Source organism: Neomonachus schauinslandi, chromosome 8 (assembly GCF_002201575.2).
Source record: "Neomonachus schauinslandi chromosome 8, ASM220157v2, whole genome shotgun sequence".
In the NCBI taxonomy this organism is placed as follows: Eukaryota; Metazoa; Chordata; class Mammalia; order Carnivora; family Phocidae; genus Neomonachus; species Neomonachus schauinslandi.
Window position 1 is genome coordinate 132,277,153 of NC_058410.1, and position 144,179 is coordinate 132,421,331.

Here is a 144,179-nt window from a genome sequence, read left to right on the forward strand (position 1 = left end):
GGTGAGCAGTGGGCATCTGAACTGAAGGTGGGGCACCAGTGTGTGCAACCCAGTATCCAGATCTATGCTGTGCCTGTGGTGACCCAGGCCCCAGCTGGGAAGTTCCCAGTTCCTTCCATTTTCAGTTTTTCTTTTTGAAGGAATTCCTAGACATTGCAGGTTTACTGGACTATTTACACAGTATTATTGATACAATGTCACTTGGAAACAATTTACTGTCTTCCCACAGTCTTCTAATCTTATTAAGTGTTTAGAAGGCACAGTGTGGTGGGGGAGGGGGGTGGAATACCAAACTATTTTGTTTTCTGGGAAGAAGCGAGTGACCATACTAAATAAATAAATAAATAATAAATATAAATATTTTAATTAAGTGTCTGGCTAAGGAAACACCTGACCTATTCCCTCTATTCCCTTTCTCCATCCTGACCCATTCTACTTGTTTTTCACACAGACGAGCTCCTCGGAGATTAATCCCAGGCTGATTGTTGTACATTTTTTGCAGAGCCAGGAAAAAAAAAAAAACAAAAAAAGCTAAAAGGAGGAGTTAGGAAGAAAGGCGGGTAGCTGGCTAAAAGCAAAAGGACTCAGATGCCCGTGAATATGGGGGAACCGGGTTGAACGTGAAAGCAGCCTGTTCTCCAGATAGACTGGTGAGTGCCCAGTGGAATCTCTTAGGGCAGAATAAGAATACAAACCACTGTAGCGGCTTCCTTTGGGGCATCTCTTTGCCTGAGTACCAACTTCTTTTTGGCTCCACTCATATTTGTCAACACTGGAAAAACACAAAATTGACCAGCTCACAATATTCTTGCCCATCCTAGAGAGAGTCAAATCAATATTAGCAATTCTAAGCCGAAGACCAGTTCTGACATTTTAAAAGCCCTTAGAATCTGAAATGGACTTTTCTGCTAGGAAAGACTTCAGCTGGCTTATCTGACCTGAAGAAAGGAAGGAATTATTAATGCAATTTCTGTTTGGGGGTGAGGCAGCTGAAGCGTAGAACATCAGAGGAATTCATTTTGCCGAAGCCCCTAAGCCAGCACTAGGGGTGGAGAGTTAAGAGTCCAAGCTCCCGCCTTTGGCAGGGTTCTGTCTTATATCCTGTCGTCTCCCTGGCTGGTGCATTACAAACAGTACTTTCCTTCTGTGCTGGGAAGAGGCGGTGGGGAAGAAACAGGTGGTTCCTCATGAGGCTGCAAAGTCTGCAAAGAGAACAGCACGAGTGGTTCTTGAACCCGGCAGTCCGTTAGAACCACGTGAAGAGCTGTGATTGCGCCCCCTGGCGGATGAGTCCAATCAGAGCCTCTAGGGGTTGGAGCTAGGGCCTCCCTAGTTTGTGCAAGCTCCCAGGTGAGGCTGAGAGGCGCTGTTCTGGAACCCTGACTCTTCGTGGGGGACAGATGGAAGTCAGAGACTTGCCTGGAGCCAGGCCCGCACTCACACTCACCTGGAGGGCTCCCTGGGCGCAGCCCCCGGGGTTTCTGAAGCGCGGGTCTGGGGTGGGGCTGAGGATTTGTATTTCTGCGGAGTGAAGGACGCCGCTCTGACAACCGCAGACCTAGAGAGGCAACTTTTCCAAACTACGCTTGCCTGTCCCGCGCCTGAGCCGTCTGTCTGTCGTACCCCCTGGAGAGGGCTTGGGGTGCACAGCTGGGCAAGAGGCTAGTTCTGATTCAGAATCTGGGTAAAAAGGATTACAGAGCACATAACCCCTGTTGTAGTTGTGCTATTTCTCAGGTGTCCCGGAGAAGGAAAAGGTTGCCAGCTAGCAACCCAGAATATAAAAACCGGAATTGAAAGTTGATCATATTTTCTTTTCTTAGCTGCAAGTAAAGTCTCTTGATTTTCCACAAACAGCTCTAAAAAGGCTACAAAATGGTCTATTAGCAGGCCTTATGGCAAGCCAGCAGCCCAGGGCAAGGAAAGCAGCATGCCAGGAGATCTGGGCCCTTTTGACCTCCGTGGGGCTTGTCCTGACTCCTTGCCTTCACCTTATAGGGTAATTGCCACGACTTCAGTCACAGAATGAGGTCTGAGAACATGCTGCGCTCAGAGGAAAAGCAGCAGGGAAATGAAAACACAAAGGCTGTGGCAGCTCCATTGTTCTCCGAATGTAGCCACCAGTCCCTGGCGCTCCCGGGCTTCTGTGTCTTCAAGACGAACTGTGCCTGAGCTAGGCTAGTCCACAGTGGAAGGAATGGTGTGTGAGTCGGTCATCCTCCCTCCAGTAGAGGGGGCAGTGGAATAGAATTCCCAGATGCACAGACCTCGAGCCTTGGAAATGCAGGGGCAGTGGGCCACGTGATGATGCAGGAAAGACGTTAGTGTTCGAAGCCTACGGCCAAGAAGGAATTTTTGAGACATGTTTGGTGCAAAAAGGTGGTTTTATGAAAGCACCAGGACAGGACCCGTGGGCAGAAATTGGTGCACTGGGGTCATGAGGAGTGGCCCATTATATACTTTCAAGGTGGGAGGGGATTCAGGAGAGTGTATATCTCTATGGAATTTTGGAAGCAAGGTTTCCAGGACCTTGAGGGGGCTAGCTGTTGTTGGGAAAAGGTCATTTATTACGGTCTGATAAAACCTTAGTCATGAGATCCTTCTGATGCATATTGGTGGGTCATCTGCTTGGGGGATGATTGCCAACATATATCTTGGGGGAGGGGGTAGAGAGAAAGGAAGTTTCCAAAGGAACTTTTATATGTTATAGTAGACTTACAGGATCCTGGGGGTCGGGCTAAGATTGCCTTTTGCCCTTAAGCAAAGTATTAACATCGAGGCAGCTGAGTCCCTAGAGGAAGGTCATTCTGCCTGTTTCAAGGACTTGTCAATGGGCTGTAAGTAGTAAGAACATTTAATTTTTCTTTTGCCTTTATTTCCCACATCACGTGATGAGCCATTCCAGGGAAGTGGCTATTAATTACCATGTAAGAAGGAGAAAACCAAAAAGAATCTCCAGTGAATTTGTAAGTTCAGGGCCATGCCTCACCAAACCAAACATCCCTTCCATGAAATGTTGATGTATGCAGTGGCAGGGCATAACTTAACACTCTAGGGAGTGACAAAACGTTGGGGAAATTCTAATCGCCAACAGAATCACCTCCTTGTGCGGGACCTTACTGATGGGATTTGGACAAACCCGCGGAGCCAATCTACTCAAATATGGGAGATAGTGAGACTTTTAAGCCTGAGATTTTGGGGCGCCTGGGTGGCTCAGTTGGTTAAGTGTCTACCTCCAGCCCGGGGTCCTGGGATCAAGTCCCGCATTGGGCTCCTTGCTCAGTGGGAAGTCTGCTTCTCCCTCTGCCTCTGCAACTCCTCCTCCTTGTGCGCTCGCACTCTCTCTGTCAAATAAATAAATGAAATCTTTAAAAAATAATAATAAATAAACCTGAGATCTTAAGTGATTCCTTAGCAGGGAGAGACAAGAATTCGGGTACCACAGTCACTGCCAGGTCACTAAGGCCCCTTTGGCAAGTGTTTGAGTCGGTGCCCTGAGTCAGTCTGTGGCCAAGGCAATACTTGTCCTTGACTTCTCTATGTGGCGTAGACGAACTGAGGCTCCGGGGCAATCTGTCAGGCTGGGGTTGAAGGTCTCACGATGCTGACTCTGGACCAGCTTTTGGTCCCTATGCTCTGACCTGCTCCAGAGTCCGTGGATCCATGGAGTTGCATTAAACCATATAGGTACACCCCCTGGTGTGGAATTTCAGGGGATTTAACTTACCTGAGACTGTCACTTGTGCAAGCCCTTTAGCTGGGTCAAGGACACCAACACGCCCGGTTAAAGAAAGCACAAGGAGGGGCGCCTGGGTGGCTCAGTCATTAAGCGTCTGCCTTCAGGTCAGGATCCCAGGGTCCTGGGATCGAGCCCCGCATCGGGCTCCCTGCTCGGCGGGAAGCCTGCTTCTCCCTCTCCCACTCCCCCTGCTTGTGTTCCCTCTCTCGCTGTGTCTCTCTCTGTCAAATAAATAAAGAAAGAAAGAAAAGAAAAGAAAAGAAAAGAAAAGAAAGCACAAGGAGGCTTCAGCACAGACGTTTGGGGTTGTTTTGTGATGGAGCTTGAATTGTTTCACAAGCCCTGGCCTAATTTCTGCAAAGCTTTCAACACTGAGGATGAAAGGCATTCCAGAGCTGAAAAGGATTCTATCCTCTGGAGTGCAAGGACGAGGACTGCCCATGGTAAGACCAGCTCTGGGCTGACTTCTGACAGGCTTAGGAGAGACGCTTTCGTGCCACTTAACGTGCGTGCTATGCTAACAGCCACCCCCTAGAAGGGATATCATCTTTTTCCATAAAGAAATACAGATCGTCATTTTGCTTTTAGGTTCTCCAGAATGAAAGGGCCTGAACGGTGGCAAGGGGCAAATGAGAGTAGGTGTCCCCAAAATGTCGGGCTGGCTGACCTGATCAGGGGAAGAGAGGGGGAGGGGGAAGGGGGAGCTGGTGTTGCAGCTCTGTTACCTGGGGAACTTAAAAAAAATTTTTCTTTTTAATTTTGGTAAAATATCCAAAACATAAAATATACCAATGTAACCACGCTTAAGTATATAGTTCAGTGGCACGCGGTGTGTTCACGCCATTGAACAACCATCACCACCATCTGTCTCCGGTTTTAAAATTTTTTAATTAGAATTTTAATGTAGATTTCTTTTCATAAAGCCATTACAAAGAATGAGGTCAATCTCCTATGGTGAGGTGGAAAGATGTTAAAAATACATTTAAGAGAAAGAGCCAGACACAGAGCAGTGTGTACGGCATATGTAAGGTTTGTGGGTATACTCGGGTAACTTCAGGGAGATAATAGAGATTGCGGGGGCTACCTCGGATCATGGTGATGGCCTGGTGGGCATGGTCTTTGGAAGCTGAGGAGGAGTGAGAGACCTGTGTTTGCAAAAAAAAAAGAGAGAAAGGCTAAACGGCAGATTCCTAAGTAGAGAGTGTGTCCCAGGGGCCCAGGAGGGAAATGGGAAACAGGGTAAAATGGCAGATGTTTGAATCCTTGAAGACTTCAGGTTTGGGGGAGTTGCAAATAGGAAAAGCAACAAGAAAGGAGGGTGGGATCCAAGATACACTTGGGGTCTGGTGCTCATTTAACACAGCGGTTGGTACTGAAGATTCCCCAGCGAATGCCAACAGTTGGATAGCTCCGAACAGCTCTAGAAGCGAATCAGCCAGACTTTTTAAGGTTCCTGTAAGAACTCCTCCTTCATTCCTTCTTGTCTGCTATCCTCCTCCTCCTCAGCCAAGCTGTTCTCAGAGCACAGATCAGGCCTGCCAGCCGCAGAGGAACCGAATTTCAGATACCTCACCGAACAGTTCCTTGTCCCCTGAACCTTCCATGTCTTAGGTGCATAGCTCCGGTCTTTCATCTGTTTTCCCCACCGTCTGCTTCCACCCTGGGCATGAACTACCTACTTTGCTCCTGACCTCCATTCCCCCAGCTGCCCCCCATTACTCCCAGCTTCTCCTCTTTTCTCTCCCCACTTTTTCCCTCCCATTTGCTTCCTCAGTGATCCACAGAGTGGCCTTCCCAGCCAGATTGATACACAGCTGTTCTCTCCAGACCAGCTCTCTCTTCCATTTCCTGGCAGCAACCTGAATGTCCAGTCCAGACTCAGCCAGGCATACTGAGGAATGCCTGACTGACTGCTCCAGGCTCGGCTGTTAGCTCCCAAGTCCCAGACAAGCAGCCTCAGAAGGCTTAGAGGGACAGGGGGAGCCATGGTCTTATTCCCCTGGAGTTTGAGGAGTCTGGAGTGATTCCTCATTCTGAAGGCAGCCTCAAACAGCCCTGGTCTGACTTCCGATTTAGACCCCTCGGTGCTCTCTAAAAGGGCATTAGTACCTTGGAGTTCAAGACTGAGGACTGCCTAGCACCCTGTGGGCTGTGGACATGGTCTTCACATCAGCCACACAAGGCCCTTTTAGGGTCCCTCCTTCCTGATGGCCAAGGATGAAAGAGTCAGAGACCATGGGGCATGCATACATCTATGATCCAGATGGCAATTCTGGGATTGAGCCCCATCAGTGTACCAATCATTGACCAAGAAATGAATTAATCTAGAACTGCCCAAGAAGGGGTCCTAAAAATTATTTAGTCTTTCATTTTTACGCATGGCTGAAGAGAGAGGGTTTGTCTTGATACAAGATGATCAGAACCTGTGTATAAGCAGGAGAGGAAGGTGTTCCCATAATTAGGATGACATTTTAGAGGAAGTCCAACAACCAACTTAGATATGGGGAGCCTGTCTCGTAGAGCTGTAGTTGGCCCCCAGCTACACTACAGAGCTGTTCAAGTCCTCTCTCAGCAATTTAGCCAGCAGCTGGAGATGCCGAAATCAGAATCAGAGGAAGCCTGAACTTGAATGAACAAGGCAAAGGGTTTTGAATATATTGTATCCACTTTTTTGTACAAGTTTTGGCCTAAGTAGACTGTAACTCTATCTGAATGTGACTTGGCGCAAACTCTCTGAAGTGACGTCTTTTTCATCGTTGTCTTGGGTGGCCTTCTGGGCGGGGGGGGGAGAAATGCTGCCAAGTGCACCTGCCTAGGAATATCTAGGCAGAGGGATGTTTTCTGCTTTGGCAAGATTAGGGTAGGTGTGGGTTAACACAGCGGAGCCTACTACGTAGAGTGAGGCGAAATGATTTTTTTCCCATTTCTATACAGAATTTTGCATCCTTTGTATATAGGTGTGATTCATTCTCGTAACAATTGTTGCAGTCATTTTATTTTTTCAGACTGAACCACCCAGACTTGTCACAACATGTGCTAAAAATGCACAAGATAAAAGAAGCAAGAGAGAAGAGAAACGGGAAAACAGCTGTATGCATCAGTGTGTGGTGGCGGGCGTGGGAGAGGTGGATGGGCACAGGTGGACACGCAGGTTTCTCTTCCTTTGACCAGCGAGCAACCGGAAGGACTTGCAATACGATTGCATCTGTTCTTTTAAAGCAACAATAAAGAGACTCTGAAAGTGCTGCTAATCATATCCTGTGATTTCGTAGGGGGCAGTATGATCCCTGGTTGACAAAACAAGAAATGGGCTTGAATGGAAAGAAACCAACAGCACAGCAAGATTCCAAATCTGGGAAGGCACAAATGGCTCGAGTTGCAAATGTACGTAAGTGCTAAGACTAGTGCAGTCTCCCTTCAGGGCCGGTTGTCGGGGCACTCTGGCACTCAGAGGACTGGACCCCGTCACAACCATACCTTATATTGGGGCAGATGGCACCTTCAGCTTTGACAAAGCACTCACCCTTACTGCCTTCTTCGGAACAGCTCCTAGATGGACTACAGTGTCATAAGATGTGAGTGTTACATGTGCACTGTAATAATCCATGTAGATGCAGGGCCTTGCTTTATTGTCTGAATAGACAGACTGCACTCTGAATTCATTAATGTCAGGACCAGCTCACGAAGGAGTGAATTACGAGAATGTAGCTCTGTACCATTATGTCTAATTCTTAACCGTTTTTGAGATGGGAAAGTACAGACCAGAAGAACTACCTATGTGCAGAGAGGTGGAAAGACAGCAGAGGATGGAAAGGCCAGCCCATCCATGAGGAATCTCACGTCACGCAAATTTGAAATTTGGCTGAGCTCGGTCCAAGACAGTGGCCCTTTAAAGGCTGCTGACAAGGAAATCAGCGAAGATGCTCTTGTCAACACTTAGGTGAGCTTGTTAGAGTATATTTGAGAGCTCGATGTGAGATATTAGGTTAAGGTATTAAAATAAAAGAGAATTCTAAAATTTGCTCCCCCATTCTAAAGTCTATACTGTCATCTTGTTGTCTGGACTAAGCTTTCACACACAACCCCTCTCCAGTCATGTGGCCTCTCCCCTCCATTTCCACATTTCCAAAATGAGGTTTTGAACCGGATTGTTCTAAAGAGCTCCAGCTCATCTAACATTTGGTGAATCTTCAGGACCGTCGATCCCACTGTTCAGCTTCATGGATGCTGACTCATGAACAGCCTCCTCCCTCCCCACACACACCCCAGATGTCATCATTCCCATCCACATTCTTGCTTCGGATCCCACAGATTGGCCAGGTACCGAACTCATGAGCTACAGAACTTGGGTCCAATAAACAGGCAAAGAGCTGGAATTGTATCTTCTCTTCAATCTTTATTTGCTACTTTCATTTCTTTATCCCACCAAGGCAAATTGGAGAGGGCAGCAAAAGGCCACGTGTAAGGGGGCGCAGGCCAGCTGGCTGAGCAATGCTAAACACGGTCCCCTGAGCATTGCAGAGGTAACAGCGGGTCTGGAGCTCAGACTGCATGGCCCAGGGGCCCAGCAGGGAAGGTCACCTCCCACAGTAGGTTTGGCCTTAAAAACACTAAAAACAGTTGCATTCATTGTCCTTTTTTTCTTTTCTTTTTTTTTTTTGCTTTAATAATAAAAAAAAGAAAACCAAAACCTTCTATAATTTATAAGCTATTTTTTTGCTATCTACATTATATATAAAATATAGACTCTGTTTACTTTATAACACACATCTTTTTCCCTTGATAAATAACTCTTTAAAATATCTAGTATACATGCCTTGACTTTTTATATATAAGTTTGGTTTTATACATATACGTACAGATATATACTCATGTTTGTAAAACACAATAAATACATACTTGACAATGACAATCAAACAAATGTAATTTTGGTTAAAAAAAAAAGAAGAAGAAGAAGAAGAAGAAGAAGAGGAGGAACGATAAAAGCACCAGGCAGCAAACAGAAAGCCATAATCACTAGAAACTTCTCCCTCCCCTGGGCAAGGCACAGGGCACAATGCTAAGTATGTTTAGATATGTCTGGATGCCTGAAGGAGAAGGAGGGGAGGAAAGTAGCTGGTCAGGTCACTTGCTTTTGTTTTGTTGCTTAACCTGGGATTGGAGTAGAATCACAAGTAAGTCATGATGTTTGTAAGAAGTCATGGGGCTCATTCAGCCACTCAGCCCTTGTGACGGCTGCAGGGGACAGCAGAGATGGGGACGGGGAATGAGAGAAGCAGCATGACGCTAGGGTTCTTCTGCAGGACCTGCCCACACTGGCCCAGGAGAGCTTTTGATGCTGCACTAAGCATAGAGCTATTGCGTACGACACGGTCTTGTTATTACTCTACTCACTGCTGGTTTAAACAAAAAAAGAGCACAACAGATTCGAGAGTATTCAGTAGTGCAACACTTCAGTAGCCTGACTGAGAGCTAGACGCTTCGGCGGCCCTCTCAAGGGCTCCAGCCAATAGGGCCTGTGACATGGGGAAGAGAAAGGCCAGTCGGCCACCGCCTTCCACAGCTAATGGATGTGGTCACTCAGATACGAGAGCAGCCTCACCTCCAGACTCTGAGGGGCCAACGAACCCATCAACTCTGATAGCAGCATGGGAGGCCCTCACTCCTCTTGTGGGAGGTCCTGGGAGCCTGACTCAGTCAGGGTTGTCCCCTGGAACTCAGAGGACTGCCATCAGCCCGCTTCTCCGCCTAGGATGGGGCAGGGCAGGTGGGGCGTGCCGGCCGCTGGTCAGGACTCACTCCACGCTGCAGACACAACCAGTTCTCCTGCCATTGCCCTCCTCCCTGTCCCCAAAAGAAACCTGAAATGCGGGGCTCTGATGGTTTCTTTTTAATGAGCTCCCCAATGTCATGGCCTCTGCCCTGGAAACTTCGGGGCTTTGATGGCCCAAGAAAGGAGGCAGCAGGTGGAGCAGGCATCATAAGGCAGCCAAGGCCTGGATCTGTGTCTCGGAGAGGAATGGGCATGGGCGGGGGGCGAGGGGGGGGGGGTTGGTGATCTTAGCAGAGCTAGCCTCAGGAAATCCCAAAGATGGACATCGAAACGTGTGTCCCCCATCCTTGCCAAATACAATACAAACCACAGATAACTGTTCACATGACAATCACACTGGGAAATTTAAAACAGCTAGTTTCTGGGGCGCCTGGGTGGCTCAGTCGTTAAGCGTCTGCCTTCGGCTCAGGTCATGATCCCAGGGTCCTGGGATCGAGCTCCGCATCAGCCTCCCTGCTTCGCGGGAAGCCTGCTTCTCCCTCTCCTACTCCTCCTGCTTGTGTTCTCTCCCTCGCTGTCTCTCTCTGTGTCAAATAAATAAATAAGAAATCTTTAAAAAAAAAACCAACCAGCTAGTTTCTGAGTACGTTGGAGACATAATTGAGTTGCTAAAAAATGGATTCAGCCGCAGTAGCTCAGGGAATACAGTCGGTTGCAGGTCTGAGTCCTAATCTCGACTCCTCCACCAACTAGCCACGGGACCTCAGAGAGGTCACTGCACCTCTCCGCCTCCCTGTCCCCAACTGAGGGCTCTGAAGGTGCCGTGTGTGGCAAGGTGGGACTTGAAACGTGGGGCTTCTAGTCCTGGTTCTACCCCTAAGAAGCAGTGTGACCTCTGCCATCACTTAACCTCTCTGGGATATAAAATAAAGGATGTGAAGACACTGGGCTCTGGAGTCCCTTTGGATACCACCAGAGCTGCTTTCTCCCCAGGATGTCTCCCCAGCATGCTGAAATCTAACCCCCATATCCACCAGAAGAAAAACGATGCCACCCGACACCTACTTTATGACCCAGCTCAAATTCAACAGTTGGGCTAGGAGAGGAGATGAGGAGAGTTGAGAGTGTAGAGGTATGAATAAAATGCACAGGTAAATCGGAGTCACAAACAAATGAACTCTAAAAGCCCCACTCCCTGAGAAGACATTTTCCTATTATTGGACCACCCAGAGCAAAATCCAAGGCCACCTATAACAGTGGGCCAATGGCGTCTTGAAAAGTCCCAACTCTGTGGTTTGCCGCATCACCTCCGATCAGAATCAACTTAGGAAGTCAGTTTTAAAAGAAGCGGAGTGCCATTTCCATTTTGGAAGGGGAAGAAAAATCAACTGCTTCTATTTGCAGTTCTATAAGGAACCTTCTGGCACACCATCAAATGTGGGATCCTGCTCAACAGGAGGGTGCAGACAGCAGTTGGGGAGAGGCCCATGCAGGTCACATTCAGCATGAGTCACGGGAGGCTCCACGGGATGCGAGAGGACCCCCTCAGTGCTCAACAAGGAGTGCTCTCCTTCCTGGCAAGAACAGCAGGGGTACAAATCTTTCTTCTCGGGAGGCCACGTGGTTTGGAGAAGAAAAGTTTTGGATTCAGGGGACTCCACTTCTGCTTAATAGTTGTGTGACTTTGGGCAAGCTACTCTTCCTGTAAAGGCCTTGATTTTCTCATGTGTGTCATGGGAAGAACAATACCTAATACTACAGGGTCATTGGGGGGATTCAGTGACATAATTTACCTAAAATACCCTGCACACAGTGGATGATCAAGAAATGTTGGCACACAGAGAGTACTTGGGTGGCTCTCTGTCGATGGAGAAGGGGTCCGGGAGAAGTTTGTCTTGGAGTGAAGTCAGCCAAGACTGCCCCTAGAGAGTCCAGATACACCTGACCCACAAATACTTGCCACCAGGGAGGTAGGGAGCATATGTGGTACCCTGCACCATGTCTCCCATTGAGAGGAGAAATCATGCAAGAGCAGACAGTGGTCATGGACTGAAGAAAACTCAAGAGAATCCAAACTTTCCAAGTAAGCCCAGAGCATTCCAAACACGTGCGAATACCAGGTAAGAACCACTGACCTCCAACCTCTCTCAACCAGTAGCATGAGCAGCCAGGAGCATGAGCCCAAATTTCCAGGACCAGAGGCATCCACACAATGATGGGCACAAATCAAGCAACAGAGACTAAATGTGAAGACCCTAAAATGGTGCCTCCCTTACACGGGGTCTTTGAAACACCGTAACCAGAGCGGAAAGAGGCTGGATTGCTGCTAGGGCCTCGTCCTGGGTCACAGTCGCCCAATGGTACCCAGTCCCCTGAGCACCCTAAGAGGTGCTGGGTTTTGCCCCAAGGAGGCTTTGTCAAAAGCCTGACATCTCAGCTCCCCATTACGGCTCTCAATCAAGGCTTTGCAAGTGATAGTCCAGGGGCGAAAAGGAGCACTAAAGAAGTATCTTAAACTCATTTCCTATAATTTTTGTATTTACAAATGAACTACTTAGGTCTTTTCTTCCTCTCCTTCCTGCATCTACCTACTACATGCATTTCAGTAGATACAATTTGAGTCCTTACTAAAATATTTTTCATGCTTCTTTTCAAGAATATATCTTTTCTTTCTATATACCCTAGCCCCAAATGAGAATTTTTTGTTTTAGACACTGAATATTTATCACAGAACTCAGAGGCCTTTGGAAGGAAAAAAAAAAAACACAAAAACTTCCCAAGTCTTTTGGTTAAGTACAGAAACATAAAATTGAAACCCCTGGAATAGCCCTACTTAGATTATAAACGACTTAGGAAAATGAGACCCATAGAATCATCTAGTTTCCTCTCCCTTCATCCTTAATCACAACCTTTTGGGCTAGATAGGGAAAAAAAAAAAAATCTTTCCACTCAGTGTCTACAAAAGTTATTTATCCAGAGGGCGATTTAGGAGAACCTGAACCCAAACAGTCCACTGCACAGCCCTCTGCCCAAACTATTACTGGGACTCGTTCCTTCTACTAAATGTCTAGTTTTGAATTGACAGCTACAAAAGCCGGCATGCTCATTACGAAGTCATGATGTCAGGGACCATCATGTACCCCGGAGAGTGTCAGCTGACTAACCTAGCCAGGTTGCAACGGGGCCCCAGGAAGTAGGGTGACTCTTTCCGGGAAGGCAATCCTTCTTCCTCTGTGCTAGAAAATGACCCACATTCCCGTGGGGTTTGGACATGCCCACCCTGCACCCACGGGCAGCCAGGGGTGACACAGTGTATCAACCCTGGAAGGAGGATGGAGGATAAAACAGACTATTCTGTTCATTTCAGATTCTGCCTCCTCAGAGCCTGGGATCCTGGCGGGGCAGGGGAGGGGGGCAGACTCACGGCCTTTTGATTCTACCACCAGTCACCTGAAGAGATGTCTACACCTCAGTTGCGTGCCAGAGACAACTTTGGGATTTCTGTGACCTGTAAAGAAAAGCCATGTAGATTTACAAGCAATGGTCTCTGCATCCAAGCCTGACAAATGTCGAAATGGGGATGAAGGATTAAGAAAAGGTTAATCCCCCGTTTTCAAAATGTTTGACTTGGTGTTTCTTTTGAGAACGGTCTGAATTTTTAAGAACTGTTTCAGTGACATTTGGTGGTGGTGAACACTGACCAACCCTTATTTGTGCATGCGTGTGTGTGTGTGTGTGTGTGTGTGTGTCTTCCATTGTTCCCTTGGAAACTACCTGCTCCAAGACTGCAGTCTACCATCTCCAGTAAAAGCTCTGGAAACAGAGGGTGACAAGACAAGAGAGACAAGAGACCAAGGAAAGGAAGAATACATTTTTCTCCAACATTAACCTTCTCAACCCTACATGAAGATACACCACTGAGGGCTCTAAAACCCCATATTAGAAACACTGACCATTATGTTCCTGGTTGTCCTTTTGTTTAATACCTATTCAAAAACTGGCAGGTGTCAGCATCTTAAAAGCAAAGGTCAAAGCTAAGGAAAAGAGCCTTGACCTTTTTTTTTTTTTTTTTTTAAGGGAAGATTATTATCTGCGTGGAACTGAAGGCTTCCCTTTTACAACCACTAAGCTGGGTGAATCTCTTAAAAGTCCTTTACCAGCTTGGTAGGAGACATGGGGTGGGAGCCCAAAGCCCATCCAGGGCCCCGCCCCTCCCCCTGCAACACTGGGGGGCCCCAGCAAGTGAGCCTGTGATCAGACGCACTCCTGCTGTGCCTTTGACCCTGCCGGAGGGAGAGCCACGTAAAAGGACACTTCAGTAGGAAAATCCCCTACACTCAGTTCCACCCCACCCGAAGTAGTAGTATAAGGTGGCTCCTTGCAATTTTTTAATTGCTGACAAACCCAAAGGGCTAGTGGATTCTCTGCCTCATCTGTCTCCAGGCCCCGTGTGCTCTGGTGCTCTCCTTCTGCCTTACTTGCTGTTCCTGGCCCTCCCTTACTCCATCTCAGGCCGGGCGAGGGGCAATGAACCAATTGGGAAGACACTCCTTCCTGCTTCCTGTGAGGAACACCAATCCATCAAGATCGCTGTGCACTTTGCTACCAAGTGCTCTTTCCTCCAGACATTTTAAGTGGCTTCCCGGAATCTGAACGTTCTCATGAGCCCACTGCACCCCTACTTCTCCTCAGACTAACAGGCTTCTGCGGACAGATGTGCCTTCTCCTGCTAGGAGCGGGTGCAGCGGGGGCGGGGCGGGGCGGGGTTGGGGAGCCGGCACCCACTGAGCTTGCCAAGGACAACGGCAGGAGCACGTGGCTTGCCAAGGAGGCCAAGGTGAAGGGGGTGGATGAGGTGAGGAGGAAAGCGCGCCCTCTCTGCTTCTCGTGATAAGGGGCAACCGAAGCTGCTAAGCCTCTCTCCTTCATGCAAATGGCCGGCAGGCATGATGTCAGGAATGGCAGGCGCCCCCTGCCCCCCCCCCCCCCAGTACTCCCAGGCCTTTACTAGTTCGGCCTGCCAACAGCCTTCCTCGGTGCCCCTCAGCCGGGCTGGGGTTCAGCTCCTCAGATGCCACTTTCTCACACTGCCCCCTCTCCACCTTCCCGCCCTGCACTCCTCCAGGCCGCCTCTGCCCACCCCCCCCCCCCGCCCTCTCCGCCTCTCTGGGCTCCACGCCCAACACCTGCGTCCCCCCCAGGTCCCCAGGCCTGCGCTAACAGTGCAGGGACATCCTGCTGCGTCGCATGGCCTCGCTGATCAGGTAGGCGGGGCTCAGCTCGGGCTCCTCGGTCATGATGGCAATGTTCTGCCACTCGCCCGTCTGGCTGGACCTCTTGATGGTGTCCACCACGCACAGCGCGTACAGGCAGTCATCGAAGGTGGCGGCCATGGTGAGCGGCCGCCCGTCCCACGTGCGCCGGTCGTCCTGGTCCTGGAAGGCCTGGCGCACGGCCTGCATCATCTTGATGGTGCCGCGCAGGTAGGGCGACGGGATGTCGCTGAAGGCCTTCTCGGGCAGCAGGGAGTTGCTGACGGGCGTGGCGTCCTGCAGCAGCAGCTCCTGGTGCGGGGCGCCGTTGCGCTGCCCGTACAGGTCCGTGCCCACCGCCAGCAGGCGCCCGGCCGAGCCCACCACGGTCACGTCCTGCTTGAAGTCACCGGGCACGTTGAAGTTGAGGGTGACGGTGCAGCACACCCCGCCCTCCAGCACCATCTGGAAGGTGCAGAAGTCGTCGCTGGTGATCTGGCGGATGCCCTTGATGTGGTCGGTCTGCTTCACAAAGGTCTTGAGCAGCCCGTGGACCTTGACGGCCTTCTGGCCGGTGAGGAAGGTGAGCAGGTCGATGATGTAGGTGCCCACCGAGTGCAGGCCGCCGCCGCCCATCAGGTCGTCGCAGCTCCAGTTGTACTTCTTGCCCAGCAGGCTGCCGCTGTGCACCTGCACCTCGCACACCAGCAGCTCGCCCACGTAGCCCTCCTCGATGAGCTGCTTCATGCGCACGAAGGCCGGTAGGAAGCGCAGCACGTTGCCCATGATGCTCATGAGCTTGGGGTAGTAGTGGGCGGCCGACATCATGCGGAAGGCGTCCAGCGGGGTGGCCGTGCGGTCGCAGATGACGTTCTTGCCGATGCCTGCGGGCGGGGGGGAGGAAAGACAGCCGTGAGGGCGCGGGCGTGCGCAGCGGTAGGGGGCGCTGCGGCCCGCACACGCTAATTCTCCGGGCGGACCAGACCCGATCTGAGAGTCCTCCTGACAACCGAAGGTGTTTGGTGGCCCCGGTTACTTATGCAAAAGTTACCTAATCCCTATTATATTTGTACTATAACCCACATGTAATTATTTTAATATTTAAGCGCAGTGGGTCAAGTATTAAACCACGGATTCAAATATTGACTCCTTTTAATATATTTAAATAGCCTATAGTTTGGAGAGGTTTTTAAATATTTGCCAGTATATAATATAAAACGCTTCATTTCATGTTTCGTGTCTCTAAGTCTATAACACTTTATACACAAGTATATTTTACTTGTAAAATACTGATAAATTTAACATTTAAATATAAAATATAAGTCCTATTGAAGTATACAGTATCATCTTTTTACATATAAAATGTTTTATTAAAATTATCTTCCATAGGGCGCCTGGGTGGCTCAGTTGGTTGAGCGACTGCCTTCGCCTCAGGTCATGATCCTGGAGTCCCTGGATCGAGTCCCGCATCGGGCTTCCTGCTCGGCAGGGAGCCCGCTTCTCCCTCTGACCCTCCCCCCGTCTCATGTGCTCTCTCTCTCTCTCATTCTCTCTGTCTCAAATAAATAAATAAAATCTTTACCAAAAAAAAATTATCTTCCATATGAGATGTTTTATATGTAAAACATAATGTATTAAAGATGTATTATTAGAAATATCATATGTAGGGGCGCCTGGGTGGCTCAGATGGTTAAGCGTCGGCCTTCCGCTCGGGTCATGATCCCGGAGTCCTGGGATCGAGTCCCGCATTGGGCTTCCCGCTCCTTGGGAGCCTGCTTCTCCCTCTGTTTCTGTCTCTCATGAATAAATAAATAAAATCTTTAAAAAAAAAAAAAAAGAAATATCATATGTAGGGAAGAGAGGAGTGCCTCTGTCTGGATAGAACCAGAATATGTAAGCTTAAGTCATAGCCAAGGCAAGTCTGATTAAATACGAGGAAGAATTTCTTAATGATATCCTCTGGAGGTCTAAGCTTTTAGCTCTCTCCCCTACAGCCACAAACAAAGGATCATATTTGGAGTGTTATCCTGCTTGTTTATTTTGCATTATGGATTAGGGCTGGCAGTGGTCAGAGATATGTTTGCTTACTGTTTTCCCCGCTCTTGACGGAAAGAGTGGGTATTCCCTGTGTCTGAGGGGTGGGCAGTGGCTGGCTCCTCCCAGACCTCCATCTGGCTCATGGTGGGGTTTGGCGCTTTTGGCCAATGCAGCTGAGGCCAACTAACAATTAGGCTTATGTGATGACTGTACTGGGTGCATAAATTACAGGTAGATTCAAGCCCTTTGGGAGACTAAGTGATTCTGGGTCTGGAGAAAACAAAGGATCAAAGGAAATAAGAGTGACAGGGAATGAGAGAGGGATTTATTCTGTAGAAGCCAAGAGTGAGGGAAGAAAAACAACTCAGCTGAACCTGTAGAGACAGCCAACTGGAACCTAATAATAATGATAATGATAACAATAATAATAATTAATAATAATAGAATTACACAGATTTTGTTAGTACACCAGATTAAAGGTTGCTAGGTGGAAAGACTTGGGGAGCTTCTGAGTCAGGGCACGTGTCTGCCTATGGCTGGTCTCTCTTGTCTAGTCATGCTCTGCACATTGACCCTCTACTGGGGACCTGTCCACTCCAGCCACAGATGCGGGGGATACCCCAGGGAAAGGGAGCAACGAGACACGCACTCCCATCCCAGTTGTCCTGACTGTGGGCATTCAACTTGACAGCACCCATGAAATCTCACAACAAGCTGAGCTGAGATAGGGTTCTGTGGGGGTCCTGCAACTGTGGGTGTCTGTCCAGTGGAAATGTCTGGACAAGGCCACAGTCTAGCCCGTGACTCTCATCTTCCCAGTGGAAGGACTAGCCAAACAATAGGTGTGGTCAGAACAGATTTTGGAAAATAAATACGATCGATGGCTGTCAATTTCCACACACGCATTTAATTCTGGCCCTGAATGAAAGGCCTGGAAGCCACACGATGACCACATCTCCTTGCCTTTTCCACGTTGGCAGAGCTGACTGGCTTTTCTGATGACCATGAATGATCAGTAAGAAGCTCCTTTAACTCTTAGCAACCGGTTGAGGACTAAGGCTCTGGGAGAGGGACGAGGAAACATTGGTTTGTATTATCAAATGTGCCATGCGCTTGCAAAACATAATGTTCTGATAACGCGATCCTGTTGGCATTAGGCTCATGTAACACCCACTCGCGCTGGCAGGAGCAGATTTATATGTAAACGGATTGGTAGGTCACTGCAGGGACAGGTGACTAATGCTGCCAAAATCTGCCTCACACCTGCTGGGTAGGGGATGTAGCCTCTCCTATAGCCTACCTCAAGGTCCCCCCCCAAACCAGGACCCTGCCTGTCATCTTAGTATACTCTTTCTGTCATCTTAATGGCACATGAGAAGTTTCATATTTTTCTATTACACTCCCTATTTTTTTAAAGATTTTATTTATTTATTGAGTGCGTGAGAGCGCGCGAGAGCACAAGTCCGGGGAAGGGCAGAGGGACAAGCACATTCCCCGGTGAGCGCAGAGCCCGAGGTGGGGCTCCATCCCGGGACCCTGAGATCAGGACCTGAGCCGAAATCCAAGGCTTACCCGACTGAGGCACCCACATGCCTTATTTTTCTATCATAAAAAAAACTATAAAATAGCAAAAGAAAAAATAGGGAAAATTAATTGACTTCCCATCCACACACCCAAAACCATCACTAAATAGGGAATTCCTTGCAGCTGTATAGATGAAAAGTCTCTGTTGAAAGCTCCTTCTCCAGAAAATGCAATATGAATACACACAAAAACCCCTCTCCCGTTCTGAAACTCATGCCTGGCTCCCCCAGCGTTCTGAGATCAAGTATCTCTTCCGTTAGGCTCTTTATGCGTGTTGTGGTTCTGCACTACACGATAAAGTCCTCAAAGACCAAGACTGGCTCTCATTTCTTAAGCCTCCGCTGTGCCCACAGCACCCAGTGGATGTTGTTGCTTGGCCCCACCTCACGGCCCGCGCTCCTTAGCAATATCCACACTTCCCAGATGGCTCTCGGCAACATCTTAACTCGCGATACCTACAGAGCACAAAGGAGACTTCTAGGAATCTACCAGGAAGAAACAATCTAAGATGTAAGCACGGCGTGTTGCCCGAAGAGGCTTCTCACTGAATTATTTATTAAAGCAAAAAGCTAGGAACAATGCAAATGCCCGATGATAGAAGAATGGGTATGGAAGCTGTAGTGCTGCCATATAATGGAATAATTGTGAAGCCAAGGAACATGATGCTAATGAAGACTTTTTAATGGCAGGCGAGATGATTATGATGTCATGTTAAGTGAAAAAGGGCTCCATTCATAGACATACTATGATCTCAACTCTCTCTTAAAAATACAAAAGAAGAAGAGAAAATCTGGAAGGGAACACCTCAAAATGTTTACAGCGGTTAATTCTTTAGTAGGACTATGACTGATTTGTATTTTCTTCACTATGTTTTTCTGTGTTTTCTAAGTTTCTCCTTTTATGGTCAGAAAAAATGTTCACTTTTCTTTTTTCTTCTAAAGACTGTATTTATTTATTTGAGAGAGAGCGAGAGAGAGAGCACGCGCAGGGGGAAGGGGCAGAGGGAGAGGGACAAGCAGACTCTGCACCGAGTGGGGAGCCCGACGCGGGGCTGGATCCCAGGACCCCAAGATCACGACCCCCGCCGAAGTCAGACTCTCGAATGACCGAGCCACCCCAGGCGCCCCTGAGCTTTTCTGTTTTAAACCCAAAGGAGACACAAAGACCTTTGAAGGATGGTGCTCACGGGATGGCAGAGGGCCCTCCAAGCTCTGGGGTGGGCAGGCAGGTGCGAGAGCCAGCGGACCTGTCCCAGCGCCCGTGCCCCAGTGGGCTGGTGAGAGCGCCACTGACCCTCAACGGCTTCAGAGGCTCAGGCTACATTGCTAGGTCTCCTGGCTCCAATTCCTCAGGACCTCTTTATGATTCTGATGAAAGCTATGGACTCTGTTCAGAAGATGCAATTCAAACATACGCACAAAACGATACCCACACCCCAAGATTGGGTACAGTTCCCTCAGGTTCCAAGGAGCAGGCATCTCCATCATAAATTGTACAGTAACTTCTTCTTTTTAAAGTACGTATTATGTATTTTTGTTTTTTTAGTAGGCTCTATGCCACAACCCCCAGATCAAGAGTCGCATGCTCTACCAAGTGAGCCAGGTGCCCCTGTACAATAACTTCTTGAAGGCTTTATGACATATTGTTAAAAACAAGATAGCTTCCAGTTTTAAAAGAAACCCAAAATGCAGAGCTAGCAGGCCCTGATTTGTAAAGCAAATCCCTTTTCTCTCTGCTCTGGACACTCTTACCTCAACCCCACCCCTTGGTGGGGCTTCCACAAAGCACCCTGTGAAGCCCCCCCAAAATCCTCAGGTCCTCTTTCCCAGCTTCTCCCCACCAAAATGCCTAGAACCTGAAGCTCCAAGGTCCTTAGCAGTTTACCAAGAACAAAGGGCTTAGGGCTAAAGAAATATAATTCTATTTTTTGTTGTTTACTTGGTTTTTCTGATTTTTGTTTTATGTCAGCTTTACTGAGGTATAATTAACATATAAAATTGTGAGATCTTTATTTTTTTATTTTTAAAAAAGATTTTATTTATTTATTTTAGGGGTGGAGGGGCAGAGGGAGAAAGAGAATCTCAAGCAGGACTCCCCGATGAGCGCAGAGCCTCACACGAGGCTCCATCTCACGACCCTGAGATCATGACCTGAGCCAAAACCAAGAGTTGGGCGCTTAACCAATTGAGCCACACAGGCGTCCCTAAAATGGTAAGATATTTAAAGTGTACACCGTGGTTATTTGATATACATATGCACTGTGAAAATATTTCCACCATCTGTTTAATTAACCTCTCATGATTATCTTTTTGTGTGTGCAAGAGAACATTTAGGTTCTACCCTCTTAGCAAATTTCAATTATACAATACAATGTTATCAGTTATAAACACCATGTTTACATAAGATCCTCAGACCTTGTTCATCTTACAGCTGAAAGTTTGTACTGAAAGGAATACAATTCAAATTGTAGGCTTCCAGTCATCAGACACTCTGTGTGTGTGTGTGTCTAGGGGTGCACGCAGGTGTGTGTGTGTAAGTACATGAGTGTGGCACAGAGCATCCCCTCACGCCTAAAATCACATGCAATGTAAAGGGAACTTACATTTTCTGGGTATAGGGTTGACACACCCAACAATCCTGGGTGCATCAGGTGCCACGGAATATATGCTGGGATTTCTTCCAAAGAAAGCAGATAAATACCTGCCTTCCAAATCTCCCCTTTCAGCCTGGGCTTTGGTCTGGCTCTCCAGAAAATACCATGGCTCTTTGGTGTCTTTGTCATTTTCAGGTGTCTTAACACAATGCTTTTCTTGCTACCCCTGAGAAAGTGCTAGAATAGGCTCTTTAGAGAAAAGCCCTTCTCTCTTTTGTGCTGAAAAGGAAATAACAAGTGAGGACCAAATCCTGTACTCCTCCCTAAGGACACGACTTCGATAGGAAGGTAAACGGATACCATCAGGGCGACAGGAGCTGAAAGTCTCTGTTTCTCAGGGAGAGAAACTGGGGGAGAGACTGAAGGCCCCTTTCCCTGCCTGGCCCCAAACAGCCATGGCCAATTCCTAATGGGAAACCACGAGGGGAAGAATATGACCCTGGTCTCTGCTCTGCAGACCCTAAGAGGAGAGTGTGTGCTTTCTCACTCTTGGGGGGGCTTTACCAAAAGGCCAAACATGCTCCCTTAGGAGTTTATACTCTCTTGTGGCAAGATGTGGTGTCCTCCTTCTAAAGCAAAAGATCCACAGCTTTGGCACCCCATACCATTTTAAAGAGAATCATGCCGCAGAGGATCAAGATAATCGACGACTTGAAACATATGGATTCAATTTCACTCCTAGTAAACAGGCCGTGCAAAATGGAAAGCAGAAAAAAGTGCTACGCGACTGAGAAGAAAAGAGTGTTTTGTGTTTTGCCAAGCCCCAAACGTCTCCCAGGCTCCGGAGAGTTTCAGTTAGGCCCACTGGTGCTCACAGTGATGCAGAGGAAGAGGAAGAGCTTTCTGGGCATTTGGGGACTATGGTGGATGCGGTCACCCTGCTGCTTCCTCCCCTCTCCCGGGAAGTGATCTGAGCCATTACACCATCAACCCCCTGCTTAGCTCTCTCCACTGAGGGATCTGCCCCTGCACCCAGAAATGGATGCCTTGGAATCCTGCCACATTTGTCAAGGCAGAGCACTGCAGGGACTCTGGGTGGGTGGCAGAGAACACATCAGGACTGGCCTGGCATGTGGGGAAGGCTTCACAGCCCGCCTCCGTTGTAGACCACCTATCCTTTTGCATGAAGACCAAGAGCCTAAGCTGGGTCTTTTGGGGATCGAGAGGAGCTGAATACATCACCCCAGAATGTACCGCTTTGACATGTGGATTATTTCGAGACTGAAAACAATCAGGAATCAGGACTGAGCAGACTCAAGAAGAGCTTTTTACCTCCCCCTTAACTGCCTAAAAGAATTTAGCTAGAGGGGCTGTACCAGGAAGAGAGAGCTATTGCCAGAGATAACTTTTTATATCAGAAAGAGTTACCTGCATGGCCTGGGGGACATTTGTTTATCAAACATTTGTCCTCTTTCATCTTTCTGTGAAATGTCTTCGTCCTCCCTTTGAAGCCTCAGACCCCTGCGTCCTCTTCTCCTTAGCTTGGTTATGATCTCTTAGTCTCAGTGACCTGCCTGCCAGGGAGTCTCATGTTTCCAAAGGGGCTCCTGTATGTAAGAAACTTGCTTTTCTCCCATTACTGTGTCTTATGTCCACTTAATTTTTAGCCAACCAAAAAACTTAGAAGGGAAGACGGGAAACGTTGTCTACCCCTACAGCACCTTTGGGTTGGGACCAACTTTATTTTTTAAGTGAGAACCCCTGGTCAGCAAATAAAGTAAGCGCTCCCTTGTCCACAAAATCGTGGGACTAAGACCTCACCTCTATCACGGAGCTGAAGCAGGGGAGAAAATGAGATCAACAGGAAAACTCTGGAGGGTGAAAGTGCAATGTGCAAGACCGCATGCCTGCTCTTTGTCAGAAGCTTTTAAACGAAATAATTCCAGAAGGAGCTTTACTGCCCTCCTGAGATCTCCCATGGGGAAATGGGAAACTGGCTCCCTCCGCAGCCTGCTGAGTGTGTTCTCCATAACGAGCCACAGTATCCACAGCCCTCACGGGGGGTTAGTGCTGCAGGGAAGGAGTTTCCCACCCGCAGACCCTAAGCCACCTTCAGGCAGCTGCGCCCCCCATCCTCCAAGCTCAAGGTCTCCTAGCCAGGGCTGGGTACCCGCCCATATCTCTTTCCAGGGACCAGAGCTTTTGCAGGCGGCTGATGCTCCCTCCAGATGAGCCCCTGAAGGAGCAGGGGCAAGGGATTTCCCACTGACACCTCGAGGGAGAGAGATGTGCTGTCTGCTAACCCAAAGAGCAGCTACCCTTTCCTGCCCGTGATCAAGTAGGTTCTCCCCTGGACACCTGGGGTATAGCTGCGACCCGGCCACCCAGAGACCAGAGCCATCCCCCAGCATAATCAGCCTGAAACTTCAAAGCACATCTCGCTGCCAGCACATTGCCAATTACACACTACTCCCTTATCTAATCGATGGTGGAAATTTATGAGGCCAAAGCTACTTTCCCACCAGTTCTTCCCAATTACTCCACTTGTGTTGACAGCTCCTTATCTTCCGAAAGCCCAAATGGCTGCCTGTCCTACAGGCTGGCTTGCGGCCGTCCTGGCAGATTGGCAGAATCCCCACAAGAAGTCCCATCAGATGCAGCCTCTTAGTTTTCCCTGCCATTCACAGAAGGTAGAGAAGACTTCTCTGCCATTCAGGCAGGGAACTCATTATCTTCACTTATACTCCATTCTGTCAGCGTTTCTGTGCTAGGGACTGGGACTGAAAAATGAGTAAGATAGATGAATAGGAGCTCTCAGTCTAGTAGAGAAGACCAACCAGAAATGAGGGATTACAGTATCTTATAGATTATGGGATCTAACAGAGGGATAAGCAGTGAGAGCAGAGAGAAGGGCTGCCCAACTGATTGGGGCGTGGTAGAAAGCTCTGCTGGAGAGGTGATATTTGAGCAGGGTTCAGAGGTATGTGTAAGAGTTTACCTGAGGGGCGCCTGGGTGATTTGGTCGGTTCAGTCTCCGACTTTTGATTTCAGCTCAGGCCATGATCTCAGGGTCGTAAGATCGAGCCCCGTGTCAGGATCCGTGCTCAGTGCAGAGTTTGCTTCTCTCACTCTCCCTCAGACCCTCCCCCCTACTTGCACACACACTCTCTTTCTCAAATAAATAAATTTTAAAAAAAAGAGTTTAACTGAATGAATATTCAGAAGCTTCGGGTCCCATTTAGAAAATGGTTGGGCGCCTGGGTGGCTCAGTTGGTTAAGCGACTGCCTTCGGCTCAGGTCATGATCCTGGAGTCCCTGGATCGAGTCCCGCATCGGGCTCCCTGCTTGGCAGGGAGCCTGCTTCTGCCTCTGACCCTCCCCCCTCTCATGTGCTCTCTCTCTCTCTCATTCTCTCTGTCTCAAATAAATAAATAAAATCTTAAAAAAAAAAAAAAAAAGAAAATGGTTGACAACAAGAGTGTTTAACCTAGGATCTGAGAAACCATTAAAATTGGAAATGTTATATATATATCCTGATGTTTTCATTAGAGTCTTAAAAGATTTTTTTTTAAGTTTTTTTTTTATTTATTTATTCATTCGAGATACAGAGATACAGAGAGAGAGAGAGAGAGAGAGAGAATATGAGCAGGGGGAGAAGCAGAGGGAAGGGGAGAAGCAGGCCCCCCGCTGAGCAGGGAGCCCGATGTGGGGCTCGATCCCAGGACCCCGGGATCATGACCCGAGCCGAAGGCAGACGCTTAACCATCTGAGCCACCCAGGTGCCCCGAGTCTTAAAAGATTTTATGATTCAAAGGAGATCAAGCAGAACTGGAGTGCCGAGCGAAAGCAACAAGGAAGGCAGAGTAAAGACAAATCTCTGGTTTTAAGGGAACTAAATATCTGAACACACTGGGCTACTTGTAACTGTTCCTTCCCCTCTCCCTGTGGGTTTCACTCACCCCCTGCAACACTGCATTTAGTCCAGCTTCGTCTCAGCTCCGGCTCGTCCTTCCTTTATTCCCTAGGGGTTGGCATCCTCTCCCTCTCCGCCCTCCCGCCCACCCCCCATACACACGTGCTTCTTTTAAGCTGAGAATGTTTCTTTCAGCACCAGCAGGGATGACTTGTCTAAACCCCACTCTGTGCCCTCTGGCCCTTCTTCCATATAAATTGGGAGGAGAGCCCCTTTGGAGAAATCCCTCATCTTCAATCCCCATGAAAGTTTCTGACAAACGACTTCCCAACTCAAACTACTAATCTGATCTGTTCGCAATAATAATGACATACTTTAAATCTTTTTTTTTTTTTTGAGAGAGAGAGAGAGCGAGCATGAGCGGGGGGAGGGGCAGAGGGAGAGAATCTCCAGCAAACTCCCCACTGAGTGCAGAGCTGGATGCGGGGCTTGATCTCACAACCCTGAGATCATGACCTGAGCCAAAATCAAGGGCCGCTTAACCGACTGAGCCACGAGGCGCCCCAAATAGCACCACAACCATCTACTGAAGAGGCTTGTGCCAGAAGAGGCTGAGCATTTTACATATGCTTCCATTTTTGTGTACACAACCCCATGAGGTGGGTACTAATATCGTCCCCATCTCACAGATGTGGAAACTGAGGCTCGAAGAGGGGTAACAACTTGGGCAAGTTGACTGGTAGAGCTGGGATTTGAACCCAGATTGCCAGGCTTCAGAGGAAACCTGGTCTTCACTTTTACACTCCTACTGCCTTCTGAACATCCTTGTCCTAGGGCCGGCTCTGCCGTTCTTCTCTCTGAACCGTATACAACACCCAGAGTTGACATCCACCTCCCTGATGCGTGCTCCCAATGCCGCCGGGCAACACATGCTCCGGGGAGGGCTCAAGGAGGGCTCGGGGGAGAACCGTGCAGCTGACCATGGTGAGCATCCAACACCGGGGCACTGGGGGTGCCCACTGCCCTGCTGGATGACAGCCAAAAGCCCCAGAGCACCATGATTAAGTTTCCATTCTAATTTCAAACTTGACATGGAAATGGGTCAAGGGTGACCCACCTTCGGTTGCCCCTGTCAAGGCCCCTGATGCCGTCGGTGGGCTCCAAAAGAGGTGAACGGACCAGAGACAGGAAATCAGCACAGCTAATACGGATGGGACTGGATACTGAACTGAATTAAACGTTCGAGTGCTTTTCTACATCCAACCAGCCCTGAGAGGCCAGCCTCTATCGCACCAATGCTTTTTACGGGTTCCCATCCCCCAGCAGCCCCACTCAGGACTGTTGTCTGAAGCCTCCTTTTGCAGAGGAATCCCAACAAGGAGTTGGATTTTCTCAGACTGTTTTGTGTGCGATACATTATCGAATCACTGAGCCCATAACTGAGCAGGGATATCCAGAGCAGGGACAATGCTCCTGAAACACGTTTCATTTTTGGCTTCCCTACTGGGAAATCCCACACATCTGCATCACTGTTGGCCTGTATGTGTTGAGAGTGAACATGATGTTGGGAAGTCACTAGCCAGCCTCGCCCAGCCTGGGCATTCCCCAGGAGAGAAAAGCTGGCCACTCCTAGCCCAGGGGACACAGCAGGTGGGTGGGCAGAAGCCAGAGACCTTCTAGGCTAGTGGCATGCTTCCCAGCAGGTTGGCCTGAGGCAGCCCTTCCCTGCCTGTGGTGGCACTTACAGACCCCAATGAGGGGCACGAGGCAGTGAGAGGGCCCACGGGAGAACGGAGGCCTGGGGCTGGGTGTAGTGGCTGCAGTCGTCAGGGACTTGGGGACAGAGGAAAAGAGCCAGGCTGTGGGCTCGCCCGTGGAGTCCTGCCTACGCTGGTCCCAAGTAGCCAAATGACACCCACTGCATCTTAGTGGTCACTATTCTGGGCAGTGGCCTGGGACCGCCCCTCTCGAGCCTGCACCGCTATTCCACCCCTGACCAAGCCAGAATTCAGAGGACGCCACCTGGATGCAGGTGGTGCACACAGGCCACGCTTTCCCCACGGAAGCAGCCACCGTCTGCAGGCAGGAGGACACAGGGCAGAATGTTGGGCAACTGGGTCACCAGAGTCTTCAAAAGAGACTGAGCTGCTTAAACTGTAAATGACTGGGTTGGGTGAGTTGACTGGATTGCACTATAATTCCATTCTCTGCCCACGCATCTAGCAGGATGGGGGCCTAGAAGGGTATCGAAGTAGAGTGTGAATTTTCTTCACAGATCCAAGAGGGTGGGAAGCCCCATATTATCTCCCAAAGCCCCTCCACTGTCCTCTCCAAAACCTCAGTACTGAATTATCAATTTGTGAGTCAATGCTTTCCAGAGGAACATAGACTAACCTCACTGTGCATACAGTATGCGAGACAAGAGACTTTAGGGACGCCCGGGCAGCTCAGTCGGTTAAGCATCTGCCTTCAGCTCAGGTCATGATCCCAGGATGCTGGGATTGAGCCCCACATTGGGCTCCCTGTTCGGTGGGAAGTCTGCTTCTCCCTCTCCCACTGCAGCTCCCCCTGCTTGTGCTCACTCTGTCAAATAAATAAATAAAATTAAAAAAAAAAAGACAGTAGACTTTAGGCAACTTCTCAAACAAACCAAAGAGGAGGAAACTCTCCATTCAAGACAAAGTCTCTAGTGAAGGGATCACAGCTACCCTTACCCAGTGATGTGTGTGTTTGTGTTTTTAAATCAGGATATTTCACACAGCCTAAGTTTTTGGCCTCTCTTAAACAACAGAAAGGTCCAGAAACATTGGGTTTCTTCCCCCCAGAGCCTCCTGCATGACAACAATCAGTTGGAGCAGAATAGTGGCTTCCATAGTTGGTCAGTGCTGGCATCTCTAGTAGACCCCAGTCCCCCCCAGTCTCTGGTGAACAGCTGTGTTCATTTTCTATTTGCTGCCATAACAAACTACCAGGAACGGAGCAGGTGAACCCAACACCCACTCATGATCCTTCAGTGCTCTGGATCAGAAGTCAGGCAGGCTCCGCTGGGTCTCTGCTTAGGGTTTCCCAAAGCCACCCTGGGGAAGAATGTGCTTCCAAGTTCACAAGGTTGCCGGCCGAGTTCAGGGCTTTGGAGCTAAGGGCCTGAGGTTCTCTGCTGGTTTCCTCGTGGCTGTTCACCTTCAAGAAGGGCCTGCATTCCTCAGGTGCCGTGCTACATTCAGGCCGGTGATGGTAGATGCAAGTCAGGCTTTCCCATGCTGGAATCTCTCTGACTTCCTCTTTTGCCACCAGCTAGTGGGAACTCTCTGTCTTTACAGGGTTCCTGTTATCACATGAGGGCCCACCCAGATCATTTCCCTTTGGCCGTATAACTAATCACAGGAGGGACACCAGGGAGCAAAGTTCATCTTAAATGACACCACTGCACTCCATCTGTGTGCACGTGAGCTCTAGGAAAAAAGTCCTGCCAGCAGGAAGATTCTCAAGTATTCTCCCGACGACATAAAGATCCTGACACGTGTTGACATTCCTTTCAAATCAACCTTTGTTTCTGTGTTCTTTCAGTAATTTTTTACTGCATCAAAAAGAAAGCCTCAGTGAGGTACTCTAGGCTTGAAGAACCTATTATTAGTCTCCTTGTTACCACGGAGATTGTGTCCCCAATTCAGGGCTCCCTGTAGGCAGCCGTTAATAGGAACAGGGTTGGGCAGGGTGGCAGTCTGGGTCTCCGGGGGCCGAAATGAGCACAAGGCAGGGAAGAGGAGCTGAAACGGTCATAGATCCACTAGGTGCCCGTCGGTTCGGTGAAGCCTCACGCCGGCACCATTATCCCCGTCTGTCTAGAATGGGTCATGGAGGCTGAGAGAGCATAGGGTAATCATAAACAAACCACCTCCCCGAGCACTTTCACCTCCATCCGCTCTGCATCTTCGAGCAGGTCTGTGACAAGATGCGGGGAGCGGTGGGAAGGTGGTGGCGCTTAGAAACAGAGAGGTGACCTCTAATTAGGTGTGTTTGGGGGCAGTGGTTGGTGCAGACTTGTCGCTTTCAGGGGCTGCCTACACTCTGAATCTCCTTGCTCTATCTGGGAAATGCCTCACGGTGTGAGTCTTGGTGGGAGGTAGAAGTTCTCCCCTCCCATGGAAGCCAAGCCAGGGGCATGCCTTTCCAGCCGCCTTTGCAGAAAAGGCATGGGCATGCGCCTGGGTTTGGCCATCCAGGGACCCTGCCTGGCTTCGGGTCATAAGAAAGGAGATGGATGGGGGCGCCTGGGTGGCTCAGTCGTTAAGCGTCTGCCTTCAGCTCAGGTCATGATCTCAGGGTCCTAGGATCGAGCCCCACATCGGGCTCCCTGCTCGGCGGGAAGCCTGCTTCTCCCTCTCCCACTCCCCCTGCTTGTGTTCCCTCTCTCGCTGTGCCTCTGTCTGTCAAATAAATAAATAAAATCTTGAAAAAAAAAAAAAAGGAGATGGATGGAGGATCCATGCTGGTGGTGGGGGGTGGCGATATCCAGTTTCCAAGGGCTACGGTGGCCGTGATTCCAGTGATTCCAGCACCATCGAGGGTCCGTCCATGTTGGCTGGGTTCTCTGGTGTGACTTAGATGGAGACTCCAGCTGCCAAGCCTTCCTTTGGTCCTCTTGTTTTCCAAGCCTACTTCCCCAGCCTGACTCACATTTCTGTGATGAACTACTCTCCTTTCAAGAAATTCTATTCTGCTAAAATCAGCCAGGTAGTTTCTGTTGTTGGCCATCAGAATGCTTCTCCCGGACAAGCTTTCTGGATCCCTTTTTGAAAAGATTGATTTGAGCACAGAGGAACCCCTGAGTGCCTGTTAATAAAGTACCCTAAGATCCAGTGTGATTTATTGGAAAGGGAAATGGAATGAGCGTCGGGTGATGTGCTTTAAAGTTCCGATTCCAGCATGTGGAACTGTGTGACCCACGCCTTTTGACATCGAGGAAACTGGGTTCCCGTGTCTATAAAATTGGAAGAGTAACACTTTCAAAAGGCTGCTCGGAGGATGAGATGACATATGGGCAACTATCCGGCCACATAAAGAGTGCTCGTGAATGTCTACTGAAATCAACAATGGGTCCAACTAAAAACTGCTCCTCGAGCTCCAAGAGTTAACATGTTGGGCAGCAGGGATACCAGTACATGGCAGCAGGGGGCTTGGCGGGTACCAAGACGTGAAATCGAAATGGGTCCTAAGTCCAGCTCCGCCACCAATTCAATGTACGAGAGCCGTATTTGAAATGGGGCTGCTATCTGGCCCTGGCAGCTTTATAAGACCACGGACAACATGGCACAAAGAGGACATCGGGAAGTCTGCTGGAAGGAACAGCCTACTACAAGAAGAAAGTTACTGCTGACATGCGGTAGCAAAACAGAAAGCCTAAAAACCAAACCTACGGCAGCGCTCTGTCTGGAATCTGGGCTCTGTCTGGGCCGGTACTAGATGCTCACGTGAGTGAAAACAAAATGCAGAACCTACAGGCACTGGTTGGGGTGCTGATTCACCCCATACACCCCAGGCAGGGGCTTCTGCTGGCATTGTTGACCGTATGGGGTGGTGAAAGGGAGTCAAGACTGGGAAAATGCAAAGCAAAGGCAAGCCAAGACATTTAGCCGTGCACCTCATTAGCTGCTCCTAGCAAGTAACTGAAGCTCAGCTAGTGATGGAGGCTGCACATGAGAACCCCTCCTTCCTGAGAACCAAACCTCCCCCTTGGTTGTAGCTGATACCTTGACAGATCTGTGCTAACATCATGGCTAGGAGGAGGATCCTGTCTACAGAGCTCAGAACCTTAGCGATGGGCAAGACTGAGGGAGGAGGCTGGTGGTGGGGTGGGGGTGAGGGGGCAGTTTACATAGCACCTCACCTTACACAGAGATCTGGGCTTTCCTGAGCAGCCCAGAAGCCAGCAATTTCTTCCCTCCTCCAGGCTGTTCTTTTCTTTATTTTTTTAAAGATTTTATTTATTTATTTGACAGAGAGAGGGAACACAAGCAGGGGGAGTGGGAAAGGGAGAAGCAGACTCCCTGCCAAGCAGGGAGCCCGATGCGGGGCTCGATCCCAGGACCCTAGGATCATGACCTGAGCCGAAGGCAGACGCTTAACGACTGAGCCACTCAGGCACCCCCAGCCTGTTCTTTTAAAGGGACAGGGCTTAGTGTTTCATCCTGGGACCAGGAGACAACCTTCTGCGCATAGCTGATGATAGTTTTAGCAAGCCCAGTCTGCTGAGGCTGAAAGCTGGAAACTGCTCCCTGGGAGTGGAGACTAGTCATATTGCCCCAGGCACTGGCTAGGGCGAGTCTTGAGATTTTTTATTTTTTATTTTTTTTGCAACAATTTGCAAACGATGCGGACTCTTCTTAAACAAAGAATCCTAGTTGGCAGGAACTCCCAGAAAACTGGGCACACCTAGGTCTGTGTTTGCCCCTGCGAAGCTAGTTGAAAGCCTGAGAAACTAGAAAGCCCTTGGCAGCAGCCCCATTTTACAGATGAAGAAATGGGCTAAGTCTTCATCTTTCTCTTCTCCATAACACTGTGAGGCCCTGGAGGAGGCTGGGATACAGACATATAAGTAACAAAGGCTCTAAAAGCCCCAGTCCCAGGAGAAAGAGTCCCAGCAAGGCTGTAATGGATCCAGATACATCCCGAGGATACTCCTGCGCGGAAGGGACTCTTCACTCCCGGGAGAGGGGTCTGCAGGGGCACAGTGCTGGAACAAGTCTGGCCTGGGGCTCCGGAGCACCTGGTCACTCATCAGATGCGCAGGACTCGGGCTGAATATGGGGGGAGATGCCCGGATGTCTTAGACACAGCGGATGCCCTAACGGTATCTGCCCACAGATACAGAGAATGAGGACAGAGACCAGGCTTGGTGCGCCGTGTTCCACACTGGGGAGGGGTGTTGGAGCAGTATGACCGCTGTCCGTGCCCGGGGGAGCAGTTCTTGAGCCTTTCAAGCCCTCTGAGAGCAGAGAGCCAGCCTCTTGCCAAGGGGCCTCCCTGTGGCTTGTCTCCTTCCCTCTTGCTAGGGTGCCGTCCTCCACCTGAGCCCTCACCCACCCTCCTAGCACTAGCACCTCATCCTGAGAAGAGCGTCTCATGCCCAACCACACTAGAGTCTAAATGCACCCCAGGAGGAAGAAGAGTAATAGAGCTAACATTGATTCATCAAAGCATTACTATGTACCAAGCTCCTGGCAAAGTGGAGTCACACTCCTCCCAATGACCCTGGGAGGTCATTGCCATTCCCATTTCACAGACCATGAAGAGTCAGTATCCAAAGTATCATATGTCAGTAAGTGACAAAGCTGGCATTGGAATCCACATATGCTGGCTCTGTGTATCTGTGGCGCATTTTGAATACTACGTTGCAATTCGAAAAGCAATTTGACGGGCAGTAAAACACGACTACAAAGGAATCAAGCTGTAATCACAGACTTTCACGTAACCTTTTGTTCAACGGCAAACACTTATTCAAGGCCTCTTGGGAAAGAAATGGGAGGGAGGGCCCTGGCCTCTACCTGATCTTGTATTTTCCACGACTAGTTTCTGTGCTTTAGACCCATGGTTCCCAGTCTGAATGCCTCGGCACCCAAGGCATGCAGGGGTCCCACAGGGAACTCTCAGGGTCACGGCAGTATATTTTAAACGTTTGAGGAACACAGAGTAGTACTCAGCACCTACTGGACATTATAGGAACCACTAGCTCAAGGAAATTCAGTTTCAATATTGGATTGCACAACATTCCTTTCAATAACATCCAGTCTCTATGAAGCTTGGCTTTTGGCAGTCGCTGTGATGAAAGCAGAAGTACCAGGCAAAAATCCAGGTCGGACTGGGGAGGGTATGTGCTCTGGTGAGCGCTGTGAATTGTGCAAGACTGTTGAATCTCAGATCTGTACCTCTGAAACAAATAATGCAATATATGTTAAGGAAAAAAAAAAAGAAGAAGAAGAAGGTAGCGGGAGGGGAAGAATGAAGCGGGGGAAATCGGAGGGGTAGACGAACCATGAGAGACGATGGACTCTGAAAAACCAACTGAGGGTTCTAGAGGGGAGGGGGGTGGGAGGATGGGTTAGCCTGGTGGTGGGTATTGAGGAGGGCACATTCTGCATGGAACACTGGGTGTTATGCACAAACAATGAATCATGGAACACTTCATCTAAAACTAATGATGTAATGTATGGGGATTAACATAAGAATAAAAAAAATTTAAAAAAAGAAAATAAAAATAAAAATGGGAAAAAAAAAAAAGAAAAAAAAATCCAGGTCGGACAGAAAATGAGAGTGGTTGTATTTTGACTCCAAGGTTTGGGAAGTTGTGCAGTGCGAACAGGCACACATACACCATTACAATTTGTTCTGATTATTTAAGAATGAAATACAAATGTTCTCATTCTTTCCATTTGTGTTATTTTTTTTTTCAAGTATCCTGCATGTTAGAACACAAATACTTATTATTTGGATTTACTCAATTGTTAGGTCTTTCTATTGCCCTTGGAGCACCATGAAAGACTACTGAGACACTAAAGAGATTGTGAATGGAGAATGTTTGGGAGCTTCTGTTCTAGAACATTCTGTGAACTCCCTCCTCTCACCCATAATTATAAGTTCTTTAAAGGTAGGAACCACCTTGTACTGGTCAATACTTTGATTTTCCCTCAGCAAAGTACCTGGCTTGCTGTTGATACATTTTAGCACTTGTTCACAACTGGTAATGAAAGACTGAACCAGGCCCTGAGAAGCACTTAAACATCCACAGAGGTCCAGCGAGGTGTGAGTGATTATGGGGTGATTACACGCCAGCTCATGGGTCCCACCAGCTGGGGGTCAGAGACGCATAATGCACCTGCTGGGCCCTAGCGAATAAATACAATTTTCTGAGCTCTCAGATGCAAAGTTAAATACTCAACGGCCTCTTAAGGGGTTTGAATACAAATAAAGATAGAGCATTTTGGTATAAACCCCTTTAAACTCCTCTGGAAAGGAGACTTCTTTGCCCATGAAGTTGGGATTCTGTTTTATTTAAGCTGAATCTATTATGGTGTCATGGATCCACCTCATTCCCTCCAGTCTCAGAAGGCAGACTCACACCTCCGGGAAAAAGGGGCCCTCGGCACACAGTGGAGGGTCAGAGTGGGAGGGCAGCAGCAGAGTTCAAGTGCCAGCCCCCACGGCTCTTCCACACCCCCGGCCCCCCCAACCTGGTTGCTCACGGCTGGAACTCTCCAGAGCAGGAGTTGCTTGCCTGCTTCCCTATCGGCTGACCAGGAGATAAACTGGTTGCTTAGCAACAGCTGCATCCCGCTGCCCGAGCAGCGATGTGGGTCCAGCGTGAGGCTGACATTCTAATCTCTGGCACGTGCCAGTCTTCCGTGTGGGTATCTCAAGATAGGGCGGGCAGGGGTGGACCCACCCAGGCACCTGCTTCCACTGGGCTCTAATCCTAATAATCATCCGCAGATGATATCAGCAACCTAAAAGCGTGACTAGAAACCGTGAAAGAGTTCACGGAACTGTCTTTAAAACGGTCCCCCGACAGCCAGAGTCAGCAGAAGCATCATTCACCCGGCAGAATCTGCTCTCAGCCATGCACTTGCCTGCCAGTGAGCTCTTCTCCCCATACGCCCTTCATGCTGCTGCTCTTCCTGGTGGTTTTCAAGAGGCAAAGAGGCAGCATTCACCTCTCCACACGCCTCTGCGAGCAGAGGTTGAGTCATCAGTATATATGGGCATGAGTCGGGTGACAGGGGTCGAGACTTTCTGTGGACCTCTGTTCCCAGATACCAGTCCCAGCTCTGCCACTATCCATTTTCTCATCTCCAAAGGGAGGGGACGGGGCTAAAGCAGCACTTCCCAAAGTGCTTCCAAGGCACACCAGTCCTGCTGGGTGTTCACTGCTGGGCCATACACCTGAAAAGGACTCCAAGGTCAAGAAGTTTGGGAAGTGCTTGTTAAAAATCTTAAAGCGTTTCAGTTCCGTGTTCCATCCCCATTGTCAGCCTTGATCTCGTTCCTCCCAGTCCTAGGAGAGATTAGACCTGCCAACGACCACCTTTGCCTCACAGGCTTCTGTGTGTTTTGATGGTTTTCTTGAAGCAATTTTAAGCCCCCGGTCACAAAGGCACACACCATAGACTGAGGTTGCAAGCACCCTCTCCATTAAAAAAAGGCTTCTCCAATATAGCACTTCTTTGCACCATCAATGTTTACGTGAATCTCCAAGGAATCAACAGTGTGGTACAATCCCCAAATTATCTGACTATTCCCTCTTACAATAAAGCATGTTAGAGAGAAGAGGGACAGCTAGTGTTTGGACTTGATATTCTATAGGGTCCCTTCAAGTATAACGTTCCATGATGGATAGCCTCCGCACTGCCTTGCTAACTAAATAGCCAATATGTACGTATTTGGGGGTACAGGAGTAGAGACGAGATGAGGGGGCCAGAGGGGCTCTGAAGCTAAGTCAGAGCTACCTATGGTCCCCCGAGCTGGCCCTCCCATAGCCTCAAGAGAGGAAAGCACTGTAGCTGTTCTAGAAGGTACACCCAGGGAAGGTGGAGATATGAAAGCATTTCAAAACATGGTGGGAAGTCCATGCTACCCACCCTCTAGCACACACACACCTTTAGGTTGAAGGAGTAGAAAAGAAAGAAATACATATGGAAAACTGCTCAGAAAAAATCTCAGCAACCGGATATGTAAACACCACACTGCAAAATCCAAATAGAGGTGCTTTTGCCAACTGCGGCTATGCCATCCATTTTCTCAAGGTCCACAGTGTCAACAGTGTGTCTTTAAAAATGTCCAACACCCCTTTCCCATCTATCGTACTCTTCATCTCTTCCAAACATTGATACAAAGTGCACACACACACACCCCTCCCGTTTAGAAACTTAATCTGTCACTGCTCAGTGCATGCCATTTGAGACTTTCCACGCACTGGCCATGATTTATCTCTTCGAAGGGTTTCTCGACTTTCCTGCTGCTAAGTCCTCAAGTTCCAGCAGGTTCAGCCTCACCAAGCACTTTCCCACCTCAGACCTTGGCTACTTCCCTTTCAGTCCCTATTATGTACAACCCCACAGCCAAGGTCCAGCTGCAGTCCCCTTTCCTCTGGGATATCTTCCCTGGGGACCCTGAGCCTCAGGTATCTCTCCTTCCCTAATACTTGCTAGCTGAGTCAGTTATACTTTCTGAGCCTTTTTATATAAACATCTGGAATTTGGTCATATTTCCATGTATGATGTTGGAGCTCCAAGCCACCTGTGAACTCCATAACTGTGAGCAAGCCCTCCCAAACTTTCTGAACTTCTGTTTATTTTTGGTGTATATAAAAAGGGAGAACAATAGTATCTACAAAGTTTGTTATGACGACGAAATGAGGTAGTGCGTGAAAGCTACTTAGCACGGCACCCGGCATAATTAAGTCAGTGCTTACTGAGTGGCAGGCTTTATTAACCAGATGGTGAGCCCCTTTAGAATAATCGGGTACTTTATCCTATCTACTTCTTGGCGTCCTGCAATGGCCTAGCACGACTGCCATCTTCCACAAACTGTTGCTTGCTATTAACCCAACGAGGGAAGAATGAAGTCCTGAAGAGGGAATGTTGAAAGGATACTTACTATAGCTTTCAAGGACATAAAGGGATGCGGAGCATTAGATGTTTTTGTTTCTTTGAAGGCAGAAGATGAGAAAAGGACTTAGGTTTTCAGTACTCATCAGGAAATTCCTGATGCTGCCAGAGAGTACTGATGAAGGACACAGGTGGGAGAGCCAGACCAAGAACCGAGTCTGACCGCAAAGCTCTACCACTTATTTGGACGAGAAACTGCACCTACCTCTAAGCTGTGTCTTCATCTGTAAAATGGAGAGACTAGAGTATCAACTTGATTGGGAGGTTGTGAGAACTGTCTTAAGAGCTCAGCACAGGTTCTGGACCATAGTAAGTGCTCGATAAATACTAACAACAGTCATGCTGGTGTTATACCAATGGATATGGTGCGGTCTGTTTCTTTTCAGTGGTCGCTAATCAGTTGCTTTTGGTAGACAGTTGGTGACAGGCCTGCTCGTGGCACGTGGGAGAACTACTTGAGGTTCTGAGATCTGTCACACCAAGGACCCACTCTGGTGGCCAGAACAACTCTGCTAACCATGTGTGCAGCCTCTTCATTGAGAATCGTTTCTTCTGATTAGTGTGTTTTGCTCCTGGGGCCTCTCTGATAAAATTGACTCTGTGATTTCATCCTGGGGGAGAAGAGGTGAGCAGATGAGGGGAGTGGATCAGAACAAAGAGGTTGAGGAACTTTCCAGAGAGGAGGAGTATGTGAAGTGACGCAGGCTTTCGTGGTGGCACTCCCCGGCTCACCATCCCTGAGGATAGGCATTCGCGGTCAGTCTAGAGGGACCCTACCCAGCATAGCTTCATCAGGACTCTCCATCCCTGGTGGGGCAATGGGGTCCCATGAAAATAGTCTCCTTCCTCTCCCACTTGCAGAATCTGGTGACACCAAAACTTACTGAAGTATTTCTTTTTAATAATGCCAAGCAACACTTGAGTTTCAAAAAAAAAAATTTTTTTTTAATTGCTCAAGGGGCACCTGGGTGGCTCAGTCAGTTAAGCGTCTGACTCTTGGTTTCCGCTCAGGTCATGATCACGGGGTCCTGGGATCGAGCCCCACCTTGGGCTCCACACTCAGTGTGGAGTCTGCTCGAGGATTCTCTCTCCCTCTCCCCCTCCTGCTGCGTGCACTCTCTCTCTCTAAGATGAATAAATAAATCTAAAAAAATATAAAATAAAAAAATTAAAATTGCTCAAAACAACCTTTTTTTTTTTTTTTTTTTTTTTTTGGTGGGGAGTCATTACTTACTCAATTCACTTGGACTCTGCAAACAGTACATTATTTTCCTTCCCCAATTTCTTAAATAACTTACCAGGAGTTTGCTAGCTAGCTAATAAATAAACATGTAGCCTGTGTTGAAAGGATTTGCTCTGTCTTTAAATCTTGCATTTCCTCCTACACAATAGAGAAGTTAGAAAGGAAAAGATGCAGAACCAAGTGCACGGTACACTTACCATTTGTATATTTAAAAGAATACAAGTATATTTGCTTGTATTTATGTAAAGTATCTCCGAAAGAAACACGGATCACCAGGAACGTTGGTTCTCCCCACCCCTGACAGCAAGTGGGGGCCTCACGGCATGGGATAGAAGTGGGACTTTTTAGTGTATCTGCTTTTGTACTCAGGATTTTGAACCAGGTGACTACATTCCTAATTCCAAAATAAATAGATAAAATTACAACTTTTATCTATTACAACTTTTATCCAAAAAGGAAAAAAAATAGGGGTGCCTGGGTGGCTCAGTCGGTTAAGCATCTGACTCTTGGTTTCAGCTCAGGGTTGTGGGATCGAGCCCCAGGTCAGCCTCCATGCTCAGCGCAGAGTCTGCTTGTCCCTCTCCCTCCACCTGCTTGTGTGCATGCACTCTCTCAAATAAATAAACAAATAAAATCTAAAAAAAAAAAGGAAAAAATAACCCCTACAACGCCCTTTGGATGGAAGTGTGGGCCTAAGTTTCAGAAGGGAGGGTCAGGACAGATTCAACAAGGAATGGGCATCCCCAGCACCGTGACAGCATGGCCTTGGGCATGGCCCTCCGCCAAGAGGCACTGGATATATGATAACGAGCCTATAAATCACCCGATAAAACTCCTATATCATGGCCCTGCCTCTGAGAGGGGAATCTTGTTTTTCCTTATAATACAACAGATTAGGGAATTATCCAGAAATTCAGATGTTGCAGTGTCATGGGCTGGTTGGCTTAGAAGTTGGACAGATGCCAGACCCATCCCCTGGTAGCTATGCAAACTCGGGTAAGACAGGTGGCCGCTCAGGGCTATGGTCGCCTCGCTGGTCAAATGCGGACAGGGATATCCCGAGGAGTGACCAAACAAGATGCCTGTAACGTGACCAGCTGTCAGCACTCACTCATCAACAAGAGATAAGGAGCCCAGAAGCCACCACGGGGGAGGCTTGATGAGCTCCCTGGTCTTTGCTTCCCCACCAAAGAAACCTCCTTGGCATAAATACTGCTACCCCCAACCCCACTCGAGTTAGTTCCCAGCCAAGAGCAAGGAGATCTGGGGACCTTCTCCAGGGAGGTCCCACTTAGGCTTGCGTTATCCCTGGTCCCCAGGGGCCCAGGGCAAGTCTAGGTCCAGCTTGGGGTTCGTTCATTCTGGGGAAGTCTTGATCTTGGGATGAAACACGCCATCCTGGGCTGAACAGGGGCCCAGAGAAGGCAGTACAAGAATGTAATCCTAGTATGCCCCTCCTCAGAGCCTTTTCTAAACTTGCAGGGTCGGTTCTAGAGTTTGGGAGCCTGGGGAACAGCATTTATATGTTCGCTTAGTACATACAAGCACATATATGTGCAGTTAGTACTTAGACATACTTAGTACATATAAGTACCCATGAGACCACCCAACATGAAAACTCAGTGGAGGCACAGTATCAGTCCCACTCCTATGGAGCTCACCAGAAATTCTCCAAATGATTATAGGCATAATTTATTAAGCACCTACTGCTTGCCAGGCACCGTGCTAGGTGCTGTACCTTCGATCTTCCCTGCAAAGTTAGATTACTGCATCCATCTTACAGAAGAGGAAAGCGAGGCCCATACATGTGAGGGGTCACAGAGCCAACCACTGGGTCAGGATTTGAACTCAGGTCCGAGTGCCCACCTGCTTTCCAATGCACCTTGCAAAGTGAGTGTCACACTGAGTGTCCGAGAACCGGGCCAGCAGCACTGTCACCTAAGGGACAAGTGGCCTTTCCCAGGAGTGGGTGCCAAAGATTCCGGGTCTCCTGGTGTGGTGGGCTGGATGCCAACATCCTAATCCCCAGGATCCGTGAATGTTCCCTTATAAGATAGCAGAAGGGACTCTGCAGATGTGATTAAGTTACGGACCTTGAAACGAGGAGATTATCCTGGATTAGCCAGGCGGGCCCAATGTCATCACAGGGTCCTTATAAGAAAGAGGCATGAGATCCGAATGGGTGGTAGAGGATATGTCACTGGGAGCAAGAGGTTGGAGGGATGTGAGAAAGTGTTCACCAAGGAGTACAGCCAAGGCGGCTTCTAGAAGCTGAAAGGGTAAGTGGATTCTACCCTGAAGCTTCCAGAAGGAACGCAACCCGGTCAGCACCTGGAATTCAGACTTCTCACCTCCAGAACTATTCAGAGGATAAATCTGTGTTGCTTGAAGCCATTAAGTCTGTGAGAATTTGTTCTAGAAGCCAAAGGAGCCTCACACACATGCTTCCCGTCCAAGGGAGGGATATTTACCACCCAGGGAGACGCAAAGCCTCCTGGTGGCAGCGATCAGTGTGTGGTGACTCACAGGAGGACCACAGAGAGGCCCAGTTGGAGACCAGGGTGCAGAGAAGGACAAGGGCACCCGTGACTGTCACTTGGGGCGCTCACAACTACAAAGGGAAAGGGAGGTCAGGCTTCAGGCTCCCCCCTCTCTACCTGAGGACCGCCGTCTGCTGTGAGGATTTACCTGCACGTTCGCTGTATAGCTTCTCACTTCCAAGGTCACTCCCAGACGCTCTATTATCTCAGGGGCAAGTGCTGCTGTATCCCGAGCAGGTGGGAGCCAGCGCTGTATCATGAGACCCAGAGGCGGACTTAAAGGGAGACCTGGGGACTCTGTGACCACCTGGTGGGGCAAGCATTCGCCTCCAGCTACTTCCACGTTAGAAGCCAACACAAAACAGGAGAGCAGCGGGGAACGGGCAATGTATTTGGCCAAATACCAAGTCAGTCATAGGAGTTATGAGAAGACAGTGGTGTCCGGAATGACACACGGCCCAGGTGGCATCTCCCTGGAGTGTCCCTTGACTTGACGATTTGGGAGGGGACAAACATATTCCTATTAAACATATTTTGTATTAAAACGAACACAAGCATATTTGGAACCGAATGCCAATTTTGCATTAACTGTTAGAAGAAGAAATTTCCGACTACAGGCCACGTCCTTAGATACTCCCTCTGACTCCCAAAGTATGCATTCCCTTTTCTTTGTTCTTAACAAATATGTCAGAAGAAAGTCTGAGAAGCACGGTTTAGGGAAAAGTGCCAACACTGGAACCTTCCCAGCTGTGTCTGACTCCTGGGGTGGCCAGCAAGCAGCCGTATCATGCTAGTTACATAACACATACATGGTATGTGATGTATCTCATATATAAGACATAGAGTATATTTAAAATATATACGATGCGTTACACAGTGTTATCTATTATATAACATAGTATCTACACACAGACATATATTTTACACATATATTACGTTAATCCTGTCTCTGGGCCTGTTTCCTCATCCATACCATAGAAATGAGAACTCATACTAGTTTTGATTAACGGGCTACCCTGCACTCAGAAAGGAAGTAATTCAGGATCCCAAACCCTGGAGGCAGAACAGAGCCCCGCTGGGCAAGGAGCCCCTCTCAGCTACCTGCTCAGCCTGCTGGGCTCCTCGGTGAGGGGTGACGTCCCTTTCCCACCAGTCAGGGCTCAGGCCAGCCCGTGGCTGCCACCAAGCACAGCGTGCCCCAGAACAGGAACCAGAGAGGAGCATTCGGGGGGCACGGGGGTGTTTTTAGAAGCCTCGCTATTGGGGCGCCTGGGTGGCTCAGTCGTTAAGCGTCTGCCTTCGGCTCAGGTCATGGTCCCAGGGTCCTGGGATCGAGCCCCGCATCGGGCTCCCTGCTCGGCAGGAAGCCTGCTTCTCCCTCTCCCACTCCCCCTGCTTGTGTTCCCTCTCTCGCTGTGTCTCTCTCTCTCTGTCAAATAAATAAATCTTTAAAAAAAAATAAATAGGGCGCCTGGGTGGCTCAGTCGTTAAGCGTCTGCCCTCGGCTCAGGTCATGGTCCCAGGGTCCTGGGGTCGAGCCCCGCATCGGGCTCCCTGCTCGGCGGGCAGCCTGCTTCTCCCTCTCCCACTCCCCCTGCTTGTGTTCCCTCTCTCGCTGTGTCTCTCTCTGTCAAATAAATAAATCTTTAAAAAAAATAAATAGGGCGCCTGGGTGGCTCAGCCGTTAAGCGTCTGCCCTCGGCTCAGGTCATGGTCCCAGGGTCCTGGGGTCGAGCCCTGCATCGGGCTCCCTGCTCAGCAGGAAGCCTGCTTCTCCCTCTCCCACTCCCCCTGCTTGTGTTCCTGCTCTAGCTATCTCTCTGTCAAATAAATAAAAATAAAAAAAATAATAATAAAAAAATAAAATAAATAAAAATAAATAAAAAAAATAAAAAAATAAATGCTGTTAGAAGCCTCGCTATTGACAAGGATGCCACGGACACCAGCCCACCCCACTCATTCTCTTTGTTTCTCCTAGCATAAAGCATAAGCTGGTTAGTAGTGATGCTGGGCAATGAAAAGAGACAGCTAGACAAGCACTTTGGAAAACAGGCATTATTTTTTATAATGTGAAACACATATCTACCCCAAAGCTCAGAAATTCCACTCCTAGAAATGTAACTGAAGAGCAATAAAAACACGTCTACACGGAAGACCAGACTATGAATGCACACAGCGGTTTGATTTTCAGTAGCCCCAAACTGGTGACAACTCCATGTTCATTAGTAGCCAAGGGGACAAAGACATTATGATACACCCAGAAAATAGACTATATTCAACAAGAAAAAGCAATAAACTAACCAGACATGCAACAATACGGAGAAATCTCAAAAATACTATGCTGAGTGAAAGAAGCCATATGCAAAGGGGCATCTACTCCATGACTCTATTTATATGAAACTGTAAAATAGACAAAAGTAAGCTATCATGATGGAAAGCGCATCAGTGGGTACCTGCGCTGGGGCTGGACGGGGTTTGTATGGACCACAAGGTCACGCAGGAAACTTCTTGGAATAATGGGAACATTCTGTATTTTGAGATTGGGGTGGTGTTACATAGGTATATATATTTATTAAAATTCATCCAACTATACACTTAAAATGAGTGTGTTTTATATGTAAATTATACCTCAATAAAATAGAAAAAAATTGAGACACAGAAGGGGGAGGGGTGAAATGGGGGAGCGGGGGAGGGAGGGAGGGGGAGAAAGGGGGGAAAAGGAGAGGGAGAGGGGGATGGAGGGAGGCAAACAGGGGGAGGGAGAGGTGTCTGATGTCTTTGATGACATGTTCCCTTTTGGAAAGGCCAATGCACCATTTTTCTTTCTCCTAAAATCCTCCACGCAGCTGTTCCCACATTCCCTAAAAAACTGAGTTTCATCCTGAAGGGATTATCCATGGGAATATGGATTTTTGTCTTTAAGGAGCAACCTCCAGCCTTCTGACACATTAAAGAAAGAGAGTAGAGACTTTTTGGCGGACGGACGCCCCAGAGAGGACGCAGTGCAAACTCTCACAGGGAACCAGGCACAATGCCTGGGACGATACTAAGCTAGCACACAGCCCTCACTTTGGAGGCAGAAAAAAATTAAACCTGTATTTATCGGTTGGCAAGTGGTTGTTGCCCTGAGATTCCTGAGTATCTCCTGGTCGCCCAGGATCCCTTCCCACCGCCCCACGGTCCAGCAGCTTGAAGCCTTAGCAGCTGTACGGCCAAGACCCCACTCCAGCTCCAAGGTAGCTTCTGTATTGATAGGTTGGTGCCTGGCCATACTAGATGGGGAAATATTTCAAACGCCCTCCTCCTCCTCCGGAACAATATAAATTAGGAATAATCTACAAGCATATGGTGATTAAAAAGAGCACGCATTTTGTCAGAACGCAGAATGCAGTGATGTCAATGGAAAAAAACCACAAAGGTGGGATGCTTTTAGTCCTAGGCCATGTAAAACTCGTAAAAGATTTTTTCCCACTTGTAAGCTCTTCTTTGGCCCTAACTGCAGACTTGTATCTTGCTTCCAGATCAACATTTGAAATGAAGGGAAGGGGAGGAATCTTGGAAGAACAGAAAGAAGACCACATCTGGTGACAGGAGGCCAGGGGATGAGGTGTGGGAGCATGAGAGGCCCAGAGGAAACAGAGCCCCCCTCTTCTATGGGGCCAGGGGAATCCAGCTCTCCACCCTATTAAATAAAGTGAGATGAGCGAGAGCCTCTCTCTGTCAGTCCTTACAACAATTAGTCATTGATGCTCAAGTATTGGGGGTGCGGATAGACAACAATGGTGTTCTGTCCAATATCTTCAGCAAGGATTAATTCTCCTTAACAGGTGCCTGGAGAGCTGACCACAGCATCACACACTTGGGCAGACCAGTGGCCCTCCTGCTGAAGAAAATAATTTCGGGTTTCAAATTTCTTTATATGGAATAGGGATCCATTGAATGAGGATTCTGACTACAGAGGTTAGCTTTGTATGAGGTTAGAGACTCACTGTGCCTTAATAATATAAATTCGAATCCTCAGGGCATAAAAAGGGAAACGAAGGCTGTTAGGACGTAAAGGAGACATGACCGATAGAACTTTAGGTACAAGGGGAAGGCTTGTTTGGACCCCGATTTGAGAAGGCTGACCATGACATGGCCTTTTACGGACAATCAAAGCAATCTGAGTCTGAACCGTGTAGTAGATGGGAGCAGGGAATTTTGTTAATTGTTATGGGTCCAATAGTGGTGTGGCGGCTATTGAGAAAGGAAAAAAAGCAAGCAGGAGGGAGGGAGGAAGGAGAAAGAAAGAAGGAAAGAAAGAAAAAAAAGAAAGAGACCAATGGATGTTAGCTTGGATCAGAAGGCTTCATATTATTAAGATGGAATGCTGCCCAAGTCGACCCACGGATTCAATATAATTTCTAACAAAATTCCAGCTGCCTTTTTTTTTTTTGTAGAAATTGCCCAACTGATCCTAAAATTCATATGGTAACACAAGGCACCCAGAATAGTAAAAACAATCTTAAACAAGAGCAAAGCCGAAAGGTTTGTCATTCACGATTTCAAACTTACTACAAAGCTATAGTGATCAAGATGGTGTGGTACTAGAATAAGGATGGGCAATTTGATCAACAGCATAGAACTGGGAATTCAAAAATAAATCTTCATATGCATTGTTAATTGATTTCAACTGGGGTGCCAAGACCATTCAACGGGGAAACAGTTTTTCTGACAAGCGATACTGAGACAACTATAGATCTAAATGGAAAGAAGCTGGACCTTTAGCTTATACCACAGGCAAAAATTAACTCAAAGTGGATCAAAGATCTAAATGTAAGAGCTAAAATTAGAAAACTTTTAGAAGAAAACACAGGAGTAAAACCTTGAGACCTTCCATTAGAAGATTTTGGCAGTAGCATCTGAAATACATGGGCTGAAAGCCTCATTTCTGTCAGTTTCTTGCTGTGGCCAAGTGGATAGTTTGAATTCCCTGAGCCTCAATGGGAATGAAGATACAATCATCCTCATAGGGTTGTTAGAAGCTCTCCTGACAGCTCCCAGAATATGAACTCAATGTGAGTTAACTCATGTGGGCATGTTCTCAGTAAAAGAACATGTAAGCTACAATAAGTGGACTTGAGGGCTAAATCTAAAATACTGTCATTGCAAGATTTAAAAAAGAAATTCCAATTTACAAAGCTTGGTTTGAATTGTCTGCAAAGGGTAGTTTTCATGGGCTCTGTAGTGTAAAACAGATTGTTTTCAAGTAGTAAAGTCCCCAAGAGTAGCATGTAGGAGCCAAACTCCACCTGAAGACACTGCTTATGAAGCACCTAGTGTTTTAAAATTTGGAATTGAGATGCTTTTACGTGTTATCTCACCCCAGTGAACCACAAGCCCCACCATTCCCTATCGTCTAGCCTCAAGTCCATCCCACTTGTTTATACTGTTACCTGGTTCCAAAGGTGATTATGTTTCTGGACTCTATCTCAAATGCTGGGAAATCCCTTCATTGGTTAACCAACCTTCTTCCTACAAAGGTTTGAGGAGCCTTTTTCTTTTAGAGGCTTTTCATGTTTGGGAAGGCTTTTAAAGTTCTTTCTTAATAGCTTCAATAATGTAAAATATAAAGTTCCGAAATATCTGAAAAGATAACACAGACCAAGCATTGCCCCAGTAGAAATGTGACAAGAAATGCAAGCCACGTGTGTAATTTTGAATTTTCTAGTAGCCATATGAAAAATGTAAAAAGAAACAGAATTCATTTTCATAATACATTTTTTAGTCTACTATATCCAAAACTATCAACATATAATCAGTATAAAAATTTGAGGTATTTTTTTTTTTTAAAGATTTTATTTATTTGACAGAGATCAAGCGCAAGCACGGGGAGCAGCAGAGGGAGAGGGAGAAGTAGGCTCTCTGCTGAGCGGGGAGCCCAATGCAGGGCTTGATCCCAGGACCCTGGGATCAAGACCCAAGCCGAAGGCAGATGCTTAACGACTGAGCCACCCAGGCGCCCCTTGAGATATTTTATATTTTTTTCCAACTAAGTCTTTGTAGTCTGGTGTGTGTTTTACACTTATATCTCAATTTGGAAGGGCCACATTCCAAGTGCTCAAAAGCCGAGTGTGGCCAGGGGCTCCCGAACTGGACAGGGAGATACAGACAACCAATGAGAAACCGTGCGCTCTCAGACCTTAAGGAGAGAATGGCTTATATAGGACAACAACATCTACATTGGAAAGTATTGAAGTGGCAGATTCTGGGGCTTTGGTGGTCCTGGTGGTGACAATGGTCACGCTGAAGCTTCAGACAAGGGAAACTGAGACCAGGTTATTCCAGGGTAGAGGGGGAGGGGAGGATACACAGGGCTTCAATTTGTGCTGTTGATCTCCTTCTATCCTTTGCACTCCATATGTATCGGGGGTGAGACTGGGCAGGTTGAAAAAGCAGCAAACAAAAAAGAGCAGAGAGTGGGGCTGACAGACCACCATTCCTAACATTTATCTCTGCTTCAAGCCCCAGCCCCAAGTCCTCAGTGGCTTGTGGGGTCCCCACACCGGAAGGTTGCTGGTGGGAATTTTTCCTACCACTCCTAATTTCCCCTCCCCAACTTCTGAGGCACCCTTCCCGATCTCCAAAGAACAGGCCTTCTGCTTCTGCTATTCAAGGAATATTATGTTCTCCCAACTGTGATATTTTGGGCCTTTTTGGCAGGAGGTGGGATGGGCAGGGGTGGAAATAACTCACGAATGTTCTCTGAACAAGGAACCAGTAAAGTACAGACATCTGGCTCCGGGATTTTGCTGGTTCCAGGGATGTCACCGGAAACCCACTAACACTAATTGCTTTCACGTCTGCTCCCATTTCTAGTGGAAATAAAATGCCTCTCCAGCTAATGGAAAAATGAAACGCCCACTGGCTGTTTGTTTACTACCTTATGTAAGAGCACCTACATATCTCTTGCACAAAGGCTATAAGGCTCCAGGTAAGGCTACAGGGTTAACAAGGGTCAGAAAGGACACCTGCATTCCTGCTAGGGCTGTGGAACTCCTTCATCCTAGACTAACTGGACGAGAAGGGAAAGCAGCAAGAAGAGAGACAGAAAAGGGAAGGAATCCTCCTTGTTTTTAATTCATGCTTCCAGGCATATTTTGGACCTCCTTACTTGACCTTAAGTACAAAGATCTGAACCTCAACTTCTGAATTCAGTTTGACTGCCAAAGAAGGGAAAATACAGGTCCAGCTAAAACTGGGGTTTAGGGGAATGGCTCTCCACCCATTGGGCCGAATATAGCTGTCCTTTAAAATGATTTACTGTTGTTCAGTCACTGGGCAGCCTTCTTGGAAAGCCCTGTTCCAGCTTGGCCGCCTGTGTTTACCCCCACATTAGCATTTATTACACAATGCGGTAACAAGTGCTTCATCTCCCCACTGACTACAGGCAGGACTACGTCTTAAACATCACTCTATTTCCAGTGCCTCGTGGCAAATCATAAGTATAGCAGAGACCCCTAGCTGTCTCTCCCCACCCCCCAATGGTTGTAGTAACAGAACCATGAGTTGTTAGCTGGGCATGTGGTTGGTAAGAATAAAAACTACATTTCCCAGTATCTTTGCAGTTAAGTGTGGTCATGTGACTAAGTTCTGGCCAATAGGGTATGAGTAGAAGTGTGATGTGTAAACTTCCCATGGTGCCATTGGACATTTCCCCTCTTCCTGTGTGGATCCTCACAGGGAGGGAGGCCACGTGGGCAAGGACCGCACCCTAGGGACAGTGGAACAACAAGATGGAGGACCCTGGCTCTTAGATAACGTGCAGCTGCCAGACTGCTTTCAGAGGGACTGTCACCTGAGGAAGAAGTCATTATTTCAGATCTGAAATTATAGGCTGAGGATTTATTTGTTGAGGAGGAGAAAGGAAAACACCCATAAAATAACTTATAATCCCACTGTGATGGTTATTTTGTGGGTCAACTTGAATGCACCACGGAGTACCCAGACATTTACTCAAATATTATTCTGGGTGGATCTGGGAGGGTGTTTCTAGATGAGATTGACATCTGAATTGGTAGACTGAGTGGGGCAGATTGCCCTCCCTGATGAGGGTGGGCCATATACAATCAGCTGACGACCTCGAAGTGCTGACTACAGATCTTGGGACTTCTCAGCCTCCATAACTGTGTGACCCAATTCTCTTATTCCTGGCAACCACGGGTCCAGCTAAAAATTAAGGGTTCTGTTACTAGAGAAGGTGGGAACTGATTAGGGGGAGGGGAGGGATAGCCAGGGGTCTGTGCTAGGGTGCTGGAGATGGTGGTGTGTAAGCTGCAGGCTTGCCAATGGTCAGTGGGGAGACAGACAAGAGACTGCAATTCTACCATACTATGATCTATTTCTCTCTGTCTCTCTCTCTCTCTCTATCTCTATCTCCCCCATTGGATCTGTTTCTCTGGATAACCTTGACTAATACACCCACTATTTGGCTTTCCTTCTGGAGAGTCAGCCTCCGGCTCTTACTGATGAAGAATCTTACACCCCTCACTATACTTTATGCTCCTGGGCTGCAAAGTTCTGTCTTCCTCATCACCTTCTTTGGTCCCCACCTCCCTCTATATGCTGCCAACCCCATGGCTGGATGCAGAGCAACATCTTTGACCAGATTGACTTAGACACTTGGAATAAAGATCATATTCAAAACAAAGCCCTTTGTCATGTCTGTTTGGAATGCCTTTGAAACACTGTTACAATGGCTGAGAAAATTGTCAAAAGATGGCCAAGTTGAAAGGGCTTATCTTTGAATAGAAACCTTCTTCAAAGCAGAGACTGGGTTTTGTATAAACACCTCCTGCATAGCTATCAAGTTCTATGTAGCAAACTTTGGGGAAAATTAAAGATCAAATGGGGCTCAGAGGAGCAAGCTATTACCACTGGGTTCAGTCACATGGTTTTTCCTGAGTCACTCAATTTCATCAGGAGAGAATTGCAAACACAAACCCTCTGTTTAACATAGATGGTGACTCCTAACCCAACCCAACCCAACCACCACCCTCCTCACATGCATCCAACAAAATATCTGGGATTGCCCAACCAAAGAGCATAAGTTCGCAAAATATCTCCTCTTGGGTCAGCTCCCAAAGGATGGGAGCGCTTGGCTTTGCTCCCAGAAAAACTGTGATCTGGCAGAGGTATGTGAGAAATGCACCCTTCCCTACGGACCACTGCAGAAGACAGTGGCCAGGAGCCCTTCAAAGTAGCGTTTGTCCCCCATGTGGAGAGTGTTTATGAACTGACACATTCTCTCTCCAGCTCAGGAAATAGCCGCCTGATCAGAACACAATTGAACAGGACCTTGGGCCCAGCTGTGGCAGGCAGAGGTTAATTTCCTTTCCTGCTTAGGGCAGGACCCAGTTCCAACTGTCTCGCTTTGCCTAATTAAATTTTCTGCACAATGTAGCAAGTGCCTTATCTTGGGCAGTGAGGCAAAAGCTTCCCCTTGTTCCTCCTTGTGGTTTGAAGTGGAAGTTTGATAAAGGACACATTTCGCTTTTAAAAAAACACACACACACACAGCCTTAATTGTGAGGAGAAAGTACTTTTTCTACTGGCAACTGCTCTTCCCATAAAAATTGATATTCGCCAGTGAAGACCTCCTCCACGTGACCTGGCGGGGAGGAAGGATAAAGCTGCCACGTTAAAGGAGCTCAGGTGAACAACTTAGGACCTAAAAGAAAGTAGGCCAGTGGGTCGAAATAAAATCCAGCCGCAGGCGAACAAAAGATTTAATAAACAGGAGATCATCTGAGGCCGGCACAGTCCCTGGGCCCCCTCCCCTTCATGGCCAATGGTACTCCATGCTCACCTGGTTAAAACAGCCCTGTAAAGGGAAACAAGGTGGACTGATATATCTGCTTACTTCTATATTCATTTATTTTGGAATGGCTTTCTTGCTTTTTGCAGGAATGATACATGCTCCTTTTTTTTTTTTTAATTAAGAAACTCAGAAAAATCTCAAGAGGAAAATGAAACTCGAAATCCCACCACCTGTCAAGCATCTATCAGTAAGTTCGGTGACTGCCACCCAGTCACCTCTTTATGCACACATACGTCTAGGAAGGTGGATAGATTGGGCGGTAGAAATAATATTAACGGGAGTCCACCACACACCATCTTTCATAAAGAGGATCCCATTCTTTAAACTTAACAGAAGAAAAAGAAACTGGAATGAAACAGAATCTGCTCGCTTTCTGAAATAATGCAGGTTTTTAGCCTGGCACGATTCTGAAGGCAGGGTGAACGTCCAAGGCCAGCTGAGGTAAATGACATCAGAAAGGTAGATAACACAGGGAAATAAAGCCCCAAACACTAAGTGATTTGAAAATGTTTTCCTTGGCACTCTGGAGAGATGCCTTCGGTTGAGATAAGAGGAGCTAGCTACTCTGGACTCCGTGCTGGGAGCCCGGGGCCCAGGCCCCCACGATGTGGCTAGCTCACCCAGTATCTTGACAGATTATGCGACCTCTTAAGGAGGGATCCTCCACCTAGCACCGGGTAAATCCAGAAGACAACAGGAAAGGTGGAAAGAAGGGTATTAATCACCTAATGCACTGACAGAAGAAAAGTGGGAAACGGTTTAAAAGCTGAGAATTTGTGTCAGGGGACTCCCAGGATAGGCCAAGAGAGGTCTGAGCAGTTTGGATGGACGAAGACAAAGGAGGAAGGAGAGGGAAGGAGGAAAAGGTGTCTTGCAGCCTTGACACTGAGAACCAAAGCCCTACCCCAAACCCCACCCCTCACCCCCTGCTTTGGGCAACTCAGGCCACGTAATTACTCACACGGCCAAGCAGTTTAACTTCCAAACCTTCAGGAGACAGTGGGAAATGCTTTCAAAGTAACCAGGACCTACCACCTACATAACTGCCTGGTAAAGCCTTAAGCTCTGGGCAGGAAGAGCCCAGGGCCCCACAAACAGCCCGGTGTGTCTGCCTTCCCGGGAGCATGCTATCTCTGCATCACAGCGCTGTTGGAAGGAAGGCTCCAGGCAAAGTCACACCTTGGATGAGAGAAGGCAGCTGTGAAAACAGCGGGCTCCAGCCCTGACAGAATCCAACCAGGGGCCACGGGGCCTGCCTCCTCGATGATCCGGGGAGGATGCCCACAGATATCGGCTGCCCGTCTGCGTGCAGTTTTAACGTGTGGCCTGTTCCTTCCAGATGCAACAACCGAGTGTCACTGGAGGATCTCCTTCCCAGCTGGAGAGGCAGGAGCCTGGCCCACAGAAGAAGGCCCGTCGTCCCAGTCTGGGAGGGGAACCAGGCATGAGGATGAAAGAGGACCTCCATATTTCCTTCTCCTTGATGAACTGAGACCAGGCGTTTTCCCAACCCGCCCAGTGACATGACTTGCAGCGAGAGACACGGGCAAGGCCTTTCCCCCGGAGGCTGCGGGGAGAGGCTCAGCATGTGGCCTCCGGGATCAGGCTCCCCAGTCTCAGTTCTGGCTCTGCTGCTTTCTAGCTGTTGGATCAAAGTACTTCAGTTCCTTGTGCCTCTATTTCCTCATCTGTGAGATGCCCTACCTTGGGGTCCCTGCAGAGGAGACGGTACCACCAAGTGCCCGGAACAATTCCAACACGTGGTAAGGGCCACTTGGCCCAGCCCTACCACTTAGCACATTCACCAGGGTTAGGGGCTAAATGGTATCCCCAAAAATCCCTATGTTGAGGTCCTAACCCCCAGGACTTCAGGATGTGAACTATATTTGGAGATAAGTTCTTTAAGGAGGCAATTAAGGTAAAAGAAGTCTTTGGGGGTGGGCTCTAATCCAGGATGACTGGTGTCTTTATAAGAAGAGATTAGGACATGGGCAGGTCTGGAGGAAAGACCACGTGAGGACACGAGGAGAAAATGTGTCTCATCTGCAGGCCAAGGAGAGAGGCCTCAGGAAGAAACCAGCCCTGCTGACACCTTGATCTTGGACGTCTCACCTCCAGAACGGTCAGTTCTTTAAGCCCCCCAGTGCGTGGGACTTAGTTATGGCAGCCCGAACAGATGGACACACACAAAGGTTGCCTGTTATCTTAGCAGAGCTGATGTCCACCCAGAATGAACCGGTGTCCAAGCAAAACCATCATCACATCTGATGGGTGATACCAGTTATAAAATATTTCAAATTTTTTAAAAAAGACTTTATTTATTTATGAGAGAGAGAAAGAGAGAGCACAAGCAGGGAGAGGGGGAGTGGGAGAGGGAGGGAGAAGCAGGCTTCCCGCAGAGCAGGGAGCCTGATGCAAGGCTCGATCCCAGGACCCTGGGATCATGACCCGAGCTGAAGGCAGACGCTTAATGACTGAGCCACCCAGGCGCCCCTAAAATATTTCAAGTATTTTTAACATCCACCCCTCTTAGCACTTGTTGGTCCTATCCTAGGGGTACCAACCCTTGGATGGTAAGTCAATTGGCCTTTGGCTACAGAAATCAGCAAGAGCATGTCTACTTTCTGGCCCCCTTGTCTTGCCCTCCCTTCCGGGCTTACGCAGAGCTCAGTGCCCCATGGGCTCTGAACACTGCCCCCTCTTTCCTTCGAGGCATGGAAGTCGTGACCGCTGAGTACAGTGAAGGGGTAAAAGGGGCTCCTCGGGGCAGGGTCATCACGAAACCCTCAGCGGAGAAGACCTCTGGGATCCTGTCTGTTTCGGACAGCATGTGCGTCTGAGGACCAGGACAGGGCTGCTACGGCAATCAGCACGCTCGCTGAGTGCTCGGCACCGCTCAGTCCTTCGAATGGTATCGCAAGAAACCCAGAGAAGTCTGACCAGCGAAAGAAGTTGTGCCAGAGCATCAAGTAGACCCACCCCCTTGGCTCTGCCACGGAGTTAGCCTCCGCCTACCTGTCCCCCTAAAGTGTCTACACCCAACGCTAATGTGACATTCTCTTCGGGAAGGTTGCTGGCCGCACCACTTGGTGGACTATTTGCTCATGGTGCCCTGACCCTTTCATGCCCTCTTGGGTAGCAGGAGGAAGGAAAAGAAGTGACCTATCGCTCTTAAAAATCTGCCTGGGGGAACTACAAAACACTCATGAAAGAAACTGAAGAAGTCACAAAAAGATGGAAAAATACTCCATGCTCATGGATCGGAAGAATAAACATTGTTAAAATGTCTATGCTACCCAGAGCAATCTATACCTTCAATGCCATCCCGATCAAAATTCCAATGACATTTTTCAAAGTGCTGGAATAAGCAATCCTAAAATTTGTATGGAATCAGAAAAGACCCTGAATCGCCAAGGAGATGTTGAAAAAGAAAAACAAAGCTGGGGCATCACGTTGCCCGATTTCAAGCTATATTGCAAAGCAGTGATCACCAAGACAGCATGGTACTGGCACAAAAACAGACATATAGACCAATGGAACAGAATAGACAACCCAGATATGGACCCTCAACTCTATGGGTCAAATAATCTTTGACAAAGCAGGTAAAAACATGCAATGGAAAAAAGACAGTCTCTTCAATAAATGGTGCTGGGAAAATTGGACAGCCACATGCAGAAGAATGAAACTCGACCATTCTCTAACACCACTCACAAAGATAAACTCAAAGTGGATGAAAGACCTCAATGTGAGACGGGAATCCATCCAAATCCTAGAGGAGAACATAGGCAGTAACCTCTTTGACATTGGCCACAGCAACTTCTTTCAAGACACATCTCCAAAAGCTAGTGAAACAAAAGCAAAAATGAACTTTTGGGACTTCATCAAGATAAAAAGCTTCTGCACAGCAAAGGAAACAGTCAACAAAACAAAGAGGCAACCCACAGAATGGGAGAAGATATTTGCAAATGACACTACAGATAAAGGGCTGGTATCCAAGATCTATAAAGAACTTCTCAAACTCAACACCCAAAAAACAAATAATCAACTCAAAAAATGGGCAGAAGACATGAACAGACACTTCTCTGAAGAAGACATACAAATGGCTAACAGACACATGAAAAAATGTTCATCATCATTAGCCATCAGGGAAATCCAAATCAAAACCACATTGAGATACCACCTTACACCAGTTAGAATGGCAAAAATGGACAGGGAAAGAAACAACAAATGTTGGAGAGGTTGTGGAGAAAGGGGAACCCTCTTACACTGTTGGTGGGAATGCAAGTTGGTACAGCCACTTCGGAAAACAGTGTGGAGGTTCCTCAAAACTTTAAAAATAGAGCTACCCTATGACCCAGCAATTGCACTCCTGGGTATTTACCCCAAAGACACAGATATAGTGAAAAGAAGGGCCATATGCACCCCAATGTTCATAGCAGCAATGTCCACAATAGCCAAACTGTGGAAAGAGCCGAGATGCCCTTCAACAGATGAATGGATAAAGAAGATATGGTCCATATATACAATGGAATATTACTCAGCCATCAGAAAGGATGAATACCCAACTTTTACATCAACATGGATAGGTCTGGAGGAGATTATGCTAAGTGAAATAATTCAAGCAGAGAAAGTCAATTATCATATGGTTTCACTTATTTGTGGAACATAAGGAATAACATGGAGGACATTAGGAGAAGGAAGGGAAAAATGGGGGGAGGGAATTGGAGGGAGAGATGAACCATGAGAGACGATGGACTCTGAAAAACAAACAGGGTTTTAGAGGGGAGGGTGGAGGGGGGATTGGTTAGCCCGGTGATGGGTATTAAGGAGGGCACGTACTGCATGGAGCACTGGGTGTTATACGAAAACAATGGATCGTGGATCACCACATCAAAAACCAATGATGTATTGTAGGGTAACTAACATAACATAATAAAATTAAAAAAAAAAAAATCTGCCTGGGGACTGGCACCAGACGCTTAAGTCCTCCACTTGCTAGGGGTTGTAGGTTCGCCTGTCACTGGCCTCCACGCTCTCCCCTGCCACCAAGGGACGTGAACACAGCCACGGTCGGTGTGCGTGACAAGCAGTAAGTATGCACTCCTTGTCCAGAATAATCAAAAGAAGAGGTCTGATCCAAGAATAACCTCCTTTCTAATGGAAGGTAACCCCTGTGGCACTCAGCTCCGGAAGGGCAGGGAGCTCCCAGATGGCTATAATTCAGCTCTTTACTCTCCTCATCCAAGGTAAGCCAAGGGTGAGGTAAGCTGAAAAGAATGTCTGAGCATTCTTTGGCCAAAAGGGGAAAAAATCCAAACAAACAACCCCCCCCCCCCCATCACCACCATTGCCACTCCGAAGCATGTTATTGCTCCTTCCCTCCACGGCCGTACCAGTTACCACCCCCTGGCTGATGGGTCAGCCTGTGCGCCCTCTCAAACGAGCATGCGTGCAAATCAGCCCCTGGCAAAGCAGAAACCACCTGGCAGATCAGACCCCAAAGCCCCGCCAAGCACACCAGGTTCAATCTCTGAGCTCAACTTGGTTCTGTCTTCTGAACAGGTTACTGAGAACAGCAGTCACCCCAGGAATGACACAGCACAAAAATACCCCAGATAAAGAGGCCTGTATAAAATGCACAAGACTGCCAAGTCTCCCAAAAGTTGGGTTTCTAGAGTCTACAGATGATGCTTTCATCTTCTTTATAGATAAAGGCTTTAATAGCCATCTAATGCAAGTTTTTTTTTTAAAGATTTTATTTATTTATTTGAGAGAGAGAATGAGAGACAGCACGAGAGGGAAGAGGGTCAGAAGGAGAAGCAGACCCCCCGCTGAGCAGGGAGCCCGATGCGGGACTCGGTCCAGGGACTCCAGGATCATGACCTGAGCCGAAGGCAGTCGCTTAACCAACTGAGCCACCCAGGTGCCGACAGTCTAATGCAAGTTTTACCTACCTATCGAAGGCTGCCACTTACGAGGAGGCTGCTGTGTCCCCGCACCAGGCTAAGGGGCATTACACCACTTCTAAGCACTTATGAACACACCAAGTGCTCCGGGGAAACTGGAGAAAAACCAAGCATGGGCCCTCTTCCTTACCATCTTGCAATCCCGAGGGAAGAAAAGATGTGCATATTTGGAAATGACTCGAGATGGCAGTACGGCCCCAGTGGATGGAGTGCCAGATGGTGTGACGCAGGGCTGTGAGTGCTAGAAGAATCCAGAGAGGGCCAGAGGCAGCCAGCCCCACTGCACACCCAACCAATTGAACCAAACTGACTTAAGAGGCCAAGACTTGAGCTGTTGGTCTTACCCAGAAAGGGTGATGCGTTGGGGAGCTCAGGGTGATCATGGCGGACTCCATCCAGTGGGGCGTGCTGCCTTAGCACAGAGCTGAAGAGAGCAAGTCTGAGAGTCACTCGGCTAGGGTTCAATTCCTGGCACCCCGCTTGCTGGGTGTGTAGCCCCGGGACCCTCACATGATGTCTCTCTGCCTCCATGGCCCCATCTCTAAAATGGAGACCAACAAAGAGCACTGATGTCATGGGAAGCGCTTTAGCACAGTGCAGAGTAATACGCTTGGTAAATGTCAGCTGTTAATATCATGGGCCCGAACTTCTAACGGGGTTAGCAGCACGCAGCAGGATATTTGGTCTAAATCAAAAGACACACGACGTAGCAGAACGTAATTTAATTTTTTTAATTTTTTATATTTTTAATTAATTACTTCATTATTTTTAGGGGGTGGGAGGGGCAGAGGGAGAGAGAGAATCTCAAGCAGGCTCCACACCCAACGTGGAGCCTGACGCTGAGATCTCACGCCCCCGAGATCATGACCCGAGCCGAAATCAAGAGTTGGACACTGAACCGACAGAGCCACCCAGGTGCCCCCAGGATGTAACTCTGAACAAGATTTTCTTGGATGAGGGTTGGGGAGGCCCTAGGTTCCCGGGAATATGGCATCTGTCGGAAGAGCCTGTAACTCAAAGTCAAGGCCGCTGTATACAACCCCAGCTAATGTGGTGGCCAGACACAGAGTTGGCCTGCCGTTCCTGCGGGTGATGAGCAGCCGCAGAGCCCAGGCAGGGAGTAGAAGTCGGCACTGAAGGGAAAGCATGTCAGCGATGATGTTCCAGAACACCCAGCAGCAAGGAACGGGCCAGGCTCTCTGCTAGCAGGACTCCCCCTCCTCACCACCCTGCACTGCTTACATTCGGATCATTCCCTAGCACTGATGGCCTTTATGGTGAGAACACTTAAAATATTCCTCAGAAGTTAGACCCAAACAACCAACTCTTCTCAGGTCCTGCTAACGTTGGTCCCCTCCCCTTCTTTCACCCTTTCCAGAGCTTGAAAATACTGGTCTCCTCAGGAGACAGTTCTAGAAGATGCTTGACTATGAACAACATGAAGGGCCTCTCTTTGCCAGCCAGTTTGCTCTGCCCTACCACCCGCTGAGCCCCGTCAACACTGACATCCCGTCTGAGGGGGCAGAAGGAAGGGCCTCATCCTTAGGAAAATGGACATGGTATTATTGCTGAGTCACCCCACCTCCTCCACCCACCTGACCTTGGCCGTTCAAGCTCCGAGCACATAACAAAGTTCTCAGGAAGTAGATACTACTGGGCAGGTAGCTGCAGACCTCGGATGCCTTCCGCCCCCCTTCCTCTTTCCTCAAGGTGAGGCATCTGTCTAGGTCCTGGATTCAAGGGGTGTTTGGCTTAACTTCCACGGGGCATCACGTAACAGGCCAGACTCTCTGTGGCTCTGGATTCAATAGCTGGGCAAGCTGACCTATTGGATGGCTCACTTCCTCATCAGATGGATATCTGCTTTGAGCTGTGGAAATGGCTAAATGAGATAAAGAACACAAAGCACATAGTTTAGAGTTTGGCACATGACGGCCACTCGCCTAACTAATCATTAGCATCATTATCTGTGTGGTTATAATGATTAGCGTCCAGTTTCCTATTTATTCATTCAACAAACACTGACCATGTTTTTCTAGCATCAACCATGCGCCAGGCACACAGTGGTAAAAGACAGACATGGTCCTCAGCCCTCGTGGAATTTAGGGTCTACTGGGAGAGACAGCCAACAAACAAGCAAACAAAGAAATATCATTTCAGGTTGTGGGAGTGCTATGAAGGAATCAAAGGGAATTTGTGGCAGAGAATAACAAGAGGGAGCTTACTTCGGATAGAGTGGGCAGGGAAGGCCTCTCTGCAGTGACAATTAAGCCCAAACCTTAAGGATGAGAAAAAGCTAGCCACGTGGAGAGAAGAGGCAGAAGGAACAGCATGCATGAAGGGCCTGGGGTAGAAAGAAGCTTGATGGGTCTAAGAAATGAAGGAAGTCGGTAGGGCTGGTGTGCCATCATGAAAGGGACCATGTCACTGGATGAGGTGGGAGAGTCGGGCTGGGCTGTAGGCCCTGGAAGGGAGTTTGCTTTTTATCCTAAGGGAAGTCTCAGAATGGTTTTAATCAAGAAATGGTACCTCATAGAGATGCATCACGCTTTCTCCAGTTACTCACAGTTAACATTTTGTATCTATGCTTTATTGAGTATTCCCCACCCGGCAGGCTCTGCACTAAGAATTTCATCTGCATTACCCAGGCCTGGCTACCAGCGATGGGCGCTAGGGTGATGGCAGTGGGGACAAGGAGCAGTGGACAGCCCGGAGAAGTACATGCTGATAGAATGAATGGGGCCCAGGGGAGACATCAGCACAGTCAATGACACTGGCTTCTCAAAGTGTCCCATCACCCTCGTCATCATCCCTGGTCACGACCGTCATTCACCCAAAGAACAAGATTAAATCAACTAGTCAACTTAAAGCACCCACTACACACACCTGCACTTTGAAAGACACTGTGTTCATAACAAGCACATGCTCAGGTTACTCTGGGCCCCAGAGTACTCTGGTAATCCATGCTCGGGTACTCTGCCTTTCCCGACTTCCAAGGCCTGGGTCTAGAAATAGCTTCCAAAAGAACCGAACAATTGCTGAATGGTCCCATTGATTTAAGCCAGCTCCAGGAACAAAAGCGGAGAAGTAGCCTAAAGACGCCAAGTACCAGAGCTGTTGACTGACGCAGGGCTGCCCCTAGGACGGACAGCATCACCTAGCATGGAGGGGGGGGTTTACTGCGTCACGCGATCGGTCACACAAAGGCCCAGAACAATGTCGGGCTCGAAGTAGCCACCAAGCCCTGAGCCTGGGGACAGCGTCTCATAAATGCAGCGGGGAAAGAATTGCTGGACTATGGGTTCTTTCAAGCACAGCATGAATAACGCTGTCAGTTGCCACATCATCACCAAAACAATAACGCAGGCCTGCTCTGGGGACCTGCTGGGAAACCATTCAGTTGGAAGAGCTCGATCCACCCCCTCCGTGTAGAGCACACACTCGAGACCTAGTAAGAATGTGTTCTGGGATGCTCCAGAAAACTCGGACCCCTTTCATCAACGTAAGGATGAATTTCACAGCAGGTGGCACGCACATTGAGGAAATGGAAACAAAGTAAGAGGGAAAAGGGACTTTCTAAAGGTGGAGGCCTTGGGTCTCCCATCCTGCCCCCTGCCTGGAAGAACTTGTTAACTTGTAGGTAAGAAGAAAGGTATCAGGCCTACCTGACCTGGCATCAGCTCCAGACCTGGCATTTTTGGGAGCCAACCATTCACTTACTCAGTAAAACCTTAACCCAAAGCCACTGCAGGGTAACAAAATGGAGACTGGACCGGAAAAGAAAAAAAAAAAATGAGGCTGGAACTGGCATTAACAGCCACATCTTGGGTGGGTAACTGTGCCCCTCTTATTCATGACTGTCCTGAGATGCAAAAATCCAACCAAGACACACAGTCTGGTTGACGCATGGCTGATGAAACCAGGTCCTTTTGCAGAGTATGAAGTTGTCGGGGGTGATTCTCTGGGCATGGAAGAAGTTTGTTTTCTTATCCCACCCTTCCAGCTTCCTCATCTTTGACACAAGTCAGGAAGCCTCTGATATCTTGAAAAGACTGAATGCAGAGGGCACAGAGAAGCATGCCCTAAATTCAGACCGGGGCCACCACGTGCATATCAAGAATCTCTCTCCCAAAGCCCAGAAGACGGGCTTCATTGGTCATCTCTGCTCTTTATTTCTTACTTTAGTCTTACTTGGACATGTGAGATGTTACAGCTGAAAGGGCATCTTAGAAGTCAAGCTGTCTAGGACTCATGGTAAAGCTTAAGCAGCTGTCCCAGGGAAGAGGAACGATCGCAGACATGCATCTGGCACAGATGGAATAAAAACCAAGGTCTCCTAAGCCCTGGTCGAGCGAGAGCCTTCCTGTTACACGGGGAAATGTTTCTCAGCCCCTTTTGCTACCATTATCAATAACACAAAGCCCCAGAAGGAAGTCAAACAGGCGTGGAAGCGGACAGACCTTCAGAATGCAGCCTAACGACGGTCTGTTCTGTGTTTCCTGCTCAGCCTGTACGGCTGGGGAGCTACAGCAGGTGGTTCCTGGTTTTGTGGTGTTTTCCCCTCAAGTTCCCACCCAGGAGAAGGCTTGGCATGGATGAAAAGGGGCAGATGGCTCTTGCTCAAGGCCAGGCTGCCATGTTGGACTTCTCTGGCATTTCCTGTAGAAAGAAAGAGTTGTGCCAGTTCGAGGGATGAGTGTCTTTCCAGAGGAGACGGATGTGATTGGAACCTGGAGATTAAGAATCCAGAAAAGGAAACAGACTATTTTAAAGGCTCTTCCTTTTCCCTGTGGGAGGGAAGGGTGCCAGGGAGCTGCCCGGGCCTCTGTCAGAGCCCTACCCCCAAGGGACGGAGTGAAGGCAAATGACACCTGAACTCCCGGCAGGGCGTGCTACCGAATGGGCCACTCCTGGATCTCCACAGCTACCACCACCCTCTCCCACCCAGACTCTCTCAGCAGCAGCTGATCTCCTTGCCTCACCCCTGCTGATGGGCTAAACCAGAGCTGGAGCCAGGCCTTTTAAACAGGACATCAGATCACATGGCCCTCGTGCTAGCCACCCTCTGATGTCTTTGTGGCACCCTGAATGGAGAACCCCAAATCCTTACTGTGGCTTACTGAGTAGTCCTTCTGATGGGCCCCTACTCCTCCTGCACAGCCCCACGCCACCCCTCCTCTGCCTTCGCCCCCATCACTTACTCCCTCCCGGCCCACTGGCCTCCCCCTTGTTGGGGAACATGGCAACACGTGCTGACCCCTTCTGAGTTTGATGTTGCTTCCCCCTAAAACATTCAACCTGGGAGTGTCCCCAAACATTCACACTGTCTTGCTGCCCTCAATTCTCTGCTCGGGTGTCACATCTTCAGAGAGCCCTTCGCTGGCCCCAGGAAGCCAGCGCCCCTCCATCACTCTGTCCTCTTCCTCTTCTGCTTTCTGCAAGGCTGCCATCATCCCTTCAGTGTTTCTCTTTCCCCCACTGGAAGGTGTGTAACCTCCCCGCAGGCAGCACTCGGTCTGTTTGCCACCCTGTTCCCAGTGACAATGGCTGGGACGGAGAAGGCATTCAATACATGCTTGTTGGCTTGCATGGACCTGAACCCATCCATGCCTTTAAATCTGGTCTGGAAAAAGAAAACTGGGTTTCCACTGGAAAACCCGAGGCCAGTGGGCCCCCTGATTTCTCAGTATACATAGGCTTATTTCCAAATATATATTCTCCCATTTGTCCCCATAGCCCTGTTTTTTTGTTTTTATTTTGTTTTGTTTTTGTAGTGAGGTCTGTGCCTAATGTGGGACTCTAACTCAGGACCTGTGATCAAGAGTTGCATGCTCTACCAGCTGAGCCAGCCAGGAGCCCCCACATAGTCCTGTTTTTCAAGGGTGACAACAGGACATGCCACACGGAGGCAGGGAGACCAGGGGAGAGGGCTCAGCAGCAGACTCCCCAGAGGGAGAGGGTCTCCTCCCGCTCGGAGCCCAAGGGTGACCCTGACTCTCTGGGGAAGACCCCCTCCCATCTCGTTCTGAGAGACAGCTGACTCAAGAGTGGAATGCTAAGGAAGTTAATGGTGGAAGAGAAACGCAGACCAAGGATAAAAATTTAAGAACCAAGCCAGCCCCCAGAGCCCTCCTGAAAACATCCCAACTCTGTGGGAATAAAGGCAGAGTTTACCCTTCCAACTTCACATCTTATGGAGACCCAGGAAAAGACCTGCTGTCTTTTCTTCTAAGTCTCTCTCTCTCTCTCTCTCTTTTTTTAAAGATTTTATTTATTTGAGAGAGAGAGAGAAAACACAAGTGGGAGGACGGGCAGAGGGAGAGGGAGAAGCAGACTCCCTGCTGAGCGTGGAGCCTGATGTGGGGCTTGATCCCAGGATCCTGGGATCATGACCTGAGCTGAAGGCAGATGCTTGACCGATGGAGCCCCCCAGGTGCCCCTCTTCTAAGTCTTCAGAATAAACTTGGTTGGGTAGTCATCTTAACTCTCTGCACTTCTGTGTATGCAGCAGGCTGAAGCCTCTGCATCACCAGAGGACCGATTTTCCAGAGGATTCAGGAGGCAGTAGGCACAGGCTATTACTCCTCCGTGTGGGAGCCGAACACAGCACTGAGGCGATGCCGCTGCATGGTCCAAGTGTGTTTTTAATTCCGCGCCCAGTCATTGTGCTGAGAGAAATCCACTCCAAACAGGATGTCATAAATCAGGCCAAAAGTTATATGCTAAGATATTCATCTAAGCACATTTATAATAGAAAAAAGCTGGAAACAACCTAAATATCTAAAAATAAGAATGATGAGGGCGCCTGGGTGGCTCAGTCGGTTGGGCGACTGCCTTCGGCTCAGGTCATGATCCTGGAGTCCCGGGATCGAGTCCCGCATCGGGCTCCCTGCTTGGCGGGGAGTCTGCTTCTCCCTCTGCCCCTCCCCCCTCTCATGTGCTCCCTCTCTCTCTCATTCTCTCTCTCTGAAATAATAAATAAAATCTTCATTAAAAAAATAAATAAAGTTTCATTGGGCGCCTGGGTGGCTCAGTCGGTTGAGCGACTGCCTTCGGCTCAGGTCATGATCCCGGAGTCCCGGGATCGAGTCCCGCATCGGGCTCCCTGCTCGGCAGGGAGCCTGCTTCTGCCTCTGACCCTCCCCCCTCTCATGTGCTCTCTCTCTCTCATTCTCTCTGTCTCAAATAAATAAATAAAATCTTTAAAAAAAAAAAAAAAAGAATGATGACACATGTAAAATTCTTAGCCCAGTGCCTGGCACACAGTGAGTGTTCAGCAAGGGGTAGAGATACCATTTTTATTGTGAATAATTAAAGAAAATGTGGTATGCTTTTATTCTTAAGTTTTTTTCCCTACTGGTGTGGCCACATGCATATCGAAATCTGAGTGAAAGAAATATTTGAATCACCTTTCAGTGGGAGACTCTATGTCTGCCTGTATTGTCAGGAAAAGCCCCATCATCTTTTTCTACCATCCCAACCCCTCTATTTGACAGGTGCACAAAAGCACACGCCACCCCCAAGACCTGTTCTCTCTACCCCAACTGCTGCTTTATTAATCTTTATTAGCCCTCCCTCTGAGAGGCAGAGGAAAAAAAACATCATCCTATAATTCAATCAGCATTTCTAGCATCTCCCGTGTTTTGGGCCTTGGCTAGGATGCATGTCACAGCGGCAGGGACACCGCACAGAGGATCAGGCTGGAAGCCCCTCCTGTCTAAGGAGGGTCTCTAGAAGAGTGCAGAACAGTTTGCTGGGCAAGGGTAGCCCTCCTCCAGGGCTGCCAATCAAACAGACACAGCAACTGCGGTGGACAGATCAACGGCTGGTTTAAGGGGCAAAATCTCAACTTACGAGCTATAGTTCCTTGGAGGAGAAATACCTCCAAGGAATGAATACTAGGGATTGGCTGGGGCCCCTCCCCTTTCTCACCGCTGGGCACACGTCCAGGCACATTCACACGCACACACACAGACCTCCTCACACCCACAGACATGCCAACCACACACACACACAAACACACAAATACACCACACACACACACACACGATCTCCCTCCCTTTCTGCTAAGGATGCCCTCTTCCAATTAACGCTGCAATTCAATCCTTGCATTCTAGTGACAACAAAAAAGAACCAGAAGTTTTATGGTTTGTGATGCTGGGAAATCCCTAAGTGATACCACAGGCCCATGGAACGCATCCTGCCCAGCTAGATTCTCAGGAGAGGATAAGACTGCAGGTATCAGAAAGGTGTGACCGGAAGAGACTGGAGAGACCACCCACCCTGCAGCAAGGGCTCGGAGGTTTGCCACGTGGTGCTGGGGCCCCCGAGATGCTGCCGCACAGTCTTCCCTCCCCAGTAAATCCCAACCTCCATCCTCCCACTTCCCCTTAATCACGATTTCTTCCTTCACTATAACGCCTCCAGAGGACAGGTGCAGACGCTTCTCGAAAAATAGAGATGCTTACGTGTCTACACTTTGACCCTCTGCAAGCGAGTCACTCCCTGTCTCAGGTACATGAGAAGAAGGGAAAGAAAGGAAGAGGAAACCCACGTTCCTTTTGACTCGGATCATTTCCATTTTAGTAGGAAGCCTGTGTTCACCCAGATACCAGTGGGCTGGTTCCTTTGTTTAAACAAAAGGCTTTCCTGAAAGCCACAGGGAACCAGAGGGCAGGGATTCTGCACAGGAATTTTCTCTTTGTGAAAAGCAGGAGGTTCTCTGGTGGGAATGCCTTACTCTGGTTTGACAATTCTGGAAAGCCAGCTAGCAGAGTAGACCGTGAATATGTCTGCTTAGCGATTTCACCCAACAAAGTGTTTTTTATTTTTATTTATTTTATTTTATTATTTTATTTTTTCCAAGGAAGTATTTTAAATCTGCCTTGCTTTGATTGGCTATTTCTTCTACATCTAATGCTGTTTGAAATACAGATTTTCCAGGATGGGACGCATGCGTGGGAATGGCACGCCACAGGGTGCCACGATACTCCTTTACAGCTAGCTGGCTTACTCAAAGCTTTCTTGAAAACCAACCAGGTGAATGCCTTTGAAAGTCTGTTTCACTTCCAAAAGAAAATAACAGAATGAAACCCCGGATAGCATTACATTTGAGAACAAATCTGAAGTGCCCAGCATCGTACCTGGCAGATAAAAGGCAACCGAAGTAGCAGACCCCCTCACTAGAGCGTTCGACTGAGACCAGATGCCTCTCGACCACTGAAATCCATGGGCAGTTACACAGACCCGGACACTCCTGAGAAATAGGTTGGGTCCATTTACTGAGCACCTGTTCTGTGCAAAGCACTAGGCTAGCTGCCCTCTGGACCTGTCGCGTGTCACCCTGGGAATACAGTGAAGCCCACTTTACCATACAGAGGACGATGCTGGGGTGCTCAGGTTATGAGACCGAGGTCATTCAGTAAGTAGCTCAATAAATGACCCCCCACATCACTAGCTCAGCTTCTTCACATGCAGAGAGAACTCATGACATACAGATGAGGTATCTCTGCTCCCTGGGATGCTGAATGAATTCACTGCTGGTATTTTGCAGGCACCAAGGAGGGCAAGAGAGGAACGACTCCCCTGGGGACCCAGAAGCAGAGGTCAAGGTGGATTGGTAAGGCAACGGACAACTCAGTACGCTGAGAGCAGGATGGGGACTGGGAGCTAAGCACCAGGGGACAGAGAGCTTTGAGAATGAATGGCTCACTGGGGAGAGAACTCGGCCCTAGTACCAGAAGGTTGGGGTTCGAGTCTCAGCTCTTTCTCTTATTTTCTGTGTCTTGGGGCAGGTTATTTAACGCCTCTGGCCCTCAGTTTTCTCCCCCACAAGGCAGGGATGTGACAATATTTCTTACGCGGTTGTTGTGATGAGCAAAACCATGGGAAAGCATTTTCAGAAAACACAGGAAGTTGGAAATGGCCCCGATGTGGTGTTGTGGGAACCCACAGAAAAAACTCAAGGTAACAGAGGCTCACAACACACTGAGTTTTCCCAGTCTGACTCAATCATCTTGAAATTACATTTTCAAGGTCATGCAGAGTCTGTCCAGAACCCAGGGCCACGTGTCTGGTATACAAATCAAGCCTCTGTAGGGAGAATGTGTGTGCAGGAGGGCTTGCCTTTCAGCAAAGTCCAGTAACTGTGCAAAAATCCAAACTGACAAAATGAGAGGCTCAGGGGAGATAACAGATGGGAGCCAACTGTGAAGAGTTAAAAACGGGATTTTTAAAAAGTACGGCTGGTAGCTCACTTCTCTGATGCTTTTGGGACACTCTATTCATGTAAAGCTGACATACCCACATTTCACAAATGCCACTGTTGCATTTGGTCATAAAGGAAAGTGTACGCCACCATCTGTTACCCCTGGGGCTCACTTTGGTCTGTGCACATCTGGGACGCCGAGGGGACCCCTGTTGGGCACCTCTCCATCGTTAGCAGGCCCTTAGGACACCAGACTCAGCCTCGTGACCCTGAGGCCCCGAAGCCTGGGAAGAGAAGACTAAGCTCGGAGGTCAACTCTGCCAAAAGAGGAAAATGACCAGTCCCTGAGAGCGAGCTGCTGACTGCTCTCTTTTCAAATGGCTCGCAGCCGGGCAGAGCACGGAGGCCTGACAGCGGGCCAAGCCTCACCAACGCAGTCAACGTTCAAGGACAGGCAGGCCCGGGAGTCCCGAGTGTCTCGTGGATAGAAAAGTCCAGGTGGGAACAAGTTACTTTTTTCTATCACCCATCTTTGAATGCCAGCCTCCCTTTTCTTCTTGGCATTAGAACATACAAGGAAAGTCAGCCCATGTGCAGTGTCTGGACAAGGCTGGGTCCCTTCTCGGCCCCCAACCTCGCGCTCAACGTCCCTTGCTCTGCTCCCAGCACCTCTTTTGACGAAATGTGAGCCTTGCTCAGGCTCAGTCCGGGGTGACACCTGTCACTGAGCGGTGTGAAAGCCGGGGGCTGGGGAGGAAGTGGGGAGGGTGTGTGAGCAGAGACGGGAGGGGGTGCCACCCAAAGCCCGGCCGCCGGCCCTGGAAATGCAAACTTGACGTTTTCATGTTCCTGTCACCTTGTCACGTCGGGCACCCCGGGCAACTGCGCCGCCTTCTCATCTCCACCGCCTTGTACACCCAGCACAGGAAAGACCGCCTCAAGAATAAAACGACAGAGGCTCAAGCTTTCACATCGTGAAGCTGAGGTTTCTCAAGCATTTCTCCAACTAACGCCCAGAGAACTTTCTCTGAGGGAGTCCCCCCGCCCGTGCCCCTCCCAGGGCAATGGAGATTAGCTGCACCTCCCTGCTGCACCTCCACGCTTCCCGTCCGTGGCCTTCCATCAGGAGCAGAGCATTCTGATTATTCAGCTGTTCTAATAATAAGGTCCACTAGGGATGTACGATGTACAGAGTCGTGCCTTTCCCTCTGGCCTGGTTAAAAAGTACCGTGTTGGACGTCTATTTTCTTGACCACCCAAGAAGTGGGAATTAATATCTTAATTAGCACCAAAGTCCCTGAACGTGCGATGCTAGCCTGCTAGGAAGCCACACAAGACCCCATGAACGTGGGCTCAGGCAGGTATCTATAAACTTGCACTCCCAGGAGAACTCAAGGTGGGTGGGGATCCGTCAGTTCCATGCATGACAGAGAGAGAAAATTTAGGGGCGTCTCGCTGGCCTCGGCTCCCTGCCAGGAAGTGATACAGTGGGTCACAGGGAAGAGCGTGTTCCCTATGTGGCAGGCGTTGGCATGGTCAAAGGGCTGTGTGGCCCCAACACGGGAGGGTGGCTGCCCTCAGGGGCTGGATCCTTTGCATACCATCAACCGAGACATTCTGCCAACTTGTTGCTGCTTCAAGAACTGCCAACTGCCTATTTAACACAAAGGAAGCAGCTTTCAGAAAGTGTGAGCTCCTTGGTGCCCTCAGGCAGAAAGGGCTGAGGGTCCTGCTGGCCAAGAACTAGGAGCCACTCAAGTACCGCTGATGTATAAAGCTTCCCCAGAAACTTAGTCAGGTGGTGCTCTGGGCCTCTGGGCACAGCTCAGACACTAGGGTTCTTAGAAACAGCTCTTTGCCTAAGGCTTTCTGGAAGAGCCAGACCAGACATCATAGTGTGTCATGAAATCAACTGGGTGGATTAGTGAAGATCATCTTAAAAGACTACAACAGAAAATAGAGCGTATTGCATGTAATCAGGGAAGTGCCATCTTGCAATACTTGTTTTCTATGTTCAGATATTTATACATTATATAATATATATATATGTATGTATGTATGCCTATGTTATACATACAGATCCACGGATTTATTGGCTTGGCAAACTGTATTTTTCAAATGTGATCACAGGATTTCTAGCCTCACATATTCTCCTAGAACCTTGCCACTTCTTGATGAAGAGTTAGGATATGGCCCTCCCCTTGAATTTAGGCGGGTCTTCGTAAAGGGTACAATGAAAGCAAAAATGCAGAATGACGCCATGTGACTTCGAAGGATTAGTACTACCATACTACCAAGGATCAGGACGCGGCTTCCAGGGGACTCACGCTCTCTCTCTCGGGATGCTCTCTTACGGGATCCAGCCACACACAGGAAGACCAAGCCACACACCGCTGTTTCGGCCAACAGTCCCAGCTGGGGTCCCAGCGAAAAGCCAATGTCGAGTACCAGACAAATGAGTGAGGGAGCCTTCAGGTGATCTCAGCCTCTTGCCACCCAGATGATGCAGTGTGGAGCAGCGATGAGCTGTTCCCACCAACGCTGCCCAAATTACAGATTGAAGAGCTCAATATATGACTCGTATTGTTCCAAGCCATAAGCTTTGGGATAACTCATTATGTATGCAGCTACAGAGAAGCACAATCAGCGGGTTGCAATATAAAATGGATGCTCTCTCTTTACTATGGGTCATGTTAAAGAAGTTTGGGAAACACTGAACTAGACCCTCTGTATGAGCAAAACTTAAATGCTTTCACTCATTTTTCTAATCACTGATTCACTTATTTACTCTCTAAATGTTTACCGCGCCCGGTACCATGCTGGGCGTATTACAAACTATTCATTCAGTTTTCCCAGCAACCCTGAAGGAGCCTAACCTCAAAACTCAAAGCTTGGCCGTAACAACTGATGTTTGGAGCCTGTTCTCCCAATGGCACGTTTCTGGAAAAAGCAACTGTCTCCACCCTCGACATTCGCAAATACTGAAATGAAGGTCATGTTCCCTTAGCAGCATCCTTGCTCTCCTCTCTCGAGGGGCTTCTCACAGGTCAGTGACTCGGCCCCAGCCTGTCCCTCTGCACACCAGGTGGCTTCCGAACCTACCCCGAGCAGCCAGATGTCAAAACAAGAAGCTACGCGTGCAGGGGCGCCTGGGTGGCTCAGTCGTTAAGCGTCTGCCTTCGGCTCAGGTCATGATCCCAGGGTCCTAGGATCGAGCCCCACATCGAGCTCCTGGCTCAGCTGGGAGCCTGCTTCTCCCTCTCCCTCTGCCTCTCTCCCTGCTCATGCTCTCTCTCTCTCTCTCTGTATCTCTGTGTCTCAAATGAATAAATAAAATCTTTAAAAAAAAAAAAAGAAGAAGCTACGGGTGCAAACACATGGGTCGGTCAAGGAAGTGAAGGCTGCCAATACCACCCAAACAGCGACCGATCAGATCTCGTCCTGGCTAAATGACGCTCCAAAGAGAGAAGACTCTTAGAGGAAGACAGCAGAGGAGGGAGACACGGTGCAACTCCTATCCCCAGGTCTACTTGGACACTTCTGCCAAAGTGAAGCTTCAGGGAAGTATCCCCATCCTGGTCCCTCCACCTCTGTCTCGGCCAGCGTGGGCTGCAAGATACCATGGACCGGGGGGCTGAAGCAACAGATATCTATTTCTCAGAGTTCTGGAGGCTGGGAGTTTGAGATCAGCGTGGGGGGCTCCTGGGGGGAACCTCCTCCTGATTTGCAGACGGCCACCCGCTCCTATATCCTCACGTGGGGAGAGAGAGATCATCTCTCTGGTGGCTCTTCTCAGAAGGGCACTAATCCCATCATGGCGGCCCCACCACCCACGTGACCTCATACGAGCCGAATCATTTCCCCAAGGCCCCAGCGCCAAATACCATCACAAAGCGGGGTTAGGGCTTCAAGGTAAGCAGTAAGTATCAGGACACCCCTCTTTGTGGTTTCTCTCGTGGTTCCACACCCGTCAACGGCCTGTGCGTGCACCCCCAGCCGCGGGGGCTGTTCCGGGAGTGGGCAGCACACGGGACTGGACGGCCTCTACCTCCTGCGCATCTTCCCACCTCACACCCTGACGGTGGAGCCCACTCAGCCTGCGTCCTGACAGAAGGCAGAAGACCTCGATGAACAAAGCAGCAACCTGCCCCCAACCCACTTCCTCTCAGCAGCTCTCATCATAAAACCCTTCCTGTCGAGTGTCACTGGCCATCTGTGCAAGTGAATTAGAAATAGTTATCATTTGCTCACCTAGCGCTGGTCTGTGTAATCAGCATGGGACAAAGCATGGCCAGCTTATAACAGGGTTTTTCAATGGCTGCAGCCTAAGGGACATTTTGTGTGGGGTCATTCTCTGTGGTGGGCATGACTGGCCTGTACCCTATAGGGTATTCACGGCAGCATCCCTGGCTTCTCCTCACTAGATGCAAGTAGCACCTTCCCAGTTAGGAAAACCAAATTTGTCTCCAGACACTGCCAAATGCTCCCTGGGGGGGGCGAAGTCTCCTCCAGTTGAAGACCACTGGGTTGACCTGCTGGGGGGCTTCCTGTGCGGGGAGGGAAGTCCACAGGGGTTTTCCACAGGCTGCCCACTCCTTCTCTCCCCCTCCTCCCACCTCACGTCACATTCTCTGTCCTCGGTGAGTTTCCACTGCCTTCACCCAGCTGCCCGTGGCTTCCTCCCACATTGCCACAAGGGTTGGCAGAGAACAGGCCCCTCTGTTAAGGCTTTGTGGGTTCCTTCATCCACACAGCATTGCCTGTTCGAGTTCCTAAAGGTGGGATTTGCAGATCATTTGTTCAAAAAACATTTTCAGAGCCTTCTGGAACAGCCTTGCCAAGTTCTTAAATACCAAGAGAAAGCAAGCAGAGACCTGGGAGGCCCCAGGTCCCGGGAGAGCCTGGAAGTCACAGACATGGCATGGGGGGGCTCCGTGGAAACATGGAAGTCCAGTGCCCAACCCTGGGCTCAGGCTTGAGGGAGACGAGGAAGGAGTTGACATCTGCCCCAGAAGCAATGTCAGAGCCAAATCTTAAAAGCCCAGGAGGAATCAGCTGAGCAGATGGAGCGGGGAAGACATTCCCTGAAGACAGGGTGGAGGGAAGCACAGTGGGTTCTCAGAAGAGCAGGCTGGAGGCCAGTGTACAGAAGAAGCATGGGAAAAAAGCAGCAAGACAAAATGTGGCTGGAGAGCCAGAAGCCTAGAGAATCTGCCACATGCTCAGCCAGCATCTGATGCACTTCAACAAGCCACCTGGGGCCGCAAAGGACACCACACAAACTCACACATCCTGAGAGGCACATGTCCCCAGCCCAATACCGCCGGGGCCACCTCAGAGCTGCTCCTTTCTAGAGCTTTCTCTCTGGGGCACATCCAAGCACAGGCTGTCCTGCATTCGTGACCCCCCCCTTCTTCTCAGAGGTTGGGGGCCTGAAGTATCAGGCATGACAGGGATCTCTATTTTCCTAGCTGGGAAGGGAGTGCTAATAAAGAAAAATCAAGCAACTAAACTCAAACACAGAGGAACAGAGAGCTCTAGGAGAAGGTATCTTGGAGTTGTAAAATGAGGATAATGGCCGGGGTGCTTTACATCCTCTGCTCTCATCGAGAGAAACTTATCACATGAAGCCTTCGCACATGCTGTTCCCTCCACCTGCATTGCTGCTAGTTCCCCGTTCCTCCACCCCTCCCCGCTTCCTACTCATCCTCTCCCTGCCAGCAAGACTTCCTTTACTAATGACCTTCTTCAGATCCCTCGTACACACTCTTGTTTCTCCTTCACCTAATTGTAATTAAATAATCAACAGTGTTGTCCTCCACTAGACCGTCATCTTCAGAAGAACAAAGCCTGCAACAGTCTTGGGTACCACATCTCCGTGGTCGGCCAGGTGGGTCGGCCCGGGGATGACCTCCAGCAACCAAGCATGTTGTTGAATTGTTGGGTACTTCTCTACTGTTGGTGAGTAGTGCTGTGCCAAACCCACCGCATGCCTGCCCCAGGACCGAGAATCAGTCCAAACTATGCGATGACTTTTCATGTCAGCGTTTCTGTCCTTCCTGTGGACAAAGGGCAGGTCTCAGAAACGGGCTAGCCTGGGACTCTGAACTCTTGCCTTTTATCCAGGGCTAAGAGACTTAGAAAAATTTAGTTTCTTTCCCAGCTAGCTTTCTTGTAAAAAGCCACTATTATAAATACAATAGTTGGGGGGTGGAGAGTGTGATAGAGGGGATTTTAGCATGCATTCATGTTTATAGATGTAATTAATTAGAAAGTTAATTTCAGGAACGTTTTTGTGCATGCACAGAACAGGTCTGGAAGGACATACACAATGCATGTAATGGTGGGTGCTCCAAGAAAGGGAGCTCAATGACCACCGGGTGGAAGAAGAGGGAGATTAGCATTTTGTGGCTTATTCCTTTGTATTTTTGAATTTTGAATCACATGCATGTAGTCCCTGTACAAAAATATATATATACAAATGAAACAAGTTTTTTTCACTTAAATTCAATTAGCCAACTTATAGTACATCATTAGTTTCAGATGTAGAGTTCAATAATTCATCAGTTGTGTATAATACCCAGTGCTCATCATATCCCATGCTCTCCTTAACGCCCATCACCCAGTTACCCCATCCCTCACCCACCTCCCCTCCAGCAACCCTCACTCTATTAAAAATTAAATTTTGGAAGTATGTAAACAAAACGTTAATTTTAAAATGAAAGCAAAATAGGGATATTTAGAAAAAAAAATCTAACACGACAGTAGGATATCAAATGAAATTAAGTTTTTCCCTCCCTAATCCCTGTCCATTCCCCAAATGACTGTGAACAGTTTCTCATATATCCTCCCAGAATATCTATCTTTTAAAAACAATTAGCCTAAATGGGATCATGCTATACGTTCTATTTCACACTTTAATTTTTGGCCTAATATGTTGGAGATCTTTCCATATCCACGGATACGTACCTAAATTTTGGCTCTATATGTTGCATATTACACTGCGTTAATATAGCACAATGCACACAATCCATTCCCCTACACAAATACACTTAGGATGCTTCTAGTTATTCAATATTGTAACTAATGTTGCAATAAATGTCTGTACTAAAACAGCTAAATGAATCCCCAGGGGTAGAACTGCAGGGGTGGAGGGTAGGTGTGATTTTAACTTCGCTATATCTGCATTGCTTGGCCCATACTCAATCACTGTGTGGCTTTCTTTTCTCCATCTATACATCAGGAAAATACTGACGGGCTATCAGGTTACTCCCGTAAAAGGCTTAGCGAGCCTGAGAAATACAAAGCTGGGTCATTTAAGGTGACATTCGGTCAAAGGCACCGTGTTCACACAAAATCCCAACGCAGAACTCTTGTCTGGGGCCAGACACGAGGCTGGGCTGCTGGTGGGTCCAACAAGCACCAGCCTCAGTGTCCCTGGATGCCCAGCGGCCAAGGAACAGCTCTGTCCATGTCCAAGAGGGGCTTTTGTTTTTCTCCTAAAATCAATCTCAAAGAAAAAAAGGTGTTCCCCTGAGTGAGGTATGAGAGTAAAGGGAAGCCCAACCCAAAGGCACTGGGTCTCAGCAAAGGCAGTGATAAAAAGTTAAGAAGAGTTCCAGCCTCTAAGGCCGGAGCTTAGGAAAAACCCAAGAAGATGCAAGAAGCTTGGATTTCTGGGCTTTTTCCCTTGACCTTGCTCCACTTTTGAGTTCCCACAATGATATGCCAAGCCTCACCGAAGGTTTATCTTTGAAAATGTCCTTCTTCTAACCATGGTAAATGCAGGAGAGATTGAAAGGGCCTCTCTCACCTCTACAAGCCACATTCATTCATTCATTCATTCATTTAGAGAGAGTGGGGAAAAGGCACAGGGAGAGGGGGGAGAGAGAATCTCAAAGAGACTCCCCACTGAGCGCAGAGCCCAACGCGGGCCTCGATCTCAGGACCCTGAGATCACCACCTGAGCCGAAATCAAGAGTCGGACGTTCAACTGACTGAGCCACCCAGGCGCCCCTCTACAAGCCACTTTTCAATCTCTTCCCACCCACCCTCTAACGCAGTGTTGTCCAACAGAATCTTCTGCAGCGACGGCACTGCGCTCTCCGCAATGTCCACCATGGAGCCGCTGCCCATACGTGACCCCGAGCACCTGCAATGTGGCCAGCATGACTGAGGAACTGAATTTGTCATTTTCTTTTAATTAACTTGAAGGTAGTCACACGTGGCTGGTGGCTACTGTCTTGAGAAGAGGAGCTGTCATGGTTTTTAAAGTACAGACGCCCTTTTAGCCCAAATCTCTCTCGATCGGCTCACTGAACACAACAGACTCTCCAGCTATCACGTAACAGGTGGATGTACAGAAGTGACTACACCACGGGCCGAGATGCTGACCATGACCTCTGGCGGTCCCTGCTTCTGTCTGGGGGCACCAGACCCTGGACAGGGTCACATCGCTGGTATACACGAGTCTGGGGGAGAAAAGACGCTCCTCTCCTTCCTCATTCAACAAACATCTATTCCATCGGTGCTGGGCTGGGTTCCGGGGTGAGATGCACAAGATGCTGGGGGAGAGCACGAGAGGAAGAGGAGGAGGAAAATATATACATGTGGAGACAGAGAGAACCCAAACCACACAAACCACGTGCTGAGCATTCTGTGCATGCTTTTCCATGTGTCATCTCACTGATTTAGCTTAATAAAGACGATTAAATGCCAAGTGACAATGGGACATGATAAAAAGGGATTAGTCATCTTATGTACAGAGAACTCCAGGAGCCTCAAAGGGCACGTGGTGAGTTCAGCTGCTACCTCTATTCCAAAGTGCGATGTTTCAGATCTAGTACTGACAACCCCCTCACCCCCACCTGCGTCCACAGCCGTGCCCAGCCTATTAAAACCTAGAATGAAGCAACTGTGCACAGCGTGTTTATGGAAGAAGGAGCAGAAAAGAAAGTTATTTGAACGTGGAAGGCAAGAGCAATGAAAATGTTGAGGAACCAAATTACCTTCTCTACAAAGAAAACCACTTGCAATCATACAGACTCTTAATATATCTTGTAACCCAAGACCCAATCCCAAGCCTGAGAAAACACAGTGCTGTCTATGAATACAAAATTGGTACCTTCCCAAAAATGAATAGTAAAAGTTTTTAATTTTAAGACACCTATGACTTGGGGCGCCTGGGTGGGCTCAGTCAGTTCAGTGTCTGACTCTTGATTTCAGCTGCGGTCATGATCTCAGGGTCGTGAGATCGAGCCCCGTGTCAGGCTCTGCACTCAGCGGGGAGTCTGCTTGGGGTTCTCTCCCTCTGTGCCTCCCCCAACTCTCGCACACTCACTTGTGCACGTGCTCTCTCTCTCTCTCTCTCTCATATAAATCTTAAAGAAACACAAATGACTCATCTCAACTAGTAATACATTAATATTAATTCTCTAACATTATATATGACATATTTTGCATAGATTATATATAACATTCATATATTAATCTATGTTACAGAGCACTTATGGGCTTGACATATATATGATTTATATTATTTCCAGTCTTTACCACCCACCACCCTGCAACACGGGCACCACTGCTCCCATTTGACAAATGAAGAAACTGAGGCTCAGGGGCCAAGTACTGACCTGGGCCCCTGACCCGGACCTCCTGAGGTCTGAAGTTCATGCACTCCAGCTGTCTCCTGGCCTCAGTGCAGTGCTGTAACTTCTATTTCAGTCCGGGAGGGAGCCCTCGGCATTGCAATGTCCCACGCACAGCCCAGCACAGCAGTGAACATCCCGCCCCAAGGAGGTGTCAGTAAAACCCCCCGAACTGACGAATCGATGTCCAAGCTCATGCTGCGGTGGAGGTACCAGCTGGTAATGTCCTGAGAGCAGAATTGTTAACCCGGACACAAGGTATTAATTTTTTACAATTGATATTTAAAGTGGTGATACAGACACCTATTAATATTCCACAAGTGGACATGATTTTATATTCAGGGAATGAGAACAAAATCACAGACAAGGAGGCCAATTTGCGTTCCTGACTTCTGGAGACATCCTCCCTGCCATCACAGCACTTGGGAATTAACTGTTTCAGATGGGCTGCGTAGAAGACTCGAGATCTACTGCCCAAAATTTACTCACGCTTGAGTTTCTGGAGACTACCCCCTCGTCAAACACTAAAACAGGATCGAGTTGTAAGCAGCTATTGTAATGCCTGGGCCACAGGGAGGGAGGGTCAGAGAAGAAACGATTGAAAATAAAAGAAGATGAGTCCCTGGGATTTCAGATGGATTTGGGTGTGCCCACAAATCTGAAACAGGCCATAATAGTACCCAGCCCCATGCAGGCCCGACCCAGAAGGGGCTCTGAGGCCCAGCCCTCCTCAACGGCACGGCTGCCGGCTTGGAGGCTGTCAGTCTGTCTGTCTGTCTCAAAGGCACGAACTATTATCCAGAGCCTTCCTTCATAGACATGAGAAATATCACAGTTCCGCATTTCAGGAGTTTTCTCTGCATGCACAGAAGCTGAGCTAGTGATGGAGGGTGCGGTTTATTGAGCACTTACTATGTGCCGGACCCTGGATGGAGCACCTGGCACGTGTCAGCTCTTTTTGTCTTCACAGGGACCATCTATGTTAGATAATATTATCCCCACTTGACAGACAAGGGAACACAGCTACTGAACTAGTAAACTTCTTCATGGTTGGTCTTGGGCCGTCGTTCTCCACATGGTTATCCACTATGGAGGGAGAGGAAGGGTCCTTTACAAGATACCCGTGGTCTGTGTTCCTCCCCCAGAGATTCTTATAATTCTGGCTCTAGGGTGTAGCCTGGGCATCCAGAGCCTGGGTGATTCTAATATTCAGTCAGGACTGAACATCACCGCACTAAGGCGAGTCAGTGGGGGAGGTAGGATTCGGACCCAGGTCTGTCTGATTCCAGGGCCTGTGACTGAAGCTGCTCATCTCGACGGCCCTCCGTGCTGAAATTAGGAACATTAGGTGCTGTCAATCAGCAGTAATTGTTACAGGAACGCCAAGCTAGACCAGTTCTTCCATTCCGGGCTGCCCGGGTCTTTCGACCTAAGGGTTAATGTGAGTTCTTTGTGAACCATGCCCCCGTGGACTATAATCAATCAGTCTTCAGACGACTGCTCTTGGGCCCTGCCCCTGGGCAGCACCTCTCATTTCTAGAAAAGCAAGAGCTCAGACGTCCTCCCGTTCCAGGACTGGCTTGGTCTCCTGGCAGCAATTTTGCTAACAAATGTTTTCAGAAATCAAAACCAGATATGTTTCCTATTAAATCAGAGGACAGCTTTCAATGTAAACAGTACTTGGGTTATTATCCAAACATCCACAGCCCATTTTGAGAAATGCAGAGCCCTTTAATACTTTAAAAGAAGTGCTTTTGTCCCTATCTTTCCGTGCTTCGGCTTTGCCAAAACTTCCCTGGGGTGTGTCTGTCCTGCTCTCCATCCCTCCTCCACTCTCTCTTCCTCACTTCTGTTCCTCCCCCCCACGGGATGGATGGAGCCGCTACAATTATCTGGGTACTCAGACACACGGGGATAAAAAGAACAGGCTTTGGCCTGTTGCACTGATTATTTTGCCCGCTAATCTAAAAGTAATCAGATCACTGTGAAGAACTCATTCCACGATTCACATCTGCCCGGGCTGATATAATTACATGATATCAGAAGCATTTAACATTAAGTTCGCCTCCCCCCGGCTCTCCCTACTAAGCGAGGGCAGTGCTGTGCCGAGAAGCACCCTCAACAATGAAGAACAAAGTGGGGTGCAAACGTGTTCGATGTGGGCTTGTGGGGCAGGGGGGTCAAAGGCGATGCATCAGCACCCCAGAGCTGATACGCCCCAGCCCTGCGTTCAAAAGCCTTGCCCTTGTTCACGGAGAAGTGGACAAGTCCATGGTGTCGCGCAAACCACCGGACTTATCTCACCCACCATTTCTCTAACTAGCTGTGAACTCAGGCAAGCGCCCTAAAACCACTCGGGGCCCAAGTTTCTTTCTGTGTTCTGACACCATCTCCAGCCCCACAAATCCGCGAGCACCAGTGTGGACATCTGCTCTCCTCCTTGGTTCTCACGCACCTGCTGCCCCCGCAGACATGGGGGCTTTGCCCTTGTTTCTGAGCTGGTGGGGGGTTTGGGTGAAAAGCCTTGGGAGAAAACAACAAATCTGAGATCACCGCAAATGCCAAGATCCCTTTAAAATGAAACACGGCACACATAACCGACACATCCCACAGATAGACCCCCGCCAAGAGGAAAGGAGAAAATATGTGAATGCAGACTTCTCTTCAATTTCATACTCTGGGCAAAGAATTTCTTAATCTTCTCAGCTCCACCAACAAAATCAACCTCCTCTAATTAGTAAGTGAAGCCGCCTAAATGTAACTTGATTAATAATACAAATACCAGCCTCCCATAACAGCACATTTATGGTCAGTATTGCAGTAACAGACCAGCTTCTGCGCAGGGTAGAGGGGATTAAAGACAGCAAAGAAACAGAGGTCAGCCTCTGGCAGAAGGCAAAGTGGAAGAGGGAGGGGGGAAGTCGTTAGCATTCAGGTAAAGGCGTAGGGCTGGCAGCTTTCCAAGCCCGCACATGCTCCGCACTCCGGTCTCCATAAAGGGCCAGATTGCCTGATGCTCGCTAAGCACCACTTCTCATATTCGTATGTGAATATTCAGGAACTAATAAGCATCTCAGCGAGATCTAGACACTGCCATGGCCATAATCTATTTGATGACAGTAATAATGTTTCACTTGTACTCAGCCCTTAATCTAAGGAGACCGAGATCCAAGGCCACCTTTTCCCGTATCAGGATGGCCAGAGAATTCAAACAATTTAGGAAAACAAGCTCTCGTTTAACATTTTCCAGGGCCAAAGGCAAACAGATCTTGTCCTTTGGCAATGCCTGGCTTCTTCCCTCTCCAAGCCACAGTTCTGACACAGAGAGATTCCTGCCACCAACCAGAGGGCATGACAGCTGGGTCTCACATCACTGTTCTTGCTGACAAGCTTGCTTTCAAAGGTATTATTCTCCCTTATTCCTGCAGAATCAAGAGATGTACTCCATAAGGAGACATCTTGATGTAGCTTAGAGCATGCACAAACATACTAAAATGCAGGTCTAATCTTTAAGAAGCCAATAATTTGTCCTGCTGGGTTGCATGGTCCCTACTTCCAACCCTTCGCCGTCCTAAGCCTCTGGGGCTGGACACCATAGTGCAGGTCTGATCTCTTAATAGAGCATCATGTCAAGGAACCAGCCAGGTATGGCAGCCTTGATGAGAAGAAGTGTACATGGTAGTAGCGGGAAGTTCGGAGAGTGTCTGTCTGTTCAACTGCAAAAGGGGGAAAGTGATGCTGGCAGGAATCAAAACAGACTAGCAAAGGAGAGGGAGTGTGGACCCTCCACCTTGTCCACGTTGCTAACAAAAGCAGCCCCACCACTCGCATCCTAACGAGGCCAGGAACTAAAGGTTAACAAAGTCGCAGTTCTGGGGACTGTAACACAACAGGGGACAGGCTTTGAAACAGTCACACCATTAAATGGAATTTATTTCACGTCACCTTAAAACCCCCAAACATGGCTCTATTCACCTGCGACTTCCAAAATCGAATCCTAAGAACCAGCACTCCCCGGCTGACCGAGGAGAATGAGGCCAAAGCGTCAAAATAGACACCTGTTATTTGTTAGAACAATGGGGACCACCAGCAGGGTGATTAGTTATATCACGGGATGGCCCTGATCTCTCAACTGGAGGCTACAGTCAAAGGGAGGACCGTCCTTCCGGAAAAGCCACTCAGGCCGGGAAGGCCTGGGTGTGCAGCCTCAGGAAAGGAAGGCTGAGCCATGAGAGGCGGGGTGTCTGCCAGGTCCAAACAGGGCTGCTGTAGCCACCTGCTAATCCCAGAGTGACATTCTCAAGCAGTGTCAACAGACACGTCCCCGACATGAGTGGTCAATCACACATACAGGCTACATCTACTCTCTCAAACACATGTATGCAGGTGGCAGCCAGTTATGGCAAGGGGGGCTTGCAAGGAAAAGGGCATCTTAAGAAAGGAGGTGAAGGCCGCCATGATGCCACTAATCCATCCTACTGATGGTGAAGACAGCTTTTAAACCTGGAAGCATGCCTTTGGGTCTCCCCTCCTTCCACCTGCAGCAATGTGTCCCTTATCCTCACCAGACCCTTCTTGGCCCACGTTGTAAGCCCAACAGCAGCAGTGGCCTTCTGAATTCCAGGCCCAGCCGTTCTAGGTGTCAAAGTTTATCGGCAAAAATTTCCTAATCTGAAAGGGAACGTTTGGGAGATTTTGGGGGAACCTAGGTGCCCTCCTAGATGTTAAACAGATCACTATTTTACCATCATCACAAAAGAGCAAAGATTTAAGTTGGAAGGTGTACTAGTCTATTAGAGTGGCCATAACAAAGTACCCCAGACTGGGTGACTCAAACAGCAGAAATGTATGGTCTCACAGTTCTGGGAGCTGGAAGATCAAGATATCAATGGGGCTGGTTCCCTCTGAGGGTGTGAGGGAGACTCTGTTCCGCGGCTCTCTCCCGCTTCTGGTGGTCTGCAGACAAACCTTGGCTTATTCCCTATCACTCCAATCTCTGCCTTTATCTTCACATGGAGCTCTCCTTGGGCAAATGTCTGTCTCAAGTTTTCCCTTTTCATAAGGATACCAGTCATATTGGATTAAGGCCCCAATGACCACATTTTAACCCAAAGGCCCTATTTCTAAATAAGGTCACATTCTGAGGTATTAAGGGTGAGGACTCCAATATAACTTTTCTTTTTTTGGGTTGGGGGTGGAAGGGGGCACAATTCAACCCATACTGGAAGGAATCTTAAAGATCCAGGGATTCTGGGCGCCTGGGTGGCTCAGTTGGTTAAGCAACTGCCTTCGGCTCAGGTCATGATCCTGGAGTCCCGGGATCGAGTCCCGCATCAGGCTCCCTGCTCAGCAGGGAGTCTGCTTCTCTCTCTGACCCTCCCCCCTCTTGTGCTCTCTCTCTCTCTCAAATAAATAAATAAAATCTTAAAAAAAAATAAAAAATAAAAATCCAGGGATTTTCAAGCTATTTATGAAATATCAGCTTTCAAAAATGCTCCCTAAAAAAAGAATCTTTCCATAGGTATAAACTTATCCCCAAATTCATTGAGTTGTATACATTAAATATGTACAGCTTTTTACATGTCAATCATACCTCAATAAAGTATTCTTAAAAAATAAAAATTTCAGGAGCGCCTGGGTGGCTCAGTTGGTTAAGTGACTGCCTTTGGCTCAGGTCATGATCCTGGAGTCCCAGGATCGAGTCCCGCATCGGGCTCCCTACTTAGCGGGGAGTCTGCTTCTCCCTCTGACCCTGCCCCCTCTCATGCTCTCTCCCTCTCTCATTCTCTCTCCCAAATAAATAAATCTTTAAAAAAAATTAAAATAAAAAATAAAAATTTCAAAAAGTAATAAATTAGAAAAAGAGACAGAGAGAGGATCCTCTGGCCCATTATGTTGGAGAAATGCCCTGACTGTATCCTGGAAATCCATTATTACAACACACGTTTAAGAAGCACCTCTCCTCTTACAACAGTTCCTGAGCTTGTGGAGACTCCAAAATTCAGTAACACCTGGTTGCTTCTGGGGAACTGGGTTTTTTGAGGGGGATGATGGTGAGGGTGTACAGAACAGGAAATGTCAGTGTACTGTGGTAAGTGCTAAGACAGAGGCAGGCACAGGTCACCGTGGGGGCCCAGAGGAGAGAACTTACCTGAGCCTTGGAGAAGGGGAAGGCGTAAGAGAAGGCTTCCTGAGGGGGAAGCCTAGCGGGGTTATAAAGAATGCACAGGAGTTTGCCTGTCAAAGTCATCAGGACAAAGGCATTCTGGTCAAGAAAGTGCAGGGAACTGAGGTATAACACAGCATACATGTGAGAAAACATCGCAAGCTAAATGCTCCTAGAGAACAGAGGACAAGACAAGCAGGGTGGAAGGTAAAAGATGAAGAGGTGTAGGCCAAGGAGGGCTTGAGGTTAACCCAAGAGGGAAAATAGCCAGTGGAAGCACGTACGCATGGGGGTAACAGAACGAGAACTGCCTCTGAATAGACACGGAGTAGATGGGAAAGACTAGAGGCAGGGAGGCCCAGGAGGAGGCTATTTATTGCAATGACCCAGTTAAAGATTACAGTGAGGCTAGAGTTGGCAAATCATTTTGCAGCCATCATAACAAAAGACTGGATGAGACACACCATCGGTGAACGCTAAATCTAGGGGGAAACTGTGAAGGCGGACCAAGAGTAGTCTTAAAGAGTCTCCCCCATGGATTGCTTATTAGCTACAAGCCCCAAAATAGTAATGGACAGAGGAGAAACTGGGTATGCCTTAACAGGGTGATCAAAATGACCACCAGCAACGCTGGGCCGAGGCATCGTGCATCTCGACGTGGGATCCAACTGAGAACATATAATCTGAATTTAACCATGAAGAAACTCAGACCCGAACGGAGGGACATTCTATTTTTTAAAAAGAGAAAGAAAAAGCAACTACATCCATCCAAAATGCAAATGTCATAAGAGACAAAGAAAAACTTGAAGACTTTCCAGATTAAAGGAGCCTAACGAGACACAAGGAAACGCAATGCGTGACGTGGACTGGAGCCTGTGGTGGGGGGCGGGGAGTGTTAGAGCAGACATTATTGGGTCAAGTGGCAAAGCTGGAACGTGGAAGGGAAATTGTAGCAAGACATTGCCTTGATGGTTAATTCAATAAAGTTGATAACAGCCTCAGGATGATGTAACAGAACATCCCCCTTCCTAAGAAACACACGCAGAAGTATTTAGGAGTTAGGGGCCATGATGTATGCAACTCACCCTCACACGGTTAGAAAAAGATTAGAGGGGTGTGTGTGTGTGTGCATGCACGTGTGTACACACACGTGCACGTGGAGAGAGAGATAAGACCACCTGTGCAACAGAGATGAAATGTTAACAGCAGGTGGGTCTGTATAAAGGGTAGATGAGCATTCTTTGCGTTCTTTTTATTCTTGAAATTATGTCCCAACTATAAGCTGGAAGAGAGAGAATGCTGGGGGCCTGAACTGGGGCAGGGCTGGCAGCAATGGGGACTGGAGGAGGCAAGGTGTGCAGTGGTTGGTAGGATCTGGGGAGACGAGGGGGCGGGGGAGACACGTAGAATGACTCCAAGTCTCTGGTGTGTGTACACTGAACACAGGCAGGGAAGAAAGAAGGAGAGCAAGCTGACCTGGTGGAAAAAGGAGAGCGTTCTGGATTAATGTCCAGCATTCGTGGTTCCTTCAAAAACCTCTTTCTTTTTTTTTTTTTAAAGATTTTATTTATTTATTTGACAGAGAGCGAGCGAGAGGGTGAGAGAGGGAATACAAGCAGGCGAGTGGGAGAGGGAGAAGCAGGCTTCCCGCCGAGCAGGGAGCCCGATGCGGGACTCGATCCCAGGACCCTGTGATCATGACCTGAGCCGAAGGCAGACGCTTAACCGACTGAGCCACCCAGGCGTCCCCAAAAACCTCTTTCTTAATAATGTCTATAAATTGGCCACACCGGACTCTGGCTACAACCCATCCTAGACATACACAGGGAATGCTCACTGTAGGCGGCTATTCTCCATTAATGTCCCTTTTTGCTTTGCAAGCGCTCATCAGTCATTTTTCCCTGGCGATGGCGGAGCTGTGATGCTGCCTCCTTGTCCTGTGCGAAGGAAAGTTCTAGAAGGCCCTTCTCCCAAGTGTCTCCTCCACCTCCATAAGGCAGTTGGCGCAGCGAGTTCTCTGCACAAAGGAAATGCTCGACAAAAGGGGCTGGCCGACAGTTTCCCTTTTTTGTCATTTTGTCATTTTAGCCCCCACAAAAGAGTGCTCTCATTGGTCTTCCACCAAACGGATCTCTGAACAATTTCGAAAAGGAAACGAAAGTTTCCAAATGCCACAGCAACACTCAGACTGCCTCACAAATGCCAAGAGGGGCAGCGAATCTGCCCACTCCATGCATGTCACTGCAGCGGCTCAGTGTAAGATTCGATCCCTTGTCTCCACTCCCCCAAGGATACAGAAAAACGCGCTTAAGCCGTGTTCGGGTAAAGTTACGACAACAAGCCACGACAACGCCATGGAATGTACAGACTCTCAGAACGGCCTCTGAGGGTCATGCTTCTAGCAACCCAGTGGGTGGAGTTCCCGCAGCACCTCCTAAGAGGCTCTGTTTTTTTAAATTTATTATTTATTTTTTATTATTATGTTATGTTAATCACCATACATTACACCATTAGTTTTTGATGTAGTGATCCATGATTCATTGTTTGCGTATAACACCCAGTGCTCCATGCAGAACGTGCCCTCTTTAATACCCATCACCAGGCTAAGATGCTCTGTTTTTAATGGTCTGGCTCCAGAGACAGAGCCAAAGCCTCTCTAAAGCAGGGGCTAATTTTAAATGCTGGAGTACGAACAGTGATCTTCTGCCCTTAGAGAGCAAACACTCAGCCACCCGGGAAACCCAGGCCAGTTGCAAGCAGAAAAGAGAGCGGCGTAAAGATTCAAATCCTATGATTTGAGTTCTCGAGGTCCATCAAAGATCTGACAGCCAAACACAAGAGTTCATACTCTCCACTACTTACAGACTCACGGTTCTTGCTACTAAGCGTGTGAGATTCTACCTCCCCAGGACAGAACTTGTTTCCAAACAGAATGTCTTCCTAAAGCATCCAGGAAAAGGTATGTGGTTTCTTATTAAAGTTCATGGAAATAGTCTAAATATGCCAAGGTTAGGACCTTCCTTGCATTTCTTCTCAAATGATTTTCCTCCATCAGTCATTTTTTTCCCCCTAACTTACATAAGACTACCTGGCTTTCCTACGTGGCTCTGGAGAATCTATAACCTCATCTGATAAAGAATCCTGAAGCATGCCCCCAGAGTTGCCCTGATGAGAAGGCATGCCGGCCAAACTGTTTCAGAAAATTCCCTCCGTATTCTGGGATGTCAAGCTGAGCCAAGAATTCCTTGCTGATTTTTTACACGTGGACCACAAAGGATCTGGTCTCTCCACGGAGGGTGCCACACCTGGATTCTACGTGGAGCTGGTGAGGTCCTCAGTGCTCGGGATGCAATTTTAACTAAACCGAAGCTCCTCTTTAAACAGGCAGCAGAACCCTGAAACCCTCGGCCGTGAATTAGCAGTGGAAAACTGCACAGGGGTGTGGGGCTTATCTTTACGCTCTCTGGGGCAACTTCAAAGTCCGTGAGCGCCCCGAGTTCCCAAGCCCACGCCCAGGCTTGGGAGGAGGATTCACAGGACTGGGCATACAGTTGGTTATACCCAAGGCTATGACCGATCACAGCGAAAAGAACAGGAAGCCAAAGCAGTAAACGGAAAAGGCTCCCAGGGCAAAGTCTGGGGGAACCAGGCCCAAGCTGTCAAGACTCTTTCCTGGTGGAGTCACACAGGATACGCTGCATTCCTCCAGCGGCCACCAGTGACCACGGGTGTGAAATGTTGTCCGCCAGGGAAGCCCGTGAGAGACTTCGTGTTCAGGGATCTTATCGGAGGGCTGGTCAGATAGGCACTTTCTGCCTGGAATTTCCACCCAAATTCCAGACTTCCAGAAGGAAAGCAAGTACTCGATACCAACCATACTGTTTGTACTAACAGTTCAGGCACAGTGAGCCATGCTTATCACTTAGGGAAAGTTTTATATCAGTGTAGGGAACTATTTACAGTCAAGCTCCCAGACGTCAGCCAAGGGTCAACCTCGCGAGCCAGCCTTTCTCAGGCTAACAGTCTTGGGCCTGCGCAACAAGTAAACCAAGACTCAGGCCAAGGTATGTGAGTCCCAGACCATAGCTGCCTTGCTTGGGACGGTGCTCGGTAAGGTGACCCGCCACGCCTTAATGTTAGAGAGGCTCCCACTTGTGGCTGGCCCAGTTTGATACAGAGGACATCCTTTTCATCAGCTGTGATGCTCACTCTTTGTACACGCCTGACAACTCCCGCTAGATTCCCTAATGGACAGCACAGAAATTTCTCAGAACCAAAAGACCCCTGGAAGAGCATCTGGTTCATTCCCTGCAGGATACAGAGGAGGAAAGAGACCCACAGGGAGGGCAAGTGGTTTCCCCAGAATAAATCTGGACTTGAAAGCCCCTTTTCTTCTGCCAGACTCCCCTGGCCCCTGACACCAACCTGGCCCTAATCCATGGCCCTCGGCCATGACTTCCAGACCTGAGAGGAAGAACCAGACCAGCAACATGGAGGCCTGAGCCTAGGGAACAGGCTGGCTCTGTGACTGGGCCAGGCGGAGGTCAGGGAAGAGCGGCCAGCGGCTCGGTCACGAAGAGGTCATGGAGTACGCAGGGTCAAGTCCAGTGCCCCTTGATAAATACTGGGTTTTACCAGCAAAGCCTTCCAAGTGGTTGTGAAGCAGGTAGTGGGATCGTGGCTCCAGGGGCCCACCAGTGTGAAGCCAGGAGCTTGGGGGCAGGGGCAGCCAAAGGCCAAGCAGCTTGCCATGGCTCCAAGCAAATGGGTTGCACCCTCATTCCAGGGCAACAGGAACACCAGTCCACAAAGAGAACAAAAGGCAACAGACCCAGGCAGTAAGAACCAAGGTCAAGGTAATGTTCACTCCAAAGACGTAGCAGACACTAGGCTGAGGTCAGAAAGACTAGTGATGCTGATCCAATCCACCACTGGACGGAGGGCGCCTGCATACTGTGTTTTCTGGAACCAGACCTCCATTCCCACCCCAATTCTTCATTCTCACACGCAGAAGGGAAGCAGACACAGAATGTGGATTAGGTTGAAGAGATTCTAGATGAGCCTGGCTACTCTCTTAAACTGAGGAGTTACAGAGCCAGGTCTGGGGGATCGTGGCTGTCTTCTTACTTGGGGACTGGGAAACAAAAGGTCAGGGTCGGTGATCCAACACAGAAGCCCAGATGGAAGACAGAGAGAACACGCCCCGGTTCCCTGCACCCCTGCCCCTAAACCCTCTGGAGGCTGAGCCCCAGCTCTGTCTGTGGCTCCAGGAGATACCTGGACCCTAATCATCCCTCACCCACCCACCCCAATCCCCTTTCTGTCTGTTCCTGGGGCTGGTTTCTAGGACCTCGGAGCAAACAGACCCAACAAACACCAGTAGGACTGACTGCCCCAAGCTTGCAGAGTTAGCTGCTTCACCCTTTATGACAAAGAAACCCTGTGGAAATGTTCTAGATTAACGGAGCCTAAAGAGACGAGGCTGAGGATGGCAGGGGCCAACAGGGAAGAGGACAGGTAAGAGGTCTACCTGCCCCCAGCACTTCTCCAGTGCTGACCCTCCAGCTCGGAATCACGCAGTGACTCGGCTTGGGGCCCTGGACCAAGAAGACTGATTCTGAAAGCCAACGCCATCCTTTCAAAGCTTTGAGATGGTTCAACTCCTCTGGGACCTGAGTGCTCCCTGTCCATAAAACATCTAATTGCACAGGCCCACCATCCCTTTTCCAAACTCTCTGGGGCCAGATGCAAGTTAGGGCTGCCAGGTTTCAGAAAGATAATACGGTGCATTTACTAGATGCTACACATCACCCCCAGCATTTTTCTCTATAGAGAAATGTGTTGAGCATTCACATGATGTTGGGGAGCAATATCAAACTGTAAACTGTCTCCCATCAGGCCAGCTTAGCTTTTGTGATCAAATGAGTTTACACAAAACCAAAGGAAAAAAAATCAATTTTCAGACTCGGGTTTGTGTGTTTTGGTTTTTTGGTTTTATTTGTGTTTTGTTTTGGTTTTGGTTTTGTGTATATGTGTGTGTGTGTGTGTGTGCGCGCATTCAGAATTGAGGCTTAGGGACTGTGGCCCTGTGTCTATCGCGCCGGATTATTCTGAGGATGACACAGGTTAATCCAGGGGCAGCACTTTGCACAATGCCTGCTACCACCTACGATTACATCAATGTAGGTCTGTGTCTCTCACTAGGCTGCAAGCTCCTTTAAAACCCAGAGATATTATCTCAGTCATTTTTAAATTTACCTTAGCACCTAGGGAATTGTTCTGTGCACTGCAAGGCTTGAATAAATGTTTGCTAAATGCATAAATCTAGTTTCGAAGGTAAATTTTTTCTGGCATTCAAAACACAGTGGATCCTTGCAGATTCCCTGGAGGGGACAATTATGGAATCATTTGAAGAGGTACACACATAGAAATCCAGGTGACAACATCCTGATTCCTTTCAACGTAAAGCATCCTTTATCATAGGATGGCCTCAGAACTTTAAACACAAGTCGAATGGTAAAGATAGCAGTGTAGCAGCTTACATTTAGTGAGAGCTACAATATGCCAAGTGTTTGAAGAACTTTATATGTATTAACTCATTTGATCCCTTCAACCATTTTTTTTTTTAATTTGCCCACTTTACTGATATAGGAGCAAAGCAGGTATCTGCCTAAAGATACACAGCTAGTAAGTGGCAGCTTTCAAACAGGCCATCAGACCCCACAACCTGTGCTCCCAGGGCCCCCCACATAAGGTGAACATAAAAACCCTTTTACCCAAATCATATGGGTTGAACTGTGTCTCCCCCCACCGCCAACCCTCCGCAAAAGATGAAGTCCCAGTCCCCAGTACCTGCGAATGTGACTTTAGTTAGCAATGACGTCTGCAGATGATCGAGTTAAAACGGGGGAACTGGTGTCCTTATAAAAGGGGGACATTTAGACATACGGGGACACACACACACACACACACACACAGGGAACACCACTGAACATGAAGGCAGAGATGTAGGGATGCTTCTACAAGCTAAGGAATGACAAAGACCCCTAGCAGCTCGGGGAGAGGCCTGGAACGGATTGTCCCGACACCTGGATTTTAGCCTTCTGGCCTCCAGAACTCTGAGAAATTAATTTCTGTCATTGAAGCCACGCCGTTGGGAGGTATTTTGTTAAGGCAAGCGTCAAGCCGGTAAAAGAAATCTGCTGGAACCAGCAAGGCCAAGGTGTCCCTCTGTGCACACGCCCCGGCCCTCCCCCCCCCCCCGGCTCCTGTGCCCGCAAGCACCTAAGCAGAAAGCACGGGCTTGGCAGCGGGCAGCTACCCCTCCCTCATCTTCCTCACGAGGTGGGTCAGGTTTCCGGCCCGATCTGGGCTGAGTTTTACGCTCAGGGTTACTGCTTTCAGCAGTCCCTATCACTAAATCACCGTGGTAATTCCAGACGCCCAGCAGGGGCTTTGTTTCCTGAGAGGCAAGCCAACCCTGGGCTCACAGAAGCCGTGCAGAATGGTTCTAGGCAAGGAGGTTACCATGTGTGGGAAAGCCCCCTCGTCTCGGGTCTGAATTTGGTGGCAGAAACATTGGAGAGGTGGATGTGTGTTACTCTGAAGAGAAAACCTTCCCTTTGTCTCCCCAAAGGTTGACAGACTGACAGGGAGAGGTCTGGAACTGCAGGCCAAGGGGGGATCGCTAAGCAAGTTCCAGAGGGCTGAGAGGAACTGAGGCTTCTTAGAGATTGGTTTAGCTTTTTAAAAAATATTAACGAGGGTGCATGGGTGGTTCAGTCAGTTAAGCGCCTGCCTTCGGCTCGGGTCATGATCTCAGGGTCTGGAATTGAGTCCCGCATTGGGCTCCTTGCTCAGCAGGGAGCCTGCTTCTCCCTCTCCCTCTTTGCTCCCCCTGCCTGTGCTCTCTCTCTCTCTCTGTCAAATAAATAAATAATCTTTAAAAAAAAATTAACGAACAGTGTCATGACAGATCAGGTGTATTCCATTCTCCTTGATCCATTAAATACACGTTCGCTTTTAAACTACCTGTGGCAGCCACCTCTAATCCTTTCCAGAAAAAAGCAAGAATCTAAAGAATTTACAGACAGAGCTCAATGGCTCTCTTACTGCAGATGATCAATGCTGAACCGAGCGTTCGGTCGTGATATACAGCCTCGAGCTTCACCAACTAGGGCACCACCTGCGCCCTCCCCCACACCAGGCACACGGTAGCCTCCTGGGAATAAAACTGTTCCTATTCGCACAATCACGGGAACATTATCAAGGAGAATGAAAAGTTCCCATGAATTCCTGAAATAAGAACAAGACAGCTCAAAGACACCGCATTGCCCCTGCTGGAGGTGCTGAGCTATGCCCCTCCCCCACTGGGGAACCTGGGCAGAGGGGTCTGGGGAGCACCATGCAGGGGCACCTTCCCACTCCTCTCTGCTCCCACGACTAACAGGTGACTTAGTGGCCCACATGGGAAAATCAAAGACAGGGCTTTCTATCGTAAATTTGAGGCAAAGAGGCAGAGACACACACGCCCGATGTGGAAAGTGGGAAAGACCACATGGGGAGCTTAACCTTCCCAGACACGCTGCCTCCTGTGCATCCCAAGGCAGACTTGCCAGATGCAAATGAGCACCTGCCAGGGATTTGAGAGGTGACCTGGACTTGCTGTGGTTTTCCAGAGCCTCAAATGGAGGAATGGTCTCTAGAAAGTTCGACAGCCTGTAGAACTCTGTCCTACGGATAGCAGGTGCTCAGGAAATGTGTGGGGATGATCTCCAGCAGAGAGCCCAACAAGAAATGTGCCTCCCCTGTCCACCGGGCTACCCCATATTGTTGGGTAGGGCCCAAGTTATCTCCATCTGTAAAAAGTTTCTTGTCCATCCCCAACTCAGGGTCCTCAGAAACACTCTGAAGAACCGGTACAGAAAACAAATCCTACGGCCAGGGAATGATGGGGCTGGGCCTGGATGACACTATACTTGAAGCTTCTATGCCTGGTTCTTTTTTTTTTTTTTTTTAAAGATTTTATTTATTTCTTTGACAGAGAAAGACACAGTGAGAGAGGGAACACAAGCAGGGGGAGTGGAAGAGGGAGAAGCAGGCTTCCCACGAGCAGGGAGCCCGATGTGGGGCTCGATCCCAGGACCCTGGAATCATGACCTGAGCCGAAGGCAGACGCTTAACGACTAAGCCACCCAGGCGCCCCTATGCCTGGTTCTTCATTATTGATTATTGGTGGGGAGCCCACCAAGTGTTAGCAACCATCTGTAACATATTCCTGCAGCTAGATGTGATTCAGAGTAAGCAAGACTTCAGTCGTAGAGTTTTAAGCTGGACTCTCTATGTTCTTTGGAAGTAGCTGCCAGCCTCTTCTCGCAAGAAAAATGGACATGGAGCTTTCGCTGGCTCTGTCCTCAGTGCTATTAAATCATTCGCTTGGGCTACTTCGACGACAGCTTTTGGTTGAAACCAAGAAGCGTTTTCTATCCAAGCAACAGCAGAGGTTCCAGATACAATTCCTGGAGCTCAGACTGGGATCAGTGGTTCAAAAGGATTCCACTCTTTCCCCCAGACTATCCCACCCCACAAGCCTAGAGATCTTGGCTCACCCAAAAGAAACTAAGGACAATTAAAATACAAGTCTAATTGTTTCCTAGTCCCTTGGCCCTGTTTTCCTCATCCAGACTTCTTAAACCTTCTTTGTATTATTTATCATCTAATAAACCATTTCCAAACTCCTTTGAAATTGAGATGTAATCAATAATGCTCCCCACTGAACTCGTAAGGCGATCTGGTGTGGTGGGGAGTCAGACTGATCTTGACTACGGTCCCAGGCCCTCCCGATTAGCTGTGTGACCTTCAGCAAGTGACCTAAACTCTCTGGGCCCAGCTTTCTTCCTTTATAAAATGGTACTAATGCCTATATTATAGGGTCATTGCAAGAATAAAAATGAGAGAATACGCAACTGTTTGGTGGGGGTGTTACTGTCCTAGCTCTCAACGCTAAGGCAGCTGGAAAAAGATCCCATTCCTCCTCAGGCAAAGGAACTGAATTGAGAGGAAGATGAGGGAGCATTTCTGATGTGATTTTTTCCAAGAAGTGATATGGGGTGGGGAGAAGAAAAGCCCGTGGGACAGCCCCTGTGGTAACCTATAGATTAGACCAGTGTTTCGGTCATCAAAAGGAAGATGGGCAGATGAAGAAAGGGACATGCAGGAAGGATCCAGAGATTTTTGTCCCACCTTCAGCAACTGTTATGAGTCGAATTATGTCTCCTCAAAAGATGCTGAAGTCCTAAACCCCAGAACTTCCGAATTTACCTGATTTTGAAATAGAATCTTTGCAGATGATCGAGGGAAGGTAAAGTGAGCCCTAATCTAACATGACAGGTGTCCCTATATGAAGGGGAAATTGGGACACACACACACACACACACACGCACAGGGAGAACATCATGCGGAAAGGAAGGTAGAGATCGGGATGGGATGATGCATCTACAAGCCAAAGGACGCCAAGCCTGACAGCAAACCCCCAGAAGCAGGAGAGAGACATGGCACGGAGCCTCCCGCAGCCCTCGGAAGGAACCAACCTTGAGGATACCTTGATGTGGGGCTTGAGGCCTCCAGGACGATGACACAATAAATTTCTGTTGGCTAAGCCCCCTGTTTCCTGGTACTTTGTTATAGCTGCCCCGAGAAACTAAGACACCAGTCAACCAGAGGAGGCTAATATCACTATTATTATGAACTATTGTATTTTAGCACTACTAGGCACAAGACTGATGCTGAGAAATGCCCACGGCATCGTGTCATCCTGCCTCTTACTGTCTAGGTCCCTACAGCGCTCTCCTATTACTCAGGGCCCTCCCACTAACATGGAAGCTCACGCTTGGTCAGGTTAACGGGCCTGAACACGGCCTCGCCACTCGCAGAAGCAGTTCTAAACATTCCTCCGCTCTCCAGTCTGTGCTGATTCTCTGAAGCACTGAGTCCTCTGTCTGTTCCCACTTCCCTCCGTCAGGGCCCCCGGGACAATCCCACCCTGGTACCATCTTTGTCAGCAATGGTCCCACCAAACTCCATTCCCTCTGAACTCAGACAATATGCTCCTTAAAGGAAAAAAAACAAAAACAAAAACCAGTCAAGTTAGGACAACAGCTGAGTCTGGCAGAGCCTCGTATCCCTACAGAATATGCCTACATCTCCCATTGACAGGTCCCTTCCCCATCTCCTTCTGTGATACATGAGGATTCAGTTCAGGTACACAACTCAATGCCCCCAACAGGGTGATACCACTACTTTGTCCCCTCTAAAAACCAGGGGTGCCTGGGTGGCTCAGTCGTTAAGGTCTGCCTTCGGCTCAGGTCATGATCTCAGGGTCCTGGGATCAAGCCCCGCATCGGGCTCCCTGCTCCGTGGGAAGCCTGCTTCTCCCTCTCCCACTCCCCCTGCTTGTGTTCCCTCTCTCGCTGTGTCTCTCTCTGTCAAATAAATAAATCTTTAAAATAAATAAATAAATAAATAAAAATTAAAAAAAATAAAAACCACATTGGTTACATTTAATCATATACTTGTGGAGGGACGTTGGGAACACCTCCACAAATTCCTTGATGCCCCTCCCATCGAGAGCGGTGATCTATGTGCCCCCTCACCTTGAGTCCAGGGCCTTTGTAACAGCCTCAGTGAATAGAATGAGCCTGAGTGATGACAGGACTTCTAAGCCTGGGTTCGAAAAAGCCACATAGTAGCATCTGCTGGTTTCTGAGATACTCACTCTCGGAGCTTCCAGCCACTCTGGAAAAAGTCCAGCTACCCCTAAAATCTCATGGGGAGAGATGAGAGAAGATGGTGGGGAGCCAAGGAGCCCCACCTGTTCCAGACCCCCCGGGTGATCTTGTCTTCCCTGCTCAGGTACCTGACAGGTATGGGAGGAACTTTTGAGAAGACCCCCAGGCCCGTCCACCATCGGACTGCAATAGCATGAAAGACCCCGAGCAAGAACCATCTACATGAGCCCAATTGACCTCTAAGTTGGTGAGCAAAAGAAAAGCTTGTTACTGTTTTTGTTTTTTGCTGTTAATATATTCAGCCCCTGTTTTGGAGAGGTGTGTCAGCAGCTTTAGATCATCGGCACAACTCTTATGTTGTGCGCCCGCCCCTCAGTGACACTGTAGTCCCACGCCCCGTGGGAGGAAGCTCATCCCTCCTTCCGCCTCTCCCCTCCCCTCTCCTTCAGCCTCCCATTCCTGCCGTCTGTGGGTCCACTCTCCCACCGCCCGTGTTTATTCCAGGGCCATCCTGCTCAGGACCATGGGGGTCCCACCCCCTCAGCTGGCCTCCCTGCCTCTGGGGCCCCCCACCCCCAGGGTCTTCCAAACCCAGGGCTGACGGTGTCCCTCCCCACCGCCTGGAGGGCACTCTGCTCCTCCGGTCGGCGCTGTTCTGCGTCTCCAGCTTCGGGCCGACCCGGTCTGCACACCAGCCTAACTCAAGTCCCCCCCAGGCCCCTTCCCTGGACACACCATACGCATCAGCTCATACTGTTCCCTCGCCCCCCCCCATAAAGCTTCTGTAAGGCTCCCCTCCGGGCCCCGACACCCTGGCCCCCTCCCCTCCCCTCCCAGGCGAGCACAGCCTCTCACTCAGTACCACAGCCTGTCCCCAAGGGTCTGGGAACTCCTGGAGGGCGGGATCCCCCCACTCGCGCTTCTAACAGACTCAAAATAAACAGCTGCTGAACCATTGCCAAGGCCAACTTCAGCAATTCCAGTGGGCCTCCCCAGAGGCCGCACGCTCCTGGCATCCGAAGGAGAGTTTCCCAAGGAGAGAAGAAGGGAACGGGTCACCCCTCTGGCCAGCACCAGAATCTGCCTTAGGTTTCGTTTTCCACCTCTCGAGGGGATGGGCACCAAGGACTCTTGTGTCACTGGGTGATGAGGATGTTAATGGCACACAATGAGTCACACATACCCCCAGGCACAGCACGTCACTTTGAGCTAGTCAGGCTTGAAGCTGAGGGGCAGCCTGAAGTAGTGTGAGAGGCCAAATGGCAGGTTTAAATTTTGACTTGGACAGTTTTTGTTTTGTTCTGGTTTTGGGGTTTGTTTTTTGTTTTTTTTTTTTTAAGATTTTATTTTTAAGTCATCTCTACACCCAACGTGGGGCTCGAACTCACAACCCTGAGATCAAGAGTCGCATGCTCCACCGAATGAGCCAGCCGGGGGCTCCAGTTTTGTTCTGTTTTCGTATAATGTCTACTTTTGATTTCCCAAAGTAAAAGTGGTTCAGTGACGGCATGCATGGTAGGTGAGCTACACCAGAGCCCCCCCCAACATAAACGCAACCTCTTTTGTTAAAAGTACACATTTCTGTCATGTGCCAGGCATCTCGCTTATTTCTTAGCACCACGCTCTGAGGAAGTGAATTACCTTCATTTACAGATAGAAAAACAGAGAGGTTAAGTAAGCTGCCCAATGTCACAGCTAGGAACCGGCAGAGTCAGAACCCGAACCAACTGTTAGGGCTGTTAAATTGCTGTGCGGCCTCTCAGCTGACAAGCTGAGGGCGGCCTGCTGTGTCCCGGGTGTGCACTGGTGACTCATCACACCATCCTTGGTACGCACAGACGGTACGTGGGGCACAAACTGGCATCTCTCCGAGCGGTGGGAAGGCCAGTCCTCCGCCCGCTGGCTTTCTTGGCGGAGGCTGCACCTGGCTTCTGTGTTTTCGGGGAAGGTCTGACTCTGGGGCGCGGTGGCGAGATGGAGAAGGAGCCTTCTTTCTCTCGGGAGTCAGAGGGAGGGATTTCGCGGTACGGGAGAGAGCGCACCCCGTGCACACCAGATGAAGGGGGAAACAACCCAGATGCAGCCAGCAAGAAACAGCTGCTGAAGGAGAAATGGGCCGTGTGGGGGCAGAGTGGTACCACCCTGCTCTGGAGGAGGGTGGAAGGTGTGAGCGGACAGAGCTGGAAAGACAAGGGCGGGTGTGGGGGAGGCTACTCTGGCTCCTTAGCCAAGCCCGTCTGTACTGGAGGAATCCAGCTGTGGGAGCTGATTCAGGAGACCCTGGGCACTGCAGAGGGCGCAATGACAAGGGTCTGCACAGGGCTGGGCCTGGGCGGGGACAGACATTTAAATCAGCCTCCCCTCCCCTCTGAACCAGAGCATCCTCCTCCTTCCCCGCAGCTCTTATGCACACACAGACAAAACAAGAAAGAAACAAGATAGAAACAAGATAAAAGCTCCCAGCAGCCTGGGGCCATCTAATTCCAATGGGGGCCGGATATTTTGTTTCCCAGTTATATATATTAGGGCCCTATATATTAGGGCCCTTCCTAGAATTTCTATCCCTCTTTTAACGCCTCCCACCAGAGCCAAAATGAATTGGCAGAACATTCCCAACCACTTCTGCCCTCCGCACAAATCCACAGGCTGTGAGCTTCTCACCCAGCTCACCTCCCGTCCCGTCAACAGCAAGGGCCTGGGAGAAGAAATCACCTTCTGAAAAGTAAAATGGGCCGTTACGTGCCCTGCCAAACCCATCCTCAGCCAAAGTTGATTCTTATTACTGGAGTTTTGGGGGGGGAGAGAGAGAGAGAGGAAGAAATCACCTCTTCTCCCATCCTTTGATGGGTCCCTTAATTTTCCCAGCCGGGCCTTGAGGTCAGTGAAATCATGGGTCTTTGGAAATTCCAACTGCTAGAATTTAAACAAATTCTGTCCTCCTAGAACATAATCACTAGCCCTGTGATCCACATACAACAAAAGTAACCCACAAGCCCACCCTGACGGTGAACCTCTGCACCCAAATCCCCCCTGTCCTCTCCTCTGGGCCGGTACAGCGGTCTGGAGAGGGGGGGGGGAAGCAAACACCTCTTATTCGGGTTGCAGAGGCCATCCGCGGAGCCCAGCAAGTCTGTGAAGATGGGCCACGAAGATTTCATTAAGCAGAAAGCGTCTCTCTTTTCAAACCGTCAAGTCAAACGAGTGAGCAGTTAAGCAACTGTAAGGGAAGAAGGGAAGGGTTTCAAAATGCAGAGCACTGTTATCTATAACACTGCCCAGGGCACTCAATTAACCGCAGGCCCCAGGTCAGCCTTCAGCCTGGCTTTCCAGAAAGGTGGATGGAGCTAGCAGGTACGGTGGCAATCCCAGAGTCCAGCCTCCCGGGGTAGAGATGCTGCATCCGAGGCCTGGGGGTGTGGGGCAAGGGTCGAGGGAGGGGGCTCACTGCCATCCAGTTAGTTAGAGGCTGAGGCAGGGCGGTACCCCATGTCTGTGCTGCCCACCATGGGAGCCAAAGCCAGAAGCAGCTATTTAATTTCAATTCATTAAAATGGAATAAAATATAAAATCCACTTCCTCATTTGCCTGGCCACATCTCATGTGCTCAAGAGACACATGGGGCCGGTGTTGGACGGTGCAGAACGGCACATTCCCATCACCGCAGAAAGTTCTACAGGACAGTGAGGCTTTGGATCACAAGGCTCTCTGAGCTCTTTCCACCCCACCAGGGCCTGGGTCTTATTTTCCCCACAGGTATACCACCCATGAAGCTTCGTGAAATCAGTTCCGTGGGACAGAGCAGCTTTCCTTCTTCGCAATAAAATAGAAGACAACAGAAAATACCATAGTGCATCATTTGCCAACGAAATATGGGTCAGGTCAGAAAACCTTTTCGGTTTTATGCAATTTTGTTGATACACATACACACATTATCTACATCTATGCATTTACAGTTATATATCTGCTGGGCCACAATGTAAAATGCATTCCCTCCTGCGGGTCAAAGTCAGAAAACGTCAGACCCTCTCACTATGGTGTGATCCTGGTCTACAGATATTTGAATGCTTTTGCCCCCCTTCATCTTCCCCTTTTCCAGATGACTCAAATCACAAGACAGTGAGGCGGGATGTCTATTCCACAGCATCACACATGGGTTTTCCTCCAAACCCGATTTTCCCTGTTAATTTTATGAGTCAATTTGGCTAGGCCGTGCTACCTAGCTACTTGGTCAAACATTATTCTGGATATTTCTGTGAAAGTATTTTTTTTAGGTCAGATTAACATTTAAATCAGCAGACTCTGAGTAAAGCAGATTATGCTCCACGATGTGGGTGAGCCTCCTCTAATCAGTTGAAGGTCTTAATAGAAAAAGACTCATCTCCCTTAAAGAGGGAATTCGGCCAGCAGACTGGCCTTTGAACTTGAACTGCAACATCGACTCTTCCCTGGGTCTCCAACCTGCCGTCCTGTGCCACAGATTTCAGACTTGTCAACATCCACCACTGCATAAAACAATTTCTCAAAATAAATCTCTCTTTATACATACATACCCATCATTGGTTCGGTTTCACTGAGAAACAAAGCTTTCCCTGACTAATACACACTCCTATTCCATCCAAAGAAAGCCTCCTCTTCGTTCAAGGCTCTCTCAATTACCGCCTCCTCCGTGTAACACCCCTGATTTCCTCTGTCAGAATAACTGCCGCTTCTGTTGTGCTCATTTCAGTAGTATATTGCTCGTGCTACATTTTTGCAGATTATTTGCCTTGTACTGTGGTTAATATTTAGATTCTAAACCTTGTTACTCAAAGCTCAGTCCATGAACCCGTCAGGGGCATCAGCATACTCCAGAAACTTGTTAGAAATGCAGAATCTCAGACCCCACCCCAGACCATGGATTCAGAATCTGCGTTTTAACAAGACGCTCGGGTGAGTCCTATCATGTCAAAGTTTGAGAAGCACTGTTTTAAACAAAGCTCCTTAACCGTGAGGAGCATTAAAAGATGCCAATGCCAAGTTACTACCCTCCGAGATGGATGTAGCTGGTCTGGGGTACAGCCTGGTCAGGGGGCATCAGGATGTTCAAAGCCTTCCCAGGGGTAGGGGTTCCTAATGTGCAGCCAAGTTTGAGAACCACCATAAACACACCCCTCATTTTATAAGAGGAATTGAGACAGCAAAGTCAAGAGACTGGGTCAGGCCACAGAGTGAGTTAATATCAGGAACAGGCCCCCACCAGGGTTTCTGGTGTCCCTGAAAATGTTAACGAAAGAGAAAAAAGATCCATATGCACGATCACAAATCTAAAACGAAACCTGGGTCACCCAACACCCAGCTCACGAAGGACATTGTCGCTATACCCAGTGTCTCCTTTGTAAAGAAGAACCAGTGGGATTCTCTATGAATTCAGAGAACCACTCAGTTTAGGTTGGATCTCCGGAACCCTTCCCATTTATAATGACTGTCAAATGCTAAAGCCAAGGGTAAAATCAGTGCTGGGAAAGACAGGAGCCACCCCCCCGGGCTAGGGTGACCCAAAAACGCCCACGCCAACACAGCTCCTTCGTATTGCGCTGGTCCCCGATGTCCAATTACACAACTCCTGTACCAGGTACAAGATGGTGCCTTCTTAGCATTGTTGCCATATGGCATGGATTCCCCAATCTGAGTTAGGAAATAAACAGGTATTTCCCCTCGGGACTCCCTCTGGGTCTTATCTTTATGCTGACCCGGTCCTCTAATTCCTCTGCGGGCGCTGTGATCAGTAACAACAGGCTCCCCCCAGTTCAGTCCATCATGTGCTCTCAGGCTAACAACACGCAGAGGGGCCCATCTTGGGGGGATCCCGGCGTGGACACCAGTTACTCAAGTGTGACAAGGTGGCATTCTCTATTGTCCCCACACCTCCCCCCCTTGGCCTCCTGTAAACTGTCCCCAGGACAATTTCCTGGCCCGGAGTTGGCAGGAATGAACATTCCTTTGACAGGAATATCCCTACTGCTGCTGACAATGCAGTGGTTCTTTTTAGCAAAACTGTATCTTCCCTTTAGTGCAACAGAGCACAGTCTGCTTAATGAGGCAGTGCAGAAAAAGCTAACCCCCAACGCACACTGTGCTGATAAATTTGTGCCCAGAAATTATACTGAACCCCACCGAATTACCAGCTTGACAACTGACGGCGGCAGCTACACATACAGATGTGTTCTCAGCAGTGACATTAACAGGAAGAAAAAAAAAAAAACAACACATACACCATCAAGGGCATAATGCACATCAGCAGACATGCACACACACACACACACACACACACAGCTGGGAAGGAGCCTTCCCCTTAAACCAGTCATGCCACTTTGCCCCCAAAATGCATCTCCTCCCTTGCAGATAAAGGGAAAACTGCTTCCTGGTATAAAGGAGAGCTATGTGTGTTTGTGTAATAGATTAAAAAAAAAAAAAAGTCAAGCTTATCAACAACCTGGCAGCAATAGTAATAAAACAATGCTTAAAAATATTTAGGCAAACCAATTCATTTGGGCCCATAAGTGCCAAGCTTTTACAGTGAGTTAACCGAGTAGCCAGACGAGCTGGGAACTAGCAGGGACTCTTCTAAACCGAGTAGAGCACCCGCATTTTACAGTTAAGGAAATGAAAGTCTAAGAGGCGAGGTCACTCGCCCAAGGTCACACAGCTAATTAGTTACAGTGTCAGGACAAGAACCACCTGTCCGGGCTTCCAGGCCAATAGCCCTTCGGCTGCACCGTATCACCGTCCCCTGCCGCCCAGAAAGAGGTTCCTGCAGATGGTGAGGAATGTTCTCAGCACAAAGGTTCTGAAACAGATTCCCACCGCAGCTTTGGCTAAAAAGAAAACGTCCCGCAGAGCAAAGGGTACTACAAACATAGCAATAGCATGGCTCCTATATCCTTTAGGAAGCCTGAAGCCAACATAGAGTTTCACCTGCCACCCCCGGGGTAAGTCCAGAAGACATAGGGAAATAATGGGGCGGCACCAGCCCTTTTCAGCCGCGTTTGGGTTTTGGCTGTATACAGTTAGAATTATAAATGAATTACCCTATAACCAGGAGGCTATGGCTTCTCCCCAAATTCAGAGTCATATCCAGTTACTCCCCCTGCAAAACAGCAGAGCTCCTCGACCTTTATATATCCATTTCCCCTTCCTAGAAGACTTGCTTTTTCCCTTCGGCCAAGGCTGCACTAATTTTTGCTTCTACACCAATGTCTGCACGTGCCTGGGGACAGCTGTCCCAGATTCCAAGGATCGCAGGATGTAAGAACTGGAGAGCCACCCCAACCAAATTATTTTCCCCCACGCTACTGTATCTTTTTTTTAAAAAATAAATTAATTTTTTTCCATTAAGTTCAAATTTTTAAAAATAATCCCATAAGCCCATAAGAACCATCATTAGGATATTGGCTTATTATCTACCAGATTTCAATTTTCGGAGGTGGGGGGGAAGAGGTGTATGTGTGTGTGCTTTCAACAGGCCACCATCACGATATAGGAATATTTCTGTGGGGCGCCTGGGTGGCTCAGTCGTTAAGCGTCTGCCTTCGGCTCAGGTCCTGATCCCAGGGTCCTAGGATTGAGCCCCACATCGGGATCCCCGCTCCGCGGGAAGCCTGCTTCTCCCTCTCCCACTCCCCCTGCTTGTGTTCCCTCTCTCCCTGTGTCTCTCTCTGTCAAATAAATAAATATCTTTAAAAAAAGAAAGAAAGATTTCTGTATCTTTTTTCTTTACCCATATCATAAAAAATCCCCATAATGCTGCAGTCTTCCCATACATAATTTCAATGTCTATTTAGTATTTAATCAGCTGTATTAGCCATACTTTCCTGTTTCCCTGCTGTGGATTTAGGTTCATTTCCTAGTGTTTCAGTAACACAAATAAGGCTTCACTAAACCCTACTATGTGTGCAGGTTTCTGCATAGTTATTATCTGAGGTTACTTCCTTAGGAGAGCTTCCCAGAAGGCAACCTCCCATTTTTACTCACTGTTGGAGAAACTCGGGCCCCAAATGAGTAAATACCTGAGAAGCTAAAAGGAACACTCTCTGGAGACCATGTGAACATCGACAAGCCACTCAACTCCCCCGAGACTCGGTTTCCCTTGGGCCTCAGGAGCTGGGTCCCTGCAAGGCCTGTCTCGGTGGTCTGCCCGCCAGGAGTTTTCCCCATCTGCTACTCTGCGTAGCCTACCGTGCACACAAATCACCCAGCCTGCCTCCCTCCTGTCTCTCTGCTTTTTACAGCAGCTGCTCGGGAAAAGGACTTAGTCAAAGCCCATCATGGGACCAGATTTGTTGGAGTATGTGGGGGCCATGCAGATCAAGTCCAAGGTGTGCAAAACGGGCCGTGGTGTTGCCTGCTCCTCCCACTGTGGTCCCTGGAGCTGCTTTCCGAAAACAGGTCAGCCGTGGAATTACACAGACCTCGCCGCATACCTGGGGCTGGTGACCGAGGGCCCTGTGACAATAATAAACACACCCGGGCCCGGTGCGTGGGGACGTCCCAGAAGCCAGTATGTGGGGGAGGGAGTCAGCCTGTGTGTCTCCTACCAGGGTTCTCCAGGACAGTAAAGAGGCCACCGTGTCTGCAACCACCAGTCACACCCCTAGTGGACATCTGCAGGTGAAAACACCGCCCTCGGCCCAGAGCAACCAGAACAAATGGAAAAATACAACATGCCATTTATCGTTGGCTTCTTTTAACAATGAGTTATAGATCAGTAGAGAAGGGGAGACCATACAAGAGTATTTCCTCAATCTTTTGGCGGGAATGAGAGGACACCGTACTGTGCCTAACTCTGGACCTGGTATGCAGTGAGTGCTTGATAAAATGTCAGGTCCTCTTCCCATTTCAAAAGTGATGCGTACCGGGGTGCCTGGGGGGCTCAGTCAGTCAAGCTTCTGACATCTGATCTCGGCTCAGGTCTTGATCCCAGGGTCATGAGTTCGAACCCCACACTGGGCTCCACACTGGGCATGGAGCCTACTTTAAAAAACAAAACAAAACAAAGATGATAGGTCCCTATCCTGGAATTAAGAGAAAAAAAAAAGTGATGGGTAGGTTCTGGATAGATTATAAGCTTGTCCAATAGTAGATAACCTCTCTTATACATCTCTGACCTCTTACCCCCCACGGTCTAGAATACCACCATACACATTGTGGGCACCAATAAATGGATGGTGAATACAAATGCTGGACCAGTTTGAAAACGGACACCCAAGCAGGGGACTGCTTTCAGAGGACGTAGCTGATCCCACCGGCTTCCCCAGCACCTGGAAGCGACAAGCGCACCTGCCAGGATCGTCCTGACTGGGCTGCGGGGGCCGAAAAGGAGAAAAGCCAGTGTCAGCTGCTTAGGGCACGTCCCCCGTGGAATCACCCCACCTCGTCGGGTAAGCACAAGCAGCCTCGTCTCAGTTCCACGGACAAAGCAGCTCGGAGGTAGCCCTGCGCCTCCTGGGGAAAGCCAGGCAGCCTCTGTGCCCTAGATGTGAACGGCTGTGCAGATTAAGTCAGACAGGCCACGTCCCCGAGGGCTCTAACCCTGTCCCCCAGGACTCTCTGAGAGCAGCACAGTGCGGTGTAAACAAATGTCCCACGTGGGTGGTGCTAGAAGGAGCAGAAGTTTAGACAAAGAGAACCATGTGGCATTATTTTTTTCCCCCTAAATGTTTATACCTGCTGCTTCTTCCTCCTTGGGGGGTGGGGGGGCAGCTCTGTTGGAAAACGGGAAGAGACAGAGCAGGGGAAAGAATCTCATATTCCACCGCCCACTTCTGATTATTCATATTCATGTGGGAGATGAGAGGGGCTGTCGATGACAAATTTCAGGAACAAGTCATCTCAAATCCCTACCTTGCCCTTGATTTCAGGCAAGCGCCGGTTGGCGGGAGGCGCACTGCGCATGCGTGCGCCCACACCCTCACGAAGGCCCACTCACCTCTCCCTCCCAGCTCTGACTGGCTGGAACGTCCGCAGTCCCAGTGCCCCCAAGCAATGCTCACACAAATGGGTACTGCTTTCACAAAGTGAATGGGACTTGAAGGGGGGGGGGGGCAATAATAACTAGAAAATCGGAATTACCTATTTTTTGAAGCTTCATGCATTAGTACTCCTTTAACCTTTCCCCTTAGATGCAGGGAAGGACAGGGGGAATGGAAAGAGGAGGCATTCGGGCGGAAACCCCATCTCCCCCACTATGCTGGCAGGAGAAGGGAAAGCAACCTTCCCGTGAAGTCGGGGTTCTTCCCCAAAGCCGGCCCTCAGGAACTGGCTGCAAGAGTGTTCTACGTTCTTGTAGGATTACCAGGCCTGCTGCGAGTCCCTTCCCTCCTGCCCTCTTGTGCTTCTCTCTGCTTTGAGCTCTACATCGGCCAAAAAGAGGGAAAACCTCCCAAGGTTGCTGCGAGGGCTAAGGAAGCATCTGCTGGGAGCCAAGACTGCATTCCTGCCCTGGCCTCACTCCAGCCTCATTGGGGCCATCTGCTGCCCAAAGTACCTGTGATGACCCCCAGGTGGGCAGGGGTATCATTTATCAATTATCATTGCTTACTCACTGCCAGCCTCTAATGGGGATTTCAGGAAACTTTCCACAGCCAGCATATCTCCTTCTTGTTAGAGTCCTTACTAATAAATAGAGAAGGTCACACCCTTACCTTATTAAGCTTCTACTAATTACTCATGAGAGTAATTACCCACCGTGTAGACTATCATCCCATTCCTGGGAGAAAAGGAAATGCGCCCAAAAGTTTACATGTCTCAAGAATCCACATCTAGGGGCGCCTGGGTGGCTCAGTTGGTTAAGCATCCAACTCTTGGTTTCAGCTCAGGTCATGATCTCAGGGTCCTGGGATTGAGCCCTGCATGGGACTCCAGCTCCACACTCAGCTGGAAATCTGCTTGAGGATTCTCTCCTTTTCCCTCTGCCCCTCCCTCCTCCTCGTGTGCTTGCTCTCTAAATAAATAAATAAAATCTTAAAAAAAAGAATCCACATCTAGATCAAGCATAAATGAGTGCTATGTTCACTGCTAAATCCCAGCCTGGAGATCAGCACCGTCCGCTAGAACTTTCTGCAATGAGGGATATGTTCTGCGAGGCCCCATCCAATATGGAAGCCACCAACCGGCCACATGTGAACTTTGAGCACTTGAAATGTGGCCAGGGCATCTGAGGAACTGAATTGCTCATCTTATTTAGTTTTAACATGTGTCAATGTAAAGAGCCACACACCAGAGTGTAGCTAATGACTACTATATTGCAAAGCACAGAACTAGACAGTGCCAGGTATATGGATGGTACTCAATAAGTATCGCTCAAGGGAAGAGTGAATAGATACTAAGTAGCTCACTATAATAAGTTCTGATGAAGCAAGAGTCTCAATGATTATTGGGGACTCACTTTCAGTCAACAACCTTCTGAGTCAGGTACTTTGATTAACTCTGCTTTACAGATGACGAAACTGAGGCTCAGAAGAGTTAAGTGGAGGGTCCATGGCCATACAGAATGTGGCAAGACCAGGACCCAGCCCCAAGCAGAGTGACCCGGCAGCTTCTTAAAACTGGTCAACTTTGTCACTGATGAAAAAAGCATTCGGGAGCCTCACTTTACTTTCTACAGGACGACACCAAATTCAACAGGGATCTTTTCCTTTTGAAATAAAGCAATGAAGATACGATGTGTCACCTGTGGAGATTTTTTTTTTTTTTAGATTTTATTTATTTATTCATTCATTTATTTGAGAGAGAGCGTGAGCACGAGCAGGGCGAGGGGCAGAGGGAGAGAGACAGAATCTCAAGCACACGCCATGCTGAGCACGAAGCTCGATGTGGGGCTCAATCCCATGACCCTGAGATCATGACCTGAGCTGAAACCAGGAGTCAGAGGCTTAACCAACTGAGCTACCCAGGTGCCCCTGTGGAGACGTTCTAGAAGCCTAGCCAGTGCACTCACCTAGCAAGGCCTTGGTGACCAGCTACTGGATCCCAGGTCAAGAACTAAACATCCATCCCACCACTGTGGCCTTTCCCTAATACCATCTCCCCTGGACAGCAGGCTACCCTGCAGGAGCCTCCCAACCATAGGAGCTCTGGGCTTCTGAAGCTGACAAGCCCCTCCGCATGTCAAGCACTGAGTGTCCTTCTCCAAGGAGATCCTCTTATCCTTTCTCTTGCAGTGAATCACAGCCCCACCCAAGCACTGACCCTTGTACCGTAAGGGGTTCGACTATCACACAGGGATGCGAGTTACAAAACCAGAAACTGAGCAGGCTCCCCCTCTCCTCAGCTGACCCCACTCTCCACCACAGCATGGCCCCGACTCCACCACACAAGGAGCTTTTGTCTTTACAATGTCCCTCGCTGAATGGATTTTTGCAGCTCTTTTCACACCCTATAAGGTGGCCATTTGTGCTCCTCTCAAGGGGTTCTTTCCAGTGATCCTGCAAGCTGGATCCTTTGCCTACCCCAGAGCTGTGTCATCTGTGACTGTCACCATTTGGAATTGAGGGGAGAGAAAGATTTAAGTGGAATTTACTGCTGATGGTGTGTGTGTGTGGGGGGGGGGTGACCTGCCGACCAAAAAAACGAATTTTTATTCTAGATAAGAACAATTTTTTTTTTAATTTTGTACATTCTTAGGCTACTCTAACTTTGTCCTAAGTGGTCAGTCATAGGAAACACAATTTTCCTCAGAGTGTTGCTCCAGAACCAAGTGGTTCCTTGAAAAGGATTTTATACCATAGAACTTTCTATATCTTCCTTCATAATTATTTAAATCCAACGCCCCCCCCCCCCCCCCCGGCCCCTCTGGATCCAGTATAAGCCCCACCTCCTCCAGAAGGTCTTCCTGGACCAATCCGGCCCTCAGGGAGTCCTCTTCCCTCTGCTTTCAGGCAGGATCCATTATCTGCAGGGCCACCTCCTCAGGAACTCCTACTGCCTTTCCTCACAGGCCCTGCACATTTTATCTCTAACCTCAAACCCAAGTTCCCCAGTCAGCAAAACAAAAGGCTCAGCAGCGGACTTTTTAACCAGCCTCTAGATCCAGCCCTTCTAGAAGACAACACAGTGACACTTCACCACCTACCAGAGGAAGCCCCTTCCAGATCTCACTTTCGTGCAAGTCTCTCATTCACACATATAACACTTTTGTAAGGGGAAGTCTCTGTTTGTTGTTGTTGTTGTTTTCTATTTTTTCTCCTTCGTTTTAGTACCCTTTGTGGATTGGCATGGGGAAGCTCCCCAGTGACTGAACCCTTAATCCAACACTGCTATTTTGGGGTTATTTAATTGCCATAAGCAAATACTTCCCGGCCTTACGGTATCGCAATTCACTCTGGGCTTAATGGTATACTTTATTGCATTGTAATGCGTTTGCATATGCTTATCTTGTGTCAAGAACAAAGACCATAGACCGTATCTTACTATCTGGGGCATTGCTACTCTCAGCCAACTCGGGGCTATAGGCATTCAAACACATTTATTAAATAAAAATAAATAAAGAGGAGAAACAGCCTCCAGACACTGGGCAGAAGAAGTGACTGAAAGATCCTGGACCACCTCGGATAATCTTCAAATTGGAACTGTCCCATAAAGAATGTTCAGTGCATTTATCAAGGCCCAGGGCAATGCTGGTGTCCGGGATGTCAGTATCCGCTCACATGGCCGTCTCGCTTTTCTAAATAATGAACCATTTCAATGAATATTTGGCAAAGCTAATTTTACTTGGGCTGGAGAATTTGTTCAGCTGCATCTAGTTCCAAAATCAAAAATAAAGGGAAGTATTTGAAAACCCAAAAATCTGAACAACACAACAAAATCACAAAAACCAATGCTTATAATTCAGTAAGAAGAAGACAACCTAATTTAAAACTGCTCAAGAAATGTGAAGATATATGACTGGCTATGAAGCACAAGATACGGTACTCTACATCATTTGTCATTAGGGAAATGCAAATCAAAATCATAATGAGATCGCACTACACACTAACATAATAGTGACTATACTCAAAAAGGCTGACAATGGGGCACCTGGGTGGCTCAGTCCGTTAAGCGTCTGCCTTCGGCTCAGGTCATGATCCCAGGGTCCTGGGATCGAGCCCCGCATCCAGCTCCCTGCTCCGCTGGGAGCCTGCTTCTCCCTCTCTCTCTGCCCTTCCCCCTCGCTTGTGTTTTCTCTTTCTGGGTCTCAAATAAATAAATAAAATCTTTAAAAAAAAAGGCTGACAATACCAAATGCTGGTGATGGTGTAGAGAAATTAGAACATTCCTACATAGGTGGTAGGAATATATAATCGTACAGCTATTTCAATTTTTTTTTAATTTATTTATTTGAGATAGAGAGAGAGGGAGTGCTAGAGCAGGGGGAGGGGCAGAGGGAGAGAGAGGGAGAGTCTCAACCAGACTCAGCACTGACCTTGACCCTGAGATCACGACTGGAGCCGAAACCAAGAGTGGGATGGGTATAGCTGCCTCAGAAAGCAGTCTGGCAGTTAGTTAAAAAGGTAAATACATACATACCATACAACCCAGCAATTTCACTCTTAGAGAGCTATCCAAGAGAAGTGAAAGCATGGGTCTACAAAAGACTTGGGTATAAATGTTCATAGCAGCATTATTCAAAACAGCTAAAAGCTGGAAACAATATAAACATCCAAATGGCGAATGGATAAACAAACTGTGGTATATCCATACAACAGAATATTACTTGGCAATAAAAAAGGAATGAATTTCTGACAGATGCAGCAATGTGGATGAACATCAAAAACATGCTAAGTGAAGGGTGCCCGGGTGGCTCAGCCGGTTAAGTGTCTGCCTTCAGCTCAGGTCATGATCCCAGGGTCCTGGGATCGAGTCCTGCATGGGGCTCCTTGCTCAGCAGGGAGCCCACTTCTCCCTCTCCCTCTGCTGACACTCCCCCCCTCTGCTTGTGCTCTCTCTGTGTCAAATAAATAAATAAAATCTTTAAAAAAAAAAAAAAACATGCTCAGTGAAAGAAGCCAGACACAAAAGACTACATATTATAGGATTTCATTTATATGAGATTTCTAGGAAAAGCAAAACGATAGGGACAGATCACATGCATGGCTGCCTGGGGCTTGGAGCAGGAATGGGGGCTGGCTGCAAACAGGGAGGAGGAAACTTTTGGGGATGTTGGAAATATTCTAAAACTTTTTACACAACGATATACATTTACAGAAATCAGTGAATCTCAACAGGTAAATCTTATGATACATAAAGTTTATCTCAATAAAGCAAAAAGCAATGCTAAAGCTACAAACCAACTTAAGTGGGGCTTCAAAACTCTATGGCTTCGGGTTTTGCATATTATACTAGCTAAAAGAGCCTCTCAGTACCATAAAAACTATTACAGTTGGAAATTAGAAATTTTAAAAACAAAGTCATATCATTTTAATGTGAAGTTATTTTTTTCGGCATTTTTTTTAAATACTCCACAGGGCATTAACAATTCTGAAGGGAAATCTAAACTCCAAGGCGTCCTTGCTTGCTTAAACCTGAGAAGCAAGCTTCCCCAAAGCCCTGTTGACAGATGCAGAATTGGTCAGGGTAAAGGGTCCATGTGGGTCTCAGTGTGAGGATTTTAAAGCCTTTTCCCCGGAACATCCCCCCTTGGTTGAGTCTGAACCCAAAAGATCTTTTGCCTTCAAGGTCTTCCTGCTTTAGGGGAAGATGCTCAGAGCGCGCTCTCCTAGGGACCCACACTCACCAGCTGAACTCCAGGGAGCAGCTTCCACACCAACAAGACTTGCCAGACCCACACTTGTGTGACATGCCTGCCAGGTCCGTTTCTGCCCAGCTTGCCTGGCCAGGTGGCCTTGATCCAGGCAAAATGTGGATTTATCAGGGTGCTCCAGAGAAACTGAACGAGTAGGGAGCTAGGGAGCGGTGGGTGGGTGGATGTGTGGGGAGAGGGAGAAAGAAAGGGAGGGAGAAAGAGAGAGGAGGGGGGAAGGGAGGGAGGAGGAGGAGGCAGAGGAGGAGATGGAGAGTAGGGAATGGGGGGGGGGGAGAGGGGGAGGGAGGGAGAGGGGAGTGGGGAGACAGGGGAGAGGGCAGAGGGGGGAAAAGAGGGGGAGAGGGGAAAGGAAGGGGAGGGGGAGGGAGGAGGAGAGAGGGGGAGAGGACGGGGAGAGAGACCATGGGCGGGTGAGTGAGAGCAGGGTAGGTTTATTTTTAAGGAATTGGCTCATGCAATTATGGGGCCAGACAAAGTCCAAAATTTGCAAGGCAGGCCAGCAGGCTGGAGACCCAGGGAAGGGTTGATGTTGCAGTTTCCAGTGTGAAGGCAATCTGAAGGTAGAAATTCCTCTTCCTCAGGACCTCAGTCTTTTTCCTGACTCCTGACTCTTGACTCCTTGGAGGCCCTACCCTAATGCTTGTGCACAAAGGGTCTCTGCCTCACCGAGGTCCTCAGCCAGCACGCAAGCAAGAGGGGCTGGACCATAAAACTCCACAGAGCCAGTTACGTTCATCTACTTACCCATCCCATATCTTACCAACAGAGACACCCTAAATGTAATAATAATGACGACAAGGTTGGCATCATTTTATCGTCACATATATCTTTTCTTTCTACTGTTTTACTGTGGTCACTATAAAAGCGGCAAAATGCCAAATGTGTAGTTGAAGACAGTATATAAAGAACCTACACAATCCAGAAAGGTCTACTTTTGTAAAATCTTCAACCAAGTCTGTGTTTTCGTCATTGGCACCTTTGGGGAGTGCGGCCCAGCTGGGGATGATCACTCCTAATCCCTCCAGCCCCACTTCCCTGCAGTAGAGGGTCCACACGGCATTTTGTGATGAACCCCCCCCACGTTATTAGATAACCTCCAAAAAGACTGAGCCGGGAGAAAGCATCAGACACAAGCAGGAACAATTGGGAGTGGGGGCTGGAGGGTGGGGGGGCTAAACTGGTAATATTTGTATTTGGGAGTTCCTTCCAGCACACGGGCCCCGGTCTAAAGAGGGGTGGGTGATGAGGCCCACACACAGACAGAATAGCACAGAATGATAAAATTCTAGGGGTTCAGAGTTTCCAGGCACCTACTGAAGCCTCAGCTACGTCCCTGCCTCTGAGTTCCATGGAGGGCCCTGCATCCTTCTCACAGGTGATGATAAATCCTCACAGGAGCGTGGTGCATTCCTGGGAACACCATCAGCACCTTCTAGATCATGTATCCCTGAGGCAAGTACTAGATTCTCAGCAAATCCCACATCTGAAGCTTGGCATATGCACATTCCCTTTAAAAAATAAAAATTAAAAAAAAGGGGGGGGCACCTAGGTGGCTCAGTGGGTTAAGTATCCAGCTCCTGGTTTCAGCTCAGGTCATGATCTCAGGGTGGTGGGATCGAGCCCCACGTCAGGCTCCACGCTCAGCGGAGAGTCTGCCTGAGACTCTCCTTCTCTCCCTCTGCCCCTCCCCCTGTTCTCTCTAAATAAATAAATAAATCTTTTAATAAATAAATATATAAAAATTTTAAAAACCTTTTAACTGTATTTTCTGAATCTGGCAAGAGGGAATCATCTCTAAAATATACGAAAAACAAATCTTCAAAAGTACCATTTGGAACAGGCTAAAGAATTTATCACCTCAAGGTGAAGTAGAATATTTATTGAACTTATACAGATAGCTCCAGGGGGAGGGGGCGGTGGCTAAGTCTTTACACACCCCCTCTCATTTTAATTGTCATACCAACCTTATATCATAGTATCTTTAACTCCATTTTATTGATCGGAAAACTGAGGCTCAGCGGGGATGGCTACACAGTTGTGACCTGCTAACCTTTTCTATCATCAACGGTTCTGTGAATCACAACATCATCTATAATGATGGGCCATGATTACCCTGAATCAAAATATGTAACTAACTGCCAATGTATTTCCTTCTTGGTGCAACCCTTAAAACATGCTATTTACTTCCACCACTTTTTTTTTTTAAGATTTTATTTATTTGAGAGAGCGAGCATGAGCACGAGCAGGGGTAGGGGCAAAGGCAGAGGGAGAAGCAGGCTTCCCGCCGAGCAGGGAGCCTGACACGGGGCTCGATCCCAAGACCCTGAGATCATGACCTGAGCTGAAGGCAGATGCTGAACCCACTGAACCACCCAGGCACCCCTACTTCCACCATTTTTTTTTTTTTGGTTCTTCCCCAGTTTCAGGATCAAAATGTCCAATCTCTTCATATGGCTCCTTCTCACTCATACATTTTCAAAGCCAGATATCATCAACAAAATAATCACTCAACTGCACCTAATTTCAGTTAGATGAAATGAGACTGGTGGTGCTTGACTTTTCCTAACAATACACAATCATTTCTTCCATTTACATAATGCTCCGGAGCTTCCTTGACCCTACACCAAGCTGACAGACCAAAACCATTTCCCTCCGTGCTCAGCGGCACAAACCCGGGGAGAAAAACACAACTGCCTCTTCCACACAGTCTTCGGAGAGAAAAACATCCAGAAGAGACGTCAAGGGGGAGCTGGGATTCCAGAATGGTTACTACTACCAAGTCCAACAAGGATGTTTGATCATCTCCAGCCCGATCTCTCTGTGTGGCAACCACACCGTCCCCCCAGCCCTGCTTCCTCCTGGTTCCTACCTACCCCTGTTCCAGAACCCCTTCTCCACCATGGGCAACTGCAGACACTCCGCAGTAGGGCAGGAAAGGGCACGGTGCCCCAGGTCCTCAGCTGAGGATGCCAAACAAGTCTGGGCAGGATCAATCAGTGTGCACACAGCCAAAGCTCAACGAGACCCTACAGCCTTAGTCCCCATCCCGAAGGAGCCTGCCCTCCCACGGAGAGGGCTTTCCCCCAGAGAGTCTGCACTACGGTCTCCAAAAACTAGGGCAGGGAACACAAAAAACAGATGTTGTCACATCACACACAAAAGCCAACAGGTATTTTAACACAGTGCTGCCGTCAGGTTAATTATTCACAGCAGGGTTGGTCTTGTTTTCCCGGAGAACACCATCACATCTCTGTGTCTGGCTGATGCCGCAGGCACAGCGCCTGGGAACTGGAGAGAAATTCTCAATCCTGGGTCCCGCCCTAGAATCTGCATTTTGGCAAGATCTTCCCCCCCCCCCCCCCCCCCGCCGGGGAGATGAGCCCGTGTGTGAATATCTGAGGGGCACTGGGCTACAGCACACAGGACAAAATGTTACCGATTGATGGACCCATCCTGTTGATAATCGTTTGCCTTCCCCGAGCATCCATTCATTCATTGAAAAGGCATTCATTCGTCATTTAGCAAATATTTAGTGTGCCTACTGGGTGACTCAGCGCTTGGCACTGTCCAGGGGAGATAAGGCCACCCTGGTGAGCAGAGCAGGCACAGGCCCGACCTCCAAGAACTTTCTTTCCTGTTCGGGACACAAACAGCAAACAAGAGGACAAGGAAACGAATGAAAGAGGTCATCACAAACAGCGATAGCACTACCCAGAACAGGCAGAGGCTACAGGGGTATGATTGAGAAGTGGGCAAAAGGAACTTTTGGTTGGGAGGGGAGGACCAGAAAGGCCTCCCTCCTGAAAGAACATCTGAGCTGAAACTTGAAAGTGAGAATGAGCTAGCCCTTCAGAGGAGTGAGGGGGAACCCTCCAGGCAGAGGGAAAAGCCAGTTTGCAAAGGCCCAGAGTCCAGAAAGGGGCTGCTGTGTTTGAGTAAAAAGGCCCCAAGTAGCTGGAGGGTCAGGGAGAGTATACGGTCGCCAAAGAGGTGACAGGCATTGCTAGGCAGAGCCAGTTTAGGCCAAAAAAACCCTGAATGCTGCTCCAAGTGCCAGGGGAACCGCTGAGAGCCTCTGAGCAGGGAATGACATAGCGCCATGTATGTGTATGTATGCCACTCTCCCGTTGTTCAGAGACCAGACTGGATAAGGAACAGGAGTGGACCTAGGGAGGCAGCGGGTGGCTCATTGCGTAGTCTGGGTGCGGGAGGACAAATTAGACACAGGTCTTGACTGACCCCAAAGGCTGGCTGGGAGCTGTACTGCTCTGAATACTAAGGTGAGTGAGCCCATCCTGGCTGCCTTCAGGCACGGGGCAGTCAAGGCAGAGCGAGGCGCACAAGGAAATCGACAAACAGCAGTGTCATTTCAGGGGCCGGTTAATCTGGCAACATCTTTGTTAAAGGAAATGAGCACATACTTTTTGACCGGCAGCTCACAGACTGACCCTACAAGCGCACTGGTGTGTGTGCAAACGGACATGGGTTCTGGGTTATTCATTACACGTTCGTAGAAGCAAAAGACTGGGAAAACAACCTAAATGCAGAGTAATAGGGAACTGGTTAAATAAATTTTGATTAGTCCACACAATGAAATACTATACAGCAAAAACTAAGAACATGGATACCTTCGCATGCTGTTTTTTTATATACATACAGATGTGTATGTGAGTGTATACATAAATTCTTCTCAAGATAATACTGCTGCATGACAAAAGATATATGACAGTGTGTATGAGATGTTACCAACTATGTAAAAAAGATTTAAAAATGCTCACAAACATATTTGCCAGTACATACCTAGCAAAATCTTCAAAAGGCGACATTAAAAAACAAAAAACAAAAAAACCAAAAACAACCTGGGACTGCCTCTAGCTGAAGAACAGGGACTAGTGGATACTTACCCTTCACTGTGCACTTTTATAGTATTTCCAATTTACACCACGTGGATATATATATGACCTATTCAAAATAACTAAATAAAACTTAACTTTTACACAAATGCACTAAAATAGGTTCAAGAAAAGATGGGAGCAGCCTTTGGTGCTGAGACCCCAGGCGGGTATGTGAGGGGTGAGACTGAGAAAGTGGGAGACTTCAGGGAGGAGGCAACCCCGGGACCGAGTCTTGCAGGGTGGACAGGCATCCATCACAAACACAAGGCAGAGGCACGGACCTATAATCAAACAGGGTCCGTTCGAGGACACACCAGGAGTTCTGGGGTTAGCTGAAGCCCTTGGGGTTCCAGAACAGCCAGCAGGACAGGAGACTGGGCAAGGCTCGTCACAGGCCGGCCCTTGCCTGTCGTGCCAAGAAGTTGGGACTCTTCCTAGAAGTGACGAAAGGGGGGCAGAGTGACACGATCGAGTCTGAGGTTCTCCAAGGAAAGCCTGGCAGCAGTGTGGAAGATGGAGAGAGGCAGCAGTGAGGAGGGGCAGGCAAGCAAGCTCGCTCAGAGACTGAGGTAGGGGCCTTGTTCCTTCCAGGGAGGGAGCGATGATGGAGAAAAAGGAACAGATTCAAGAGAGAACGGATTCCATGCGTGGGGTGAATAGGAACAAAGGAGAGTGCCAACGATCTCATTTGAGCTCCTTCGATCTGAGAGAAGGAACTGAGGCCAAGAAGCAACTTTAGGGGATGGAACAGGAAGAAAGGACTCTGGGGAGGCAGATGGGTGGGTTCAAATCCCTGGCTATCCGTCCCTGAGCAAGGCCGCTCAGCTCTCTGAATTTCAGGTTGCCTCATTTGTAAAATGAGGCTACTGGCTAGGCTAGGGGGCCAGTCTCACTGTGAAGGGAAGTGTTTTATACACAGCACCTGCCACATTGCCTGGCACGTGATGGGCACTGTAAAAATTGTACAAAAGAGCTGAAGAAAGTCTCTACAACAGACGAATGCCTAGTTCACCAAAGGAGGGATTTCAAGGGAATTTTTAGAAATTCAAGGAGGATATCTATGATTCTATTGACTCCAAGTGTCATTCCTCGATGGTGCCCAGACCAGCCCCTCCCCTTGACAGACCAGAGACCCATCATGAGTATGGATGGAGGGCCGCAGACCACCCACCATCACTGGGCAAGCAGCTCAAAGGCCAGGCCTTGGCCAAAAGAAGGGCACTTCACCGGGACCGGTCAAGACTGGCTCGTTTCAATTCCAGGCAAACACTAGCATCTATAAACCCCCAATGGTCAAACCAGCTCTATAACTGTTAGGGGTGTTTCACTTCCTGTGTTGTGTGTGTGTGTGTGTGTGTGTGTGTGTGTGTTGGACCTCTAACCATGACAGCAAAGCACACCAAGACAACTCCCCAGCTGCATACTCACAAATACAATCTGAAAGTGACCTCTGGGCATTTTCCAGTGAAGATGAACTGGGGAATGAGACAAAAGTCCAGCCACATCTAAATTCAACGACCCCCGCATTTTCTATAATCACAAACTATCTCAAATTACCTGCAAAATCCAGGAGTTTAAAAAAAAAAAAAGCCCAAGACTTACTACAAAAATATAAACAAAACCCTAGTCCTTAGTCATGATTATTAAACTAGGTCTATTTCTGAAGACTCTTGCTTGGTTTTGAAGAGGTAACTTCAAATGTTAATCTTGTCAAGGAAAAAAAAATCATAGGAATTTTTGAAAATAAGTATCCAGAAATGTGTAATTTGTACCACTTCTCTCCAACCCAGAGCCCCCAAATGCTTTCTTGGCTAAAGTACAAGAGATGGTCCGAAAATAGGAACATCCTTGTTCCCGGAATGGCCACTTTCCTGGAGATAGGCCTTAGGGCTGCTGACGTGCAGGACTGGGCTGCCATAGTGGGGAAAAGCAATGTTACAAGGTCTTTCTGATATGACCAGTCATGGGCTCTCTACAGAAACAGAGTTCAGGACAGACCTGTTGGATACAAAGTGACCTAACAGATTTATGCCATTTGGATGGTTATAACCTGCCTGATATACACAGATCCACTGTAAGCACAAAAGTGAGCAACCCAGTATATAGATTACATCAAACAGAAAAGTCAATGACATTCAATTCAAGGCCAAAGAAAATAAGCAACAGATGTCAGAAACTTAATAAAATGAACATGAAAACAAACGGACAGCCTTGGGCAGCCTCCTTAGGAATTCTATCAGATGTCCCTTCTCTCCCTTCTTCTCGGAGTCAAGAGCAGAATGGGCTGATAAAAAATGGTTTTCGGGGCACCTGGGTGGCTCAGTTGGTTAAGCAACTGCCTTCGGCTCAGGTCATGATCCTGGAGTCCCAGGATCGAGTCCCGCATCGGGCTCCCTGCTCAGCAGGGAGTCTGCTTCTCCCTCTCCCGCTCCCCCTCTTGTGCTCTGTCTCTAAAATAAATAAATAAAATAAAATAAATTAAAAAAAAAAATGGTTTTCTAGGGCTCCTGGGTGGCTCAGTTGGTTAAGTGACTGCCTTCGGCTCAGGTCATGATCCTGGAGTCCCGGGATCGAGTCCCGCATCGGGCTCCCTGCTCGGCGGGGAGCCTGCTTCTCCCTCTGACCCTCCCCCCTCTCATGTGCTCTCTGTCTCTCTCATTCTCTCTGTCTCAAATAAATAAATAAAATCTTTAAAAAAAAATGGTTTTCTAGGAAGAAAGAGTTGTACCTTCTGGTCTTAGGTCTCTGAAGATAGAATTAACATATACGTCCATTTCACCTACCCTAAATTCAGGCCAGTTTTAAAAAATAAAACATGGCTTCCAAAATGACATATATTACCATTGATTGGCTTCTGAGTACTGGACCTGCTCTTGCCCTATAACTCTTAATGTCGCGTCCTGTGCCATAAGATTTGTCTCTTTCCTCATCAGTAAGAATTCCAACTTTCAAGGGTGGGTGTTACATTGCCTGGGAGAGTAAGGAGTGAGCAGTATTCCTGGGACTGTCTTAGATACGTGCGAGAACTGCTGATGGACAAACTATGCGCTCCTTTTTCCACTGGGCATGGCAGGGACGCCGATGCTCTGCGCTCTGGGATTGTTCAGACCGCTTGCGTTAGGTGGGGGGACCGGATGGCGAGGGACGGTGAGCTCATTCCCAATCTGCTTGTCAACATCAGGCCTGGGAACTTTCCTGACGGTTATTAAGGAGGGACTACAGCATGCTCCCATGTGAAACTGGTTGCGTTGGGCCTTTTCCCACACAAAGCACCCATGCCTCCGGAACTACTGCGCCCATCCCCGAAAGATTTAACATCTATTATTTCAAACCCACGCAGAAGACAATTCCCGAGCGGCCACACTCGACAGTTCAATCCCCCTGGTTTTGCCAAACCGGTTGGTTACTAACCCAGAACCCCCTGGAAGACGTCCCAGGGCATCCCCCACCCCCATCCAACCACTCCCGCCATCCACCGCCCACGGCGAAGGCGCAATCATTCCAGCTGAACGTCACGTTCTAATCTCACACCAAACTAACAGCAGCAAGAAGCAAACGGGCCTAGCAGGGCGTCGCAGCTGCTACCCGTCAGGTAGTCTACCGCCCCCAGGAAAACCCGCCACACGTGTGGGGCCCTTTATCCGCGCGTTCCTGGGCGCGCACTCGCCTCTCACAGGCGCGCACCCACGCACATACTCGGGGCCCTACAAGCACAGCTGGGGACTTAGTTTTCTCTTCCTGAGAGCAGCTCGTGCCCGGTCCTCAGCATCTGATCCGCCTCGTCGCCAGCCCCGGAACACACACGCCTCCTCCAGCCTCCGCGCCACGCACGTGGGAAGGCGCGTCCAGGTGGTACCAGAAGGGAGGAGAGAGGAAGCGCAGAGGCAGGGAAGGCCGGGGAGGAGGAAGGAGGGAGCTCCGAGTAGCATGTGGCATCTCAGGTCCCAGGGCCCGGCGTAGATGCCTCGTAAGCCTCTGGGATGCAGAGGGGGCGAGAGCAGAAAAGCAGCAGGGGAGGAAAGGGGCTGGAGGGGAGAGGGGTCGCTCACCCAGGGTTTTGACAGCGATCTGCCTGGTGAGGGGCGGCGGCAGGTTGATGCACACCAAGTCCACGTCCTGATGCAGCAGCACCTCGTCAATGCGGCTGGTGTAGAAGGGGACGCTCATCTCCTTGGCCAGCTCCTCGGCTTCCTCTTGCGTGCGGCCCCACAGCGCCTTCACCGCGAAGCCCTCATCTTTCAGCAGCGGGATGATGACACGGGCCGTGAGGCTGGTGCCGAACACGCCCACCCCGGGAAGCATGGCTGCTCTGGTCCGCCGGGTTCTGCTATAGCTCAGATCTCCAATCGAACACGCTCACACACACCCCTCTAGCCAGTCCTGCACCCGGCTCGCCGCGGTGCGCCAGCCGCCCGTGCCCCGGGCAAGGCGCCCGGGTGCCGAGAGCGCACCGAGCTGCAGGCGGAGCAGGCTCGGGGCGCCTCAGTACAGCGTCTGCTGCAGTGTCCGCCACGCGGGACTCTCGTCCCTCCCGGGGGCGGTGGCAGGGACCCCCCCGGGGCGTCCGAGGCCCCGAAGCCCCGCGGAGCCCCGGCTCAGGCAGCGCCCCCGCCGCAGCGCCGGCCGGCTCCGCGAGCCCCGCCGAGGCCGCCCCATGGCCGGCTCATCCCCGCGTCCGCGCCGCCGCAGCCCGGGACCCGCTCTCTACCGCGTGGTTTCCGCAGCCGGCGACTCGCACGCACGAGCCTCTACACCCAGCCAGAGCACGGACCCGCGCGGCTGCGAGGTCCCCTTGCTCGCCAGCCCTCGGCTCCGAATGAAATAATCCAGCGGCCACCAGGAGGCCGGCTAAACACGCGGCTCGGAGGGCGCCGGGCGCGGATCTCGAGCTGCAGCGCGGCGCCGGCGGCCACGACCCGGCGCCAGCCTTCTCATTCTGCTGCCATGTTCGCTCGCAGCGCGGCTCGGGCGGCCTCGGCCCCAGGCCGGCTCGGGCTCCGGGATCCCGCGGGGACGAGGGCGGAGTTGGTGAGTTTGGCTGTCAGCAGCCGGGGGCTCCTGCACCGCCCCCGCCGCAGCGCCGCGCGCCATTGGCCGCCGCGCGCCGCCCCCGCCCCCGCCGCCGCGGGCTCCCGGTGCGCGCCGCGCGGGGCCCAGGAACCCAGTCTGGCTCCTCCCCGGCCCCGCCCCGCGCGCCTCCGGCCCCTCCGCGCCTTCCCTTTCTTCGCACTCACCTCCTTCCCTTGCTCGCCTCTTCCCAAACCCCGCCCCAAGCAGGCCAATAAATCCACCCGGGCCGGGCGCGCCCTACTGGGCGGCTCGTCAATCCCTGGGAAGCGGGCGGTGGGCGACCCGGCCCGGGGGCGTCCGGGGGCGGGAGGACGAGGGGGGCGGAGCCCTGCGAGGTGTGAGCAGCGGAGCGGGAGCGTTTCCTACGTGCGGAGAACCACACTAGGGAAGCTTTCCAGACGTTCCCTCTTAATCCTTGCACCAACCTTAAGGTTATTGGTGCAACCCATTTAACTGATGATGCAGTTGAGCCCCGGGAAGGGTAACTGACTTGCATAAGGTCACACGATAGGTAAGCAACGGGCCTGACATTGGAATCCAGGCTAGGCTCCAGAGTTTGAGCGGTGATCTGGAGAGTTCTCTCTCCAAGAGAGCTTGCTCCAACCCTGCGCCCGCCCTCCCGCCGCGCTCGCTCGGTCCAGCCGCCTTCCTCCCAGTCTTAACACGCTCTGCTTTCCCCGCGAGGCCAGCGCCTGAGCAGACGCTAGGTGAGGGGTTCCCGAAGCGGCTGCGGCATGTGTGTCCACGTCTGGGCGAGCTGGGTTTCCAGACGGAGAGGAAGCCCTGGCCAGAAGCTACGCCAGTCACTCGACCTCTCGCTTTGGCTTCTTTTGCCGCTCACGCCCCCTCCCGCCCCCCGCCGTCTCACTCCCTAGGCTGCACCCCCATCCCCACCCTCTACTCCTTTGGAGGGAGGGGGGCCGGCTGAAGCTCGCCCTGCACCCGCCTGGGCGCAGATCCTCGGCACCCATCACACTGGCCTGTAGGTAGTAAGCCCTCAATAAACATTTGCTAAATAAATGAATATTCACCGAGTGTCCACTTTGTGCCCACTTGGTGCCGGGATGCGGGACCCGAAGCTGAAATGGTACAGAACCTGGCTTCCAGCTCAAAGTCTCATGAGAGGTCAGGGGTCCTGGCATGCTCCTCTCTTGTCTTCCCTCAGCTCAACGTGGCACATGGTCGGCTTCAACACGGGAGTGGAAAACGTGATACTTGCAAGCATTTAAAACAACTTGTAACAACTGGCAATGAGGCGGGCGCGTGGAGAGAGCAGGATACCGAAGAGGCTCGTGTGTTGCAATGGGGGGAGGTGGCTGACCTCAGGGTGTTAGAAGAAAGGCACAGAGGACACTGAGTGCTCTGAGTGGCTGCCAGCGGCCTGGGAAGGTCTGAGACAAAAGGAGTATTGCCATCAGTACTGACAGGCTTCTTTTGAGCTGAGGTTTTGTAAGGACCGAGGCAGGACCGCCTAGCCTACAGGGGCAAAGGGGTGCAGGCAATGGTGTCCGACACGAGGCACCATCCTGCTACACAAGAGGCCAGGTCATATGTCAGCCTTGGCAGTGGCTCATCTGGAGCAGGGGAGGTGGCGCTTGGCTTTGGGGGTGGCAGAGAGCCAGAGCACCTGGGGTTTACTCTGGGCTCTGCCATTTACTAGCCATGGGACCTTAAGCAAATTACTTCCCCTTTTTGGGCCACGGTTCTATCTGTTAAGTCAGGGTAATAACGGAGGACTATAGGGGTTATTTTTATAAAGTCCTTAGAATAGCGTCTGGCACATAGTAAGCTCTAGATAAATGTTAAATAAATATGGAGAGGCGTCTGTTACCAACATCATTTCTTGATATGAGAGCCAATTATACGAGGGCAGCAATATCTAGCCAGTAAGAGGTAGTTTGTGTTCTTTTAAAGGGAACTCTACCCTTAGCTTCCGTGTGAATAAAAATAAACCTGACATCTGTGTAATATCAAGAGAAAATGATCACATGTGATTCTCATCGAATGTATAAAACAAACATCATCCCCATTTCAGAGAAGACAAAACTGAATCCTGGCAGCAACTCAAACTCAAACAGAAGGCTTCGTCTCCAACCTTCCCCCTAAACCATTCCTCCCCCAGTCATTCCCATCTCAGCAAATGGCACAGCCAGCCCACCATTTGGCCAAAAACCTTGGAGGCATCCACGGCTCCTCTCTCTACATGCTCTATAGTCGAGCATCAGTAGGGCCTGTCTGCTCAGCTTGCAAAATGCATCCAGAGTCTGACAGCTTCCCTGCATGGTGGGGACCTGGGGTCACCATCATCACTGCCTGGACCACAGCATTTACCTCTTTGCTGGTCTACCTCCTTGCACACTTACTGCTTCCCCCGCAGTCCATATTCTCCACACAGCTGCCAGAGTGAAACTTTTTTTTTTAATATTTAAAATATTAGATTTTTAAATCTAATCTAATTTTTTAAATATTAAAATATTAATAAAATATTTATTTGAGAGAGAGCATGAGCAGGAAAGGGAGAGAGAATCTCAAGCGGACTCCACACTGAGTGCAGAGCCCAACATGAGGTTCGATCTCGAAACCATGAGATCAGGACCTGAGCCAAAACCAAGAGTCAGATGCTCAACTGACAGCACCACCTAGGTGTCCTAGCCAGACCAAATCTTTAAAAGATAAGTACGATCGTGTCCCACCAGGCTTGATACCTACCAGTGAATAAACCCCAAAGGACTCAGGATAGACTGAAAAGGTGTATCTGAGCTAACCCCCTGCCTTGCACACCTCTTCACCTACAACTCTCCACCCCACAGCCTGCATTCCAGCACACTGTCCTCCCCACTGCCCTGGACAGCAGAGCTTGTTTGTGTCTCAGGGCCTTTGCACTTGCTGTTTCCTCTGCATGCCCCCCTTCCATGCATACCCTCCTTCCACCCCGACATATCCACGTGGCTCCCCCTCTCCCTTTACTCCTCAGATTGCCTTGCCCGACCATCCTGGCTAAAATGACATCTTTGTCATGTTTCATCCCCTTGTCTGGCTTTATTTTTCTTTTTACCTCCTCTCGCTGCCCCACAACATATTATATACCTGTTTATCTGTTTATCGTACATTGCCTCAACAGATAAACTCATGGAGATCACAAGTTTGTGTGTCTTGTTCACTTCTGAATTCCCAGTGCCAAAAATCGTATCTGGCACCTGCTAGACACTCAATATGCATTTGTTGAACAAATGTTTATATGTTCTTCTAATAACCGTGTGATACTATGAAGAGTGTATGAATTAATATTTATAAACTGCTTAGAACTGTGCCAAGGGCCATGTGCAAGAATGGTTTAGGCCCTGGAGAAGCAAGGCTGAGTATGGCAGGGCACCTGCCTTCAGGTATCTTATGCCTGGTGGCCTGTTGATTGGATATATGAATGGACAATGGCAATACGGTGTGGCTCATGCCATGGTAGGAACCTGCAGGGGATGATTTGGGAGCAGAGGACGGCTTTGCAATCAGAATGGGAAGCCTTTGAAGACTTGCAGAGAGAGGAAAGGACTAGACCCAGGTGTTGAAAGACTTGCTGGAGTTGTTAGCTAGAATAAAGAGGGGAGAATGTTCTAGACTGGGGGAGGCTAAAAATAGGCTAACTCAAGGTGGAAGGGTTTGTGTGAAAGAGGCCAGGACATGATAGACAATCACCAAAGGACTTAAAACATTCAGTGAACAATTTTAAAGATTTAAAAAAAAAAATTTTTTTTTTTTAGGTAATCTCTACACCCAAGGTGGGACTTGAACTCACAGCCCCGAGATCAAGAGTTGCATGCTCTACTGACTGAGCCAGCCAGACACCCCAGGTTGGCATTTTAGAACCATCACTCAGGCTCCATGATGGAGGGGAATTGCAAGGGGGTGCACCCCACAAAGCCCTGCAAGGGGACCACTAAATACCCAGAGAGTGAAGGAAGGTACAGGCATGGGAATGAAGATGCAGGCACTCTGCTGTGACAAGATGGAGGCTCCCTGGGGGTGCAGCTAATCCGATGTGGGAAAGAGTTGGAGTGACTTCCCAGGTTGTGGTTGACAAGGAAGCTGGCTATACAGTTGTGTCTTATTGGTTCACAGTACTGGGCAGGGGAGGATTGCTCTTAGCAGGCATCGATCCTGAGCTTCTGGTAACACGGACCTTTGAACCCCAGTGCTTTTGCACATGATACACTCACAAATATCTGGTGTTTATTCTTCATGTTCTTTGTGTGAGACCCTCTTAAACCTGGAGCCTGAATCCCAACACAACCCGACATTTTGGCCTTTTAAACAGTTCTGAAAATAGGCCTAAAATTTTCTTTCCCCTCATTCCGTGATTTATCTGCCAATCTCTACCATTTGCATTTGGGAGATTTTAGGCCTATTGTAATGTCATTTAAGATGATCGTCATCTTGGGGCACCTGGGTGGCTCAGTTGGTTAAGCGACTGCCTTCGGCTCAGGTCATGATCCTGGAGTCCTGGGATCGAGTCCCGCATCGGGCTCCCTGCTCAGCAGGGAGTCTGCTTCTCCCTCTGACCCTCCCCCCTCTCATGTGCTCTCTCTCATTCTCTCTCTCTCTCTCAAATAAATAAATAAAAATCTTAAAAAAAAAAAAGATGATCGTCATCTGACTCTAAAAAGAACATTCTCAACCTTTTTTTAGAAATAAAAATAGTGCGGATTCATTTTTTTATTCACGGCCCTAGGATGATGATAAAATGGAATTTCTTCTCATATTAACTCAGTTTAATGATAATTTTAAATATTATTTTCATTGTACAAGTCACTCATACATATTACAGAAATTTCAGAAATAAGAATTAATCTCTCCATCCTTATATAACCACTGTAAATAATTTGATTTATTTGCTTCCACAATTTTAGAACTGTTCTATTGTTTTCATGAAAAACGGAGAATGTCTTGCTATCTAGTTAGATTTGTTTATTCTTTTTCATACAATGTAGAAACAAGTTTTGATTATTTTTAGTTGAGTATCCATAAATACCCAACATCTGTATAAATCTTTATATTTGTAGAGCGAAATGCTTTTGCTCTTGGTAGAAATATAACTTTGCCAAATGACTGCCAAAGATCCTGCAGCAGTTTTGCTAAGCAGTTCCAGTAATGCATAGTGCTGAAATTTATTCCTGAACTTGTCATTAGTAGAGTTTTTAAAAGTACCCATTCATCATTCTAACTTCAACTCTTTGGGGGAGCTTTTTTTGTGAATAATCACTACCATTTATTGAGTGCTCGCTACACATGAGGCACTAAGCTTTGTACGTCTTCACTCCTCACAGCTTTTGCTGCTAAGTACAATTATTCCCATTATTACAAAGAAGGAAACTGCTACATAAAAAAAAAAAAGTTAACGTGCCTGAGGTAGGTCATAAAGACAAGCATTTGACTGAAATCACCAGGCTCCCAAATCATAGTCTGTTACCACTAAGCCCCTGAACTTAGGTTAGATACCACAGCCTCTATTTTCCCCTGACACCAGGGCCCTTGGCCCTCTAGAGAAGAGAAGCATGCTTGCATTTCTCCTCTTTCTCCCCTTCTCCTAGCAAAGGTCAACAGGCTCCCTGAGGAGGGGTTTCCTAGAGCTGTGTCCAGGTCAGAAAAAGCAGTTCTGAGCCCAGTACTGCTGCTTCCTGGGACAGGGGCATGGGACAGTTCTGTCACCGTCATCTCTCCCCTGGACTCCCTCACACTCTGCTGGACTCCCACCCCTAAGTAAGCAGAGAGAGCTTTATTTTTCTTAAAAGATTTTATTTATTTGAGAGAGAGAGAGAGCGCGCACGAGCAGGGGGGAGGGGCAGAGGGAGAGGGAGAAGCAGGTTTCCCGCTGAGCAGGGAGCCCCACACTGGGCTCCATCCCAGGACCCCTGCATTCATGGCCTGAGCTGAAGACAGAGAGAGGCTTAACTGACTGAGCCACCCAGGCGCCCCTCAGAGATAGCTTTAAGAAGCACTGGCCATTATACTTCAGTAATAAATATATATATGTATATTTATATTTAAACTTAAAAAATTGTATGTCAAATATACTTTGATAATAAAAAAATAACTTAAAAAAAGACAAAAATGAATAAAAATAAAAGCATTGGCCATCTTGTTGAAAACCCTTCACTGCTTTCCTTCTGCACCTGCAATAGAACCTAACCCCTCAAAACGGCCTGGGGCGGGGGGCTCTTGGCTCTGTCCCTCGGTTACAGAAATCAGATTCTTGGGCCCGACAAGGATAGAAAAGAGGCTGGACCTAAAGATCTGCAGAGAAAAGGCTTTATTGGGGCTACAGATAGAGCTGAAGGAAGACAGAGAACCAACAGAGCGCACTTAGGGTAGCCCTCCCCCCACCCCGACCCCCAACACAAAGGAAGTCCCTCTTATACAGAGAAAGTTCTTGCTCAGGGTCCCAATCAGGTCCAATAGGCTAATGAGAGAAAGGAGGAAAAATACCTCATCTTGACTGGTTGGGAGAGCCTCGTCCTGATTGGTTGGGAGGGCCTCGTCCTGATTGGTTGGGAGAGCCTCGTCCTGATTGGTTGGGAGGGCCTGGTCCTGATTGGTTGGAAGGGCCTCGTCCTGATTGATCGATATTGGCAGACAACTCAGGCAGTTCACTGGTGCTTTTCGGAGCCCAGGTCCTCTGTTCTGAGTCTGGCGTGTATATAGGGCTGCATCCTGGCCACATCCCGGTTCTGTTCTGTAAGAAAAGCGGTTTAACAATTTCAGTCCACAGAAAGTGCCCCAGGTATGTACTATTTGTCACCTGGGGCTTGTTCCCATCGTCCCTAACTGTCTCACCTGCACCTCCTTTGTCTGACACCACTTGTCCTTGAGCTGAGGGTCAGTCTTCTGTGTCAGTCACACCCGCGCCTCCTGTTGATTCTTCCTCCTCAGTCTTGCCTGGTTCTCTCCTGCCTCAAGACACCTGCACTTTCTGTTCCCCCTGCAGGGAATGCTGTTCTTCAGCCCTTCAGTCACCCGTTGGCTTGTTCCTCAGCCTTTTGGGCTCAACTGGCATGTCTCGTCTTGCCCACCATATGCTGGTAGCTGTTCTTCCCAAACCCCCTGGCTACTCTCCAACACCTGTGGGTTAATTCTATCCACAGCCCTTCCACAATCTACGTGAGTTTGCTTTCTTGACCATTGCCTGTCTCCCCTGGCTGGAATAGAAGCTTCTTGAGGTCCAGAGGTCTTGTTGGTCTCGTTTATTGCTGTATCAGTCTGAAACAGTACTTGGTACCTCACTGACACACAATAAGTCCTTGTTGAAAGACTAAGTCCATCATAGAGGTGGCAAAACAGTTTCTAATATCATGTAATGGCATGGGAAAATGCTCGGAGCATAATGTCATGTTTAAAAAGCCAAAACAATGGGCGCCTGGGTGGCTCAGTTGGTTGAGCGACTGCCTTCGGCTCAGGTCATGATCCTGGAGTCCCAGGATCGAGTCCCACATCGGGCTCCCTGCTCAGCAGGGAGTCTGCTTCTCCCTCTGACCCTCCCCCCTCTCATGTGCTCTCTCTCTCATTCTGTCTCTCAAATAAATGAATAAAATCTTTAAAAAAAAAAAGGTTTTTTTTTTTTAAAAAAAAGAATGAGAGAGAGCGAGTACATGAGAGGGGGGAGGGTCAGAGGGAGAAGCAGACTCCCTGCCGAGCAGGGAGCCCGATGCGGGACTCGATCCTGGGACTCCTGGATCATGACCTGAGCCGAAGGCAGTCGCTTAACCAACTGAGCCACCCAGGCGCCCCCCCCAAAAAAAAAAACCTTTAAAAAAAAAAAAGCCAAAACAATGTTGCATATATAATATTGCAACTATATCTTTGTTGTCTTTTTTTGGTGTAAAATATACATAACATAAAATGTACCTTTTAAATTATTTTTAGGTATACAGTTCCCATCGTTGTGCATACAACTGGATATATATATATATATATATAATTTTTTTTTTATTTGACAGAGAGACAGCGAGAGAGGGAACACAAGCAGGGGGAGGGGGAGAGGGAGAAGCAGGCTTCCCGCGGAGCAGGGAGCCTGATGCGGGGCTCGATCCCAGGGTCCTGGGATCATGACCTGAGCCGAAGGCAGATGCTTAATGACTGAGCCACCCAGGCGCCCCACAACTGGATATTTTTAGGAAGAAGTAACCTATGAAATGAAAAGAAAACCACTTCGTTCTACATTTCTCTACTTTCCTTATATTTAAAATAAAGAAAAAACCATTTAAATGTTTAAAGGAACAGTTAGTTCTGGTCACATGCTCAGAAATTTCTTTCACCTCCAACTCCCACTCTGAGTAAATGAACCCAGTGAAGGAGGGAACCTAAATGCATCTAGCTATTTTACTAGTCCTCTGAAATACCAAAAGTAATAGTCACCCAAATAGATTGTATAGCAACAGGTTTTTTATCTGTGTCACTCACCAGGCCAAGAGAATTGGAGACACTGTTTAAGGCACTACCCCCAAGTCCGTGGCTCTTAGGCTATGGAAATGGTTTTAAAGTAAATACACAGGGGCTTGGACATCACTAGCTCCTATGAAAAATACGGAACTTTCGTTCTTGACATGTGAAAATCCTCAGGGCACCTGTCTTCTTCCTGCCCCCAGTCTTTCTGGGAGAATGCTATGCTATGTAACTTTCTGCTGCCTCAGTTGGTATGTGAAGGCATGGGGGTAGATGATATAATTGCTCTATAAATAAACAGAAAGAAAGTATGGTGCTTTTTCTGGACAGATCAATAAGGATGTAGGAAAACTATTTAGCATCCCAAATCATTAACACTCTGCTTACACACACAGAGGAGCGCACCAGAAAAATAACCCTTGTAACAGTCTGGCAGAAAGTAAATATTATTGGAGAGAGAATAACATGGCCTTTGCAATTCAAATTAAGAGCATTATTCCACTCCCTCAATTTCTGGTTTAAAGAGTAGGCACATAAAACAATATATGCTCCATTTTAAACATGTCTCTCCTATTTATTAAGGCAACATACAGAACCCCAAATCAATCATTTGAACTACTCATATCTAGGCAGTGAGACCACAACATAGGCTGTGGCCCTGTAGTTCTGTGGTCTAAGGGAGGGCCACCCAAAGGGCTGAGAGACGTAGGGCTTTTTCTTACGGAAAGGTAAGCAGGGGCAAAGTGTGGCCTGGGAGAATGATGGCAGAGAGAACATGTCAAGCACAATGAGACTAGCTTTGTCTCCATAATTTTGCTTTGCACACACTGCCTCGCAAGTACGTGTTTGCTTGTCTGATGCACAAGGCTATGAGCACCTTACGGGACACAATGGAGTCTTCGAGCTCTATATTCCCAGTGAGCAATTCAGGGACCCAGACAGAGTGGGCAGTACCTGAACCTAGCTGAATGGAGGGCTGCTGGTCAGCTGAGATGCACAAACCCCGTATAGGTTGTACTTCTTCTGGAAATGTTCGGTTGCTGTTCTGAGCTATGAGTGCTGCTTTACTACCCCACGGCCTTGACCTCTCCCCCAGGCCTCCCAGGCCTGACCATGACCCAGGAATAATGTGTTGATGCTTGATCGAGCAGGGGACCTCCAAGTCTGTGCTGCAGGGGTATTGGTGTTGGTTTGGATTTGTTGGTGCCCATGCTGGATGTTAAATAATTTTACTATCACCCATGAGTGAGTGAATGGCCTTGGTTCCCTTCTATTCTCATTGTGCTTGACATGTTCTCTCTGCCATCATTCTCCCAGGCCACACTTTGCCCCTGCTTACCTTTCCCTAAGAAAAAGCCCTAGGTCTCTCAGCCCTTTGGGTGGCCCTCCTTTGGACCACAGAACTACAGGGCCACAGTTTTGTGGGAGTGACACATACACAAACCAGGTGAGAGGTGGAGGGGAGGCAGAGGAGGGGTGGTGGGCAAGGTATGAGAAAGGAATAAGAATTTTAGACCCTCTATAGTAAACAATAGAAGGACAGTCCCTATAGGAGCCACAGAGCCCCAATTCTCTTGGGATTCTCTTCCCCCTTAGAGTCTCTCACCAGCTATCTCTACCACTACAATGACCCGGGTGACCTTCCCCATGTCCCCACCCCCACTCTCCCCCATCACTCCTTCCCCCACCCTCATGCCACACACACCTTTTGCTTTTTCGCTCCACACACAGCCAAGACAGGACTCCAACTTTTAAGCCAAGTGTTAGGAGCAGGGACAGAGGGCTAGGAGCTAATGGCTGGGAAAAAAATATCAGGTACAACCTTAAACTTGAGAACATGCCTTACAAATTAAAACATATTTATCTTCAGTTCGGAACCCCTCACAGGCCTTCCCTACATTTACCACATTATGGTACACAAAAGAATAGTATTTGACAGCACACTGGGGTCAAATAAGGAAAGTCTCACACAGCTGGGGTGACCGGCCTGTGGGCCTTCGGGTCCCCTGAAGGAGGACAGACCATCTTTCAAGCAGATTGAGAGATCCCTCCTGGCCCATCCCTCTCCACAGGGGTTGGAAAGTGCTTGCTTGTGCCCCATCTGGAAGGATGTCATCTAGCAGTGGAGTGGCACTTATAAATGTGCAAAATCACAGTCCCAAGAGAGAAGAGGAAGATAAGCAATGGGGTCCCTGGCTACCAAAGAGCAGAGCAACAATGCTTAAGGAAGAAAGCCTTGTCTATGAGAGCCCAAACTAGGAAAATTAGAGAGAAGTCCCCAAAAAAGTACCGACCCCAATGAATACCTGGTGACAGTTTTCCTAACTAAAAGAAAAATCCAGCCCCACAAGGATTCACATGGAACTAAAAGAACGGCTGGTTACAGAACCAAGACCTTCTCTAGCCACCCTTCAGTAGAACACCAACCTAGGGCTGAGCTAAATGAACATCCAATTCCCTTTAGTTCAATCCAGTCTGATCTAATCAGATAATATCCCTAGTGAAAGAACCCTGTCAGGTATCAACAAAGGAGAAATACTCAAAACAGGAAGGGCTCAGTTAACCAGTGGGTCATAACTGTGCCATCTGAGTGGAGGCTACTTCTGTGTCACCTGCTGGATCACTATGAGTGCAGAGGCAGTGACACAGCTGGTGTTTGCACTGTCCTGACCTGTTCTGGCATTTCCAAGGGCAGGACTGTTACATTAGACCCTCCCCTGTCTGGGGGGGAGGTCAGAGAGGGAATTCGTTTTTCCAGGAGTACGTAATTGCTGTTGTGTTTGGTTTCCCAGGATCCTACTCAGGTTCTGCTTCTGGAACCCTTCTTCCCTTCCTGATAAGATGAGGTTCCTGAAAGATAGACTCTTTTTTACTCTTCTTTTCCAAACAGTAAGTTATTTATTTACTAGTAAAACAATAATCATATTTAGAAATAATAACAGATATTTAGAGAGAATCTTCACCCAACAAATACAGAATACATATCCTTTATAAGCCCACTCAGAACATTTACACACTTGACCATTTGTTCAGCCACACAGGAAATCACAACACATTCCAAAGGACTGATGTCATACAGATCATGTTCTTTCACCACAATGCACTGAAAATAGAACCAACAGTAGACGGGTATTCTCCCATCCCATAAATCTGACAATGAAAAATATTATTCTAAATAATCTCAGAATTAAAAAAGAAACCATAATGAAAATGAAAAATATTTAGAAATGATACACGAAGAAAGCATACATATAAAAACGTATGATGGAGGTGCCTGGGTGGCTCAGTCCGTTAAGCGGCTGCCTTCAGCTCAGGTCATGATCTCAGGGTCCTGGGATAGAGCCCCACATCGGGCTCCCTGCTAAGCAGGAAGTTTGCTTCTTCCTTTCCCTCTGCTCCCCTCCCACCCTCCCCACTCATGCTCTCTCTCTCTCTCAAATAAATAAATAAAATCTTTTTCTTAAAAAAGAATAAGGTACAACTAAAATTGTGTTCAAGGGGAAATTTAAAGCTCAAATACAGGGGTGCCTGGGTGGCTCAGATGGTTAAGCATCTGCCTTCAGCTCAGGTCATGATCTCCAAGTCCTGGGATCAAGCCCCACAGTGGGCTCCTGGCTCAGCAGGGAGTCTGCTTCTGCCTCTGCTTCTCCCTCTGCCTCTCCCTCTGCCTCTCCCCCTGCTCGTGCTCTCTCTCTCAAAATGAATAAATAAAATCTTTATAAATAAATAAAAAAATAAAGCTCAAATGCATTTTTTTTTGGAAAACAAAAGAGATTTGAAAATTAATGAACTAAGCATTCAACTGAATAATTGAGAAAGAAAAGAATCTAGAAGAAAGGAGAAAGTAATAGGAAACGTGAATAACAGTATCTAATATCAAGAATACCAGAATTATCAATAAAGCCAAAAGATCATTAATTAAAAGTATGATAAAATAGAAAAATTTCTGGAAAGACTAATTAGAGAAAAAAAGGCAGAATAAACAATATGAGGGACAAAAATGCTACAAACAAATTTTTGCCTACAATTTTGAAAATGTTCATGAAATGGACAACTTTATAGAAAAATATAAGTTGTAGAAGTGACCCGAGAAGAAATAGAAAATCTGAATATACCAATCACTATGAAAATAATTGAATGGCTAGTAAATATCTCTTCTCAAGAAAGGCTACAGGTTCAAACAACTTGACAGGCAAGTTTAATTAAACCTTCTAGGAACACATAATTCTTATCTTAGCCAAACAGTTCCACATAGTGGAAGAAAGGGAAAAGCTACCTAGTTCATTTTATGAGGTTACTATAGGTAGAAAAGTATTTTTTAAAACAACAAAAGAAAAGCATAGGTCAGGGACGCCTGGGTGGCTCAGTCATTAAGCGTCTGCCTTCAGCTCAGGTCATGATCCCAGGGTCCTGGGATCGAGTCCCCGCATCGGGCTCCCTGCTCCATGGGAAGCCTGCTTCTCCCTCTCCCTCTGCTGCTCCCCCTGCTTGTGTTCCCTCTCTCACTGTGTCTTTCTCTGTCAAATAAATAAATAATGTCTTAAAAAAAAAAAAGAAAAGCATAGGTCAATATAATTATAAATATAAATGTAAGAATTCTAGGGGTGCCTGGGTGGTTCAGTGGGTTAGGCATCCAACTCTTGGTTTCTGCTCAGGTCATGATCTCAGGGTCATGAGATCAAGCCCCATATCAGGCTCTGCACTCAGCACAGAGTCTGCTTGAGATTTCTTTCTCTCCCTCTGCACCTTCCCCTGCTTGTGTTCTCTCTCTCTCTCAAATAAAAAAAAAAAATATTTAAATGCAAGAATTATAAATAAAAAACAAGCAAATCTAATTTTGCAGTATATAAAAATAGTCATAATTAGGGTTTATCCTGTAAAAATATATATGACTTAACATTAGAAAAATGTATCAAATTACCTTAAAATATGAAGATGTTAAGAGGAAGAAAACCGTATGATTATCTCAAGAAATACAGAAAAATGTCGGCAATAGAAGTCAACATTCATTCATCTTAAAAAATAATAAAACTTTTAACAAAGGATAGACAACTTCTTTAACTTGAGAAAATGTTCCCCCCAAAAAACCTTATAATAATATCATATTTGTTGATACTGTGATGAAACTTTAAACACATTCCTATGAAGTCAAGGTATAAGTCAAGGTGCCCATTTTCACCCCTACTGCCTGATATCGAACTGGGATTCCTTGCCAATGAAAAGAGATAAGAAAAGAAGAGGAAAAAGAATCAGGGAGAAAGAGAGAAAATGCTTATCATTTGCAAATTGTCTTCATTGAAAGTCCAAGAGAATCTTTAGGCAAACTATTAGAAAGAATAAGAGTTTGCTGTGTATCAGATCAACATAAAAAAACCCAGCATTCCCTTATACCATCCATAACCAATTAGAAAATTTGATAGGAAAAAATTCTCATTTGCAATAGCAATAGAAATTATATTGACTCTAAGAATGAGTTAAGCAAAGGATAGTCAGGGCTTGATAGGAAAGATCCAAGAAGCTGGGTTGAGAAAGAAAGAAAAACTGAATACATGAACACACAAAAAGACTCAGTAGTCTTTCCCCCAATGAATTTATAAGTTCAAAAAAGGTAATTCTGAGAAAGATGAGCAGCAATAGGGAGAGAGCTGTCTGGGTTATCTACTGATGTATAACAAACCTCTCCCAAACTTAATGGCTTGCTACCACCATTGTGACTTTGTGGCCTGGGATGGGCTCCGCTGGGCAGTTCTGCTGTCCTTGGAGGGTCACGCAGGTGCTACCTGCAGCTGACAGCTCAGCTCAGAGCTGGACTCAGGTGGCTTGCGAAGATGGGTAGGCTCCTCTCTTTCTCTAGAGAGTGTCAGAGCTTATTATCCCTCTCCACTTGGTGTCCCCCTGTAGGTCCCTCCGAAAGGGCAGCCAGACAATTTACAGGGTGGCTCAGCTCTTAAGAGCACAAAACAAAAGTTTACAGCCTAAGGTTTAGGCCAGGAACTGGCCTAGAATGACTTCTACCTGACCCTAAGATTAAAGCATGTCACTAAGCCAACCTATATTTAAGAGGTGGGGACTCCCAAGGTCTGTGTATTGGAGGTGTGGTTCACTGGTCCTGCAGGGACCTGTCACATGTCAAGATTTGTAAAGTTCAAGTGTAGCGTTGGTGCAGGACCAGAGAAGTAAGTCAGCGGGTCAGAACAGAGAGGCCAGAAATAGATATTAGCTTCTGAAGAACCTGATAAATGATAGAAGTGTCATTATAGATCAGTGAGGAAAGGGTAGGCTTTTAAAAGTAAGTAGGGATGGGACAAATGACTCTTCATACTTATGGGGGATTTCCACAAGTTCTTTGACATTTCTCCCTTTAACATGTGGAGTGTAATTGCCGTCCCATTGAGTTTGAACTAGACTTTGTGAATAGAAGTGGGCTCACTTCTAATGAATAGAATAAAGTGGAAATAACAGGGTGTGAGACCTTAGAAACTATGTCCTAAAAGGCACGACAGCGCGCTGCTCGCTCACACTTTCTCTTGAATGGATCACTGGCTCTGGGGGGAGTGAGCTACCATGTCATGAGGACTCTCAGGCAGCCTGTGGAGAGGCCTCTCTACGGGGAGAAACGGATGTTGCCTGCCAACAGCCATGTGAGTGAGTCATCTTGGAAGCACAGCCTTCACATGACTGTACCCCTGACCAACATCTGACACAGCTTCGGGAGAGACCCTGAGCCAGAACCACCCAGCGAAGATGCTCCCAGATTGCCGACTCTCAGAAATTGTTGAGATAATAAATGTTTGTTGTTCTAAACTGCTAAGTTTTGGAGTAATTTGTGTTGTAGCAATAGGTAACCAACATATCTCATCCCCCAAATGAAACAATGTTGGATCCTTCCTCACACTTCACACACAAAACTTTAGAACTTTCTAGAAGATAACGTGGGACAATGTCTGTGATTATAGGAAAGATTTCTTAAGGCAGACACATACACACAGACATATGCCATAAAGGAAAAGACACTACCACCAGGAAGAAAAGATAAACGACAAAAGGAAGAAGATAATTTGCAACATATAGTACGAAGAACACAGAAAGAACCCTATCAAATAACTGAGTAAAGAGAGGCAGCCCAATAGAAAAATAGGAAAATGTAATAAATAGATAATTCATGGAGGAAGTAACCCAAATAACCATTAACCATCTCACTAGTAACCAAAGAAATGCAAATTAAACCAGGGTGAGAGTCTATTGCTAAGCCCTCCAGTTGATACAAATTAACAAATCTAAAAATATCAAGTGTGGGCAAATGGGAATACTCATACATTGCTGGGATATAAATTGTTAGAGCCAGTGTGGAAGCAGGTTGGCAGTAGGAAGTAAAACTGAATGTGTACATATACTATGATCTGACAGTTCCACTCCTGGTCATTGTAGAGTTTCCAGAGAGAATCTCTGGCACCATTGCATGAGAAGACTCATAGTTATTTATTAGATAGCTATTGCTGGATTGATTATGGTAGAGAATATTTGAAACAACCTAAATGTCAATTAATAGGATGGAGAAATATTAAAAATGGTATATTTAAACCAAATACTACACCAGAGTAAAGGAATAAGCTACAGAAACACACTGTTGATTAAAGTAAAAGAATAATAGTATTCTGATGTTTAAATCACATGCAAACAATTCTGTCTTCTTATGGATATATTTGTGGTTTCTGTGTGTTTAAAAGAAATTGGAAGAACTCATAGTATGGTACATTAGAACCAGAAGTAAATTAAGCCTCAATAGGAGATTTTTAAAAAATAGATTGGGAAGATAGATAGTTAATTTATGGGTCAACTGGACTGGGCCACAGGGTGTCCAGATATTTGGTCAAACATTATTCTGAGTGTTTCTGCAAGGGTATTTTTGGTTGAGATGAACATTTGTACTGGTAGACTGAGTAAAGCAGATTGCCCTCCCCAATGTCGGTGGGGCTCATCCAATCAGTTGAAGGCCTGAGTAGAACAAAAAGGTGACTCTCCCTCAAATAAGAGAAAATGCTTTCCTGCCTGACTGCCTTCAAAGTGGACCTTTGACTTTTTTATTGCCTTTGGACTTGAACTGAGACATCAGCTCTTCCTGAGCAGAGCGTGCCAACTCACCCTACATTTTAATAACATCTGAAACACACTGCCAAGCTACCTTCCCCAACCTTTCCAGAGTTATAAAAAACCAATTTATACTTCCCCAAGCCCTTGCCAGCACTGAAAGCTGGGCCCTCTAGGACTATCTTGAACCAATATCTTCTCTGTGGTTTATTTATTACCTCCAAGAAGGCTTTTTAGCTTCCTGGAATTCTTAACAAAATCCCCAAATCTTTAACTAATAAAATAGAGTTTTTTTGTGTGCCAACACCACATTGAAAAATCTTGAAAAAATATATATTTTTTTTTCTCAAAGAATGGATGGATGGATGGAATGTGTACTGAGTTGATTAAACATACACATATATACATACATACACATATATACATATATATATATGGTGGTCCTAAATCCCCATTTCTTTTTAGACTAATGGAATCTCCTTTTGTTTGGGGGAACCATATATTTTAATCTCAAACACTCTTTGAAGGCACCCAGAATTGCTAACCAAATCCTGGTTCTTTTCTGAAATGAGATCTGCATTTATGGAAGTATCAGGATGTGCAAGGTGTCAATGGTAGCATGTCTGTATCAGTTACCAGGGTGTTCTCCTGCCAGGTTTGTGGACCAGTGACCACTGAGCACCTAGATAAAAGGCAGGGGCTTGACCCAGATCCCAGAGGTGGCATAGCCATGTTATTTAAGGATTTCCAAAGGTAGAAGCCCCAGTTTCATTTTTTGTTAGCTGCTCAGGCTTTCTTCCTTCTAATGGATGATTTTGTTTTGAGTCATTTTCAACTTGCAAAGGATTCCACTTGGCTGAGGGCCCAGTGGGTGACCTATCACTCTTGCAATACATTACAGAAACATATATGAGGCCGTATTTTCATGGTATGTCATAAAAAGTGTCTGTAGAATAGTTCAGAGTAGTCATGGAAGCATCTTAGGATCTGTCCAGCCCCAAGAGGGGAAACACGCAGCCAGATGAAAATCGCGGCCTTTATGTGGAACTTGAAAGCCACAGTTTGGAAATGGAAGCTGAAGGTAGCCCCAGGGATGGCAGGATGGAGGTAACAGGTCTCCAAAGTCAGCTAGACCATATACGCGTGGGCAGGGGGGTGACAAGAACTGAAAAACCCTCTGCTGTGGCCTCTGATTCTTGGATCAGCTTCTCTACTCAAAGTTCTGCCAAGTAGAGTAGCAGACAACAGCCCTGTTCCACCAGCCAGAGGGGCAGAGAGAGAATGAGACAAGACCAACAGGAACCCGCAGCCTCTCTCCACCTGGCCGGTTGCTGTTGGCAGCTCTGGGTGGTTGGGTTTCATCCTTCAAGAACTCCATGAATTGTTACTCTTCATAAGTGCATGTAACTCATCAGTAAGGAAACTGAAATACAGAAAGCCTTTTATCATCTGAACACTTGGAAATTTTCTATGCGTAAGTTTGAGTTCCAATCCCATGTCAAGATTGTGTCAAGATTTGGAAATCCAGATTGCACTAGAAAAGAGTCGAGCTGTTCAAAGGTGAATTCTTTCTCTCTCTTTTTTTCTTTTTAACTAACAGAGAAGTGAATTTTTAAATGAACTACAAGAAAACTTCAGTTTATCTGTAAAGAGAGTTATGAGAATCTACAACCAGGAGACCAACTGATTAACTACTTTTGTTCAAACCTAAACTGTTAAACTGATGTCCATTCCAGGTACTTCAAATGATTCAAATACTCATTTATGTACTTTATAATGGAGCTACCTTCTCATTAGATGAAGTAATGGGGATGGGATTTGGCAGAAAGGCATACATTTTTTCAGATTTAGGTTGCTCTCCTAAAATATATTAAAACTCATGAAGTTTAGAATGCACTTATTATTAATTTCTTTATTTTTAAAAACTTGTTCACTAATCAGAAGTGGGTAATGAATTATCACCAAGTACTTACACCTATGTGACCACTTCCAAAGTCAGTAAGTAGAACATTTCTGGCACCCAAGAAGCCCCTTTCAACCCCCTCCATCACTATCCCCTCTCCACTCCCCATTGTCCACTATTCTCACCTCTAACAACAAAGACTAGTTTTGCTAGTTTAAACATTTTTATACAAATGGAATGATATGATATGTATTCTTTTTTGTATGACTTCCTTAACATGTTTTGGAGAGTCATCCAAGGTGTTATGTATAGCGGATTCCGTTCATTTTTTTTTTTTTTTAATTTAATTCCAGTGTAGCCAACATAGCATTGTATTAGTTTCAGGTGTACAATATAATGATTCAAGAATTCTATACAACACCTGGTTCTCATCATGACAAGTGCACTCCTTAATCCCCATCACCTATTTCACCCATCCCCCACCCTGTCCGCTCTGGTAACCATCAGCTTGTTCTCTAGAGTTAAGAGTCTGTTTCTTGGTTTGCCTCCCTCTCTCTTTTCTTCCCCTTTGCTCGTTTGTTTTGTTTCTTAAATTCCACATATGAGTGAAATCATATGGCATTTGTCTTTCTCGGACTTATTTCACTTAGCATAATGTTCTCTAGCTCCATCCATATTGTTGCAAATGGCAAGATTTCATTCTTTTTATGGCTGAATAATATTCCTCTGTGTGTGTGTGCGTGTGTGTGTGTATAAAAATCTCCTTTATCCATTTTTTAAAAAGATTTTATTTATTTGACAGAGAGAGACACAGTGAGAGAGGGAACACAAGCAGGGGGAGTGGGAGAGGGAGAAGCAGGCTTCCCGCTGAGCAGGGAGCCTGATGCGGGGCCCAATCCCAGGACTCTGGGATCATGACCCGAGCTGAAGGCAGACACCCAACAACTGAGCCACCCAGGCACCCTTCCTTTATCCATTCATCTATCATTGGACACTTGGGATGTTTCCATAATTTGGCTATTGTAGATAATGCTGCTATAAACATAGGGGTCCATGAATCCCTTTGAATGAGTGTTTTTGTATTTTGGGGGTAAATACCCAGTAGTATGTTTACTGGATTGTAGGGCAGTTCTATTTTTAACTTTTTAAAGAACCTCCATACTGTTTTCCACAGTGGCTGCTCCAGCTTGCATTCCCACCAACAGCGCTTGAGGGTTCCTTTTTCTCCACATCCTCACCAACACCTGTTGTTTCTTGTGTTGTTGATTTTAGCCATCCTGACAGGTGTGAGGTGATATCTCATCACAGTTTTGATTTGCATTTCCCTAATAATGAGTGATATGGAGCATCTCTTCAAGTGTCTGTTGGCCATCTGGATGTCTTCTTTGGAGAAATGTCTGTTTATTTCTTCTACCCATTTTTTAATTGGATTATTTGCTTTTTGGGTGTTGATTTGTATAAGTTCTTAACATATTTTGGATACTAACCCTTTATTAGATATGTCATTTGCAAATATCTTCTCCCATTCAGTAGGTTGCCTTTTAGTTTTGTTGACTGTTTCCTTTGCTGTGCAGAAGCTTTTTATTTTGATATAGTCCCAATAGTTTATTTTTGCTTTTATTTCCCTTGCCTCAGGAGACCTATCTAGAAAAATGTTGTTAACAGCCAATGTCAGACAGAGAACTTACTTCCTATGCTCTCTTCTAGGATATTTATGGTTTCAGGTCTCATATTTAGGTCTTTATTCCATTTTGAATTTACTTTTGTATGTGGTGTAAGGACGTGGTCTAGTTTCATTCTTTTGCATGTGGCTAATGTGGTTCATTCATTTGATTGCTATGTAAATTTCCATTGTATGACTATACAATGACTTATTCATTCACCCTACTGTTCATGGATATTTGGGTTTGCTTACAAGATTTTGAGATTGTTAGAAGTTGTGCTGGTATGAACATTCTGGAATATGTCTTTTAGCACATATCTCTGCACAGATTTCCATTGGATGTATACCCAGGAATGAATTGTTGGGTCATGGGTTATATGAACAGTCGATTTGGAGAAATAATGCCAAAGAGTTTTACAAAGTGGTTGTGAAAGTTCATTTATTTTGGCAGACATTCTTTTTCTTTTTCTGGCAAGGGTAAGTTGAGTGAGTAGGATTTTTAATGTCTTACATGTTTCTTGGAACAAAGTATCTTTTTTACAAACACTATTCGAATGAGTAAAGTTTAAGGTAATTAAGGGTTTAGAGATTTCCTTTCTTTCTAAACTACAGACATTTTTCTTGGGAAGAAGTATAAAAGTGCTTGGGGAAAAATACATTTTGGGATCTCCTGGTTGCCAAAATATCTGAAAAGTAATTCCAGCCACTCAGCTCAGATAATCCACAGTGGGGCCAGCCAGCCTCTGACTTAATAGCATCCTGGGGTTTTCAATAAAATAAACAAAATACAGAGAGAAGCTGGGGTCCCCACTATTAAAGCAATGTCACTCCCATGAACTTAAGCAAATTAGCAAACATTTCCTTTCTTTTCTTAAAAAAAGTATTTTATTTATTTGAGACAGAGCACAAGCAGGGGGAACAGCAGAGGGAGAGGGAGAAACAGACTCCCCACTGAGCAGGGAGCCCGATGCGGGACTCGATCCCAGGATCCCGGGATCATGAAATGAGCAGAAGGCAGATGCTTAACTGACTGAGCCACCCAGCCATAACTCCATCAAAAAGTAAGGCAGGTTTGAAGATTTTTTTTTTTTAATTTCTAAGGTGAATGTTTGTTTCCTTCTCCTGGATATGGAAGACAGCTAGAAACGAATAACCGTAGTTGGAAATAAGGGGAAGTGTTTCCAAGAACATTAAAAAGTTCATAGGCTGTTCCCGCATCAGACATTGTCCATTCATAAGAGGTAAATTCAATCCGGGCTTACTCTTCAGCAATTAAATCCTGATGAACCACATGGCTGCCCAGGTGCTCTTATCACAGCTTGGAATGCTCCCTCCTCACCCCAAACCAAACGCACACGTTTCCTCCTCCAGGAAGCCTTCCCAGCTACCTGAGCCCACAGGGCTCTCTCTCATTTTAGGGAATTTCTTCCAAATACACAGTTTCATTTAATCTCTCTGTAAAAAGTTGCCAGGCAGTGCTATCCCCTTTTCTCAGACCAGGAAACTAAGGCTTCAAGGGGTCCAGTGGTTTGTTCAAGGTCAAAGTGCTGGTAAGTGGCAGAGCTGGGATTCAAAGTCAGGTTTTGTCTCCTACCCACCCCCTCCCGCTCTGTCCTAAATCTCTCTCCTCTGTCAGCCCATAGCTTCCTGTGCAGCTACATCTTTGAATTTATCACCTGTCCCTGTAATCACGGATTTATTTGCATAGCTCCCTGCCTCCAGGTGAGGAAAACTTGAAGACTTGTATAAAACTTGGTTGTATATCCCCAGTCCTTAGCCCAAAGTGCCTGATAAACAGTAAGCACTCAAAAAGATTACTGAAAGAGGGGCGCCTGGGTGGCTCAGTCGGTTGCGTCCGACTCTAGATCTCAGCTCAGGTCTTGATCTCACCGTTGTGAGTTCGAGTCCGGCATTGGGTTCCACTCTGGCCGTGGAGCCTACTTTAAAAAAAAAAATTAAAAAACAAAATAAATTAAAACAAAAAGATTATGGAAAGAACAAAAGGATGACTTCTTGCATACTAATCTTGCAGTCCTCTGAGCTAACCACTACATAGCGAACAGTGATTTACAGGTGGGGTGGCCGAGGAGGCGTCAGAGCACGGGACGTGGGACCAGTGAGGCCAGGGAGCTCTCGTGTCTCTTCCTCCTCTTTGAAGGGCACTAATCCCTTCACGGGCCTCCATGCTCACTCATGACCTAATCTAAACTTAATTACCTCCCTACACCCCCCCCATACCATCCCATTGGGAGGTAGGGCTTCAACATATGAATTTGGAGAGGACAGAAACATTCAGTCCATAATCGTTATGAGCATTCAATGAATTGAAATATGTTAAGCACCTCAAGCCACACCTGGTACATAGTAAAGGTGGACATACCTAGGACAGGGTGAAATTAGCCAAATTAGCCGGGCAGCTTACAAACAAAACCACTGTGGGAATGCAAAGGAAAGAACTGTGACTATTACTCTCCATGTGTTATGTATGAGCAAGCAGAAACCTGGAGAGGTGAGAACGCTCACCCAAAGTCACCCAGCCAACCACACCAGCTGCACCCCCGTTGTGCAGCTGGGGTGTGAGCCCTGGCGGGGGGGACGGGGCTGCCTCTGTGGTCCGTGCTCTTCAGCAGTAAGACTGAGTAGGGGCACCTGGGGATGGCTTCAGGGTCAGAGGAGATGTAAGAACAATCTTGAAAACTAAGTCCAGTATTAATGGGTAGAAATCTCTGTAGTCCTCATTTGGGCACTTAATGCTCAGTAGTGTGTTTTGGGCTAACTGCTTTGGCTGTGTCAGGGCTTCTCACCTTCAGCAGCACGGTCAGTTGTGGTGGTGGCTGTCCTGGGCAGGAGAGGATGCTTAGCAGCATCCTTGACCGCTATCCACTGGATACCAACAGCACACCACTCCCTCCCAGTCGTGACAACCAACAACGTCTCTGGACATTCCACCCTTGGAGGGAAAAAATCACCCGTGATTGAGAACCACTGACCCACGTGTCTGCATGATCTCTGTGATCTCCGTGACTCAGTTGTGGGCCGCAGAAAGCCAGGAATGCATGATGCCTTTTTGCATTCGGCAACCGAATGAGCCAAATCTGGAAACACGGTGATTTGCTCTGCAGAACACCTGTTGTCCTCATCGCTCCCTGTGACAGAGTCCCTGTCACAGGAGCAAACTGGAGCCGTAGGACGAGAGTCGGTCAGAAGCCGGGGGCCAGCATGGTGGGAAGGGAAGACCGCATGAGGGCGGGCGCCCCCGGAACCCACGGGATGCCAGCTTCCAGCACGTGCCTAACTTGGATGAAACGTTCCGTCCAGTGCGCACGCCCGCGGCTGAATCTGAGGATGCTGATAAACTTCTGGCTGGGCCCAGGTTTGAGGGGGGCTGAGCTGCGGGGAGAGAAAGGAGGAGCCTGGAGGAGGCAGAGTTTATCCATCGTGTGGACTCAGGTGAGTGCGTTTGCTGCGCGTCGTGTTCACTGTCCCTTCGCGGGAAGAGGCCAGTCACCGACTGCTGTGCCAGGTGTTGTGATCCGCACAGAAGGTGCGAAGGGGAACACAACAGAGGGGGCCCCTGCCTCTGAACCCTGACCTAGTCATCACACGAGTAAGTGTTTAATTATAAGCCGGACAGGAGCTGAGAAGTAAAGGGGCGGTGTGTGCCATGAGAGCATCTCACGGAAGGACATCTCCTCGTGTGAAGGCTGCGGGTTTCCTTGAGAAGTGAATAACTGAGCTAAGATGAGAAGAATGAAATCAGAAGCAATTATATGCCTGTGTGTGTGCACTGAGGTTAGGTGGGTGCTTCCAGGCTGAAGAGACAGCAGGGCAAAGACTCAGAGATAGAACCATGGGCCAATGTAGAGCCATAAAACATACAGTTGAGCCCTATTTTTTTTAAAGGTAAAATTATTAGAAACAAAGAAAATAAAGCTAATGTTCCATTCAGTGTTCTCAGTGGGGAAGCGTTCCCCTCCCAAGAGGCCAGAAATAATGTACTACCTCAAAAAGAGAGGTAGGCTGACTTTGCAGTCAAGGCCTCCTTCCGGATGGTGGAATCTTAGTAGGGGTGTCAGTCCAGAGTTTGATCTGAGAATGTCCAGCAATTCAGTTTCTCTGGTTCATCAGGTCAGTCAGAGTCAGGGGATTGATTCACATTGACCAAAGTCATGGAAAACAGATCTATAAATCAGAATGCCTCGGTATAATTTTGACATAAAAAATGCATTGCCTAGCAAATTGAAATATTCATGTCTGTTGGTCAATGCACTTCCTTCCCTGTAAAGTAGTCCACAAAGGAAAGCAAACACTGATCAGAAGGCTAATGGGTGAGCAGGAATTGGAACAAAGCCTACTGGTCAAATAATCCATCTGTGACTGTGTGATG

At 48.1% G+C, this 144,179-nt stretch overlaps 1 protein-coding gene across 1 annotated transcript; it reads right to left on the bottom strand.

Moving 5' to 3' along the window:
• Positions 1 to 14,710: 14,710 nt before the first annotated feature.
• Positions 14,711 to 119,009, bottom strand: GFOD1 (glucose-fructose oxidoreductase domain containing 1). Its single transcript, XM_021696967.1, has 2 exons — positions 118,688 to 119,009; positions 14,711 to 15,648 (listed from the first exon to the last, which is right to left on the bottom strand). The coding sequence occupies exons 1-2, from the start codon at positions 118,938 to 118,940 to the stop codon at positions 14,729 to 14,731; spliced, it is 1,173 nt and encodes a 390-aa protein (XP_021552642.1). The 5' UTR covers positions 118,941 to 119,009; the 3' UTR covers positions 14,711 to 14,728.
• Positions 119,010 to 144,179: the final 25,170 nt, after the last annotated feature.

Excerpts from the sequence above, each read along its gene's own strand:
- GFOD1 (XM_021696967.1), bottom strand. The coding sequence starts at position 118,940 with ATGCTTCCCGGGGTGGGCGTGTTCGGCACCAGCCTCACGGCCCGTGTC. Across the intron at positions 15,649-118,687 it reads GATCGCTGTCAAAACCCTGG|GCATCGGCAAGAACGTCATC; the intron begins GTGAGCGACCCC and ends CCCCGCCCGCAG.